This window comes from Salarias fasciatus, chromosome 4, assembly GCF_902148845.1.
Source record: "Salarias fasciatus chromosome 4, fSalaFa1.1, whole genome shotgun sequence".
Taxonomy (NCBI): domain Eukaryota; kingdom Metazoa; phylum Chordata; class Actinopteri; order Blenniiformes; family Blenniidae; genus Salarias; species Salarias fasciatus.
Window position 1 is genome coordinate 8,865,066 of NC_043748.1, and position 138,956 is coordinate 9,004,021.

The 138,956-nt window shown below is 44.2% G+C and overlaps 12 protein-coding genes and 1 long non-coding RNA gene across 18 annotated transcripts in view; 4 read left to right on the forward strand and 9 right to left on the reverse strand.

The window, feature by feature from the left end:
• Positions 1-5,556, reverse strand: part of nherf1b (NHERF family PDZ scaffold protein 1b) — a 23,076-nt gene extending 17,520 nt beyond the window's left edge. The window contains exons 1-2 of the mRNA XM_030088670.1: positions 4,887-5,556; positions 4,527-4,808 (exon numbers count right to left, since the gene is read on the reverse strand). Coding sequence (XP_029944530.1) covers positions 4,527-4,808; positions 4,887-5,276 — 672 coding nt within the window. The 5' untranslated portion in view covers positions 5,277-5,556. The remainder of the gene's footprint in view (positions 1-4,526; positions 4,809-4,886) is intronic.
• Positions 5,557-7,219: 1,663 nt separating this feature from the next.
• Positions 7,220-20,039, reverse strand: LOC115386424 (ras-related protein Rab-37). Of its 2 annotated transcripts, none has more exons than XM_030088675.1 (9): positions 19,723-20,039; positions 18,351-18,461; positions 15,975-16,016; positions 13,698-13,764; positions 13,447-13,499; positions 12,966-13,031; positions 12,152-12,208; positions 11,998-12,074; positions 7,220-8,198 (listed from the first exon to the last, which is right to left on the reverse strand). In XM_030088675.1, the coding sequence occupies exons 2-9, from the start codon at positions 18,456-18,458 to the stop codon at positions 8,093-8,095; spliced, it is 576 nt and encodes a 191-aa protein (XP_029944535.1). In that variant the 5' UTR covers positions 18,459-18,461; positions 19,723-20,039; the 3' UTR covers positions 7,220-8,092. The 2 variants fall into 2 exon arrangements, with proteins under 2 accessions (XP_029944535.1, XP_029944534.1); XM_030088674.1 differs by lacking the exon at positions 19,723-20,039 and adding an exon at positions 19,388-19,678.
• A 4,835-nt stretch (positions 20,040-24,874) lies between these two features.
• On the forward strand, positions 24,875-55,221 carry LOC115387010 (butyrophilin subfamily 3 member A1). Of its 2 annotated transcripts, XM_030089519.1 has the most exons (12): positions 24,875-24,887; positions 33,088-33,093; positions 41,717-41,726; positions 52,143-52,218; positions 52,664-52,762; positions 52,943-53,044; positions 53,154-53,288; positions 53,400-53,537; positions 53,625-53,676; positions 53,774-53,800; positions 54,219-54,245; positions 54,342-55,221. In XM_030089519.1, the coding sequence occupies exons 4-12, from the start codon at positions 52,159-52,161 to the stop codon at positions 54,896-54,898; spliced, it is 1,197 nt and encodes a 398-aa protein (XP_029945379.1). In that variant the 5' UTR covers positions 24,875-24,887; positions 33,088-33,093; positions 41,717-41,726; positions 52,143-52,158; the 3' UTR covers positions 54,899-55,221. The 2 variants fall into 2 exon arrangements, with proteins under 2 accessions (XP_029945379.1, XP_029945377.1); XM_030089517.1 differs by lacking the exons at positions 24,875-24,887; positions 33,088-33,093; positions 41,717-41,726 and adding an exon at positions 50,534-50,668.
• xylt2 (xylosyltransferase II) lies at positions 25,264-39,198 on the reverse strand. Its single transcript, XM_030089516.1, has 11 exons — positions 39,011-39,198; positions 34,626-35,169; positions 33,911-34,086; positions 32,448-32,650; positions 30,759-30,839; positions 30,316-30,532; positions 29,771-29,947; positions 28,977-29,233; positions 28,676-28,871; positions 28,063-28,396; positions 25,264-27,966 (listed from the first exon to the last, which is right to left on the reverse strand). The coding sequence occupies exons 1-11, from the start codon at positions 39,140-39,142 to the stop codon at positions 27,644-27,646; spliced, it is 2,640 nt and encodes an 879-aa protein (XP_029945376.1). The 5' UTR covers positions 39,143-39,198; the 3' UTR covers positions 25,264-27,643.
• Positions 42,782-48,777, forward strand: LOC115387011 (uncharacterized). The gene is made up of 5 exons (XM_030089520.1): positions 42,782-42,998; positions 43,422-43,531; positions 45,684-45,776; positions 46,013-46,183; positions 47,840-48,777. The coding sequence occupies exons 1-5, from the start codon at positions 42,848-42,850 to the stop codon at positions 48,017-48,019; spliced, it is 705 nt and encodes a 234-aa protein (XP_029945380.1). The 5' UTR covers positions 42,782-42,847; the 3' UTR covers positions 48,020-48,777.
• A 1,015-nt stretch (positions 55,222-56,236) lies between the features above and the next one.
• recql5 (RecQ helicase-like 5) lies at positions 56,237-68,880 on the forward strand. The gene is made up of 19 exons (XM_030090279.1): positions 56,237-56,379; positions 56,529-56,650; positions 57,139-57,660; positions 57,738-57,834; positions 57,905-58,016; positions 58,088-58,250; positions 58,358-58,440; positions 62,265-62,486; positions 62,582-62,678; positions 65,076-65,112; positions 65,206-65,264; positions 65,356-65,426; positions 65,530-65,617; positions 65,711-65,878; positions 66,177-66,817; positions 66,902-66,947; positions 67,166-67,387; positions 67,463-67,535; positions 67,616-68,880. The coding sequence occupies exons 1-19, from the start codon at positions 56,283-56,285 to the stop codon at positions 67,738-67,740; spliced, it is 3,045 nt and encodes a 1,014-aa protein (XP_029946139.1). The 5' UTR covers positions 56,237-56,282; the 3' UTR covers positions 67,741-68,880.
• On the reverse strand, positions 58,324-61,716 carry LOC115387536 (uncharacterized). Its single transcript, XR_003931386.1, has 4 exons — positions 61,477-61,716; positions 61,142-61,340; positions 59,750-59,978; positions 58,324-59,655 (listed from the first exon to the last, which is right to left on the reverse strand). It is a non-coding gene; the product is annotated as an uncharacterized LOC115387536 (long non-coding RNA).
• A 1,046-nt stretch (positions 68,881-69,926) lies between the features above and the next one.
• cdr2l (cerebellar degeneration-related protein 2-like) lies at positions 69,927-74,589 on the forward strand. The gene is made up of 5 exons (XM_030090584.1): positions 69,927-70,179; positions 72,717-72,829; positions 72,936-73,084; positions 73,331-73,495; positions 73,603-74,589. Exons 1-5 carry the CDS (start codon positions 70,101-70,103, stop codon positions 74,552-74,554), a joined length of 1,458 nt encoding a protein of 485 aa, XP_029946444.1. The 5' UTR covers positions 69,927-70,100; the 3' UTR covers positions 74,555-74,589.
• Positions 74,590-75,985: 1,396 nt separating this feature from the next.
• On the reverse strand, positions 75,986-86,649 carry arhgdia (Rho GDP dissociation inhibitor (GDI) alpha). Of its 2 annotated transcripts, none has more exons than XM_030090588.1 (6): positions 86,506-86,649; positions 79,071-79,271; positions 78,079-78,162; positions 77,519-77,595; positions 77,370-77,433; positions 75,986-77,258 (listed from the first exon to the last, which is right to left on the reverse strand). In XM_030090588.1, the coding sequence occupies exons 2-6, from the start codon at positions 79,261-79,263 to the stop codon at positions 77,056-77,058; spliced, it is 621 nt and encodes a 206-aa protein (XP_029946448.1). In that variant the 5' UTR covers positions 79,264-79,271; positions 86,506-86,649; the 3' UTR covers positions 75,986-77,055. The 2 variants fall into 2 exon arrangements, with proteins under 2 accessions (XP_029946448.1, XP_029946447.1); XM_030090587.1 differs by having other exon boundaries at positions 79,071-79,269; positions 86,501-86,605.
• A 939-nt stretch (positions 86,650-87,588) lies between these two features.
• alyref (Aly/REF export factor) lies at positions 87,589-90,512 on the reverse strand. Its single transcript, XM_030090585.1, has 6 exons — positions 90,156-90,512; positions 88,686-88,844; positions 88,462-88,609; positions 88,284-88,347; positions 88,006-88,204; positions 87,589-87,922 (listed from the first exon to the last, which is right to left on the reverse strand). The coding sequence occupies exons 1-6, from the start codon at positions 90,390-90,392 to the stop codon at positions 87,908-87,910; spliced, it is 822 nt and encodes a 273-aa protein (XP_029946445.1). The 5' UTR covers positions 90,393-90,512; the 3' UTR covers positions 87,589-87,907.
• Positions 90,513-92,169: 1,657 nt separating this feature from the next.
• Positions 92,170-94,993, reverse strand: mcrip1 (MAPK regulated corepressor interacting protein 1). 3 transcript variants are annotated; one of them, XM_030090589.1, is made up of 5 exons: positions 94,872-94,993; positions 94,175-94,268; positions 93,862-93,980; positions 93,024-93,128; positions 92,170-92,905 (listed from the first exon to the last, which is right to left on the reverse strand). In XM_030090589.1, the coding sequence occupies exons 2-5, from the start codon at positions 94,180-94,182 to the stop codon at positions 92,841-92,843; spliced, it is 297 nt and encodes a 98-aa protein (XP_029946449.1). In that variant the 5' UTR covers positions 94,183-94,268; positions 94,872-94,993; the 3' UTR covers positions 92,170-92,840. The 3 variants fall into 3 exon arrangements, with proteins under 3 accessions (XP_029946449.1, XP_029946450.1, XP_029946451.1); XM_030090590.1 differs by having other exon boundaries at positions 94,175-94,215; positions 94,872-94,983; XM_030090591.1 differs by lacking the exon at positions 94,175-94,268 and having other exon boundaries at positions 94,872-94,981.
• A 927-nt stretch (positions 94,994-95,920) lies between these two features.
• ppp1r27a (protein phosphatase 1, regulatory subunit 27a) lies at positions 95,921-100,031 on the reverse strand. The gene is made up of 3 exons (XM_030090586.1): positions 98,003-100,031; positions 97,734-97,884; positions 95,921-97,337 (listed from the first exon to the last, which is right to left on the reverse strand). The coding sequence occupies exons 1-3, from the start codon at positions 98,436-98,438 to the stop codon at positions 97,217-97,219; spliced, it is 708 nt and encodes a 235-aa protein (XP_029946446.1). The 5' UTR covers positions 98,439-100,031; the 3' UTR covers positions 95,921-97,216.
• Positions 100,032-110,338: 10,307 nt separating this feature from the next.
• On the reverse strand, positions 110,339-119,250 carry pecam1a (platelet and endothelial cell adhesion molecule 1a). Its single transcript, XM_030090582.1, has 15 exons — positions 119,072-119,250; positions 118,959-118,982; positions 117,030-117,323; positions 115,859-116,155; positions 115,505-115,771; positions 115,137-115,409; positions 114,709-115,008; positions 114,354-114,635; positions 113,389-113,521; positions 113,195-113,262; positions 113,004-113,057; positions 112,255-112,344; positions 112,105-112,164; positions 111,479-111,501; positions 110,339-110,692 (listed from the first exon to the last, which is right to left on the reverse strand). The coding sequence occupies exons 1-15, from the start codon at positions 119,130-119,132 to the stop codon at positions 110,546-110,548; spliced, it is 2,373 nt and encodes a 790-aa protein (XP_029946442.1). The 5' UTR covers positions 119,133-119,250; the 3' UTR covers positions 110,339-110,545.
• Between the last annotated feature and the right edge of the window lie 19,706 nt (positions 119,251-138,956).

Sequence of the window (138,956 nt, forward strand, 5' to 3'; positions counted from 1 at the left end):
GAAAAACAATTCTTACTGCTTTTTGTCAAGTTCTGCCACTTTGGAAAACAAACTTTTGAATGTTTTGTGTACCTTCAGGCAATAAGGTTTAAGAAACCTCTGACTAGGGTATGAAAACAATTAAAAAGTCCGTCTGTCTGTCCAAACACTCGAGGCCACACAGTGAAGACTATATAAATATAGATCGAGCCCGCCCACACAACAGCTTGGGGAAATTTGTGTAGGGAAAGTATGTTGTCCTGCACTTCAGAAGGGCCACACTTTATATGTAAAGCCAGTGGGGGGAAAAAAATAAACTTTTTGGTCATTTTCATATCCGGGTTTGATGAGGGCAAAGATCAGAAGGAGACAGACGTCGACAAGGCAGGTGGACGTAAAACTCGACTCCTCAGTTTGTTTCAGGCGCCGTTCGCAGCCTTCTCAGGACACATTTCTCATTTAGATGCACTCAATTTCATCTGACACAAGCGCTCTGCTTCTCCTGTAATGAGTGTTTAAAGCAGGCCTTACGCAAGAGCTAGCAGTAGTGAAGGAAGATTTACAAAAACTTCTCACTCTCACGGCAGTCTGAACCACACACACCATGTCTGAGGGGAAATCAAGAGCACCTAGCTTATACTCTACTCCAAAAAGCACTTTTACATCTATTTATAGATAGGTATACGTACATTGAGAGAACATTTATCTTAAATCTTACTTATTGTTCATGTTTAATGCCATCCCAGTATGAGACAGGTCACCAGGGTATCATCATACAGCACTATAATTCAATATATGAAGATGGTCAGTCTGACTTTAACAGATTAATCCTTAGTAAAACATTTAAAGAGAAAATAAACTGTGTTTTTAGAACCAAGTTTGATCTACAGTTTTACATAAGACGTGAGAACATCGCAGCGGATGAATCCAAGCAACACTGAACAGCTTTTGATCTGGTGTTTACTGGTCGATCTAAAAACCGTCTCCACCGACACAACATGACTTCAGATTTAGTGAAAGATCCCCAGGATCAAGCTGTAAACACTCACATCAAATTAATTGCTTCACTTCTAGTTTTAATGAGATTAATCCAGCCACACTCTAAAGTTGAAAAAAAAAAAAAAAAAAAAAAAAAAAAAGAACAAAGTCTGGTAAACGATTTCCCACCTTTCAAGCATTTGATGCATTTTCATTTGTTTTTGTTGCGCAGTGATGGAAGCGCCTTCTTCCCTCTAAATGTTTGGACCTTCATCATTGCTCATCCATTTCTTCACACTTCCCTTGCTCCGTCTCACTTTCGCCTACCTCCATCCTCACACTCTCGCACACTCACACAAACACACACGGCATCAGCGTAACCATGGGAACGGCGAGCCGGGCTCCTCCAGCTTCCGGAGAGGGCGTCGCTCTTCGAACCCTCCTTTGCGTGTTGCTTCAAAGACGAAGCCAGGCAGGTGGAGCGCAGACGTCAGTGTGTGTCTTCCACGACTGAATAAGAGTACACTTCAACTCTGTGTGTGTGTGTGTGTGTGTGCGTGTGTATGTCATTGGCTGGGCGACAGGATTCAGGCACAGGAATGCCGGACAGGATGCAGGAAGAAAATTCCAGAAACAGTCGAGTCCATGCAAAACACACCCAGAGGTGCCTCCGACTGCAACGCGGAGACATACGAGACTTTAAACATTATCCCCGGAGTCCAATTTACACTCTCGCACACTCCACTGCGCCGTCTGCCCTTAAGTTACTTTCTCAGCCCGCGAAATCCTGGTTTGTGAAGGTAACTAAATATGAAATTGCAAACTGCTCAGGCCGATCTGAGGGATTTTCACTCCGCATGCCGAACTCTGGATGGCAAAAATCAAAATCCTCGCGGTGAAAATGAGTTTGTCAGGAGTGCTATTGTTTGCCTCGACGTCGTTTCCCCTCTGGGTTGCGTGCCAGTGTGAATTGCACCGCCACGGCTCCATTAAGCCTTCTGCGGAGAGCACTGCGAGTAAACACAGAAACAATCGCTGTATATTCCTAGGACAAACAATGTAACCCAGCAGTGCTCAAGTGCGGTGCACAAGCGTAGGCTGCTGCTATTTTCATGTGAGGCGAGAGAGAGAGGGAAAAAAAAAAAATCTTTTCAACGCCAGCAACATGATTCCAAAACGCCTGACATGCTGTGGATATGTGAAAGCTGTGAGAAAAAGATGGATCTGAGGGAGGGAGGGAGGAGGAACTGGTCACTTAAAATAAATACCAAATTGCTCAGCACTGCTTCAGTCACAACACTGACATTTAACTAAAATGTGAGCGCTTTTCACGCTTCACACCGAGTCTCTCAGGCTTTTGATGACAAAAACACTTTCGTATTGTCAGACATTTCATAAGAAAGAAGAGCAAAAGTTCTGATTGTATCATTCGATGCCTGAAAAGCAACACAGTTAAGCAATTTCACCACAATCTGGCAGCAAATCAAATCTCAGCCGAGATCGGATCTCTGTCTCATATCATGGTATTCTAAAATGCATTCGCATTTCTTCTGTTTATCACGCTACTCTTTAAAATGTCAGCGCTGCTTTTGACCTCGCCGACGTCCCGTCAGCTTCAGTAAAATCACCACTGATGTCCACCGAGCCGTCACGCAGTCGACATCCTGGTTTGCGGCTCAACTGCTGTTCCTTTAAACAAACCTGAGGATTCCGCTCCGGTCTTCCTCGCAGTAGCTGCCGGCTGTGTGTGTTATGACCCTACCTCCCGCCTACAGTAACGCAGAGAGGGCGAGCGTCGGACACAGACACAAACAGCCTCGGGGGTAAACATCCCAGATGCTGCAGTCAGGGGCATTAAAGACGTGGGGAGGGGGGGGGGGGGGGGGGGGGGGGGTCTGGTCTGGAGTTCACAGCCATACGTAGAAAGACAGCAGGAGAAATATGGACGACACACACTTAACAAGTGGCTGCTGCTGAGTGAGAACACCTCCCTGATGTTTAACAGACCAAGATTAAAGGGTGCAAAAAACACTTTATTTTGTGTGTGTGTGTGTGTGTGTGTGTTTTTTTTGGGGGGGGTCACTAAATTATTTCCAGATGTTTTTTGAGATGGACCCAAAGGGGCAATGTTTTCCCTGAAAGAGGTGGAGGTTTGCTCGTCCAGTCTGTTCCATGTCTTCATATTTCCAGGAAAAGAAATCAGGTTTGTCCACCCTCTTTCACCCCCCGCGGCAAATGTTCAACCAGCTGACCCTGCCCTGCCCTCGGCCTGGAAGCACCGCTGGCGACTCTGGAGAGCCGTCAGCTGGACGCTCGCACTGCCACAAACATGATGGTAATCCAGCGCGTGTGGCACAGAAACTTACTAATAGAACTTCTCGGTTTTACTGGAAATTCCCAAAAATGTCATATTTTCAAACTTCAGCAAACTGCTCTTTCGAAAGACTTTGGTTGGTTCATTATTCCCTAACTTGTGTTCACATTGTTGCAGCTTTATTTCCTGTATTTGTGTGCTCTATTCAGTTCAATGTCACCAAATACAAGACAGATTCTGTCCACAGACAATCCAGTTTGTTGATTTTTCTTCTTCTTGTGTCCAGTCAGAAACATTTATATGCAAGTGAACATGTGCATTCAAAGATTAACTATTTCATTCATTGATTGATTTTTAATCTGTTATTTTTTGGTAGAAATGAGTGAACCTTTAATAAAACAGCTGACACTGGATGAAGACAGAGAACACCACGATAAGTTTGTCATTCCATCACAAAGTCTCACACACTCACACTCTCATCTCTGATTAAATTAAATCAAGAAGTCTAAAATCCACGATTTAATGACTGTGAGAGAAAACCCACACGTGCATGAGAGGAACATGCAAACTAAATGTGGAAAGGCCCACAAGCCTGGACTTGAACCGGGGGCTTCTCACTGTGAGGTGAGAGTGCGAGCCACTACACTGGTGTTCAGCCAGTTTTAATTTATCCATATAAGAGTTCAATGCCTGAGCACGGGCATGCGGAAGAGTTTAACATCAGAGTTCAGGCTTCAACTAAAAGTTTATATATTAGCGAATCACAAATGCTCATCGAACATGAGTGAAAAACAGGTGGCTGACAGCAGCCTTCGTTTCTTCCATATTTTGTATGGTATCAGGTATAAATAATTAAACAGCGAGGTAACTGATGTCTCATTGTTGTTCTTAGAAAAGCAGATTTTTATAGTCAGATTATTATGAAGAATGGATTTAAACACACAGATGCACATGAAACTGCTGCAAGTGACAGTTTGACCCCGAACATTCAGTCAGGGCGGCAGGATGCTGGAGTCCATCCCAGAAGACATGAGCTGATGCAGGGGAGTTAAACACAGACTCACATTCACAAGGACAACAATCCAGTCAGCAGCTCCCCTCATGTGCATGTTTCTGGAGATCACTCAAGATACGCACAGGGAGAACATGCAAACTCCACACACACACTGGCCCAGGCTCAAAGCCACAACTTTTTCACCATGAGGTGCAAACCACTGCTCCACCGTGCCGCATCACTCACTTGAGTTTCTCTCACCTTCTCTGAGGAGACGCTCAGCTTCTTCTCCACGTGCACGTGGATGTCTCCGTTGCTCTCCGGGACCGGCGTGGACTCCCGGGGGACCTCCTGCTGCTCCGGCACCTCCTGTTTCTCCTCATCAATGATTTCTGTCCCGTCCACTTTCTCCTCCACCTCCTCCTGCCTCTGTTCTTTCTCCACCTCCTCCTCCTCCTCCTCCTCCTGCTGCTGCGGCTCCAGCTCTTTCTCCTCTTCCTCCTCCACCTGCTCCACCACCACCACCACCTCTCCTTTCTCCTCCTCTGGTCCTTCCACCTCCACCAACTCCTCCACCACCTCCTCCTCTTCCTCCTCCTCGTGCGCCACCTCTACCTCCACCTCCACCTCCTCTTCCTCTTCCTCGTCGAAGGGCACCGGGAGCCCCTCGGTCACGTAGCTCTGGAGACACTTGATGCCGTGCTTCCTGAGCAGCTGCTCGGTGTCCGGGTCCACCACCACCAGCTCCAGGCGGCCCACGGTGGCTCGTATCCGGGACACGACCTGCTGGTGGCTCTCGTTCTCCACCTCCTCCCCGTTGACGAACACCAGCCGGTCCCCGGCGCGCAGCCCCGAGCTCTCGGCCGGGCTGTCGGGCTCCACCAGCCGGATGAACTGGCCCGTCTTGCCCTTCTCCCCGTGCAGGTGGAAGCCGTAGCCGTTGTCCCCCTTCTCCAGCGTGCAGAGCCGCGGGCGCAGCGCCTGGCTCGGGCTCCGGCTCTGGCTCGGCATGGTGGCCTCGGCTCGCCTCACTTGTTGCTCTGAGTGGAAACGAAACGAGTAGAAAAGAAAAAAAGAAAAAGAAAAAAACTCCTCGGGATGCTGCTGAGGAGGAGCGTGCGTGTGTGTGCGCGTGAGTATGAGCGTGAGTAGCGCCCCTCTTAAACACAGCCGGTCCCCGCCCTGCGTCTCAGACTCGTCCGCGGGAAGAGGAGCGGGAGTTCGGAGGGAGAGAGCGGCACCGAGGGTCCGGAGCCGGGGACTGAGCCGAGGCGGACTGGAGCCCCTCCGGAGAGGCGCCGCTCTTTCACTGAGAGGGGGGGAGGCAGGAAGAGGGAGGCGCGTCCTGCTGCCCGGCCGGCTGCTGCCGCCGCTGCTGCTGCTCCATGCAAAGCAGGAAAACTAAGTACCGATCCACCGGAGCGTGGCTTCTGGTGCAGAAACGACTATTAAGTATGAAGTAAATATTTGAATATCATGAGACAACCTCTCTCCTGCACTGAAACCTCTATTATTATTATTATCAAGAAATATTAAGAAAACTAAAGTTTCCAAACTTCTGAGTGAAATTTGGGAATCAATAAATTTGCATCAGTCAAAGAAAATATTTTCTAACAAAATAATGTTTCACAAAGTAACATTTTGAAATTGTTGGAGCATCAGTTTGACAGTGAACCTTGAGTGCAAGGGATCCGGGTCACTGGGAACCCTGTTGGACTTTTCCCAAATGGAACTTCACTAGTCCTCAGCTGCATTAATGCACCAAAATATCCTGAAATTGATTTATAAACAGCCATGTCTTGCATTTGCTTTGAAAACTTCAGTTCAGTTTGAAAGAAAGCAGCATGGAATGATATGTTTGTGCTTTAATCACATTAGTTCCAGTGATCTGACATGTCAGCTCACATTAAATACGACCAATATGAACAGACTGGTTGCTTTGGCAGCGCTGCCTTGACTTTCACTGCCTCTCTCTCGTGATCTGGTCCCGGTTCACCCCTGGCTATCTGCTCATTTGTAAACAATGCTAATCAGCATCAGTTTAATACTCCACGGGCTTTTGGAGCCAGTCACCCCATCGGCCCCCTCCGGCTGGCTGGGAGAAAAGAGTGACATGGCTGTGAAAATGGATGTTGACAGGGAGCCGCTCCGCTGAAACCCCGGGCAGGGTTTGACTTCTCGGCTGTGAGAATGCTTCCAGATCCGATGAGAGGACTGGGGATGGGCTGCTTCTCTCTAGGCAGTGTGCTGAACGCGCTGAGTTCAGTTTATAGTGGAAAGCCACTCAAAGAACCAAGTGGATCTTCTTTTTTTTTCCCCACAGAGGAGGAGAGAAAATGCAGAGATTTCCTAATGTGTGACTCAGAGTGTGGATGGATGTGAGTGGGAGATGAGCTGCGTTCAGGTGTGCAGCTCCGTCCAGTGAATCATGGAGATGCTCCATGTATATTATGTCCTGTAGCTTCACCGAATGGACGAATCCAACAACAACAACAACACCAATAATAACAAAAACATCACAACAGAGACCTTAAGCTTCCCTTTCAAAATAAAAGTACTGTCACTCTTTGAGTATGCTGTTAATTTAATCTAACTTGCCAGTTATTATGTGGTTCTCATTATACTGGGAAATAAACAGAGTAGCTGCTGCCACACAGTGGATAATTAACCTCATCACATCCTGTCACTCATCAGAAACTCTCTTTTCCTCTGCAACCCTTTAACACACACACACACACACAGTAAACACAGACAAGACAGACTGCAAAAAAACAACACCACATACATTACAAAAAATACTTTTTTTTATATATAGAATGATAACAAAGCACTTTTTCATGGCACTTTGTGATCACCGTGAAGCCTTCGAGAAGGGACAAACATGACATTGAGCAAGTTTGACAAGCAAACATTCATAATGAGCATTGTTACAAAGAAGCAGTAACACGATGCGGTGCGTGAACAGATACAGCTTTCGGTACAGTCCAGACGACAACATCCATCGTTTTTTTTTTTTGGGGAGACGCGGTCATTGTCTGGGGAGCGCCGTCCTGCTGCTGTGTGTGTGTCTGTGTGGGACGCACAAGCAAAGACGTGGCTACAGTAAAAAATAATCTCTCTGTGTGTAAAGCACAGTTACAAAAAGCGCAGTTCTTTGGGTGGAGACACTGGCCCTGAATTGAATGCACAGACAGACACACAGTGGGTGAGCACCCTCAAAACATCGGCTTTATTCTATCTAACAGCAGTACAGATGTCAACAGACGGGATCAATTTTATAGCTACAATCTGAACCGTGGAGACTGAAGTCCACTTCTCAAACACACTAGAATGTCAAAGAATAAAGATGATGACTATAAGGCCAAAAAGGGGGGATTGATTCAGTTCACAGCCTGGTAAAACTGGGATGAGACAAACTGAGAGCTGCAGGGTGAAATACTATATTACTATATCCACTTCACGCAAAGAACGATTCATCTGCTCTCCTCTCTGTTCCTGCAGATGGATGTAGCATTTCAGACTGCAGCTCCTGGGTTTTACTTTCAGACGACCATCACCAATAATGACCACGAACATTTCTACGCATGACATAGAAGATTTAAATTCACATTTCAGGTAGGGGATGGCGGCCAATCCTGGCTCACTTTCATTCAGGCAAAAACTCGGCGGAGATCACGTAGAGATCGACTCCTCAGGGTTTGGTGCTGGGATTGGCTTTTCTTTAGACTTTTTTTTTTTTTTTAAATGCCTCACTCCCACTCCCTCCTCCCCTCCCTCCCTCTTTATCTGTATGTGTGTGTGTCTCTCTGCCAGGCGATCGGCATCGGCTACACAAGGGAGCAGCAGCCAGACTTCTGCTTCTGAGACTCAATGTAGTCGTGTATCTGGAACTTGGGATCATTTGGCTGCTGTGTCGCTCTGTGCTTCAGCTCCCTGACAGAAAGAGAGAGAGAGAGAGAGAGAGAGAGAGGGAGAGAGAGAGATGCAGAAAGTTAGATCCAGAGGGGGTGGATGTGTGGGATGGAGGACAGACAGGGCAAGCAAGTCAAGAATATGAAAACGGGAGAGAAATTAAATGAGAAGAAGCACTTTACACTCAGATGTGCTTAATATGCTGCTGCATCGTATCATTTGATGGAACTTTCCACTTCGAGCTGCTGTAACATTTAGACAAATCGCCTACATTACTCTACTGTGCTGAACTGCAGGCAGATATTTTGTTTGTTTCCATGTCAATGCACATAGAAAACTGAGGAATTTTAATGTTGATCGAACTTATAATTACAGGTGTGAACTGAAGGAACTTAGTCAAAAACAAGGTCGCAGATTAACGGGGAGTCTCGGGCTCCCATCACAACAAATTAGCTCAAAACCATCAGAGCGGATGAGCTGCACAGACGACCCCGAATTTCTGTGTATTATCCAAGAGGAAATTATATTCCTTTTGTCAACATCATTCATGAGGATCATGCTTTTTCATTTACAGGCGATTTACTGCCAAGCATTCATCTTCAATATAGAAAAGACTATGAGTGCTTGATCACGAGAAAAAAAAAAATCTGTATTTTAATGTATAATAAAAACTCATCTGCTTTCATCGAGGTGCGTTCGCTACTAAAATTAGTCTTATTTGCTTCACCGCCGTTCTGCAGACACACACGTCTTAAGGGAGGGGTAACCTGTAATACATTTGGCCTACTTCTAGAGGCTGATCAATTTATTTGTGCTCTCATTCATGTCGTTCATTCTGTGAAATCTGACAAAGATTTTAATTGTTTTTAATGTATGTTGACATTTCAATAACATCATAGACAAATAAAAATCACACTTTTTCCTGGAGAAGATTTTGGGCCCATTTACTATCATTAAAACCACTTATTTTCATTCTAGCATATAGCATACATAATACATATAACTTCAAAATTACAGATTTGTTACTGCTGTAGCCTACTATTTGATTATAATATATTTTTTGCTATTCAAACTTAAATCCGAAAAAAGTACAACATTCATGACTATTTTATAAAGTGACGCATTAGCCACAGCATCATTGAAAATTAAGAATACTTAAATCAAAAGCAGAGGGAGTCTCTAGACTCACCTACACAGCCCTTTTTTATATGTTGATAATAAAACCATCTAGTGCATGGATAAGATGCTTTTTAAATATTTTTGGAAAAAACCTGTTGTCGTGAATACATATGAGAATGAAGGACTCAACTTCATAGACTTCGATACTCTAAACAAAAAATTTAAGATTAAATGTGTCAAAGTGTTGTGAAAAAAATGTGGATTTTTATTTCTAGCCATGCTATCTGGTTGGAGGCCTAAAATTTCCTCTGGAGTGTAACTATAACATTGAAAAAAATCCTGTTCATCTTTCAAACTTCCATAAACAAGTTTTACTTGCTTGGTCCTTATATAAATTTCTTCTTTTAAAATTGTACACCGTTAAAAATAATTCTACCAATTAGTCATGATAAATTAAGAATTTTAGTCAGCAGGACTTCAAATTATTGAAACAGTTGTGATAACTCAAGATGTTATGTTTATGTTGTGTTCACTAAAGAAAACTTTCCAAACTTATTAAAACGATTCCTGTGGAATTAGGAATTTGAACCGATGATACTTTTCCTCATTGGACATTTCTGATGACGTCAGCACGTTGAACGTACATTCAAACAGCCCCGGCGGTTCTGCTGTCTGCCAGTTTCTGCAGCTGCACGCGACGTATTCCTTCAGTCTGGGCTCAGTCACGCTCACATATTCAGAAAAGGTAAGTCACCGTATGATATGAATACTACCCAGATGTTTTTTCTTGCCTTTAAATTGTTAAGTTATTAGAAGGCTAAACGTGAGACTTTTAGCTAACTTTAGCTATGCTAACTGGAGCTTCTCAAGACAACGAGCGGGACACTCTTTGCGTTTTTAAACATGTCAATTCACAACTTGTCCCAGTGAATGACATGAATCCAGCCTGCTCTGTGCAGACTGCACCATGAAAACGCCAGTTGAATTAAAGCAGACAACGTTTGACGACGTTTGTGGGTGCGGGGGAGATGGCGTGGCAGACGGTCGTTTGTGTGCTTGGGGTGTGCACGGAGAGGAGTGCGCGGATGGGGGAGTCACGTGGGGCACGCGGGTGGGGGTGCAGGAGCAGAGTGCGTGCAGGCGGGAGGATTAAATCTGTCAATCTTGTACATCTGTCAGAACAGATTCCATGCATGTTTCTGACATTAAAAGGCTAATTCAAAAAACAAGCATTTTTCAGTTTTAAGTGAAAATGGTGTTCACTATTTTTATTAAATTAAAGGTCCAAGTCTTCAATTTAGTTGAGGAATATACAGTACAATGCTGCTGCCCTCAGCCCACCTAAAATATTTTTCAGCTTTTAAATCCTGCAAATTGTTGAATTTGACACAAAAACTATATTATCAGTGCACTAGTAGGCAAGTGTATGTGCATGCCTCTAGAAAATCAAACAGTTATGATTGTTGAGTGTACTGTAACCATTGTCACTGTACTAATATGAGATTTTCTGTTGTAGCTCATCGTATTTGCTCCACCTGGCTGCGTCTTGGATGAGATGGACAGGTAAGTTTTGCACTTCTGTCACGGGAAACCCAGAAGAACACTTGAACACTACAGAACCAGCCATGGTCATGATGGAAGAAGTTTAGCTCTCCTTTGCATTTACAGTGATTGTGTGTTTTTTTCAAGTCTCAAAAGTCTCTCCAAGCCCATGTGAGACAACATGGATTTAGCAGGATCAAACCAGTGGACTTTAGAGTTAAATGTCTTTTTTGGAACTTGCAGACAAGTAAAAACTCTAACAGTGCTTTTTTTGTTTTTCTTTTTATCTTTGAGGAGCCCACAGATATGGAGGACGACATGACGAGAGGACTGAACGTGGGAATCCTCAGAATACCAGAAGGGGAGGATCTGACGGACCTGGCTGTGGTGCTGGAGGATCAGATCATCCTGCATGGCATCAAGGACATTCACACTGCTATGCTGTTTGGACTTCTGGTATGTGCTCAACATCCACTATACTCTATACTACCACTATACACTATACTACATCGAATTGTTCTGTTGTATTCATTTCAGTAAGAGTAACTTCTGCTTTGTCCAGTCCTTCACAAGTTTTCCACTTACCCCAAACTTTTATTTCTGCTGCTTCATTACTGTTTTCAACTACATATCTCCAATCTGACTGTTTCGAAATGTCTAATTTGCAGGATGTCCTGGCCATATTTGAGAAACAAACAGACATTTGGGAATAAATATTTTATTCTGCAATTAATGTATTTAATTTCTTTCTTTTATTACCTTTTTTTTATTTCAAAAATCACAATGTGTATCTTTCAGTATTGAATAAGTTGTTTCTGACGAAAAAGAAAGAAAAGAAAGCATACTTTCTTGAGCCTCTTGGGGAAAATGTTTCCCAGCATATAATCCAGCAAAACAGAAAAGCTGCAAGCTGAGAAAAAGTGACAGATTCAGCTGAAAAGATGCTGAGAATATAAACTTCGTGCACAGAATTCTGTATTTGGTAGATTATTTCTTGGCTGAATTAATGCTTCCTGGCAATAATTCTACATTTGGAGCTGAGCATGTGGGTTGTGCACAGTGTAGTTGTGTTTTGAAGCTCGTCCCTTACATTTCACTCCTTCCACACTGCATGCTTTCATGTAATTCACCCATCAGTTAAAAGACGCGGCTCACTTACCTGGCGATGGCATGAAAAGCCAGCTCCACGTTGACTCCCGTCTTGGCGCTGGTCTCCATAAAAGGAACTCCATATTCCTGAGATGGAAAAGCATTAGAGGAGCGCCGGGCGTCGGGAGATTACCGTGAAAGCACCTGAAAGCGCCCTCCTTTACCTTCGCCAGCTTCTCCCCTTCCTCCGTCTTCACCACTCTCTCTGCCGCCATGTCCGCCTGCAAGAAGCCGGAGAGAAGAGAGAGCAGAGGTCAAGGGTCAAACATCATCCACGCCATTTGCTACAAAGACGCACGACTGTGTCGGCCAGTTTCCCCTCTCATGTGGCAGCGCCGAGCTCCCACAGGCCGATGAGATGTCACAAACGCCACCGCTGCCGCCGGTGGCTCTTCTGCTCTCACAGCAAATCATGTGAGCCGCCGCTTTGTGACATCTCCGGCCCTCGAGGTGAGTGAGTCCTCCGCGGGCCACCAGAGGGAGCTTAAAGATGTATTATCCAAGACTGCTGGTTGCAATGAGACATGAACATTGCTCTTTTCATCACCGGCGGCATTATGCAGAAAATGTTTCACGCGCCGGGAGCTTCATGCAAATGAGCATCGGCGGGTGACGCCGTGTTGTGATCGTATCTCTGCCCCGTCGTATTGTCGAAAATCACAGGGCGAGGAAATAGAACACACTTCATGAGCTCCACTTCTGTGAATAAACAGGCTCTGTTTTCCATGTGTGTCTATTAAAACTCATAAATCGGCAACACACACGATGAAGTCTATGATTCACTAGTAAATGTTAAAGGAAGCGTGCGAGAGGATACACACTCCTTCATGTATGATGCACCGAGACATTTTCTGGCTCTCAAGCGTCCACATGCCTGTGTGAGGGTGATAAGAGTCTGGTATAATTGTGCAAAAGGACCAGTAATCCTCCTGATCTTTTTCTACGAAGCAAAAAGAAAAAAAAGGAAGCTACGCTCACCTTGTTGCCCAGCAACATGATGACCACATCCTTCTGGGCATACTCGTGTATTTCAGTCAGCCAAGCCTTCAAAAAAAGTAGGAAAGACAGACATTATAGAGAAGGAGAGGAGTGGGAGAGATCGGTTCGTGAACCGAACAAATAGCCGCGCTGGAAGACTGTTTCCCCCTCCGCTCCCGGGCCGTGCATTTTTACCGTCCTCCGATCAATCACGCTGACACTGAGTCACGCTCATCCTTGAGCACTTTTATTACTTTTCATTACTGAAACTAGGGACCATGTAGCCGAGCAAATGATAACATTGTGTCATTTCTACAGAGATCAGCGAGGAAGAGGCCTCCACAATGCTTTTGCATGTACAATAAATATACAAAGTGATGTTCAGAAGCAGGAAGAGAAAATGAAGAGAGAGAGGAAAGAAAGACGGAGTGGAGGGAAAGATAGTGAAAGCAAAAAAGAAAGTAATCTGGGAAAGTCTTACCCTGATATTGTCGAATGATGGCTTGCTGGTGATATCATAAAGCAGAAGTAAGGCTGTGAACCCAGACAGAAAGCACTTTGGTTTCACCTTTATTGTTGCCAGACTCACTCAGTTGTGCACACACACACCTTCTCTACACACCAAATATTTGACTCAGGTCACTCCAGCGCCTACACCTCCCCTTTACACACACACAACACACACACACACACACACACACACACATAGAGCATAAGGAAGTGAAAGGTTACCCTGGGCATCTCTGTAGTAGGCGTGCGTCACGCTGCGGAACCTCTCTTGGCCGGCTGTATCCCAGATCTGTGCAACAAACCGCAAAATTACACAGCAGCCAACGTGGAAAAACATCCTCAACGATCCTCACAGCAAGTCCACTGGGCTGACGAGTACAGCGGGAATGTAAAATTACACTGCACTTCAAAGCTGAGAGCCTTTTATTTTGCTGAGAGAAAGTTTGACTTATGCCACAAATGACTGCATTTTAAAACATTTAAGAAACTAAGCCAAAACAGTTCAGTTCAAATTTGCTGCTGAAAACTTTCAGCTAATAGATCTGATTGTTTAGTTACTCTTTTAAAGGTCGGTTCTGTTGGGCTGACTTGCTGAGCTGGTTTTCCCACTGAAAAGAAAACAAAACGCTACACAATACTGGAACCACAAGATAGCAAATAACAAAACCACTTAAGCTTTCGTACACTAAACATACAGGAAACATTCAAAAACTTCAATTAGATGCAGTTAACCAAACATTACTAACATGAATCAAACTAAAAAGTTAAAGGTGCTGTAGGCAGGATTTTGCTAGTCAATCCTAATTTTTCTGTGTTTTCTTTGGATTAAATGTTGGAGTATCCATTGATAATCCTTTAGGAGTGTAGCATAATTGCACTACCGCAAGGGCGCAGCGTTTCCATCTGTCTCTGTTCTTAGCTGAAAAGGAATCTCCACAGCTCCAGGTATCCCGAATCAGAAGAGCCCCTGAGGCTCTAACCGAGATTGGTCGAGGGGCGTTCGTCGCACGTTCTTGTGGGAGGGGCTTAACTTGCGTGAGGGCGTGATGTCAGAGAAAACAGGACACGATTGGCTGTGCTGGGTTTCAAATCGCCATCTTAGATGGGTCAAATCGCCATCTTGCTTAGGTAACCCTAAGCAAGATGGCGGAGATGCGAAAACCTGCCTACAGCACCTTTAAATAAGAAACTATTAGGCTATAGTAATCTGAATAAATATCCATCCATCCATTTTCTGCCGCTGGTCCCTTTCGGGGTCACGGGTGGCTGGAGCCGATCCCAGCTGCTATGGGCGAAGGCGGGGTATGCCCTGGACAGGTCGCCAGTCTGTCGCAGGGCTGACATATATATACATACACAGACATACAACCATTCACTCACACATTCATACCTAGGGGCAATTTTTTTTTTAGAGTGACCAATTAACCTGACGTGCATGTTTTTGGACCGTGGGAGGAAGCCGGAGTACCCGGAGGGAACCCACGCACACACGGGGAGAACATACAAAATCCACACAGCCCTGAGCCCCGGCCGGTATTTGAACCCCAGACCTTCTTGCTGTGAGGCACAAGCGCTAACCACTGCACCACCGTATGGCCCCATAAAATATCCAACTAAATGAAAAACAAATGAACAAATCAAAGTCAACCAGACTAACTCAAATGAGCTCAGGACTCAGAATCAGCATAGCTCAATAATCAGGTCAAAAAACCAGCATGACCTCTATTGAGATTTGGTTTTTACTGTTAAAAGTGAGGCTAGTGGACCCTCAAACATCTGGCTTCACGAAGAGCGAAAGTGAAACAGCACATCTGGTCGTAACCGCACTGAATAACATCATGTACATGCATCATGTTGACTGTCATAGAAAATAATAATTAAAAAAAAGGTAGATGGACTTTTTGATCTTGGACCTTTCAAGAGGGCAGAATGATCAAAGTTGTCATTTTCAACATTAAACCAGCAATGATTTTTAAATATTTGGTTGCAATTTGGTTAAAGTGAATCCCGTCAAGCAGTGTATTTGAACCTGGGTGGAAATTTCACATTTCCTGTATTTTCTCTCTGCAGGACAGTCCAGACTGTTTTCGGCACGTCTATTTCTGAAATCCAGTCACAGGATTTTATCACATGCAGGGCTCGCGCAAAAAGAGGAAAAACTGAGGATTTACTCGACCTCACGGAGGAATCATACTTTGTCACCTCCCACTCAGTGTTGAATGAACAGGTGATGACGACTGGTAGGTCTGAGCCTGAGACTAACAGCATGCTGCGAGAACACAACCCTGCACAGCCTCTCATACCGTAAACAACAATAATCCGCCTCAATCTGACGAGCAATGGAAACAAAGGCAGAGGAACTTACAGCGCGCATGGGTCAGAGCTTCTATACGATACGTTTTCAATGTATTGACAAAAAAAAAAACCCGAGAGCCAGTTGTTGAGATTAAAGGCAGGTGTCATCTGACAGATGTTTAGAAGGAAGGCACGCGTTCTCACCTGGAGTTTGACTTTCAGGTTGTCGACATCCACCACTTTGTTCTGCAGGAAGGAGAAGAGGCGTGAGAGACAATTCACCATATGCTTCAGAGACTGGAGTGCTGTGAAAATGGCACAGAAATGAATGACGAACATCACAGCAGAGAGAGAGAGGAGACAAATCTCAGAGAATCAGCATGTGGCAAAAGAAACAAGGCAACTAAAAGTGGCTTTGGATGCTGGCAGAGAAAGTAATTTGCGACGCCCACACAACAACAAGGTCCTGGGATTAGACTTAATTACACAACAGTGAGAAAGACGACTGGCAGCATAACAACTGACTCCCCCGTTAATTTCCTGCAGCCCTGTAGGGGTGCCCTCTGATTTCCTGTTCAGCAAAGATACGTCTAAAATAATTTAGGCACGCCAGCTAAAAAAAAAAAGACGAAATGTTGCCTCAGTGGCGTGAACTGAAAGGTTAAATCTAAAACATCCTGAGGGTTTGTGAGAGGTGGAAGTAAAGGTTGAAGCAACGTGGGTTTTTTTTTTTTTTGTTTCCACATAATACTTTATGTAAATAACTTTTGGATTTTTTGTGTTAGTGTTACTAAGGGCAGCAGGGGAGGTCAAATTTATTCTATCATGTTCACATTTACACTGAAGATATACACTATCGGTATGTATTGCACTATTAAAATCCAGACTGCTACCTGTAAAATTGCTCAAACTGCAGCCGATTTTATGGGTTTTTCTGTTTTGCTGAGCGTACCATCACTTGTTCAATCAGGACAAATTTTTTTGAACACTTGAAATGTTAAGTGACACCTGGCAGAAGTGAACTTCATATAGGTCATTAGACATTCACACAGCTTGACACCTTCACAGATAGATTTCAACTCCGCCTTTCGAAAAACCACCACAGTCACACTGTGGCGGCTGAGACGGAGGAAGTGTGACTCAAACGCACTTCCTTAACCCGTCCATAGCTTCATATCAGTGACAGGTCTTCACCAGCGGTCTCTGCCCTTCCTGCAGACGCACAAACAACTGAAAGCAATGCAGGGGAGAAAAAAAACAACATGAAAAAAAAAAGGAAACGGTCTGCAACATGTGCACAGCTGTGAGTGACTGCTGGAGCCGCCACATGCTGAATCCTCTGCTTTGGCAGAATGGACATGGTTCAACCCCTGCATTAGTTGCCATGGGTTTCCATTTTTCCCCCAATTATGACGCGAGAGGAGCCTGCATGCTGAGTAACTGCTACAAGGAAGTATGCCGAAAATAGACCGGCCATGTTACAAGCTGCCATAACAGCCTGCCTGCCTATCCATGCACAAAGGACAACCTCAGCATATTGAATCAACTGTTTATCTCGGATTACCGCGTTACCAAGCGGCTTCGCCTTCTTTTTCACGGACAAACATGGACGCAAAGTTGCTGACGTTCTCCGCCGTCCTCCTGAATGAATAACGCCACGTTGATGGGGTTTTTTTCTTTCCATGAATGCAAAGCGCAGACCTGTCTCACTCCTCCATCTAATGCATTTCATGAATGGAGGTCTGGCCACGGCACTTGTTGCCCGCGCCGCAGCGAGGTCAAGGTTTATGCTCGCGAATAAAGAGCGGCCATATATCTGTCAGGCGTCCATTATGTTGCCTCACGTCTACAGACTGTCCTCCACAGAAGATAATACATCACTTTGGCTAATGCAACGCAATTTCCTGCACAAACCCTGCGCCCCTTCTTCACTTGCCATTAGTGTGTGAGAGTGTTCTGCTTTGATTGGAGGAACGCAGGAGGTCAGGGGGGTGAGGAGGGGGAAGAGGGGGAGGCAGACCATTTGGTCCAAACAGCCTATTCGCTGTAGAGGACAAAGACGTACAGTAAGACATCTGTCTGAAGCTCAGTAACAGTCACTGTGTGGGTATGAGTGTGTGTGCGTGTGTGTGTGTGTGTGTGTGTGTGTGTGTGGAGAGGAGCTCGTCTGTCAGCAGGGCGACTCCTCCAGGACCCAGCTGAGCCGCAGCCAATCTTTCCAGGAGACGGGGACGTGGGCAGGCATCTGCCGAGACATTTATGAGACCGCCCGTGACGCCTAGCAGCACAAGTGGTCTGAGAACCCGGCTGGTCGCCGCGAGGATTTGTACATTTGGTGCAGTCGTGACGAAGTGACTGGCGAAGTGTTCAGAGTGGAATTAAGGTGATAATTGGGTCGATGTCATTCTGATGAATGTGTCTCCTGTTGTTTTTTGTAAATATCACTGAGATGCTTTTCAAGTGAAATATTTCCCCCCGTGAGACTTACAAGAATATCACAACAAGCAGCAAATCCATAACGGCTCAAACAGAGAATAATGACGACTCAGTCAGCGACTGGGCCTTCGGTCTTTCTCTCACCCTAAAGTCTATTCCAACGGTGGCTATAAAGTTGCCTCCAAGAAACGCCCCGTCCTTAAAGCGCACCAAGACGCACGTCTTCCCCACGGCCGAGTCTCCCAGCAGCATCACCTAGAGCAAGTTCATCAGCAGAGAGGAAGAAGTTACAGCCGGGAAAACACACCAACGACATGCTACGTTTAGAAAATGCAAAAAGACTATCAGATGATACTCAATCATGATGCTCAAATCAAATGACCATATTGTGCAGCATATCATTTTAGTAAAGCAGCCATTAGGAGATACTTCATTCTGGTAAAATGTTCAACTGTGTTGTGTTATGATCCAGTGTTGACTTCGGCTGCCACCAACATGTGGCTCTGCCAGCGCTGGAGAGGAGGATTCAGGATGTTTGCAGCCGACTCTGTAATTTCACCCTCTTCCTTTTCCAGCATGCATCCTTCTCCAAAGCTAATCAATATAATTACAACAACAGGATGTGCAATTATACAATCTATTCAGCAGCATGTGATGAAAATATTAGATGCTATTCGCACGGCTCTGGCTGCTTCCACAGAGCCCGAGCTGCACAAACACGCTGTTTGGATGGAGATGATGCTATAATCACACTGAAATGTAACTTTTCCTGCTGTCTGCTAAAGGAGTGCCAGGGCAGCTCCAATGAGCAATCAGATGAGGAACCTGTACTGAGCAACAAGTAGATCCACCCATGGTAAATATTTGGATCAAAAAGGAAGAAAAAAAAAAAGATTTACAGGAGGAACTTAAAGGGAAAAGACTGGCTTTCTGCTCTGTTTATTCCACACACATGCAAACACAGCCTCTTTAACAAGGATGCTGGATAAAGACGCGCTGAGCAGCTGCTGCTTAATGGTTTCCACTTGAGATTACCGGAGCGCTGCAGCCTCCAGATGTGAAGAGTCAATATTTGTGTTTTGTACACCAGACTGTCAGAGTACAGTAACAACGCACACCTGTTCCACCAGCACAGAGAAATCAGTTGAAACAAAAAAAAAAGGCAAGACGCAAATACACACCTTGAAGGCAATGTCATAATACTCGTTAATAGAAGCGCATCTTTCCAACACATATTTTGACGTGCCGTTTTTAGTCTGCTTGTCCGTCAACGATGTCTTCCTCGAGGACATCGCAACGAGTGAAGGCTGAGGAGCCCGAAAACCCACAGTTATCTCCGATCCGCGTCCAAGAAATGCGCGCAGAGTGCGTGAGAGATCTCCGTGCACTCAGTCCCGGTCTCCGCCAGCCTCCAGCAGCTCCTCGGCTCGCATACTGCGCGTGGCCACGAAATGCTCGCCAGGCGCTTCTCCAGGAAGGGAATTAAAAAAAAAAAAAAAAGAAAAAGAAACCGCACCTTTCTGCAGGAGCGGCGATCAAAACTTGACCAACAACCCGCCGCGGCGTCTACATCCAGCAGCCCGGAGAGCCCGAATGACAAGCAGGCGGAAACATTTCTGTGATTGTGTTTGCGCGGCGCGTCCCGGCGCGTCCTGGCGTGGGCAGATGATGATGAAGTGGAGGAGCGCGAGTGTGCGCGGACGCGGCGCGGCGCGGCGCGCGTCTTCCTGCCGGGCCGGGTGGTGCGCCTTTCGGGGGGTCAAAACCCGCTGATGGCTGACTCATCTGCCACAGGTGGTGCTCGAGCCCAGAGAGGGTCAGGGAGAGGAGTCACACACACTCACACACACACACACACAGACACACACAGACACACACACACACGCCCCGCAGACAGGAAGAGCACTTCAGATGCGCTTCATGTTGCTGTGGTGAATAATCAAATGTCGATCAAACTGAAACCGAATCAAAACGAGCTCAAATCCTTCCTCCACCACAAACCACCAGGCTTTGTACCAGAAAAGCTCCCGACGCCGTCTGACATGACCACAGCGTTCTTCTCAACCTTCCTCGACTCTTAAACTGTCTTTTGTCGAGGTGATTCTATAAATAAACCAAATCCTTTCATTTGATTAGCATGTCATAAATGTCTTGGTTTCACAGACTCCCAATCAAGTCGAGGAGAGAGAGAGTGTGTGTGTGTGTGTGTGTGTGTGTGTGTGTGTGTGTGTGTTGCTGCAGTGTGTGTCTCCCCCTAGTGTCCAGGTCTGCAGCACGCGCGTCTTCTCGCCTGCTCTCAGTCTGTCTGTGCAGCAGACGAACGACACGCGGTCAGAGATCACTCATGTTATATAACTGACATGCAATCATATGAACTCATCGCTCGTGCTGCAGGCCGCATCCCCCCCCCCCCCCCCCCCTCCCCCTCCCCCTCCAGCTCCAACACGATGACAGCACATCTATTTGTACACGGAGCTGACTGAGTGGCTGATTTAATCCCGGGCAGAGGTCAGAGCCATGCAGGGCCTGTTAACAAGGTGAGTCAATTTGACATTTTGAATGATGTGAACTGCTGTGTAAGTCACATCAGCGAACAGAGTGAGCTCTCAGATATGCTGTGCGTCCTGATGTCACTCAGCTGTCTGCCTGATTCCGGCACTAACCCCTACACCGCTGCGTGATCGTACATGTTACTGGCGAAAATCTATTCCAGCCAACTGATTTCAACCCATGAAACAGATGGGAGGAGGAGGATTCTCACATCCTAGGAGAAGGAAGTAATTATTCCCCCCATATGTCATTTATGAACCCCCCAAAATACAATAAGTTTCTGTTTATAGTCCCACTTGACCTTATGACTGTTAGGTTTTCACCTGTGTGCATGTATTTCACTTTGTTTTGATCTCCTCATCTATTAAAATGACTCCTGAAGACCCCATCAGAAACCTCATCAAGACATTTTTCCAGCGCGCAGTGTCACTGCTCTCACTGTGGTGTATTTTTCTGCAGGTTTCGAATCTTGAATCACACACTAATGCCCTAACTTATGTTAATGTGAAATGGCAAAGCCAATTTTGCACTTTCCCCACCAGATTTTGCCCGAGCCCTGCAGCACTAATGACAATGACACAAAGTCAGACTTATTAGTGCCGCTGCAGGAAGAAAACCACACTCCAAATGAGTCGCCCATCTCCACTGTTTGTCTGCTTTTTTGCCTCCATTTGTCACACGACTCCCCAACCCCTTCCCCCCCCCTTTTACTTGTCACAGAGAATAAAATCAGTCTGCTTTAAAACAGCTTTGTTACAAATATCCAGCAGCAAGCGTCCCCACTGCCGTGACATTCATTAGCCGTGCTCTCCTCGCAGTATTTAATCACAGAATAGGCATCATTAACCATAATAACGTCCCCCCGCCATCCAGCGGCCCCTCCTCCTACTCCTACTGTCTCCCACAGCAAGTTAAGGACTGTAATGAATGCAGTGAGAAAATGCAACATCCCACAGTGCAGAGCGCCACGATGCACGTCAGTGACACACTCAGAGAGAGTCAAACACTGGTGAAACACGGAGAAAATCCGCTCCAGTCCGATTTAAAGACGAGTGAGTCAAACCGAAAAACTCAGGGCGGGACGGTTTGCTCAGGACGGCACTCACTGTGAAACCGACTGTGTGATGTGACGGTACTAAATTGCAAACCAAGCATTTCAAGTGTGTATTTTTTGGTGATTATCTGATAAATTACCTTTACGGCTCTCAAAATGCGTCACTGGAGTAATCCTGCACTTCGGTAAACTTTTAGATGAAGTGTGTTTAGATTCAATAATCTTCTAGCGGTTATACAGATTTACCAATCTACATGTTTTAATATTACTTTCTAAATAAATAAAGATGCAATAAAAAGGGTACAATGAAAAATACATGAGTGGAATAAATATTTCATGTGTTCATTCTGTCTCCTAAAGTTGTACCTTCACATGGTGGAGGCTCTGCTCACGTTCCGGTCAAACACTGAGAAGGATAACGAGGATGAAATGACTGGCTTTAGATCGGTAAATCATGCCTACAGGAACGGAAAGTGAGTTTACTGTGGCCTTTATGAAAGAGCATTTTGCTTTTATGGGGTAGTCCTACACGCATTTTGAGAAATTCTTTAGAATAATGAAGCAGCCATGAAAAGAAAAGCCGTGTTTTGGCGAGTGAAGCACCTGGGAGACGTTTTCCAGCAGTAATTTGCAGGTACAGGTCAAACCTCACACAGACAGGGTGTTGGAAACAATGGTGCGGGTGACCGGAGGTCGACCCTCGGCTCACCGGGGATGCGCTGATTTACCACCACGGCTCTGGACCCTGGCATCAACTGGCCTTGTCGCCATGGTTATCGTCTCACTGGGAGCCTGTGTACCCAGCCTGGAGCTCCTTGGCAGCAGATGCTTGCCTGTTTTGTTGACATTTATCACCCCACCGCACACACGCGCACACACGCACACGCACACACACACACATGAACATGAACGTACGTGCACGACTCCTCCTCATCCAGCAGGTCCGGCCCCACTGCCTGCTTCTTATCTGCCTCCTCAAAGAGCCCACATACGGCGCGGCGTGACAGCATGCGGCGCTCTGACGCCCGCCGCGCGTTCCCTTTAATCACCCACATTTACGTCCCGCGCATTCGATTTGCTCTCACACTTAAAAAGGCCGACTTTGTGACAGTCTGAGCAGCTATAGGAGGAAAATCGGAGGCCACCCTGTTTCTCGAATTGGATTTTTCGTACTGTGCTTTGAAGCCGTCGCCCTCTAAATCGCTGACTACAGCAACAGTCCCAACGCTGCGGATGTAGAAAATGCTTGAAAAACCTGAGAAATTGCACCATAAAGGAGTCGGGAGGTTGAACCCTCCGACTCTCACACCACACATGCAAAAAAGTAGAAGAAGCAGGTAAAACAAACTTCATTTCTGAATACAGAGTGATTGCTGAAGTCCGTCCTCAGCAGGAAGCAGACTGAAGCACAAACTGTCCCTGAAGTTCAAACCCTGCAGACCAGAGAAGGAGCCGCCGTGCGGATGACTCAGGACCTCAAGGTGAGATTGTCCCGTGTTGCGTTAAATCAACATATTACTATTGCATGAATCCCACATGAAAATTTGATGCTGGCGTGTAAAATGTCCTCATGGCCCGCGTTGCTGGAGAGGCGACATGAGAAAGCACATGGGAACAGATGGTGTGTGTGTGTGTGGAGTATGGATGGAGGTGGCTATTTTTCACTGAGGCAAAAGGCCCCTTCAGCACGGCTGGAGAAACAAGCTTTGTCGCCATGGCAATGTGAGATTTCTCTGACTTTATAAGAGATGTGTCACAGTAACCCTGAACGCCACAGAAACACCCGTGATGAGGCGAGTCACTTAGTAACAATACGACCGGAAGGCCGCCGACGGCTTCACAGCCGCCATTTCTAAACTATAAATTCAAGAGCATCATCTGTTTTTCTCACACTTTTTGAATGTTTTACTGTGTCTTCTATATTTATTTATTTATTTTTTAAAAAAAAAGGACTTCAAAACTGCATACTTCAAGAGCCAAGAGCTAACTGGCTCATTTCAGCTCGCACTCGGCTGGACCGTCCGTTATCTCCAGTGCTCTGTAGTTCCTGGCAGTCTGCAACTCGGCAAAACAACAAATGCAATCACAAATTTAATTAGCCGGGACACGGGGAGCTCGTTCTCGGCTCGCCGCAATACAATGCTTGTTCCACAAATATCCAATAATTGAATTATTGAGGCTCCTGAAGCATCTACAGGGATCAAACTGTTAAGAGGAGCAGCAACGCGCCAGCAATAAAATCCCCAATTTGTGAGTCGTGTAAGGACGAGCTTTTACTTGCCTTCTCATTAATGCAACTATTGTAATAATGAGGACAATAAAAGTAATTTCTGCACCGAGGGCTTGTTTTTTTTTTTTAAAGCTTGTTGTGTTGTGTGTTTCTACTGCACTGTTTGAAGTTTATGATTCAGCCTGTATGTGTGGAAATCGACTGATCGCACATCCAGTGTTACAGGTACTTCTTTGAAAACTAGTGGGATTACTTAATTACTAACAAAAACTGAAATTCATGGAAGTAGAAGCAGCCTTTGTTTCACTCTGGTCTCCCCTGTTGAGACTCATCTCAGGAAAGTTAACGGAAAGAAATCGAACTGATGACAATTTCACTGATTTCAACTGGATTACTGATTTGAAAATGGCAATCAGTTACAATCTCATCACTGCCAAAAGTAGAGAAATTACAGTAACTTTACATTTCCTTAATCCCAACTCTGCGAGCATCAGACATCTGGTAGTGTTGTTAAATTTAACCTGCACTCAGAACTCATGAAAACAGAAGACACTGCTTAACAGTTAATTCAAGAATTAAAATACTACAATTAAAAAATAAAAATTACAATATTAATAAGAATGAATGAAACAGTAGCTCACACATCAGTGTTCAAGGGTGTGATTTACAGAACAGCCAGTTACATTGACAGATTTGTGGATACCTTGTGATTCAGATCTTGGTGATAGGGGAAGGTCAGCGTCTCTCCGTCCGACTCCACTGCAGACGAGCCGTACGCGCTGTCCGGGGAAACCGTTCCCTGCATCACACACACATCCTCCATCCTGCTCATTCTCAACATCCGCAGGTTCAGGTGTCTGCAGGTGAATTAAAATGTACAACTTCCACTCCTGTTCGTCTCCAATTATCTCTACTTCTCCGTTTTCACTTCTGAGCATCTCAAGAGAAAATGTAGCATTCTGTTGGAAGTCTGCAAAACGATGAATATTTATACGAAAGAGAACATGGAAGTGGAACTTACAGTATTCATGAAGTAAGAGCACGTGGAGGAAGCGCTCAGCACCATGGAGAGCGCCTCCGCCTGTCATTAGGATGTCCGATCATCCCACTAAATCCACAACTTAACGCTACAACGTTGAGAGGCAGTCATGTTAAAGACAAGGAAGAAAAACGAATCAAACAAAGTGGCAAATATGTTGTTTTTTTTTTTTTAATGAGTCATCAGTCTGCATGTCTACGACCTTTTCTAGAGGCAAACAGTTTCTGGCTGAAGTCCCCAACGCGGCCACAGTGACTCACCAGGCCAGAATGGCGCCGCTCGGACCGAGAGCCCGACGCCCCCGTCCCCCGCAAAAAAAAAAAAAAAAAACACAGAGGAGAGGGTCCGCATGGCAAGACACTGAACAGGTGGGCTGTTGAACGTGACACAGTTAAGACAGCAGTTCCAAACAGTTTTCGAGTGCTCAGTGATAAACGCACGATACAGACAAGTTCCTCAGCAGCCGGATAGAAAAATAACGTCTGTTCCAACCATGAATCGGTCCAATCCTCTGGATAAAAGCGGAGCTTCACTGAAGCAACGGCGCTGTGCAAGGTAAACAAGGTCACTTAAAACTCATACGGTGGCCAGCGTCATCTCACAACAGGAAAGCTTGCATAAAACAGTAAAAATCCAAAGTGAAACACAGACGAGGGGTTTTCTTTTTTTGTCTGAAAAGGCAATAATTGCACATCTCTGGATCTTATTATTCCATAGTAAACAATTCCTATTTTCCATATCAAGGCAACTGAGATTTTCCAACGATCGCACGGAAAAAATAAGACCATGAACATACAGTGGGCAGCACGTTTTAAAAGTTGACATGAAAACAAACTTTATGAAATGATGAAGTGATGAGAACCGAGAGCACAAAAAAATACCATCATGTTCCTCATGGACACAAAGGAGGAATAAAATGTTAAAAGCCTTGCAATGAAAGGACCACGTCAATTTTTTGGGGGGTAATAATTTGTTTTCTTTCCAAGAAGAGTTTGACATAACTTTCACATAAGATGGTTAATAAAAAGAATGAGCCACTGACCGCTGGTTAAATTAGGGGAAAACTAGAAAAAAAATAATGTTGCACTATTAAGTTGGATAATAATTTAAATGGTTAACAGCAAAAAACTTTGATTTAATGTCATTAGTAATGCAGGTTGCAACAAACTGATTTCATCACCAGTGAGGATTCTTTCAGCATCAGTTCCAGTAACAGCGGAGCTCAATAGAAATAAATCAACTTGAGTTCAAAGAGGAATTAAAAAGAGAAACCCTTCATGTTATCAATCCCTCAATTTCAAACTGGTCAATGATTTTGGATTTCTTTTAAGATTAGATAGATGTACGTGTTTGTAATGCTCACAGGTGGATTTGAAATGAAAGTGGTGTCAATCTTCATGTCAAACAAGAAATGTATTTTTCCCCAAAAAAATAAAAAAATAAAATAACGCTACAAATCACACATTTCTTTAGTTTTGTAGATCAGTCTTAGTCTGCCTCCTACAACGACATTAAAACACGCTACGTCAAACTGGCAAAGAAACTCGAACCAACTCCACTGGAGTTTGTCAAGTCCTTATGAAACCGAGTACCTTTTCACAGGAGCGTGTTTTAACAACTATTTCAGAGGAATTTCGGAGATATCTTTGCTATCTGCGGCGCTGATAGCCATCTAGGCACTTCCTTTTACCAAGAAAACAACAAAGTGGGTTTTTTTTTTTGAGACAACGGAAAGAATAACACTTTGGAGCCATTTCAGGCGATCGGACACATGGAAATGCAGACAGAAATAAAAAAAAAAAAACGGTGCTAAGTCACAGTAAACACAACAACGATAAAACACGACGCCATACCCATAAACCCCGTTCCTTTATCTGATCTGTTTCCTGACCCGAGTCACGGCTGATGTGTCTGTGCAGCAGGGAGTGGAGGTCTAGGTATGTGCCTACTGTAGATTTAAAAAAAACACACAAAAAAAAACATTAACTCATCTTTAACTTCTCACCCTGTACCCAAGTGACCTTTGTGTAACGTCAGAGTCTTACAGTAAAGTGCACTTCATCCATCCGTCCCACATGCTTTCATCACAATGCTTCAAAATAAGCACAATAATACGATACAAAGGTTCCACTCTCCCTTGAAATGAAGATACAGCACGGAGCCTGCTGATGCTTTTCCACCACTGCTTCCTGATTCTTTCAAAGAAGAGAAAAGTTGTGCGCTCGGGCGGAGCTCGCACGTGTGCAGAGGGGCTTTTCTCGACGCACTTCAGCCAACGCAGACCGTGACCGGAAAACCTGTGTGTCGACTAAAAGGTAATAATCAGTCTGGAATTCGTGTACCCATTCACCAAACAGTGGTGCGAATCTTTGCGTTGCAGTCTTAGAATGTGCAAATTTCCAGCAGAGATGCAGCTCCTCAGTGCAGGGGGTTCCTGTTGACGCCGCTCTGAGCTCTCAGACGATATTCTGGTTCAGAACGATCCTCCTACGAGTCGTCACTGGAGGTCCGACTGTCCAACAGTCTTCCTATGCGTGTGACGGAGTCGGTTCTTCCTCGGGTCGCTACCTGATGCGTCCGTTGCTCTTGACGGGGCCGAGTTCAGACTTGGGGTCGGGGGACAGGGAGCTCCAAGTGGTTTTGGAGCAAGGTCCCAAAGCCGGGCAGGAAGAGGTCTGCGTGGCGCACAGGCCTCCGCTCACCCAGAACTGGCCCACGCTGCTGTCCACCCAGGCCTCCAGCGGCCGGCCCACCAGCTGGGCGTTCCGCTGAGCTGCCTGCATGGCCGGCTCCTGCGGGGGCAGCTTCAGCACCGAGCTCAGCTGCTGGAAGCTCTGCTCCAGGTACAGGTTCCCTGGCGGGCCCAGATGGAACCAGCTGTCCTCTTCTGGGGAGCACGGAAACAAAAAACACAGGGAGGAATAAGCTTCCAGGTCAATTCAGCACACCGACTGCAACTCCGTGCTGTGAATCAGTGTCTCACCTTTGCGTAGCGGCGCCTTATTATTGAAGGTTAAAGGTATGACCAGGAAGCGAACCTCCGCCATGTGCTCCCACTGCTTCAACACCCGCACCGTCCAGGTGCCGGGCCGCAGGGGGCGCTGCAGTGGAGGCTTGTACTGGGTGTACTCCGCGTCCACGTCCACCGTAATGTCGTACGACGCCGCCACCACCAGGGCCGGGTCGATCCACACGATGGTGGCGGTGAGGTTTGGGCCGCGCGCCCACTTCTGGACCGCCAGCGGCTCGTCCAGAGGGCCGACCACGCCGCCAAAGTTCCGGAAGATTCTCTCTTTGGGGTCCCAATCCGTACCGATCTGTCGAGATGAGACGTGTTTCGTGACAATGCCGCAGACATCTGGCTTTCATGTTGTAACTGAAGACGTATGCTTTTCCTTAATGTTAATTTTTCTTCTTTTATTTAATATGTATATATATTCTTCTGAAACTAATTAACTTCTAATTTAAGTTTTGCTCAGATCACACAGTGATAATCTCCCCCCATTTTCTCATATCAGAAAGAGATCTCCTCATAAAGCATCTTCTTACGGTTTCTGGATCCTAAGACTTCATACAATCAAATCAAAAGTGCTTACTTCCAGGTTCTTCAGCCTTTCAAACTCCTTCAGGTTTTTCCCAAGGACAAGTGTGGCTTGAGGCAGGGCCCACATCTCCAGCGTCTCTCTGGCTTTCGACTCCGCAGCCTGGACCTCCTGACGGATCAGGTAGCCTTGGAAACGGTCGTCGTAAAAGTACAAATGTACAGAGAGAGGGTAACCCACTGCTTCCAGCCTGCAGCAAAAAAATAGAAAAAAAAAAATAAAAACAACCACGTTTAAAATGGAATTATCTGAAGTGTCTGTGATAACATGAAGAAGAAGTCGGCAGACTGCTCACCTGCAGGCCTCCGTCTTGCTCTGAGCGGTCGCCAGACCGCTCAGGCCAAGGCGGAAGAAGGAGGTGTAGGCAGTGAGAGCCACATCGCTGAGAGAGCCCATCCCGTCCGGCTGCTCGAACAGGCTCTCCCAGTAGGCCTTGACGGCCACGGTGCCTGGAGCGTACTGGCCGTACAGGTGGGTGTCCAGGATGTCAATGGCCTCCTGGTTCACTGATGACTCAAACTTCCGGGCAAAGAACGTCGGACGGGTCAGTTGCTGTAGAGGAGAGGGAAGAGAAATAAGCATTTTTACAAATCACACTGAGAAAACGCATCTTTGGAAGGTTACATAATGAAGTACTTAACCCTAAAACTGAAGCTAAAGCATCTTAATTGCCCCTTGGAGGCCGACCAGCTCACTTCACCGACTGGAGATGAAGTGCAGCTCCAACACGTTTATAAACTGTCACATGTTCAGTTTTATAGTGGCCTTTTTAGATCTAGTTTTGCAAATAAACAATCAAGATGACTGAATGTCATGACTGACAGCTTCTGTAATTCGAGTCGTCACTTCCAATTGGGTCAAGTGGGATCGGAGATGTGAGCTCGCAGCAGTCGGTCTGCCGCCTGCTCGGCGCCTCGTCCACGTCTCACAAATTTTGTGCGATTGAAAGAAGAGGAGAAAAGACACGTCTCGTACTTTACTGTTTACCGGGGAAAACACGAGCCATCTGGTAAACTACAACACATTGAGCGAAGGTTAATGAAGCCAACTGAAAGAGTTTAGCTCTACGCTGCGCTCTGACACGCTCACCTGAATCCGGATGAGGTCTTGAGGCTTGAAGTCGTTTGGGGAGCAGCCACACCAGTCCACTATGTGCTTGTACTGACATTTACACCCCAGCTTTCGATTCCAGTTGGTGACGCGCAGGTTGTTGTCCACCAGGGTTTCGCACATGTGGCTGTTCCCGAGCACCGTGTGGAAGAAAGACTGCGGAGAGAGGGTGGGGGTGATTACAGCAATGGTCGGGAAAACAAAGGCTGAGCCGTCTCAGAAGGAGGGAACAGTAAAGCGCCACAGATATGTGTAAACAGCTTGAAACCGCAGATTCTAAACTATAAAAAGGTCACAGCTCGGTGGCAGGGAACATACTGCGGTAGCTCTCCTGAGATTTAACTAAACAGCCAGATAAACTGGAGTGAACCCTCTTCTCAGTGTGCCAGATAGCTTAAAGTATTACGTTATCTCCGCTGCTGGGCTCTCCTGACTTGGCAGGGGAGGACGAGCCGGAGAGATTTGTGTATGGAGCCGTCTGTCTCAACCGTGGGAGATAAACAGTCCGCCTCGGGCGAGCTCACCTCAGCGGGGAGCAGCGCGTAGGTATAGAACTGCTTCAGCCCCGACACCAGCTCGTCCCGGGAGGTGATGACGTACTCCACGAAGCGGCGCGTGAGCGCGAACCAGTCGGAGCCGCCCGAGACCTCCAGGCCGTTCGGGATGCTGCGCTCGCCCAGACGCCACATGTGGTTGTCGCACTCGTGGAAGAGACGGTCGAGGCCTTGCTTCTTAATAAATCTGGAAAAACAGAACGTGGTTGAGGATGATGAATAGCAGCATCCATCACATGCTTCTTTTTACTGAGACAGAATATCAATGACTGATAAAATGAGCAGCGAGTCCTACGTTCTTTGTAAAAAAATCTTAACTTTAACTGAATGGCGAACACTACTTCTAAGATTTGGATTATATGTTCAGGGATGTGAGATTTAATTAAGCCTCTTGAACGTCCGCGTGTCCTCACCGAGCGTTCTCTCTCCCGTGGGATTTGAGGAAGTTCTGGTTTCTGTGCAGCGACAGGAAAGCCACCAGCTCGTCGTTGGTCCTGCAGGAGGGTATAATGGTGAGCGTTGAGTAGAGGAGGGATGAAATCACGAAAGAAAGAAAAGGCAAAAAAGAAAAAAAGCTGTACTGGCTCGAGTGCAGTGCCGACTAAATTTAGCAACTCCGGACAGTGCTTAGGAGGCTCGGCTTGTTACCCAGTGGGACGATTCAGGTGGAGGAGTAGCTGCTTTGAAAGGGCTTCAATAGCAGGATCAGAAGCACAGCCAGCAATAACCAACATGAAAGAAAGCCATCTACTGCCAGCACTATGTTTCACTCACAAAAACATCCTTCTTTATTGCCTCAACCAGATTACACCATTCACCTCAGCAAATGTTGTTTTCACTATCAATGTGTGAGGAAGAGAAAGAGTTCAGTGTGACGCTAATGATTCAAAAAGGGCAATTTAGGAGAAATGTGGATAAAACATCCCACTTCTAAATAAATCACAGAAGAAACAAAGTAGATCAGAAATATAAATTTAACTACTGACTGGCCCAGTTTACATGGGTGTTTTTTATTCCCAATGTGATTATAAACAATCGTATTAAACGTGCGTGTATACATGTACGGCATACAAAGCGATCCACGATGAATCCTCGTTTACAAGGACCCTGGGTGAAGCGGATTATACAGCGTCCTGTGACATGCGCACAAAGTCTCTGGAGGAACTTTCAGGTCTTTAGCTCTGCAGCAGCAGTCCTCAGCGCCGAGCAGAGGGTTTTTATCTGCTGATACCTGCTCAAATAATGTCCCAACATCTCCATGATACGCTGCTCAAGCAGCAGCTGCTCCCCTGGCTGCAGCACCGCCGCGATGAGCGGCACGTCTCAGTGTGTGCTCTGCTCCGCGTGCCGATGTTTCGAATTAACTGATGCCCGTGTTAACTTGTGACCAAAAGATGACTGAAACTTGTAGTCATTGCGGCGAACGTCGGTTATCGACAGTTACAGTGAGTGTATACGTTTAAAGTCTTTTGTGAGACTTACTTTAACAACTGTTGTTATCAGTATGTGTTTACAACGCCTTCATTCGTTAACACGGGAACCAGTTAATCCATAACACCGATCGGGCGATCGCTCGTAATCTGCTAATGGAGCTCTTTATACAACTCTCTGTTGTGCGATTTGCTTCCATCTCGCCTCTCCAGTGTTTTTTCTTTTTTTTAATTAAAAAAGTGTTTTTCGACCACCGTCGTGCTCTTCTGCTGGTTTTGGACTGTCCTGCTTCCCGTTTACTGCGTCACTACGTACGAGGGAACGCATGCACGGAACAAATAATCCCCCGTTTAATCCGCTCCGCTGTCAGGCGGCGTTTATATGAGACACGGAGCGGATTGTCGATCGGTGTACACCACCTCGTACAATTGGCTTCGAAATACAATCCGCTCCGAGTGAAGCGGATCCACTCGGGCGTTTACATGACCCATTTACAATCCGCTCTGCCATATAAGCGGATTATATGGGCGCATGTGAACGTGCCAACTGTCAGTCAATGATTTCGTAATATCTAAATAGGTAATAGAGTTTACAACAACGAGTACAAAGACATACAGACATAACAGCTGTAATTAAACCCAGGCAGGTTTTCTCATAAATATATGACTCACCTAGTAGGGAAATCAGTAGCGCTAAGATTGATGAAGAAGTCCCACTTCCAGTCCAGCATGGAGAGCAGGTCCTGCATGGTGCGGAGGTAAGCCTTCAGAAGACTGGCTCCTCCCCAGATGGTCACCATCCGCCAGGGCGTGGCGCGGATGTTTGGGAACTGCTGGGCTATCTGCAGGACCTCCCGGTGCATGTAGCCGGACCGCTGGGCCGCGGCGAATCGAGAGAGTCAAACAAGAGGGGAGTACATTTCAGTCAAAAGACATAATCGCATAATCTAGTCTGAGTACTGCAACTGTTCCCAGTGATCTGCAAGCTGCAACCGTGCCAAGACCGTCATCAGAACCTGGCACCCGTTGAAAGAATGTGATGTGAAAATAACAGCGACATGGTGCTTTGTGCTGCGAGCCGTCAGGATAAAAGAGAGACAAAAACATCAAAATGTTTGTGGTTAGGCTTGTTTCTTTTGTCCTCTTTTACATGTGACTGTCGGTGATGGCATCGCTGAATTATATGAACGAACGTTAAAGAACGGTCCTGAGCGAACGGCAGAGCAGAGATTAAGGAATGTTAACTTTGCGGGAGCGAGCAAGTGTGCAGCACACACGGATCGCCCCGCAAAAAATAAAACAGGTTCAAAAGACCTTTGTTATTTCCACTTTGAGTTTAATTCAATTAATTATCAGCCAATTAACAAGCAGCTTGTTTCCAAATAAGCACGGCTAATAAAAGTTCTGAAGCGATAAATGGGCAGTTTAAGAGAAACTCATGATGCACAGTTTATACTGACTCTGTCCAACGTATTTAACACAGGATCAAGAGGACATTTAAAATCAGGATGCAACCTTTTTCTGGTCATTAGTGTTCCTGTAAAAGCTAATCTCTCTGTAGAATTAGTAATGTGGGAGACACAACCTGGCCTCATTTAGCCCCTCACGCTTTAAACACGCTTTTCCCTCAAAGATGGATGAGGTGCGGCTGGCGGAGTGTCTCAGACGGAGCCTGTGTTGTGACTTTCTCGCTGACTTCTTATTCATCACGGCCTCCACTGAGCCGCTCCGCCGTCCCCTGGCAGCAGAACAGAGACGCTCCCCGTGACAACCTTTCCGGCTGCATCGGTGCGCTGGCACGGGCGCCCGGCTCTGTTCGACACACCTGAGGTCTCTGCCTCAGTATCGCCTGCCTTACATTTTGTCTTCTGCCTTCCAGCTGTACATGATAGCAGACTTTTCCTCCTCTAAATCCAGCCACTAAGAATAACCACACTTCACTCTATCCAGGCTAATCCCCTTTACCACAGTGTGAGACCCGTGGGATAAATTTAACCTTCATAATGCAGGAGGACCTAACCGGTAAAAGCTTTTGTGAGCTCAATGAAACCCGCATACATAGCAATACCAATGCAAGCCAGATGCATTCTTCACGTGTGGCAGTGATGAAGTAGAGGTAAAAAAACACAGGTTACCTTGTCCACGTGGATGTAGTAGTAGTGGTCGCGGTGGTAAATGGCTTTAATAAGGCGCTTGAGCTGCCGGACAGCACGCCCATGCACCATCAGGACGAAAGCCACTCTGACAGGGTTCTCCACTCGGGACAGACTGTTCTCCAGCTCGCCGAAGGCCTGGACTGGATGCGACACACCTAATCAAAGAGGGAAAACATAAAGGGCTGATGAAGCAGGGTTTGAAGAGTTAAAAAAAAACAAGCCTTTGCGGCTCGGTGTTATATTCAGTGTTCATTCTTGTGTGCTACATATCGAGTGGATATCGGTATATAAGAATTTCCCATTTTTCATTCCTCTTGTCTCATTAAACAAAACTTCCCACACACAATCGCAGCCAACTGTGTTTCTGGAAGAATACAACGGAGCCAGAGGCGTGGGTGGAGTGTTTTGGCCCAGTTCAACCCTTGTATTACACTACAGCGCTGCACAAGTTCCTGGTATATAAAGTCAGATAGAAACGTGGCTGAACTCACTGCCTGTGACGTCTAATTCTGACCCGCTGTCCAAGAAAAGTGGTGGGTGTTACACACAAAAAATGATGATTACAGATCATCAATGAGGCTCAAACGCTTTTTTAGTGGATCTCCTGAGACGCTGACATACAAGAAACACATGTCAAAACTGTCAGATTACATAAAACACAGAAGAGGAAATGAAAGAACAGAAGTGATCTCACCGAGCTGAGGACAAAACTGAGGAAGTGCGTGTGGCATGAGCTGTCCGGCCTGATGCTGGCAGACGATGTTGGCGATCTCCTGCCGGCACTGCTGGGAGCCGGCGCGGTGCAGGGCGGACAGAGCGTCTTTGCCCCTGATGTCACATTTAGGCACAAAGTCACTGCTGAGGGACTGGTGCGCGCCGTCCACGCTGCCCGGCTCTCCCGGTATGGCCGCGGCCGGTAACCTCACCGCCCCGTCGACGCCGCCGCGGATCTCGCTGAAGTTCCGGCTGCTGGACAGATCGTGGAGGAGCACGCCGTCCTGCCCGGCCTCCGTCATCCAACGCTCCTGGGGAGTCTTCAGCCTGGTGCCAGGCTTTCCACCTCGGCGGCTGTTCCCCCTCCTCAGTGCGCTGGCTGCCGTGCCCGCTGTCCTCTCTAACCTGGCGCTCCATCTACCCTTGCTCCTTCCCGACAGAGAATTGTGTTTGTCCCAAAGCGCGCCGTCTCTTTTGGGGTCCTGGCTGTTGTGATCGGGCAGCTTAGACCGTCTTGTTTTTCTCTGAGGAGAGATAGCAGAGAAGAAGAGAGACATACATTTTCAATTGGCGGTCTGTTGCCAGGCTGCCATAAGAACATCTTGGATAAACACCCCTGAGAGGAGGTGTTGATTCATAATCCAAGAATGACATAAACAAAGACCTCCACTAAGACAACAGCAGAGGCAGCCCCAGAGGGAACGATCTGCTTGCTTTGCTTTGTAAGTTTTTTTTTTTCACCCCCATTTTCTCTCATTTGGTTTATTTTTAGCCGAGCCTCTGCCTCTCTGTGAAGCTAATCTGCAAAAACTGGCTAGTCGCAGAGACACATAACCAATTTAGAAATTTACCTCAACAAACCTGAGTGCGCTCCCCTCAGGCCAAAGACATGCAGAAAAATGTCTATGCATAGCTGTGAAGCTAAGTGTGTTCCCCCATCAGGGAAAAATAATGTTTTCAAAAGGTAATCAGTCAACTTGGATATTGCTTCATACTGTAAAGTCCAAGTAAAATAGTTTTTTTGTGCTTAAAGAGCAACACAATACGTGGGAGAGCTACCGTCCCACTTCTCTGGGTCTTTTCCAAATTAGTTTCCCACGTAAAACATTCAGTGTGGACGTGGAAGCAGTTAAAGTGTCTCACGTCTCCAAAAATGGAAGACAGTCTTTGAAACAGAAAAAAAAAAAAAAGAAATTTAAGCCATTTTAAATCTTGCAGCCAAAAAGCATCATAGCTTTGGAACAGCAGATTACAGGATCACACAAAAGGCCTCTTGAAAATATGCACTTGGAGGAGAAGAGGAAGAAGAACAGCGAGTGGGCTGAGTGCTTTCTGCCTCTGTTAGACGATATGGCATAATGTGGGCTGGCTCGCTCGCTCGCCTCACACCACTGGCACGCCGACAGCCCAGAGATGGTGGGAACAAGAAACGGCACTGGGGCTGCGTGGCGGGACAAGGAGCCAGATAACATACCTCCTCGTGTGCCAGCTGCCCAGCAATACAGCACAGTCAGCTGCTGGTTGCCAAATGCACTCTCACTGCCATTATGGTAAAAGGTTAAAAAAAATAACACACACACACACAAACAGCGCCATAAAAAAAACCTGTTTCAAAGCATTTAAACAAATAACCTTCTCATTAGAATGTAAAACAAAAGGTTGGACAGCCATTGTAACGGCTGTTTTGAAAAACCCCACTCAAATGCATCAGAATGCATGTTGGGTAATTGTGGTCTTTACCGACTCAAAATGTAAAAACGGAGTCAAAGACTGGGGGAAAAAAAGTGTTGGGAGCTGACAGCTCCCAACACTGAGCTGTCAGCAGAAAAGTTCTAAACTGCATTTGTAATGTATATAATCCACAGCAGAGTTAACGTGCCTGGGTGAATACACTCCTGATTGCTGTAAGCTCTCTGAAGTTCATTACGAGTCAGAACAGTCGTAAGAATTCAGTTTTAAGCACCAAACACCAAGATATGCTGCAAGGAGACATGGGTTCTTCCGTCTCACGCTAGGTACTGTTTGGTCCATGATTTGTTATTTCAAAAAGGCTACACAGTTTGTAGAAAGACAAAGACTTTATGAGGAGTGTTTGTTTGATATGCACTAAAACTGAAATGTTTTTCAAATTCTACAAACACTGTGCAAACAAATGAAGCCACAGACAAATTTAACCAAATAAAACCTGACAATAGGCAGCAATCAACTCCAAAGTCCCACGAAAGCTGCAGGGAAACATACAGAGCAGTCAAGTCACACCTAAGCTCTGAAATCCAGGCTTCTTGTTTTAAGTGTTGGAGCGTATTCTGCTCAGGACAGTTTCCCCGAGTTGGACTCAATGCAGCTTTTAGGGTCCTGAGATTCAGATTAAAATAATTTTATTTTAGAGTTGGATTCATTCAGTTCTTCATGGCAGCATTTTGGTTCATCTTAAAATGTTTGGCAGCCAGTAACTCCCCAGTTTCCAGCTGACAGCAGTTGTGTCTCATGCGAAAGCTAAAATGAAGCAAGGGTCTAATATTTCAATTTCCCTTATCATTGGCTTTCACAGCTTTTAATTAACACAATCATGTCAAAAAAGTATTGATTCAAAGGCGAGCGAGGCGGTCTCTTTACTTTCCAATTAATGTTGAGTGAAACCATATCGGAGCTGCCATCTCCTGAAGCGTGAAGCAGCAGCAAGCACTCAGCTCTGCTGCAGAACACGGGTAAGCCGAGGATGATATGAGAAGGACACAGTCCTCACAGTCCTGATGCTCTACCGTGCAAAGGTTTAGACACAAATGCATGTGAGTGTGTTCACACACGCAGAGCAAACCACCAATTAGCAAAGATGCCAGATAAAGCAGCCACTGCTGAGCATGGAGGAACTGCTCGGAGGTAAATGATGATTAATATACATTCTCAGGCTTGGAATATGATGCTGCCTCTTTGAGGGGGCAAACATGGAAAGACCTCGTGCTGACATCTGCACAGACGTATGCCAGCTTAACTCCATAAAAAGCCGACATGCACTGAGTGAAAGAGTTGCATTTCTAGTGTTCCACCTCAGAGAAAAACAAAAAAAAAAACAAAAGTAGAATTAACTAAATTAGTTAACAACTAAGATTCTCCTTATTTGTTTTTTCCCACGTCAGGAGCAAATTCTCCACTATATATATATAAGGAGGGCATATTTCACAGTCCCAGAAGAGCAACAGTTAACCACAGAGGTGTACAGAGAACACTCTGTATCATAGCTGAGGCTTGTTGAAGCAGTAAACAGCCTGAAGCCTGAACCTCAAACAACAGAGTGACAGCCCTGAAAACGACTTGCCCGACCACTTCTGCAATAATGACGAACCACTTGTCACAGTTCCTGTTATAGCAGAGCAGGAGTAAAATAAATGAAATTGACTTAATTGCAGTAGAAAGCTCCCGGAAACTGGTCAGGTTCAAACCCGAGTTAATAAGACAGAACTCTTTTTGTTGCATTTACTTTTTGATAAGACACACCAGGGTCAAATTTTGTTGACACTGTAGCCACAGTTACTTCTGCCACCAGCCGCGAGTCTGAGAAAACTACTACAGGTTGAATCAAGACAGGAAGGTCCCCACCTCAAGTTTCAGGTTACATTCCTGTAACTCCATCAGCATGTCTGTGCCTCAAAAAATGATTTTTTTAACTTGCTCAGGTCACATCTGTTAGCAACTCACCCTGAGAGAGTAACAGAAGAAGCACTGCCCTGGAGGGAGAACACTCCAGGTGTGCGATGATAACATTCCCTAAGAAGACTTGGCTATGGCTAAATAATTTAAAGGAGGTAACTGGCTGCTTAGGTTTAACCTATATGATCCTGCTGCTGAAAGAAACAGGACTCGCATCAAAGTGAAGGTCACAGAAATAGAACAGGGCAAAAGGCCAGCTGTGGTTATAATTAACTAAGACGTGACACAATAAAACAGAATACATCCTTGACATGGCGTCCAGCCGATGTTCACGGGCAGTGTCAAGGAGTTCTGAACATGATCTAAAGTTGATTTACTTCATGAAACACCCCCCTGTACTGTGTCTGACTCTATCCGCTCATCACTGTTTAATCTTCACGACAGTCACTTCAGGTGAGTTAACCTCAGAGAGCTTACGTGAGGACCAGAACTATCATTTCAAATCAAGCTATTCTGAGGAACTTCTCGGCTGCTGTGGTCAGTGACACACTGGGCTGGTCCGGTTGGGCTGAACTGTTTCTGCTCGCGGCTCACAGCAGCAGCTCCCGTAGTAACACACAGAGAGCTATGCTAAAGCGCTAGCGGCTAGCTCTGCCATCAAAACGCAACGGAGCCGCCGCCGTCATGACAGAAACAACGCGGCAGACAGTTCCTCACCTCCGCCTCGCCTTCTTCCAGACTTCTCAGACTCCATACCACGAGCCCTTGGATCAGGAGGATAGTTAATGCGGCGGCAATCGCGAGTTTATAACGTCGGAGGAGCTTCTGTACTCGAGCGCTGGCCACCATTTTTCCAACTCCGGTTTGATGGGAGCGCGCATTCTGACCTGCGCGCCCCCGCGGAGAAGCTCGTCATCCTCAGGTTGCTGAAACCTAAAAAAAACGGAAAATAGATAAATAAATGAATAAAATAACCTAGCAAGAATTTTGTGGTAATTTCACCGGTATTAAAAGCAATGCAATGAACTATATGCTAAATAACTAAATGAAAGAATTGGCAAAGGCAGAAGAGAAGGCTACTGAAAATGTGATGCTACAAGTAACGTACAAAAATAAAACAAAAAAAAGCAATCATCATATCATTTTAAACCACATTTAGTTGCATTGCCGGTGGAAGGTGTTCCATATAATTTACATGCATAAATGATCAATGTTCAAAATATTACTCAGACATATAATTAGATAGGCTTATAGAATAGAATAGAAGAATAGAATAGACTTTATTGTCATTGCACGGGTGGTGGGGGGGGGGGGGGGGGGTACAACGAAATTACATGGGAGCTCATATAAAGCTACAATTCACCTCGATTAAAAAGTCAAGGACAAGAAAACTTAGGAAAGACATCAGAGACAAAACAGAAAACAACACAGACATTAGGTAACAACAGAAAAAATACAAGGGCAGGTATAATTTGCATAAGCGCATCCACAAGATGCAAGAGTAATAAATAACAGTGTCACAGAGTGGTGATCATGCTACATGAGGCACAAACTCTTAAAGTGCCAGGAGATAGTTGGGTGATTTAGTCCATGGGGGGCGGGCGGGGGGGGGTTATGGGAGACTGTTCATAAGTGAGTGTGCGTTTCTGTGTCCGTGGATGTTTGCAATGCGTATGGCCCAGGGGAAGAAGCTGTTTGCCAGTCTGCTGTAAAAAGAACAATACATGACACACACCTCTCTGATTTGCATTTGTATTACTCAGCATTATTGACACTGGAAACTCTCCTACCCTGAGGGCTGAGAGATTAGCCATCCACGTCAATTCCAGATAGATCTCAGTAGTTGTCTGTGTTGATTGCGAGTCCCTGTTTATATCTGTTCACTTGAGTTTTCACAGCCATTTAAATTGCTGTTCGTGTTTACTGACGAGAATCACTCTTTTCATGCAGTGATAATGGATAACACATGCGGATATTAGACAAGAAAATTCACCATTCGCCTTCTAGGGTATGCCTATTCTATATTACTTTTGAATGTTATTTTGTATCACTTCCTATACTAATCTAGTTTATTCTTTGCTTATTTATCCATGCAACACCATTACCAAGTTCGCTGACGACACCACTCTGGTAGGGCTCATCACTGAGGACGATGACTCAGCCTACAGGGATGAGGTCCGGCGGTTAACTGAATGGTGTGACGCCAATAACCTCACCCTCAACACCTGCAAAATGAAGGAAATGGTCACGGACTTCCGCAGGTGCAAATCTGACCCTCCTCTCCTCCGCATCAAAGGTGTCGTTGTAGAGAGGGTGCCCACCTTCAAGTTCCATTGGGACTGATTTATGAGGATTAGACTCTTCATTGCAATTAATCTCAACTTTAAAAAAGTTAATTGTTGACAGTTCTCCATGAATTAATCACGATTAATTGCGATCAATGCGATTAAATTGCGATCAATGCGATTAAAACTGACAGCACTAGTTTTTATGCCTATATGCTCCTCAAATGCGTAATTTCATACCATTACATGCAACATCTAGTGGTATGACAATAAAAAATCCTATATTCCACTTTACCCTGTTCAGGCACTGGCGCCAGTCGCAGTCACCAGGGCAAACACAACAGACAACCACTCACATTCATTCACCCCTATAGGGAAATTAGTGTCAGCCCCTCACATGCATGTTTTTGAACTGTGGAGGAAATTGGAGTAACCAGTGGAAAGAACATGCAAACTCCACACAGCCCGGCCAGTATATGTACCCATCTTGCTGTCAAGCAAAAGTACCCACAATGCAGCTTGATAAGAAATTAGAAAACAAAAAGAAAAATTAAAAGATACTGAATTAGTAGCTTGTCATGTAAAAACGCGCTTTTTCCATATAATTTCATATGCTACCCTCTCATCATGTTGTGTCAATGTATCTCTGCTCATTCACGCCTGTAGGCTAACCTACAATGACAATAAAATCTAAACTTGCCAGATATAAAAACAAAGATTGAAAGGTTCGAATCTTGTTTTAAGTTGTGGGCTACACAGCAGTAACTTCGGTCAAAGCAGCACATAAAGTGGATTTTACATGAATCCAGTTCAAGGCAACTAAAATGAAGCAGGCATTGTGCATACTTTGAATTTTGAGATACTTCTGCTTATTTTCATCCTTGAGGCTCCTTTTCAAACTATTTTTCAAGGATAAAATTGTCTTGTTTCATTAGTTTTTCAATCTCACATTCCTTGACCTCAGATCAAACAAAAGTGTCCTCTAAACGGAACGTAAAACTGACAAGCTGTATAACACAGTGACTAATAACCACATATCAGAGCAAAACTACAATTTTTAGTCTCTGTCAACACTGAGTCAATGTTGATTGGACAAAGTTTTTTTCAGTTTTTGTAGTTTGAAGATTAGGAAAACAAGAAGGGGTGAATCAGTTGAACATACCAACAGTTTTTTATAAGGATTGCTGCATTATGCCTCACACCGTGAGATTCTTTTTTTTTTATGGGTATGTTTGGATGTTTGCTGGTAATAGTTGTTTTCCAGATTGTAAAACAAAGGTACATCAGAAAATCCTTCTTGTAATATCTCTAAGCTTTGGCCAGATTAAGAGAATTACTTCCGAGAAGATGATCGAATACTGCTTACTTTGGGTCATGTGGAGAAGATATGAACATCTGGTGATCCATGAACAGCATGTGGCCTCTGACTCTGGGCTTCAGAAAATTAAGAAACTATTGTGGGATGATGGTCACTTCAAGTATAATTATCCTAAATTACTGTATTACTGAGTGAAATGTGTCCATGTCCATTGAAATGAGAGCCATATAAAAGATCCATCCATCATTCATCCATCCATAAAAAGCAATCTTCTTAATTATAGGCTATTGGTACAAAATCTGGGCTCACAATTCCCTTATAAATGTGAGCATATTGAGGATATGACCATATGGGGTGTATAAAAGAGGCAATAATGGTTTATAGGTTGTCACTTAGTCGCTTTAGTTGAAAAATCTCAAGTTTTGCTGTTCATGAATACTAATGCAACATTGAATCTCTTTGTCTCTCAGGAAAAAAGACCCCCGCAGTCTCCGGGGAAACAGGACCCCGGCTCAGGCATCCAGCCTGTTAACCACGTGCTCTGGATGCCATCAATAAGGAAGTCTGCTGAAGTTGCGCTACAAAAAAACAAAACAAAAACAAAAACAAAAAAAACAAAACAAAAAAAAAAATCAGGCTGACACAATTTTTTATTTCCTTGATTCAATCTCTTAAAGAGAATGGTCAGATATATGATAAGAAATAGTCTTCAGCGAAAGGTGCGTGCATGCGTTCCTGCGCGGAGTCAGAGCGACGTCATGCGGTTTGCGGAGGGAGCGTCAGCGCCTCCGCGAGCTCTTCTTCTTATCAATGCGCGTGTTTGGTTTTTACCCGGCAGGGAGAGTTTTGGGAGCCCGCCCAGGCTGGCTGCACGGCGCATGTGGACTGTCACCGGGATCTGCTGACCGGGACGGAGCTGGTCTCTGCGTCTCTTCCTGGGGACGGATAAAGATGAGAGCCCTCGCGCTCCGACTCGTGAGTTCTGGAGGATTTGTGAAGGGAACAGTCACAGTTTACACCGAGGAAATGTCCACAACTGCAAGTCCGACCACCTCCTCCTTCCAGCTGACGTCCGATCAACTCACAGTGGTCGCTGCATCCTGTAAGTAAAGCTTGAAAACAGCCATAAATTGTTTTGAAAGAATTGCCCTGTCAGTTTTTATTTACTTTCCAACTAATCTTAAATCTTTTTGCTGCATATTTGTGATTTATCACATGATGCTGTCAGCACTGTGATGAAACTCTGTAAATGTGCAAAAGGGTTTTATATTTCCATGTTTTCTGTTGTGTAAGGATACTGCTACACCTGCACTTAAAGCTATAAACCATATTCACAGGTAATAAAAAAATCAATCGCGAGTGAAATGACAGCTCCAAGTGCTCTGATTGTAGAGATGAACTGTCAGTCAAAACTTTTTCTAGTGAATTGTTCATTTAAAACCCATATCAAAGGTTTATATAATAAAACATACTGTACTGACTGTGAGTTCTTATGACTGAGACTATTTCTTCTCTCTGTTTTCAGTTTCCTCCCTTGTGTTCTTTGTGATCATTGTGGCGATGCTGTCCATTATTTACCGTAAGGACCCTCACTGCTGTAAACTCTGCTCCTACCGGGGGCCACATGCAGACATGGTGAGATATTATTCAAAAGGGAGAACTTTGCCTCTCTGCTGTGTAATCTCTAACCTGCATGTTCCCTTTTACAGCGCGGTTGTTGGGATCACACTGGGACAGAAGCTCTGTGCACCGTGTCAGGCCCTGTTAGGAAGTGTCAGATTGAATTTGCATGGCTGTAGCAAAGGGATAAGAACAAATTTGATATTATCATTGTTAGGCAACAGATTAGCTTCAGACGAATTAACTGCTCTCCAGAAATATCTCAGAGTGCCGCAGCAACTGAAATAGAAATGATCAGAATTAGCAAATACCGTGAATTTTCAACACTGATGTTATTCAATCACTGCTGATCAATTTTTTACTCTAACATTAGCAGAGCATGTGATGCAAAAACATGTTACTATTTAAGGTCTATTCAAGAGTGGTGGAGGCTGCATGTTCAATCATCAATCAGTTGTATTTATAAATTGTAGCATATCTATTTATCTAATGAAGATAGCTGTTTACATATTTGTGAAGTCGTGTGAAGCAAAGTGGGATGAATTGAGAAGGAATGTAAACAGTTCAAAGAAGTGACTCTTCCACTGGTTCGCTGTCCTTCCTGCTTCCTCTTCCTGCTTGCTTCTCACCTCCATTAGTCCCAGGGGCTAAGTTTGAGCGTTATCTCTGGAGTGCAGAGCCACAGCTCATACCTCCCTCCCGTGAGGAAGATCTGTTTAGCTGTGATTTTCATGGTGACGTTCAGGGAACTAACAGATCCTTCTCCAGTACAGCTGTATTGTTGCACGGTGTGCCTGATAAGACAACACCGACTTGCCTTTTCTCACCGCTAGGCCAACTGAACAAGCAAATCCAATTGTGATATAGTTAATGTGCAGTACAGCATTTATTTTTTAATGCGGACCTGATTGAGTTTTGTGACGAGAAAGAGAGAATTCCACGTAGAAACAAACACAGAGTCTTTCATTGTGTTTCTGTGGGACATTTCATGTCTTCAACTTCATAGTCGCATACCTTTCCCTGCTTCATTTTACTCCATGAATGGTGGACAGACCCCACTGTGGGTGTTGGGGACACAAGAGGGACAATGGATCTCCTTTAGATTGTGGCGGTGAAAAAAAAGCACGCTGCCGCTGGGGTCCTCCCCCGGCTTCAGCGCTGATTTTACACGGTTGTGCTTTTTCACACTGACTGAATCAATGGCAAGCCACAAAAGCACAACTCTTCTTTTCTTCCCCTCTTTCCTGAAGACATTTTTTTTTCGCCTCTTTAAAGTACTAACCAGTGAGCAAAAAAAGTGACCTTTGACATCACCTTTTTGGCCCTGTTGCTCTCGTTGTCTCGGACACGTCGCGAGGGTTATGGCAAAGGTCGTCAGAGTTCATCATTCTGAGCTGGAGGTTTGAGTGATGTCACGGGATGAATCGGCCGGGGGAAATAATTGATCTTCAGATTGGATGTGGCCCCGTGGTAAATTCATGCTGAATTCCAAACGTGGCTGCTTCTAAGTTGGAAGGAATCTCTTTTTCGTGTTCGCAAGCGAAAGCTCCTTGATATCTCTTGTCACTGGATTTAAATCTCGGTCAAGCAGCAAATTGACTTTGTCGTAACGCCGCCCCAAACGGCGTACAAGGCCGTACTGTGTACTGGAGTGTGCTCGTTAACAGGAACCTGTCGCAGTAACAAGGAGGACGGGAGACTTTTGAAAGGACCACACGGTGTGGTTCGATGGCTTGTTGCCTCGGGACTCTGATGACACAGTAGGACATCACATTGTTCTCCACACAAAGGAGACTCATTTAGACCTGGGGCAATTACCTAGCTTTGGTGGCAGTCTTTTTTTTTTTTTTTTCAGGGTCCTTGCACCTCCATACAGTGAGACACTGACGGGGCTTGTTTTACACGGGGGAGGGAGGAGGAGGAGACACGGAAATCAGGGGGGGTGGTCGCTTTATTGATCAGATAATTTATGGTGCTGCTGAAGCCGCCTGTGCCTGCAGTGATTAAACAAGGCATGAACATTGGCCAATTGGGCTTAAATGAGTGGGTCTCTCTGACTAACTCTTGTCAGAACATCATGCACTCCACCGCCTAGTTAAAACGTAAACTGCGGAAGCGCTGTTCGGCTTTGTGATGTATATTTCTAACTCTGCTGTGTGATTTGCAGGACGCTCCTCCTCAGTACTACAGCAGCAGGCAGATGCTGGTGGGGTCTGCTTGCCTGGAGCCCACTCAGATCACTGATGACAGTGACACTCAGGTGAGACAGTCTTGCACACATCAGGGTTGTTGTTTTTTTTCTTTCCTGTATACACTGATTGAGGAGATAAATTCAGCAGCTACTTGTACACACAGACACACACATATTGTATATAATCAACAGGAGGATCTTCACCTCTGAAGTAAATATTTCACTGATCATCTTCATGATGGATCCTGATCCCGTCAAAGCTTCTCATCCCTGTGTCACTTGGTTGATGATCCGTGTGTCAGCAGGCAGATCAGCTGTTCTACGTTGGCGTTCCCTCCAGCTACAGCCTCCCCACGCTCGAAGCCCCCCTGCCGAGGCTCCCTTCCTATGAGAGCGTCCGAAAAAAGGACCGCCAGAGGCAGATCCACATGATGATTGCAGACCGCTTTGGCCTGAATGGACCCATTGTGACTGAGGTAGGCTGCAGTGGGAAGCAGGACTGTGTCACAGTCACAAATACTGTGTGACAGATGTGCTTCAGGTGCTGTTGTTCTACAGCTTTGGGAGAAAAAAAGACTTTTTTTTAACCCATTGCTAAGAAAAAAATCACAAATTCTGTAGATAATAGGCTGTAGTCTTTTTATATCAGTAATATTTTGTCAGATGATATTATATCAAGAACTCATTTAAAGATCCGAATGAAATGACGGTGCATCCTGTTGACTGCGCTATCGATTCATCTCATGCTCGCTGCTGAATTGTGCTGGCGGCCGCTTTCCGAGGTTTTACCGTGTTGATCTTTCGCTGAGCTCTCGGTTCACCCAACGCTTGAGCAAACAACATAATGAGAAAAAGGAACATCAAACATAATTAAAGGCCGCATCCTGAGTGCAAACAGTGGCCGAGAAGGAAGCTTTGTGCTCCTGTCTTCCACTGTTTTTTTCTTTTTCGACCTCTCCTCCCTTTTCCTTAATTAAACACTCCCTAGCGTGACTGCCCATCTCTGTGCGTGCACGCTCACATGCTCTCTCACACACACACACACACACACACACACACACACACACACATAGGAACACTTTCACAAGCAGTATTTCCAAGTCATCCCGTCAGTTATCACTGAAACACACACCTCCCTCCCTCTTTTAGGCTGTTAGGAGTTCAGATGTTGGCCCCTTGATTTCCCATCTGTCCTGCAGCCTGGGGCTCGATAGTGTAGAAACTTAGTGGCTTGGTGTGCATGTGGTGCGAGTATCAAAGAGGGGGCAGGGTTGTAAGGTTGCTGTTGTCGCTTGAGGGTTCCCAAGCAATTAAAAGATAAGAGGACTCCGTCAGGGAGTGTGAATCTGCCAGATGTGATCAGAAAGATAATGTATTTGTCTAAAAAAAAAAATAAAAATGAGGCAACTGAAATTGTGACAGATTAATCACTAATGTAAATAAAAATATGTTTCACCTCTATTTAGGGTTCAGTTTCAAGGTTTGGTGTGCATAGTGTGATGTGAGACTCATCATTCTTTCTTCTTTTACTTTATTGAATTTTGATTATGCAGCTTTTTCATGTGCCTCACAAAAAAATAAGAGCAAAAATACATAAAGAGCATAACGACAAGTAAGCTCCTTAGACAGATTAATAATTAAGATAGAAAGGGAACTCACACACGTGCATATGCACACACACAAAACCCCAATATATTTCCACTTAGCTCTTAATTAAAACATCAGAAAAAAACAACTTTAATTCACTGAGAGTCCCAATGGGTCTCCCCTCAAAAGTCAGGGAAATATTTAGGAAGAAATCTCAAAGTTTTGGTGCTCGCATGGCACTCTTTGTTACTAAGCTCTGTAAGTAACTGAGCTTCTTCCACCCATTGACATGGTCTGTGAATCACAGAAAAGTTCAAAAGAATAGTGCTGTCAGAAGGTCCAAGGCCATTCCAACATTGAAAAATTAATTATGACATTTTCTAAACTGTTCCACATTCAGCAGAGAGTATATTTATTTATTTATGTATTTATTTATTTATTTATTTGTTTGTTTGTTTAAAACCAGGCTATTCACTGTAATCACTTCAATGCTACATATGTTTGTTTGTTTTAAACTCTGCCTCATTTTCCTGCAATTCCCACAGCCTCCTCCGACATATGAAGAGAGCATCCGTCAGTCCGTGGAGCTGCCCTACAACATCCTTCTGGATATGCCCTCTCCTCAGAGTTTCTACGCCACCGCAGAGCCCATCATCAGCCCTGACCCGTCCAATCCAGCCAGTCCAGCCAACCCTGACAGCGACAATGCTATACTTCCTGTGTGACGCCGATCAACTGTTCCAGCTGATTCAATGAATGTGAAGGAAACACTACAACACGTTCCATGCAGATGAACTCTACAACTCAATCACGCCTGGATCCTTCCGACTTGTGTACAAGCTGACTCAGATACCTCAAGAGTGATTTTCTTTTCTTTTCTTAAGAGGAAGGCGGCTAATGTTGATCATGAGCTGAGGAAGAACCAAAAAGAAGCTGCACCTCTTCATGGGAAGGAAATGTTTGTTAAAAATTCTGTGCAGCATTTGCTATCCGGTTAATAAAAGATATCACTGGATGGTGATGAAGAACAGTGGACGGGACTCCTTTAAACGGGGCATGGTTGGAGACGTTTGTGGACCATAGCACTGATACATACCAAAAATGGAACCATAGCTCGCTGTGTTACTTACAATCAATTGAATTTTGTTGAATTCATGAACATTAATTGTTCCTCTTGTCTTCTCCTTGGCTGTGTCTGAGCCTCAGACCTCACTCTCTGGGTTTAAACATGTTTGTTTGCAGTTTAAGGCAGGTCTTTTCCACTCTGCTGAGATGGTGATGCGCTGCTCCAACATGAGGTCCAGGCTATAAGATGTCGAACTAAGAAGGTGCTAAGGGGAGTCAATCATTTTTAATATTCATTCACAGCAGATTGAGCTCCCAAACTTTTTTTAACTACACATTTTATATCCTTTTGAGAAAAAATTCATTTCTTTTAATTTACAATGTACTTATGCCATATTTTTTTACCCTGTGTGTTGTTTTTGCTCTGTATTTATTGAGAAAAAAAACTGAGTGGCATTGTGTTATTTCTCTGTGGAGACAAATGTAATAAATATTTTTATTGCTTTGTTGATTGACTCGAGCAGCGGCTTATGAATGTCGTCAAAAACAGCTCTGAGGCGGGAGAGCTGGGGCCAGCACACGTTGCAGTCTTAGGACTTTTAGATCCTTTTCAGGTGGAGTTTGCATGTTGCTCCTGTGCTTCTGGCTTCCCCTCACAGTCGTAATACATGATTGATAGATTGAATTCTCTCACTAAACTGTCTGCGATCGAGTTCATTGGTGACCGCTTCAGTAATATCCTAGAAAAACAATGCTGCACTGTTCCACAACAAAACCTCTACATTCTCCACTACAGTCAACATTGAGGACCTGCTCCGATATTAAATGAGCACATTGCCAGCAGCTTGTTATTTCCAGATAGAGGGGTCATCATCACAGAGGATCAGATGTGGTCGTCGGAGCCTGCGGGCAACATCTCCACCCCTTCTCACGAAAATACAAAGAGATGTCTGTTTGTGAAAATATGGAATTTTCCTCAAATTTCCCACAGACATTATTGGGCTGTTAAAAGGGGTGCAATGACATGGTGTCAATATCCTCCATCAGCATGTGAATACAAAGTTTATTTTGGCACAATCTGATTGAAGGGTTAATGTCTGGTTGAACTGCATTTACAAAAATGTCCTCAGATTGTGTTCCAGCTGTGCGTCATGTGATGCAGATTTCACGACTGATGTAGTGACTTTACAGTGCCCTCTTCCCCAGGCAACTGAGCAACCCTAAAACATAACAACTACACCACCATCCTTCATCGCAGTTTTCTATCTCCTGACATTAGTTTTTATCAGCTCCATATCAGTCTGCAACAGTGATCAAATAATTGTCTTAAATTACTCTTCATATTCAGATTAGAGCATAAAAACAATCGGTATTCCATTTATAAGGAAACCGCAGTTTTGTCCTGATAATCCATTTTTGACTCACCTCCTGTGCAAATCAAAACTCTGAGAACCCTTTAGAGAGGTTATAGGAGATGTTCTTCTAATGCTGCATTATCAGGATCAGTTGGAAAAAAAAAGGCTGAATTTGTCTAAGTCACTGTTAATATAAGTGAGTGTGACTGTCTCTGTGTTTGCCTTGAGAGGTCCATTATTGACCTGGGATCACCTCCAGCATTCTGTGGCCCAAAGTTAGATATGGATGGATCTATGGATCGGTGTGGATAATGATAACTCTGAAAATGAGATCTCTGTTGAAGAAAAGTCAGCCCGTTAATTGGTCATGGGGGAAAAAATCTCTTTGCATTTGTTGTGGTTTACTATCTTGTAATTCAGAATTTATAGTTGAATAGAATGATCCTGCCGATGAATAAATTGAGGAGATACATGAATAAGTTACATATTATTAATAGTTCTCAGCTCCAGGCAATGCATTGAGGGTTCTAGACTGTAAAATCTAGCTGAACACACAGGTTTATGCTTTGGAAAGCCCTCAATTGTGCACGTTTTGTTAATTTTACATAGATTATGAGAATATCAACAGTCCTATATCTAAATATTTTTAATGACATTCAACCCAATCCCTAATTAAGGATCCATTTTTGCGCAGCACAATCGACAGATCGCGCCTTTCACCCAAAATCAGTTTTATTCTGACCTTACCAAGATGGCTGCCCTCTCTGTCCACCGGACCTCCGCCTTCGTCACTGACGGAGAAAACCGATCTTCCCCGAGCAGCCGAGTCTCAGTCTGGTATGTAAACAAGGTCAGACACTGCAGCAGACAGGCGGGACACTTGGGCAGGGGAAAATACTCGCTTTAAAGAGAAGAGAAGAACCAGACAGTCTCTGCAGCCTCTTTAAGCCTGAGGTAAGCTACCTCAGTGTGTTGTGATAAAATTGTGCGGATTAAGTCAGACGCACTTAAAGAAACACGTTACATGACATTGACTGTATAAATGCGTGGTTCTGTTACATGCACGGGAATATATGTGCAGATTTGAGGTGTTTGTAAGAAGTATCATTGCAGATCTGCCGCAAAGTCATATAGCAGGTATGTGTTTACGTCCTGCGCAGTCATCAGCTGGTCTCCAACTGGGTCGCTCTCACACTGCAAATCTGCATGGTCATGTTTTCCCACAGCTTGGAAAAATCCTTTCATCATCCCTGCTATTGACATGTAGTGAGCTTTAAATAAAAACGTCTTGCCATGCGATTTTATTTGCATTTCTGTATATTGTGAAGCAGCATTGAATCAAAACAGTGTATTTATCATATGATGGTGATGTTCAGATGAGTACTGCAGCTTGGTGGATCAGATTTGGGCCTTGGCCTATCCAGGACTTTTTATGGCATAATAAAACTATAGAGAAACAATAATTTAAGAAAAACGTGGGCTTGAATGAAGAGCATTTTCACTCCTATCCTCATCAGTTTAGACTGATTGGCCACACTGTATGTTGGCAGTCAGACAGAATCCAGTTACCTGCAGAGGGTGAATTGGAGGAAATTTACAGTGAAGCACAGAAAATAATGAAGAAAGGAAAAACATTAGAGGCTCACAAAAGACATGAAGACAAGAAATACTTTAAACATGAAATGCCTGTCACCTTTCAGGCTGATTTTATTGTTTGATTATGATCTAGTTAATGATTACATATCCATGACCTGCTGAAATACTAGATGGTGTCCCCATTCTTTTTCACACAATACACTTTGTTTGTCCGTCATTTCCATGTATTTTATCAGAGCCTGCCAAACCATAACTACTTTTTTAGCAGGCAGTGGTGGTCAAACTGCAGTGTTATGTTTTATTAATAGCCATATTAAGTTTCGTTTTATGTGTTGAGGAAGTTAATATTAAAGGTGTTCCAGTTCAGAGACCTTTGTTATCTGAAGGAAACCTGTCTGTAGTGGCTCGGCTTAAAAGAACAGGCTGTGTCACCTTTCAGACACAAGAATTATTAATTCAACAGGTTCATAAAAATTTAAACATTTACCAGCTTGTGGTTGTTCTTCACTTCTATCCTTCCATCTCCTATAACTAACTTGTCCCAACTTTGAATTATGGGAGGCAATCCAGTCGACTTTAGGCAAAAGGCAGGGTCGACCCAGAATAAGAATAAAGATACAGATGCTCCATAAAGGACGACCCTTATGCCCAGAATAAGAGTACTAACCACTACACCATTTTATACTATGGCACAACTGAATGTTGATCATGTCCGTTTGAACTTTGAAGTGTCACAGCTGCTCAGTAAATAGCAGTAAATAAAGCGTTGCCTGTGTCATGTTTTGCCACGCCCACTTTTCGACCGAGGTTTTTGTGTCTTTCTTTGACGCAGGCACAGACCAGCCAAGATGATGCAGTGTTTTCATTTCATGCTGGAGCCTGCCAAAAACCTGACGGCCAAGATAAAAGTAAGTCTTTTTCCAATCGTTATACTGAAAACATGCTGTGTTTAATGTTCAAACCTGTTTTGCGCCCAGCGTGGCTGACACTGCTTTAGGTCACCTTGGTACTCCAGTTGATGGTTGACATGACAATGCTGTTTCAGTAGCACATGACTGCACACATTTATCTTTTCCTGGCTTCATTTGAAAAGAGCCACCATATGCAGGGAGCTGATGAGATGAATCCAGGCAAAGAATCTGGAGGGGGGGGGGGGGGGGGGGTGTCTTTCTTTTCTGCTGACAAGATTAGAGCCACGATGTGCATTTTGATCAGGCTAAGTGACCGCCTCCTCTCCACATCGACCTTATTACTCTCTAAAGCACTTGTGAACCAGCACTAATGCCTGTTTTCTTTTTCCCTGGGAACTCCTTCTCTCCCCAAATAGTTTCTCACATTTGATTTCTCTCTTAGGAATCACACTACAGAGCAAAGAAGGAGAAGAGAGAGCCGCTGGATGAGGACCAGCTGTTTATTGTGGATCTGGCAAGAAATCTCAACCGTGTATGCCAGGTAAATCCTCTGTTACCTCTGAATCTATAAGGATGTTGGGAGCTGTATGTTGTTGCCATATAGCTCAAAACATTATTGTGACTGAGAGGATTACTAAACAACACTGACTACTGCTCAGCTAAGTATTGAAGAGTCCAGAAATAAAGTTGTAATATCAAACAATGCTACAAACATTTACAGAAATCTGGAGTCCTGGAGCACATCTGGAATCAAGATGACGACTGGCCAACTCCTCTCTGCAGGGCCTTCATCGTGCAGTGGGCCTCCATGTTGGAGAGCAAGGTGCTGAGCTGTCTGAACCTTTGATTTCCATAACAGAGTAGGAGGCAGAATATAACTATAGTTCCTTAGGAGATGTCTTAGCTAGCTGTTTGCCTGGCTGTGTCTGCAGAAGAGGCCCATGCAGACTGATGGCTGGCCAGAGAAGGACGACTGCAAACAGCCTGATGTGATTACTGAGCAGGACCTGCTGCAGGCCAAGACTCTGCTTCTCAACTGGATGAAGGATGTGAGAGCTCAACCTGAGGTGGGAAGTGCAAATATACAAACAATATTACCTTTTAACACCACTATATGCTTTAAGTGATGCTACTTTTTCTTATCGTACACACTTCCATCCACACTTCTTGTCGTGCAGCAAAGCGTGTGGCCCGGTGAGCCCATGGTGAAGGTTTTAGGAGATCTACAGTCCAGCTGGCGCTGGGGTCGTGTTCCCAACCTTCTGGCTGCGATGGAGCTGGTCATGTGGACTTTAATGTTCCAGCAGCCTGATAAGGTGGGGGTCTCTTTCGTCATCAGAAAATCTTACTTTATTTCCCAACAAGCAGTTCATGACGTGAGCCGTGTCGGTTTTTGCTTGCAGGACACCATACCTCAGCAGTGGCTTCTGTGGAAGCAAAAGACTCAGAACATTGGTTTGTAAATTAAAGCAGAACTGAGCTTTTTAATCTAGGCGTTGTTGCTGAGTTTAAATTGAAATTTCCTCATTGATTTGTTATTACTTTCCTTTAGGTGCCATATCCTATGTTCCTCAGCCAGGTGAGTAATCAGCACCAACACTAAAACCACATCGTACTCCTCAGCTGGCAACTTTAACTTTGAAATTCCATTGTAAGTGCTCCTAGTAAACCACATCAGCAGTCAAGCAGTTTGACATTCAAATAAAGATGTTTGCATATTCAGTGCAAGCAAACAGGGGAAATAAGAGGAATTTAATTTCAAATCCCTACATTTCTTTTAAATCAATGCAACACTGTGCAGCCTCTGCAAGATCATCTTTTTATGTGGCTTTTAAGTTTTCTTCTTTACATAGTCCTTTATGTCATTTTCATCACCAGCAACATGTTTAATGACTGCAAACAGCCAATGCAGTGTCCTGCATCTGTAAAAGCATCTGGATCACGATCATGCTGCATTTTCTGTTTGATAACTTTTCAATGGTTTTATTTCTTTGCAGTTTGGGACTGGATTACAGATGCTGCAGGTATGACATTGTTTCTCTTTTTATTTTAGTTTTTTTTGTTTGTGTTTTTGTTCCTCCAAATAACTGATAATTTAAATATATTACTTCACCCTGTAGTGGAGGTCACTCTGGACCTGGACACGGCCAACCCTGACCTGCTCATCACGGATGAGAAGAGGATGCGCTGCGGCTTTGAGAGGAAAGACATTCCCAACTATCACCAGCGTTTCGATGGCTGGTGGTGCGCTGTTGCAGTTGAGAGCTTCAAGTCCGGTCGCCATTACTGGGAGGTGGAGGTGGGAGAGCGGGACTGGCGGCTGGGCGTGGCCAAAGAGTCGGCTCTGAGGAAAGGCTTCAAGTCTCTAAACACTGACACAGGTTATCTGACCCTGAGGCTGGAGAGGGGCACTGAGCTGAAGGCGCTGACTGTGCCCTTCACCGCCCTGCCACCTGGCCTGATCCCGAGTAAAGTGGGCATCTACCTCGACTATGAAAATGGCCAACTTTCTTTCTATGATGTGGAGCGACATTTCCACATTTACACCTACAATGAAACCTTCAATGAGAATCTGTTCCCCCTATTTGGTACAGTGGAGATCATCAAAGATCTGGTAATCACATCTCCGGAAAGCAAGTCTGAGTGTCTCTGCCCCTCATCCTGCCTCTGGGTTTAAGTTTTCCTCTGTCAGCTTTTCCTTATGAAACCCGTAGAGAACATCATGAAATATAGCAAACAAGAATCACAGATCCTGATGTGAAATATCTCTAATAGCTCCACTATGTGACCACTGTATGATGCTGCTGCTGCTGCTTTGATGTGATTGTTGCAACCATTCTCTCAGTATAGAGCAATAGTGCTGCCCTTTGCTCATACATGATGTATTTTCATATGTTTGAAATGAAACCCATAGTAATAATGCTATGTACTGTGCAATATTAATCCTGCAATAACAATGCACTTCTGAGGCGAATGAATAAAACCAAATCAACGTTCTAACGTCTGGTCTGTGTGTCAGAGTTACCGGCATGGAGTGTTTCAAACGGATGAGCTCACAAAATAAGAACAGTGCTGGGAGTGCAATAACTAGCTCATGTTTATGGATGTTTTATGAATTGAAGCAAAATGTTTGTGTGCTATTTAATAATAAATCTTCAGGCAACCATAAACACTACCAAAATGCACATTCAAACTCTCCTTCAGGTGGTATGCCAGAGATCTGAAAATCTCAAAATCTCCAGACTGACTATATTTAATTAGGTTCTTGCAAACCTCTTTATATAGTTCATTTATTTATTTATAAAGAGAATTAGGGAACCACATTAGAGCAGTTTATTTTGTGAAAGTTTATGTTTTTTTTTTTTTTTTTTTTTTAACAAATTTACAGTTCAAAGCGTGTGGACAGGTACAAATTAGTTGTCAACATAGATGCAGTGCACGTTGATAATTTTCTTGCATTATACTACAATATTATATGGATTCATCCATCACAGATACACAAACTCATGCACATTCACACCGAGAGGCAATTTAGGTTCACCAGATAACCTCCTCACATGCTAATATGCTTTTATATCTACATCTATATCTATATCTATATCTATATCTATATCTATATCTATATCTATAGATCCTTCCATCCATCCATCCATCCATCCATCTTCAACCGCTTATCCGGGGCCGGGTCGCGGGGGCAGCAGTCTCAGCAGAGATGCCCAGACTTCCCTGTCCCCAGACACTTCTATCTATCAATATCATCTATAGATAGATATTGATAATGAGCAGCTGAGATTTACAGAAGGCGTGTACCTTCTGAACCAATGACACGCACGCACGCGCACACATTCAGAATCATCGCAATAATTCTAAAAAAAAAAAATCCGTCACACTGGATACATAAACTTGCCTTTTCTATGTCATTCATTGTTTATTTTATTAATTTATTTAATTTGTTAATGAAGAAACTTGTTTTGTTTGAGTTTGTGTTGTCGTCCGTGACGTCATCGCTGTGCGACAATGCCAGGTCGGTTCTTACGAGTTTTCCCATTGTCAGTCAAACAATGCCAACAAGTTTAAAACAGGCATTAAAAACTCACTTCGGCTTCGACGGCTTCAGGACTAAGCTACAGGAAGATGTTGTCAAGGCTGTCATCAGAGGTAAATTACCGACTCGTCCATTAATCTGCTAGTTGTGTGGCTGCTAACGGGACGTTGAGGTTGCTAAGCGCAGGAAAACTTCTCAGACGTTTTTTTAACTTTAACGTGAGTTTATCGTGTGACATGCTGGGACTCTGCTCTTCCTGCAGGTGACAGAGATGTATTCGTGTGTATGCCCACCGGAGCAGGAAAGTCCCTCTGCTACCAGCTGCCGGCGGTGCTGGCCCAGGGCATCACCCTGGTTATATCCCCGCTAATCGCCCTCATCCAGGTCAGTGTGTGCGTCGGTGCGCTGCTGCTAACGGATGACATGATCTCTTCTTACGCCCGAGGACTGCTTTAGAAAGCAGACCATCCGCAGCGGTGAAAAACAGAGAGAAAGATCCTTTGATTTGCCCCAATAAATGAGTGAAATGAGAATTATAAATAAGGTAAACGTAAACAATGACACTGTTAAATATACAGTCTAATAAGAAAGTTTGTGGAGTAAAACTGCCACAAAATAATAATAAGAGAATAAAACAAACAAAAAATCCTCCAAAACATCTTAGTAACAATAATGACCTTGTTCAACATGTAATAACCATATTTTTCTGGCTGAAGCAGTTCTACTGAGTGACTTTATTATGAAATGTTTGACATATGTTCATGTTTTACCTGTTATCAACTGGATTAAGGAAGTGGTTAGTTCTACCCACTGGCTCAGCTCTTCAGTGTCCCTATCAGTATTTGTTAATCCCTTTTCCTGTTTTTCTCCAGGATCAAGTGGATCGCCTGAAGAGTCTTAACATCCCCGCCTGTTCCATCAACTCCAAGCTCCTAGCAGGTGAGCGCCGTCTGATCCTGGCCGACCTGGGGAGCAGCAGCCCCAAGCTGAAGCTTCTCTACATTACTCCGGAGATGGTGGCCTCACCATCATTCCAGCCGTGCCTGACAGACCTTTCCTCCCGTGGCCTGCTGTCCTATCTGGCGGTGGACGAGGCACACTGCGTCTCTCAGTGGGGTCACGATTTCAGACCGGACTATCTCAAACTGGGAGAGCTGCGTTCTCGCTTACCAGGAGTCCCCTGCTTAGCTTTGACAGCAACGGCACCCAAGAATGTGCAAGAGGACATTCTTCAGTCGCTGCGGCTGCGCCAGCCGCTGTCCTTCGCGACGCCTGTCTTCCGCAGCAACTTGCACTACGACGTGATCTTCAGGGAGCTGCTGCCAAACCCCTATGTCCACCTCCACGCCTTTGTTAAGAAATCACTGGGACTGGACAGCGGGTCAACTGGACAGGTGTGTGACTTGGACTCAGTGTTTCTTCAATTTGTTACTTTTGCCTTAAATTTGTTTTCACACTGTGTGATGAACAGGGATGTGGGATCGTATACTGTCGGACCAGAGAAGGCTGTGAAACGGTGGCCTTCCAGCTCACCAAGCTTGGAGTTTTATCCAAGCCTTATCATGCAGGTAAAAAGTTATTGGATGTAGACGAACGATGGGAGTAAAAGAAATTCGGTTGACATTTCTGCTCCTGCAGGTTTAAAAGCAAGCGATCGCACAGAAGTCCAGAATGAGTGGATGCAGGGGAAGGTGCTGGTTATTGCTGCTACCATCAGCTTTGGGATGGGAGTGGATAAGGCCAATGTCAGGTAAAGCAAAACTCCAGAGATCACCTTCTGAATATTTGTAAGGTTTTAAGGCAGTGTTTATGGCTTTGCAGATTTGTAGCTCACTGGAACCTCGCAAAGTCTCTGGCCAGCTACTACCAGGAGTCTGGCCGTGCAGGAAGAGACGGCCTGCCCTCCTCCTGTCGTACCTACTACTCGGCGAAGGATAAAGAGCAAATTCTTTTCCTCATTCGACAGGAGGTGTCCCGTAAACAGGTCAGATAATAAATGAAGCACTCACAATGTATCAGAGCAATATAAAATACTTTATTTAAAAAAAAAAAACAACAAAAAACAAAACAAAATCTGAAATGTATCCACAGGAGAAACGCGGCTCGGCAAAAGAATCTGACAAAACAGCCATCACTGACTTCGAAGCTATGGTGTCATTCTGTGAGCAGGAAGGGTGAGTGGAATATTCAATGCACACATGTAGAAGAATGCTATTATATTTCATTACATGCAAAACAAACCTTTGTTCATTCATCAATGAATGTACGACAAATTTACACGTTGTTACGTGAGCCCTTCACCCACTGCAGAAAAACTAAATGCAGGTTTTGGCTGTATACACACCTTCCATTATGGAGGCTACACTGATCAGCTGGAAGTGTATGACCATCTACCTGTCTCATATTATATCCATGTGTGACCTCCAGCGTCAATACGCCTAATGTTACTCACATCACCCGTCAGTGGTCATAATGTTGTGGATGATCATCTATATAAGATAAAATAATACTTTATTTGTCCCAGAATAGGGAAATCTACACTATTGCAGCAGCAAGTGGACAGCTGATAAACTGATAGCTGATTAAAGGGGAAAAGCTCAATGGTGAGCAGGAACTCACTCATTTGTTCTGTTTTATCCAATTCAGGGTCACAGTTAGTTAGAAACAGAGAGTGAACCGCACACACTCACACTTGGGGAATTTGTAATTACATTTAAAATGAAACACAAATGGTTTTTGGGCTGTGGGAGAAAATGTGCATAATCAGACTTAGCCCATTACAGCTGATCAATATACCCAATACTTCAGTTTCTGTCCAGCAGAGGGCACACTTGCTCCCTCTTATGCTACTTTCACACTTGAGATTAGAATGCAACTTTCCACTCAGGGCCATCTTATCTGACCACCACTTTTCATTCTTCAAGAATGACTCATGCATTGTAGACGGCAGGAGCTGGCCGGGGCTCCCCCTCAGGTCAGAACGGTTGTTTTCGTTATTCTGCGGCGCACATGGACGCTCCAAGGAATGTGGACTCTCCTGAATACCTGGCAGAGTTCACAGGTGTGTTTGGCAGCCTTTCAAGACATCGCCCTCTGTGTTTGTCAGCTGCCTCGTTGTCCCACAGATCTTTTTGCATCAGAACGCTCCGCGTACGACACTTATCACCCTTGACTTTAAATCTGCAGTTTGTGTTAAACAGTTGCAGAAAGAGGCTTTACTCTTTCTGACACGCTCATCTGTGCTAAGGTTTCCCCTTTGCTCGTGTCTGTACTGCACAGATCTCCTCAGATGCTCATCTCTTTTAGCTTGGTCCTGCCACGGCGGCAGCAGCAGCAGCAGCAGCAGCAGCTGCTGGCGCAGGTCAGCACCGACATCAGAGTGACGACCACTGCAGGAAAGCAGAGACAACAGACGCAGGATCATGACAGGCCGGCTTTTAAAACGCTGTGTGAAAAGTGTTGTAGGAGAGAGCAGAGACTCACAGATGAAAGATAGGAGGATGAAGAACGCTCCCAGCTCGATGGGGTGAGCGTTTGGGAGACCCTGCAGCTTGATCCATATCTTGCTCAGCATATTTAGCGTCTCCTCTTTGGCGTCCATGGTGGCGTGGCAGTGGGAGCAGTCCCAGCTCAGTGTTCTCTTTATTTGCCTGCACGTCCACGTGTGCGTGCGGTCATCAGGATGTAACTCCGGCTGCTTGTTTGAGACAACCTGAGGGAGAGGGATGAAATCAGCATGTTGACACAAGCACTCAGCTTTATTCTCTGCGAACACTAAGCAGCGAAGCTTAAATGTTTCTCAGAATGTGGTATGAGAGACGAAGAGGACACCTATATCCCGGTGTGTTTATGCAGACGAACAGGTTAACCTCCTGTCAGGTTAACACCGCTTGCTGCTCCTGCACCTGCTGCTCTTTGTGTGCAGAGTGGAACATGAGCAACAGGTTGAAGTGAGACTTCAAATCCAAAGTGAATCACTGTGTTCGTGTTGCTGAAATGGGTGTGACATTTTCTGGCCTAGTTTTGAAGGCTGTGAAAAGATAAATATCCCTTTCACACGCAGCTTCATAAGACTGTTTCAGGGTTTTATGCTGATTTTCGAGGAAGGTATTTTGATCTTAAATAGAGATAATAAACTCTAAAACCTGGTTTTGTTCATATTATGTGACGAAGGGAAGGCTAGTGAGAAATCTGGAAAGAGGAGCAATGCACTGGTTTGTTGTATTCACAAGTCAATATGAGGAAAACCGGAATCAGACTCATCATAACAGAGATTTAAGGGATTGTCAACCTACGCCAACAAGTGAGCAATTTCAAATCAATTGAAATCTAAACATGCAAAGTGTTTATTGAAGAGCTTCAATTCTGAAACTAGTTGGACGAGTTCGACTGCATCGTGTGTTCCTATAGAGCTCATTTCACATTTCATTCCTGTGCTGAAATTAGTCTATAGGGACTCTACTGTATAAGTGAGGTCGCTATGAAAACTCTGTTTATTGCATTCCGTTGCATTAGTCAGCACACTGTAAGTACATTTAATTGCCTCCATTAATTCCAAAGTTGACTAACTTTTTTGCTTGAATCAGCACTTCTGGAAAACTATTGTCATTTTCAATTAGAACTTACCCGAATGCCAGATTTACAGCAGAGATGCTGTACATAGTAATCCCACTGTGGCAGGTAGGTGCAAACAAAGTGGCTTATTGTGTTGAACTGTTTAGTAATGCCTTGCCCTGCCAGGTTATTTCAAAGCTGACTCGTGTACGTGTGCACCTAACAAGTCTATAACGCACATTCCTGAGATTCCTCCTCAGCTGGGAGTATCTCTCATGTCTTCTGCTGCTCTTGAACTCATACACAGAGAAAGGCTCTTACCTGCGAGAGGTTTTGTTGTTTTCTCAACCTCAGCCAAGCCCAGACTCACTGTCAGAATCTACAAAAGCAGTTGATGAAGAGGGGACGGCGGTGAACTCGGCGTTTCTCCCCCGGAGTGGCTTCCCGCTGGGCGTCGTTGGTTTGTTGTGGGGCCGAGCAGAACGTCATCCAGGGGAGGAGGACGAGGGCTCAGACGCTGCTGGAGATTAGCAGTCAGGTTGAGATTAGGACAGCAGGGATAATTCCATAAATACAGATGACAGACTGCACGTGGGCTTCAGGAAAAGCTAGATAAATCCCACTCTCTGTTTCTTTCTGTCCTCTTTTAGTCTCACCTGAGCGGCGGTCCTCAGGGCGTCTCCGTTTCTTCTTTTCGATTTTCACACTCGCCGAAGTTTTGCTGCTGTTTACCACAAAGGCTGGTTTCTCTCCGGCAGTCCTGCCTGGGAGTGACTGTTGCTTCAGAGTGTGTTTGTGTGTGTGTCCGCGCCTCGCCGTCTTTTCTCCACCTCCCTCGGTGAAACAGTACCTCTGTGTTTCATTAGAGAGGAGGTAGAACTTTTCCACTTCCAGTAAGGTAGTTAGAGCTCAGTGAACGAGGCCCGTCTAATATCCCGCTCCCCAGACTGGCTCCATATGTGTAGCACCAGTGTGGCTGTGTGAACACTGACAGTTATGTAATGCTGGATCTGATACAAGATAAAAGTTTTTTTATTGAACAAATAGAAATATCACAAAGTAAAGAAATGTAACGTACTGCAGAGGATGAATGTGTCTTTAATGAAGAGATACGCCAGGAATATACAGCGGAAGATCCTGAAAACAGTTTCAGTCAAGAATTTAAGGTGCAATCAGCTTGTTTAATAAAATCAGATGAATTGAAGCTGGTGTTGTTCTTTAATCCATGAACACTCAGAGGGGTGACTCATTTCATAACACCAGGATCGATTGTGGTAGTCTGTGATTGTTACGCAACAGGGAATTGATCAGTGATGTGCCGAATTGTTTGTGGAGACAGCGATGCGTGTGCACGTGTCTGCATTGAAAACCTTGATTCCAGAGAGTGAAAAAAGTTGTTTGAATTTTTTTTTTTTTAATTTTGTTTTTCCCCTCACCCCATCAGTTGTCGCCACACCACCATCTCCAAGTTCTTTGGCGACAAGCCGCCGAACTGCGCGAAGGCCTGCGATTTCTGCGCCAACCCCAAAGTGGTGCGGGCCCAGATCGCCCGAGCAGCGGCCCTCAGCAGCCGGGTCAACACGGCTCAGAGCAGCGGGCCCAAAGGGCCGTTCGGATTTCGGCCGGACCTTTACGAGGGCGGGAGGAAGGGCTACGGCTTTGAAAGGTCGGCGCGCTCTCTGAAACGTTGACGGTTCTCGCGTAGATTTTCCAGCCTCGCTCGGATGAAGGAAGAGCAATTAACACGGTCACACGTTGCAGGTTTGATGAAGGAGAGGACGGTAACGACGAAGATGACGGCACCAAGAGGAAGAAGGAGTTTTCGGACCTCTTCAAGAAGCAGATGAGCCTGCGCAAGGTGACTCAAGATAATCAGCACAGAAACTATGCATCAACTTTCATGTCTGTCATCCAACGTCGGAGCCTCGGGTTCTTGTTTCGTTCAGGGCAATTTTCCACCAATTGTTTACAAAAAACAACCGTATTTAAAAAGCAAGTAAGAAATACTTAAAGCTGAAATGTCGAAACACCTTCGCGTGGCGTTGGTCCACATCTGCGTGCCAGCTGTTGGCAGCAGAGGCCGACGGGGCCCCTCAGAATGCTTTTCTCAGATCGCTGCCACATGTTCAGAGGAGCTGGCACCGGCGTCGGAGTGAAGCCAGTCCTCACTGGGTTCAGGTGCAACGCAGCCAAACAACAAAACATGAAAAAAGCAGGATGTTTTAACAACAGGGACTTGGGGAACGGGAGAGTAAACAATCGACTAATGCTGCCAGTGCAAATTAAAGAAGCTAATGTTACACCTCTCTCCTGCCACCCTTTTCAGATCTATTCATTTTAATTTTACACATATATGTATAATTTCTCATCTGGTTCACATCAGTAGCTGTAATTTGTCTCCGCTGCAGTAGGAGTGTTTGAAATACTTGAGATTAAAAAAAACAACACTGAAAAATAGTAATAAAACTAACAAAAAAAACAAACAATCAAAAGAAAAAATTGGAGCAGAGGGATGTTTTATTAAAGAGGGATGTGTGCTTGGGAAATGTTCAGATGGGGAGATATTGTTAGCAGTGGGATGGCAGCGCTCCATCTTTTGACGATTTGTTTTTGTAGCCTTGGAGTATGTTATTTGTTCCATCTGAAAACTTTCCCAGATTTTCCTCGGTTCACAAGCTCTGTGTTCGGTTTTCGTGGCCCCATTGTGTAACATGTATCCCTCCTTTACAATCGAGAGAATTCCTCCACCAAGAACACATGAAGCCATGTCTAAAGTGAAGTGAGGAGAAACGAGGGATGCTTGAATCAGCCGTCTGAATCCACTGGAAACTGTCATTACACACTGCGATGTACAATGAATTTCTTTGCAAATTATTCACCAGACAAAAAGAAGAGTTTTGAGGTTGTAATTGTTATTTTGCATGGCATACGTGCGCTTTCAATGGGGCAAAAAAGTATTTAGTCAGCCACTGATTGATCAACTTCTCCCTGTAAAAATGATGACGAAGGTCTGTAATTGTCATCGTAGGTAAACTTCAACTGTTAAAGAATGTGTGGGGAAAAAAATCCAGGAAATCACATTGAAGGGTTTTTAAAGAAATCATTCCTAAATTATGGTAGAAAACAAGCATTTGGTCAATAACAAAAGTCCAACTCAATACATTGAAATATAATCTTTTGTTGGCAATGACAGATCCCATATGTTTCCTGTCGGTCTTCACCAGGGTTGCACACGCTGTAGTGGGTATTTTGGAACTTTCCTCCAGAGCAGTGGTGTTTTGGGGCTGTTGTCGGGCAACACGGGCTTTGTGAAAAGCAGACTAAAGCCTTGTAAGAGTAAGGAGTGAGATGACTACTGTTGGTCCAATGGCAGGGTTAAAGCTTGTCATGTGGAAAACCGAGGATCGATTCCCAACTGAGAATTATTCTTTTGCTTATTTTTCTTTTGTCAAAAAATAACATTAATGGATTTATGCCTTGATTTCTTGGAACTGTTTTGGAACGAGAGGAAACAAAGCCGCCCCAGAGCTCATCCAGCTGGGATTTCTGACACAGACTTTAGCGTCAGACCACTTTTTTCCTCTGGAAATCTCTCCTCTGTTCATAAAGAGGTGTGTTGTTTCTTCATATGGTTAACTTGAGGCATTTCTGAATGCAAATAACCATGAACGAGCACGGTAGTTAAGAACAGGTGGGATTCATCAACACTGTCCACTTACTCATGTGTACAACAGGCACGCTTGATAATTTTTTTGTACGTACATGTATTCTAAATTTGATTCGAATGACAGACTTCAGAATCTGTTCTAAGCACAGATTGATAAATGAGGCCTCAGGATTTCGAATTGCTTCTTACCGATCCAGTCCTTTGTTGCTCAGGCGGTGCGTTTGGGGTCATTGTCGTGCTGGAAGACCCGGCCACGTTTCATCTTCAATGCTCTCACTGATGGAAGGAGGTTTTGGCTTTAAATCTCACGATACGTGGACCCCATTCATTCTTTCCTTCGCACGGATCACTCATCCTGTCCCCTGTGCAGAAAAACAGCCCCAAAGCATGATGTTTCCACCCCCATGCTTCACATTAGCGACCGGATTTGCAGAGGATTTCGCTGGGCCTTCTTCATATTCTGAGAAACACTGAAATGTTCTCCAGTGGCTGTGAAGTTGTGATGAAGTGAGATCGGTGACGGAATCAGATGAATGCTGTCTAACTGATGGTTTTTGTTTTTAAAAATGTTTCCTCTGTTCTCTTCAGGGCAACAACGATCACGAGCAAGATTTTATTCCTCCAGGTAATGTCAGCGGGGAAATAAGGGTAATAAATAATGAATCGGTGTCCAGACTGATGGATAAGGAGGTGTAACCGGTCTGTTTCCATGTGCCAGATGACGACTGCCCGCTCCGAGAGGCCAGCAGCCAGAGGATTCCCAGGCTCACCGTGAAGGTAGGGAAAATCACTCGACTGCCACAGATGAAACACAGGACTTTATTATTTTTTTTCGGGGGGGTAATTGTTACTAAAATGTTTGTTTCAGGCCAGGGAGCACTGCCTGACCCTGCTGCAGGAGGCACTGTATGGCCAGCAGGGGGCAGAACATGACTCCAGGTGAGACATCTCAGTTATGATAAGACATTATTAAATCACTGGAGTTGTACTCATCATGGTGGCTGTGTGTTTTCTCTCCTCTCTCTGTGTCTTCTCGCTGTAGCACTTTATCACTGGCTGTGGACATTGAACACAAAGTCTTCAAAAACAGCAAATCTGCCAACGTATACAAGGCTGCTGTCCTGAAGAAGGTAACAGCAGACTTTAGCTTTTTCTCTCCAGGCTTGTTGAGAGCAGACGACGACACGGGGGGGTGTTTCTGCTTCTCCTGTGTTATCTTGAAGGTGACAGACATGAAGAAAGCAGCACCAGCCTCACTGGGGAATGAACAAGACGGCACTGGCATCGACAGCGGCGAGACCGAGACGAAGCAGAGAGAGGAAACGCCCCCCTCTGCTTCCTCGGTGTCCGATGACCTGCATGGATTCACTTCTGCGTCCCAGATCTACTCAGTAAAGCTGCTTTATTACACACTCACTTCTCCTACTGTCTCTAAAAGCAACAACAGCAGCCTCTGTGGCCACGAGCGTGATTACACAAATCCTGATTTTCACTTCTCTCTTCTCTGTATGACATGTTAATCTGGCGTCAAAGTTATTAAATTGGTACACATTTGGTAACGGCATGCCAAGATTTGCTGTTGCACCCTGGGAAAATAGTTATTTATATGTCTTAACAGTGATTAATAATTATTCCCTTTGAGGTTTTATTGCTCTCAAAACAAATTTTCTTTCTTTCATTTTCCTCCAGATGAAGCGTAAGAGAATAGGAGCAGGCCAGCGAGGCTCATCCGACCCCTTCGTCACCGCAAAGAAGCTCCTGGAGTTAGAGGCCGCCTCCACCAAGGCGGCAGGATGCGGCGGGTTTGTGAACGTCGGCTCCGGAGAGGCGACCGCTAAAGAACACGGGGAGGGAACGAAAGATACAAGCACGGATACGGCAGCAGCCGTATCTTCCTCCATCAGAGCCAGAGCAAACGCCGTCAGTGCCTCCCTGAGCAGCCCCACAAAGGGAGGCAGAGCCTTAAGCAAGAAGCAGCAAAAGCTGGCAGAAGCCGCCAAGAGCTCCCGGAGCATTTCCCAGTACTTCACCAAGAAACAAACACCAGATCAAAGCCAGGTGGCGGAGACGCCGGAGGAACCGGATGCTACGTTATCTCACTCTCCCACTGCGAATCCGCCAGAGAACGCCGGCCGGGAACAACACTCGCCAGCTGCTGCGCAGGAAGTGGAGGGCAGCCCCGTGGAATCGGAGACCGAGGATGTGATCCTCGTGGAACGGGAAAGTGAAGTTATAGTTTTAAGTGACGATAAAGAGGATATTCCACCCGAGGAGGAGACCGTTAAGGTCATTCAGGACGCTCCTCGGCAGGAAACAGCGTCCCCGACAGAGTAATTTGTCCTCATTTGTCCAATTTGATCAGGAGTTTGTTTGAAAAATGTCCTCGGCTCTAACTGCGCTTGTATCTCACGCAGACAAAATGAACCTGAAGTAGCAGCTGATGTGACTGCAGTGAAAGAGGTGAGGGTCTGCTGTCTGTCAAGCTTAGAAACCGGACGTCTTTCACCGTTTCAGGTTCTGTTTTATTGTATATATAAATAGCACAGTATACCAGGAATTTACCAGCAGGAACCTTCGATCACAGGAGGAGAGAAAGGAGCCAAACTGGGAAACTGCTTCAGGGTCATCTCAGAGCCTGCAAGCTAAAAACAAAAATCTGCGTTTTCTTTTTTTCCCAGATAAGAGATGATACGAAATCCACCGGCGGGACTTCCCCTCCGGCGAAGCGAAGCCGCCGATCCAGTGGGAGCAACAGGAGAGTGAGCTTCAACCCCAACGTGGAGGAGAGGGCGCTGCACCCGGCCGGCGAGCCCCCGAAGGCCGTGACCCTCAAAGAAGCAGCCGATATCGTCGTTCGCTACCTGGATCCGTTTTACTCTCAGGGAAAGTTTGCCACAAAGGTGCGTAGAGTTCTGCACACAAAATACGAGACGGCACAATCGAGGTGTTTATAGATGAGCTTTCCTCTCTCGCAGGAGCTGTTCAAGTCTTTCGCTCGCTTCTTGTCGCACCTTCTTGCGGAAGGGCGAAGCAGGGAAAAAAATCAAGGTGAGGGCGTGATGGAAACTACATGAATTCTACTACTCCTGCAAAGGCTTCCTGTCAAACCGTCTCCTCTGGGTCCGCAGTTAAAGCCGACGCCAAAGCTCTCATCAGGAAGTTCTTCAGCACAGTGAAGCGCTGCGAGAACGAGGCCGACTGGAAGCACCTCGGAGGACCGCCCAGCTGCTCCGCCTCGGAGAACCATCAGTGACGGGAAGGCAGGTCGGCCTCTCTCAGGGTCCGCCGCCTTTCTGTTTTATGTCGCCAGTGCCTAAGATTCTCTTATTCCAGAGATCAGAGATCCCTGCTGACCAGGCCTGCTGCTCGAGCTCTGCTTTTGTTTTCTTTCTCTCAAGCTAACTGCTGATGAAGCAATAGGATGAACACAACAGCGCACACTTATGTGATGAACGTTTTAGCTTCTTCAATATCAATCCTGTACTGTTCAATGTCCGTTTGTGAAGCACTCTGTCGATTCAACTGTAAAATTGGGATAAATAAGAGAAGATGGAATATTTCATTATCAGACTGCACTTGATGTAAACCAAGTTTGAATTATCTCTATCTTGATTTTCATACTGAACCTTCATGCATGGAAGCAAAAGCTGCAGCTGGGAGCGCTGTAACGTCAGAATCTGCCTCAGATGTTGGCCTGACTCTGAATTCTCACAGCCGAGAAAGTACCAGCGTGCATCACGACATTGCAGTGACTGCTTCACGATCCGCATATTGTGGCGTTACTTAGCGGGGGTCACCAAATCTAGTTCAATTAGGTTTGAAAAAAATTGGATTCTCCTCCTGTGGCACCTAAAAAAGGCTGCTGTTTCTTTGTAAATCAAAGTTTAGGAGACATAATTGGACCAGACGATGGTGCCACAGTCAAGGCTTAATTTATTGTGTGGTTATCAAGCATGTATCTTGGATGGACCCACAGACAGAAATGCTTTACCTTGGACAGAAGATGATATGATAAATGCTTCTGTGTTAGGAGGTGTGAGGAGATTTTGTAATCGCTGCTAAATGTTGTTTGTTTGGCTGCTAAAACTGTTGATACCAGGAAAAAAAAAAAGAATATAGGATGATTTTTGATATGAAACGGTCCAGTTTGTTTGTTTTTCTATTTAAAGTGAGCCAATTTCAGTTTGGGTCCTCTGCTGTCTTTTTATTTGTGGTAGAGCTGTTTTCTCTTTCATTTCCAGTGACGGGACGACTCTTTGTGTTAGTGCCTGGCAGGACTGTGGAGGTTTCTGTGTCCATGCTGTCAGTAGGGCACTGAGGCGCGCTTGAAGCACTGACGGACATAAAGTCCTGACTGTGCTCAGCTCTGAAATGTTTACAATAAAGCTGAAGAGGAAAAGTGCTGAGACTTTTCTTATTGTGCTTTCATTCATTAAACTCTGCTGTCTTCATTTACTGACTGCACGCTGGAGATGGACTGAGGCTGGGTGGGCTGGGGGGAGACGTCGCTGCCCAGGACGCTGTCAAGTAAGCGGTGACGTCACCTCCACTCGTGCTCCCTTCAGGAGCTCCTTGGAAAACGTATTACTATCAAATATTTGATTTTTTTTACCTTAATGCAGAATAAGGCTGAAGTTATTTTTAATCCCAGAGACTATTCTGCCTGCATATAAACCGGAGATAACTGTCTGAGAAAGTTTTAATCATTCAATACAAGACAAAAAAATTCCTGAGATTATACAGAGAATATCCAACTATGTCGTTTCCTACAGAATCAGGTTGTATCAAAAGGTATTTTCTGTTAAAACCTTTGCCAAGACAACGGGGCATTCGTTAGTTTTTCAAGGTTTTCCTCCATGAGAGGAATGTTCTGTGGGAAAAAGGCAACGCTGCCTTAGAATACAAAGAAACAGGGTTATTTCAATAACAGTAAAGGCGTAAATTAAAAGAAAAATAGTGTAAGATAGTAAAATACAGCCAAAGCAGAACCCCTAAAAGACTATTTTATGAGATGAAGTCGAAAATAAATTATCTTAAATTTGGTGAAATTCTTGACATTTGTGTTTTTTAATAATTAATTTTTCGAACATAAGACCTTTATCATTATTGCTTATTTTTCATCTGTAAATACAAAGTTGTTTGTGAAAATTGTGATTCCGAAATGATATTCTTTCTGTAAAGCCGCACAGTAAACGCGCATGTCAGTTTGTGTCACGCCTTTCCCACGGTAGTTGAACGCATCATCATCATCAGCAGCAGCAGCGTTCGGCCGGTGGGCTGCAAACGAGCCTCCGTCCTCCTCCTGCGTCTCCGCGGCCGCGCTGCAGATGAGAGGCCGGGGACCCGCTGCCGTCCTCCCTCAGCCGCTGTCAGCTCGGCGGCCTGCAGCTCGCGCGCTTCCTTCCTGCAGGTGCGCCGCCGCCGCGCGCCTCTCTCCATATCATCAAAGGGTTCCCACTTCACCGACAGGCGACGCCGCTGTTTGTTTGTTGCCACTTCCGGGCGAGCCGTCGGTGCATTTTCTGCACGATCACATCCCTGGTAGAGGAGGAGGAGGAGGAGGAGGAGGAGGAGGGAGAGGAAGAGGAGAGGAAAAGAAGTTGAGCAGCATCGATGCTTCGTGCAGGAAGGATGGAGGAGTTTGTGACGGAGGAAGAGGAGCCGTGGTACGACCAGCGGGACCTGGAGCAAGGTGAGGCTCTTTTCTGCTCCCTCAGGTCCGAGCGGAGGATGAACAATGCCTGGTCCGCGGTGTCCTGCAGGAGGGGGTGGATGGGAGGCAGGGAGGTGGTTGCTCTGTCTTCCTCCGCCAATTATTTCCATCTTGTCAGTGATGTTTCCCAGAATAATCCCGCTGTCTGACTGAGTCAGTGTTCCTCTTCCTCTACTCTCCATCACATCTTCCTCTTCTCCTCTGTTTGTTAAATGTGGTGCATTAGAATTTGAAGCTGTGGGAAAGCATGTGTATAGGTGTGCACCATATGTCACAAACCTTCATCCTCAATATACATATCTAAACAACTGACTGAACTGTAATACGTTGTGTTTCCATGCATTCATGCTCTCCATTGGCCCAACAGATCTGCTGCACCATGTTGTGTTGACAATGGGCTGTACCTCAGAAGCACAAAAACCAAGAAAAATGAGACTGAAAACAAAGTTAAACTGTATGCATTAATTCCAAACCACAAGTTTTTCATCCTACTACAAGAGATTCGATTTTAATGTATGTTCTGTTGGGAAGAGCTGCAGATCGGGGATAATATACAACTAATATCAACATGTGATCATCTATCGAGAGTAGGTTGCATTATTTAGTATGTCTGTGTCTTTCAGAAGTTACCAGTAGCAGGGCCTTCCCGGCAGAGTAACGTATACGTATTAAAATATTGAGTGCTGTGTCACTTCTCCACTAATGCAACGCTTCAGCCTAAATGGACGCTCTTTCATCGACTGCTTCTCAGCGCAGGGCTGAGTGCCGCGGCGAGCGTGTCCTTGTGCACCGGCACAGGCTCAGCATCACCCCGTCTCCTGATTACCTGCTGACCCAGAGAACTAAAGCAGCTTTGTGTCTCATCATCACACTGGACATGGTCACAGAGACGCGGGAGCGGCAGGTGGATATTACCCACCCGGCCGGCCGGTCGGCCTGCGTGCATGATGCCAGTATTTCATCTCAGCCTGGAGACCGAGGTCATTAAACTCCCGGCTGATCTGATTAGGGAGCCCCAGGCGAGGCCGGCCTCCTCAGTCGGGATCAGAGATTTGAGGTTTTAGGGGTTGGATTGGAAGCATAATTGCTGCTGCAAAACCAACGTCCTCCACACACTCGCGGTGGGGCATCAACCCCCTCAGAAATGATGCCGTTATGCAACGTCTGGGCCGCCAGCGCTGCTGTTCAGTGACCCCTGCGCTCGTTATCATCCCAACATATGAAGTGCATCAAGCCAGATGGGATGACATGATGTCATGCTTTATCTGACATGTGAGGAGTGTGAGCTTGATTCCACACTTCACCGAGCATCCCTGTGATGTGTGTGTGTGTGTGTGTAGGGGGCATCAACACATGTGCAGTGTTTCTGACATGTCATCTTTTGCTTTTCTTTTTTCTTCCTCTCCTCACAACAACTTTGCACAGAATAACAAATATTGCGTAACTGGGACTCGGCACGTGTCGGCTGCAGGAACGGAGACGACGCCGTGTCTGAGCTGGACCTGAGGGTGAAGGCTCGCCGCGTCCTCTCCAAGCACGCTCACACTCGGCTCATTATCACGCAGCGTTTCGTGATCAGATCTGCATTGTTGAGATGAGAAATCCTCGCCTTTCCCAGCATCCCTCGGCAGCAAAGCGTGGCAAACGCGGGGATGCGCACAGGCAGGAAGTAATGAAGCTTGTTAGATATATTAGATAACAGCGGAAGGCTTCCTGTGTGCGTGTGTGTTTAGCAAGTATGGAAACATGCAGATGGAGCAGCAGTTCATCTCGTCCTCTTGAGTTTTTACACCTACGATGATGCACGCGTGTGTGTGTGTGTGAGTGTGTGTTCCTGTCACTGCTCACGCCCTGCACTGTGGTGATAAAACACTCCATTCTTGTCCGGTAATGGATGTCAATGGGTCTCTGTCTCCTCACTCCTCCAGCGCTGTGCCGTTATAGGCTCCAAGTGTGCAGCGCCAGCAGGACTCTGCTCCTCTTCCTCGGTCCGGCTTGGTTTTTTTCAGTCGGCAGAGGAGATGAATAATTTATTGCCGCAAACTGTGTTGGGAAAACATCATCAACTCACTGCGAAGGTGTGATCGCTGCTCCGGTTCATATCGAGTGACTGAACGCGAAAAAGAAAATCTGTCGAGCGTCCATCTGCCAGCTTCGTCATGAGAAACTACATGATTCATTATGTTAATGATTAAAAACTTTACTCATGATGCTTCTGATTAATATTCAATCCAACTCCTTCCCTCTGGAGATGGGGATTTTAGGAAGAGCAGAGGAATTAATCTTGGGTAAGATTTTCTGTCGTATCATGAGGCTCATACAGATCATGATGGTTTGCATCTGTTTAAATAAGAACCTGTATTTTGCTTCTTTCAAAGCTCAGCTGGGATGAATGATGATCTCAGAGCACAAGCAGAAAAGAAAAGAAGTCATCCGACGCAGTGACTGATTTGCTGCTTTTCTTCTGTGATTTCCATCCTCTCTCCTCTCTGTTCTTCTCTCTCGGCTCCTGTCAGACCTGCACTTGGCTGCAGAGCTCGGGAAAACTCTTCTGGAGCGCAACAAGGAGCTGGAAGATTCCCTCCAACAGATGTACGTCAACAATGAGGAGCAGGTCCAGGAGATTGAGGTGTGTGTGTGTGTGTGTGTGAGACTCAGTCTGTGCAAAAACCTCCATGTGAGCAATTTTCTTTTTGCACAGATGCTAACCTTGTCATCAAATGATTCTTCTGCAGTACCTCTCCAAGCAGCTGGAGATGCTGAGGGAGATGAACGAGCAGCACGCCAAGGTGTACGAGCAGCTGGACGTCACCGCCAGGGAGCTGGAAATCACCAACGAGAAGCTGGTGCTGGAGAGCAAGGCCTCGCAGCAGAAAATAGACAGGTACTCGGGGGAAATGGCTGTGCGCTAACGGCAAGTTCCTGTAAAGTTTTGCTTCTCTTCTGCACTTTCATAACCGTAATCGGGGATTTAAGTTATTTACAGTCATGCAACTGGATTGAAGATTACAAACAGCTCTCAATGGCGGCCTCTGTTCTCTCTAAACGCTCTTTCACATTCCTTGTTTTGCAACGTGGAAGAAAGACCCTCTGTGTCGACGGGGATAACAACGGTCGTGTGTGCACGCAGGTTGACGGGCACCATGGAGACGCTGCAGGGTCAGGTGGACAGTCTGACGGCTCGCGTGGAGGAGCTGCGGACCCTGGAGGAGCTCAGGGTCCACAGGGAGAAGAAGGAGCGCCGCAAGACCGTCCACTCGTTCCCCTGCCTCAAGGAGCTCTGCACCGCGCCGAGGTCACGGCAGAGTTTCACCGTTCAGTCGTCACGCTGCCTTTTACATCTGCCTCTTTCTGAGTATTGCTGTCCAGCTCACGCTGCGGCGTCATAACTTCTTCCCTCAGGTATGAAGACGGTTTCCTGCTGGCCAATCCGGGCAGCGTGGACCTGGCTGAGCGGGAGCCGCTGGACGAAGAGAACGACCGCCTCCGAGACATCGTGTCCTCCCTGCGCTCGGCCATGGCCTCGGAGCGCTCCCTGCGGGAGAGCGCCGAGCGGGAGTGCGCCACCGTGCTGCAGGAGTTCGAGCGCCTGGAGCAGCGGCTCCTGGGCGCCGAGGGCTGCCAGCTGCGCGTCCAGGAGCTGGAGGCCGAGCTGCAGGAGATGCAGCAGCTCAGGAAGTCCCGCATGTGTCTGATCGGGGACATGGAGGACGGCCTGGAGACGCTGCTCAGCAACGGCCCCGAGACGGACACCCCGGAGGACGGCGCGGGGCTGGAGGAGGGCGGCGAGGGGGGCGGGGAGGCCGGCGGGACGGGGCAGCAGGGCGTCCCCGTGAGGAAGAGCTGCAGCGACACCGCCCTCAACGCCATCTCGGCCCGCGACGCCTCGGGCCGGCGGCAGGGCAGCTACGCGCTCCACGCCAACGGCGTGCGCAAGCGGGGCATGTCCATCCTGCGCGAGGTGGACGAGCAGTACCACGCGCTGCTGGAGAAGTACGAGGAGCTGCTGGGCAAGTGCCGGCGCCACGAGGAGAGCCTGTGCCACGCCGGCGTGCAGACGTCCCGCCCCGTCTCCAGAGACCCCTCCATGAAGGAGTACAGCATGGCCGCCGCGGGGCCCTCGACGTCCGGGGCCGGGGCCACCGCCGGGGCCGTGGCCTCGCCGCCCACGCCCCCGCAGACCCCCTCCACCCCCGAGGCCCTGGAGGGGATCAGCAGGCAGGTGGAGCAGGTGGACAAGCGGCTCAGCCAGAACACGCCGGAGTACAAAGCCCTGTTCAAGGAGATCTTCTCCCGGCTGCAGAAAACCAAGAGTGACGTGAACTCCAGGAAGAGCAGGAAGGCTCACAAATGAGCTCCTCGGATAAGCTCCCGACAGCACCTGCACCGCGACCCATCCATCTTCAATTACCTCGCCGCTTCCAGGGCTTCTGGTTCAACCTCTGACTTTTAACGGCGGACGCCTGTTTCACTCTCTGGGAAAGGAAAGGAAGCCTCTGTTCGCCGACCGATCTGAAACTGCCAAATGTTACATGAGGAAAGATTGAAACACCTTTTCTGAGTGACTAACTGTACAATAACAGGAATGAAAGGTGTTTGTTGTGATGCTGTTTGTTGATGGAGATGATCTAACTGTTGCCGTTTTTGTATTTATGATCAAGCCAAACAGATCATTTTTGGATGGCTTTGATTTAAATAACAGAAAACGCAAAATGTGTCTTTAAAAGCATCACACCAGCTTTTAATCAGCTGTGTGTGCTTTCAGAAGAAACAGTGATGTTTATTTCTTTTTTTCCATTTGTTTGAATGACTGAAATCCTTGAAGAGAGCTGCCAAAGCGTTACTGTGTGTTTGCTTTGTTTACTTGCGTGGCTATGACGACTTCCCTGAGTGGGTTGGTGACGCCTCTCTAGTGTAGCATGCATTACAGGCTACAGGGGGTCAGATGATCCGGGTCTTCTGTGTCAGGGATCGCTTTGATCGGCACATGCGGGACGAAAATATCCAGCTTGACGGCGTGGACGTACTGTCGAAGTTGTACTTGTAGCAGGCAATTTAAATGTTTGTTGATTAAAATGATTGCATTGACGGCATCCTTGTTTTCTTTTGCAGGGTCACTTCCAGCTGTTAACTTTGGGAGTAAATGAAAATTCCAGAGCAAAATATGCAGAATTTTTGCTTTTTCCTCATATTAAAGCTGACTATAAATAGTTTATTACCGCTACCTTTAAACCATAGATGAACATTTACATCCGCTTTATGGATGTCTCTCACAGCTGTAGTAATGTGGAGCTTTTTCCACCAGTAAAATGGCATTTTTTACACAAGTACCAAATGCAAACAGCCTCTAAAAGTCCTGCTGAAAATGACCTGATAACACGAGACGTGGTCCCAGTCTGAACACTTTAATGTGTACACAGCAGATCAGTAAACTGTAGGTAATACAAGTAGCACACGTTCAGTCTCACTCAACCCACAGAGAAAAACACCCGAGACACACGAGTGCCGAACGAAGCCCAACAGACGTCATTCACATACTTACGGAGTGTATACATATATATATATATAAAAACTGAAAACACTATCGTATGGCAGGATGTGTTCACCATCAGTGTCTGATTTGAGGACTCGTGTCTCTGCACTGGCCGGGAAGCCAGATGCAATGTTTCACCTCAGCGACGTTGAGCAGACAATGCCGCCAAGCAGCAGAAGCAGCACGTGGTTGTAGGAGTCTGGAGGCACAGTCGACAGCGGGAATCTGTCACTTGAGTCACACGAGGTGAGATTTATTTTTTTTTAACCCTCGCAGACGGGAGAGGACACCGAATGACACAAAGCCCCACCGGGACCCTTTGACTTACAGTTTCAGTGCATTAAAACTACACTTTAGCTCCTCGTTGTGATGGATTCTACAAACCGATTGCAAAATAAAGACAATTAAAGTCCCATTCCCCTGTGCATGCATTACAGGTTTTATTCAACGACGTTCACATGATGACCTGGCAAATTTAATCTGAAGGCAAATGGTCGAACTAGATTTTCTATTTCTTCCAAACCGTTGGTGTTAAGGCCACATGGCTGCTAAAAAATAAAACAACTAAATACCCTGATCAGGAGAGGAACGGCCACAGCTACAGAATCGGGTTCCGAAGAGTTAGAGGTAATACGTTTCCTGTGTTCTCTGAGCGGAGCGCCGTGGGTGCTAAACTATCTAGAAAGAGGTGACCTGAATTCCAAATAATTTAACAAGACCCGAGCACTAATAATCTGCTCAAAGGCTTTAGGAGGGCCGAGTCCAGAAGTTGTGTCCAGCAGTGATTGCTCAGCGACTGTGCAGCGACCATGTACATACAGCACCACCCGCTTCCTGTACATCTTTTTTTTTTTTTTTCTTTCCCAAGGCAGATCATGGCAATCGTACAAAACAATCTGAGGGGTAAAGAGTGAAGGAGGGGGAAGAAGAGAAAACAGCATGAGGAAGAAGGAATCAGACAGTTCATGGTTTTTTTTTTTTTGTTCTTGGGAAACATTTTTTTGCCCAATTTTTTTTTTCTTATAAACAAACTGTCACTAAAAATCTGGATTGTGCACGGTATTTGCCTTCTCCATTTTTTTTTTTTTTTTTTTAAAGATTTAATACTAATCAGAAAGAAACCGATGCAGCATTATTGATGCCATGATTGGTCTTTAGAAGCAGACGGTGAAACTGTTGGAGAGCGGCTGATGGACGGAGACAGCAAAACCTCGCGCGGCACAGAATCCAGACACAGATCATGGAATGACAGCAAGAAAAGGAAAGCAAGGGACAGAGCAGGGGAGGACAGTGACGGTAGAGCGAGCGAGCGCGGGGCCTAATCAGTCTTTCCAATCTTTTTTGATCGTCAGGGACCACTCCCAGGAGAGATGATCGTGTTTGTCGTCGTCGGTGAACTTGGACTTGATGTTGTAGGTGCCGCGGGCAAGCATCCCTTTCGGGGCTTCCTCTATGGAGGTGAGGAAGTCGTATTCCTGGGATGGTCTGGGCCCATAGCTGCCAACCATGTAGTCTGACTTGTCAACTGAAACAGAAGTGGACAGGTTCAAGAGATTCAATAATCATAATAATCCAAGAGATTATTAACAACATGCACAAATTCTACGGAAAATTAAGGACGGAATAAAAGTCTCACCTTTAACTCCTTTCCTGAAAGTTTGTTGGGTGTACTTCAGGCCCGACACGATTTCCTTGTTGACCTGCAAAAGGAAAAAGCATTATACGCTGCCCCATTTCCAACAAACGTAATCAGAGCAAAGCAGAAACTGTCAAAGGTTCTCTCACCTTGAAGCTGATCTTCATTTTGTATTCGACTCCCTCCTTCAGCACGAATGGATTCTTCTTGAAGTTCTCAAGATCTCCTGGCAGGGACAATCAGAGCAGAGGAGACAAAACTCAAAACATGTGGCGTGTTTTTCCAGAGTGATGTGATAATTAAATAATTATACATGATTCAACAAAGAGAGACCATCTGAGTTTACAGTGTCAATGCCAAGACTGACCACCAGGGGGCAATAGCACTTAAGTTAGTTGTGTTGTGTTGTGTTTCAGCTCAGCCTGAAAAGGGGCAAGAGCAGAATGAGGAAATGTCTCATTAGCCCACTTACACAGGAACAATGTCATTACTAATCGGTAATTAGCGGTCTAATGATCCGGCAGGTCCTCACACCAGAGCAGGAGCCAAAACTGCTCCGTTATCCCGACTGTAGCACCATTCTCCCAGCATGAGAGAGGCGAACTACACTTTCACGCAAATTTTAATATATTTTTCTTAAATTTAACTCGTCTCTCATGACTTCTATTCAAACTCACACTGGTTAAACTGGAACGTCGACTCTACTTACCCTGCAGATCGAGGACCAGAGGCTGCGGGGCCGTCTCGCATACGAGAGTCATTCGTGTCACTTGCACGTTGGGAGCGTTGGGATCTACGACCAAGAAACAGATAAAATTACACATGGATGGAATTTTATCAGTCAAAACAAGAATAAGAGCATATACAGTATGCGTCTATGTAAAAGTGGTGCAGCAAAAGTGGCTGGTCGGTCATTTCAAGGTCATGATGAAAACAAAAAAAAAAAAGCTTTTGAGAGCAAGAACGTTTAACGTTCCTCAAGCTGACATTTAAATCCGCGAGCAGAAACTGTAGACTAAATGTGACAATACTTTGCGATTTTGTCCTAGGTCAAAAACAGGCAGTTGAATCCTTTTAGGATCGCTCTTATCCTGATAGTACCAGCAGTGTAAAACAATAATATACAGGCTCGCCTTGTTCTATTCATGTGTATTTAAGCATCTTGTAGTTGTTGGAAACTTTGATTGAGTCAAACTTAAATAGATATCACACCTTTATCTCAAATTCAACTAGGAACTAATCAGAAAAACGCTTCCTTGGGGAAGTGTGAAGCGACTCTACAACAATCTCTGAGTGCGCTACGTGACAAGAAACCTGTTTTTAAGATTCATGAACAGATTTTGCTCATGATCTCACCTTGCTTCCTTGTAACGCTCTACGTGCGGGTATTAACTTCTTTAAATGGCCAGGGCTTCCACACAAGGACTTTATTTTAAAGCAGAGACACACACTGTAGTATTTGGTTCAAATTGTTGAGGAGGAAAGTAAAAACACTCAAACGTCCAAGTTTTCAATACAACTAGAAGCTCAACAGTTTTCACAACAAATACTTGACATTTTGCTCGCTGCAGAAATACCACAACAATTATCAATACCAGCAACTTTCACAGCCTGGTTGTGAAAACAAAGTGATGGAGACACACACACACACACAAGCACGCAGTGGAAGACCATCACAATAAGTGAGCTGCGTTCACTGACCAGTAACCACTTCAGCGGTTTTTCCCAGCAGCGCCTCCTTGTACTTCTGCAGGCTCTCGTCGTCCTTGTCCAGCTCCTGAATCTCCTGTAAGCTCTTCTGGGCGGGGGGTTTGTAGTTGACTTGGGTCTCGCTGTCGTCATTCTCTGCTGCCAGCGCCGCCAGCTGCTCCGGTGTGGGCTCCTGCTCTGCCATGATGTGCTGCAGAGGAGAGCGGCGCCAGAACAAACGGCTGAGGACACGACAGCAGACCAGCTTTCACTCTCGCCGTGATCAAATTTACACATAGCGAAACAGATTTCATTATTAGATATCCGGCTGGTGGATGATTACAAGATTACTCGGAAGCCAGGATGAAACCGGGGTGAACTTTGACCTTGAGCGCTGGCAGGCGAGAGCAGCAGTTCATATGAAGCCATAAATCACTGCCGTGTCCAGCTTTCCTGTCGCGTCTACGGCATGACGGTCTGCGGACGCTTTAAACACTCTGCCGCAACTTTTCTGTGGCGGTGGGAAAAGGGACCGTCCTCCGGTCCTGCTGCGTACAGCTTCACAGCGCGGACAGCTGTGATTCATCACGGGCCGCTCTGCTAATAGGCTTTGCAAAAGTCAAGTGTGCACACCGAGACAAGAGCCAGGATGTCTGTGGCAGTGACACACAGCAGAAGATCCGACGATCATCAGAGCTCCCGGCAGCTTCAGCCGCCTTTCCTTCACTATAAAACGCCGCTGCGGACCGTTTACGCCCAGCAGCACTGCTTATTAGAGGGGGAGACGCTGAGCCTGGCAGCGGCGCGAGAACATAAAGTCATCCGTTTTCTCTGAACATGTGAGGGCTTGTAGATGTTAGTATGGTGTCAAATCTCATTAGAACATCTGGTGAACATGGAGGGGGGAAAACTGTTAAAAGCTGACCCACACCTGCATAAACCAGCTCTCTCACAACCAGCTGGCCTGAACTCAAACTCTGTATTTACAAAGTCACAGGTGAACGTTTAGAAGGAAACGATAAACGTCCAAATAAATTAAGAGGAATTGATACAACTTAAGCAGTCTAAACAGAAGACGCAGCACTCTTATGTAAGGTCAGTCAACATTTACTTTATCTATTATTATCTCAGCTAACGAGAAACTCCACCTTCCTGTTGGAAGAACCCCACTTCCTGTTTCACACAGAATTTAAACTAATAAACCTCAGGTGTCCTTCTTTTTTTTCTCTCTTCCTAAATCAAATCTGAACGCAATAATAGCGCCTTCAGTAAATCACACATTTTTAGGAGTTGCAAATCAGGTGAACATGTTAGTGTTTAGAATCAGCGCAAGCAAAGTAAGAAACCAGGAAACTGTGAACACACGAGGAAACCAGCCGATGACAAACAGTCATGACTGATTACACCTCATGAAACTGGTTACCCCTGCCCAACACACAAATGACGACAACAGCGAAAGGACAACACAAAAACCGGTCGGTAGGGCTGTAAGTGTGTCTTAACCTTTTCCTCCACTCTGCTGGGCAGTCATGTACAGTCTGGTATTAAGCAAACAGGAACTGAGAATACGACAGCTTTTCCCTGCTTCCACCCCCAGACCGGGCCTCTGCATGTGTTCGAATAAAAGCACAAATTGCTCTTTTGGCTGCTCTGCTGCGAGTGTTCACTGTTGTGGACTGAATGAAGAGGGAGGGCAGGAGAATGGGACTGGACCAGATAGCATGGCGATGCCGTCATAAGTACGGAGGAACAGGTTGTTTTTTTTCTCACTTCCTCTTTGAAAAAAAAAAATCTGTTGTACAACTAGAGACTCCCCCACAGCAAGCAGCAACACGGCAACATATCGAACCACCACACAGCAGGAAGTGCTCAGTGAGAGAGAGAGAGAGAGAGAGAGAAAAAAAAAGACTGACAAGCTTCTCTGCTGCAAATCACTTTCAGTCAAACTTCAAATTTCCTTCTTATCTAAGTGAATATTGACTCATTTTCTGGATCAATCTCAATTTTACACGGCTGGCAGGGCCGCGCTTTAGCTTTGCTCCTTTATTGCAGGTATATCAAAGAGGGCGTGTCGTGCTTTTCTGCATTTTCTGTCACAAATAAAACTTTACATAGTTGGTGATTATAATAAATGAGGCAAAACTGACAAATGAGGCGGTGACCACATGTTGAGCAAATCATTTCAAAATAAAGCTCGGGGATGAGTTAGTTAAAACATGCTGATGTCAGCTCTTCACGCGCTTCTTTATATGGTCATGAGACCGTCGAGACAACGAGGCTGGTGTCAATCTTCAACCGTCTGATGCCTCGTGTCAGCAGGAAGCACTTTTGAACCATAGATTTCCAGGTAGCCAATCAGAAGAAAGTGTGCAGTCGGAGAAGGCGGACCGAGAAGAGGAAAGCCCACAAAGTCTGTTTCAGACACCGAATGTTGCATAACTCTGAGGACTGATTTGGTTGTTGCAGGATGTGAAACACTTTTTTGGATAAATATTGAACACATCTTTAGAAAAAAATGCAAATATTTGGTTATTTTCATATCATAACCTCAGGCTATATATATATAGATATATATATTATGTAACAGGTTCTGTAACAGTATTTGCACATTCTTTAAGGAGGAAATTACTTAACAATGGAGTTACAGAACGTCGTAGTTAACGCCAACCTCTTTTACATGTTCCTGTTTTGCAAATTGAGGCCTAATTTTTTTTTAAAGCATTTAAATACTATAACTTTAAATACTATTTAAACAACTTATTTGTAAGGTACTTTATATTTTAAAATCTCAAAGTGCGACACAGCTTATCCAACAAATATTCACTTCAGTGCATGCATTTAGACACCATCGTCTGAGCATTATGGTATGATTTTGAATCATATATGCAGAGCAGATCAAGAAAATCAGGACCACGTCATGAGATCGGGCTGCACCAGTGAAGCCAGAACTGTAAACACTGCATAGTCATTCTGTGTGACTTTTTCTTAATGTATCACAGCTGAATATGCACGGTGGCGCAGTGCTTTGTGCTCTCACTTCACAGTGAGAAAGTCCAGGTGTAGGTACCGATCGGGGATTTTCTAAATTGTGAAGGTTGCATGTTCTCCCTGTGTGTGCATGAATTTCCTCGGGGTAGTCCGGCTTTCTCCTACAGTCCAAAAAACATGTACCGTGAGTCCCTGAGCAAAACCCTCAACCTCCCACTAGCTTCCCAGAGCACCATGCTGTGGTCGCTCACCAATGGGTCAGTTTGCTAAAGAAATGTCCAGGGGGATTAATAAAGAACGAGGATTCTTCTTTGTTTCTGCGTAAGGAAAAGGCTGCAGCAGATGCTTCTTTCGGTTATGCCATGCTAACTAAGAATGAACTTGCTGATTGGTCAAATTACAAACCCGAAGGCTCCATAAAATAGATTAGTTTTAACAATACTCACATCAACACGCTCATGACGGTTTTTTCCGGACTTAAACTATGTGAGCTGTGGGAAAGTGGCGACATATTAGGCTGACAGTGGAAGGCCTTGTCATTGTTCGGCTCGCCAGGAATCAACACCGAGGTCATGAGACGGTGCAAACAGTGGATGTGCTGTTGAACTTGACCGCTCCGACGTCCCAACCTTTACCTGCACAGCCCTCTGCTGCAGGCCACTCTCTCCTCACGAGAGGATAATCTGTTTTCTTGAGCAGGACTAAGCAGCATAAATTTACAAACACGTCGGGCTTGGCGAACAGCCCGGCCTAGAGATTAGGCCTTGTTACTTAGCAACACCGCTCGGCAATAAGATTATCGAAGAGTGGGATTAATGGTTAAAAGGCACTCGGGGGCAGTGGGGAGGAAGGTGTCATTTGTGGTGAAGCATCAAGAGGATTCATTTGGTGCGAGTCGTTAGTGCCATCAAGATGTCTGTCAAGACAACCGATAAGTGAGCGGGGAATCCCTCTGGGATGATGCAGGCTTTCTAAGAGGACTGTTTGTGTGACTTTGGCCAGAGTGGAAATCAATTCTCGTGGGTTTACACGAAACCGTCGTTGGAACATTTTAGCAGTAAATCAGAAAACCAGCTTGGCCTGTTTGCTCGTTTGCTGACATATATACAATTAATATGAAATATTAAGACTATATTCCAATTGATTGTTTTTTAGTAGTAAGACCTTGTGGGAGAAAATTCTGTTTCTGGCATTTCTTCACTACATTCATAAGAGTCATAATCATTTCACAGCTCTCTGCTTTAACTCACACCATCACATTAAATACAGTGTAACTTATTAGGTCTACACTGACACTGCTAGTGATTAACGTGAGGGTTTTCCCTGGAACCTTCTATTGCTTGAAACTCTGGCAATGCAATTCACTTTGGTGTCCATGGCTAATAATGAAAGATAATGACCGTGAAAAGATTGAAGGCAAACCAGCAAAAACAAACTGCAAACCTATGATGTAACCCAGCACAGCCAAAAAATGTGATTAAGTGATGGGATGGTAATCCAGCAAATTTTTGAAAGCATGGCTGTTCAGTGATAACACAGCAAACATGTAAAAGCCAGACACAGGAAAAACACGTCTCCCCATAGAGGTGTGGAGGTTCAATCATCTCACTGACAAATCCTGAAGTGAAAGTCCTACAGCTGATAATTAATATCTGTGGATCATTACATGGATCAAAGTGCACATTTATCTTTAGGGACTAAAACAAGGCATGAATGTGTTTCAAAAAAAAAAAAAAGCCTGGCACTCCTTTTGTGGATTGGCATTTAGCTGGTGGCTTCCCCCCTCAACTGAAGAGGCGGCTGACAGATCTACAGAAGCTTTCATCCTCGCTGGTATCTGTTAGTCGTCTTTCATGCTGCACTCAGTGAGGCCCAAGGCCTTTGGATTTCTCTTTTTTCATCCACACGGCTTCACTACACTTCATGCTGATGCAAAGTGAGTGTTTTATGTAGAGATGCACCCTACACTGCTTTGAAAAACCACTGATTCAAACCCACATTGTCTTTAGGTGTGAAACTGGTTTGGATAAAAGCCTCTGCAGTCAGCTGAATACATCTGGAGTTGTTGTAATAATCACACCTAGCATACAGCATATTTATATTTCAAATATTATATTCATCCATGTGCATATTGTAGAGCACAGAAGCTGTCATTACGCTATTCTGCATTGGGCACATTATGCAGATCTTTAGTTAGCCGAGTGGGAAATTTTGCATAAAGCAAATTGCCTGCAGATGAATGATAGCATAAATTATCACATGCAGCTAACAAAGCATAAATAGGCCTGTGGGCTCTATTTTCAGGATTATTCTGAAGGCTCATTTGATGAAATTGTCACTGAGCACCTTCCTGTTCAGGTGTTGGTGAACTGCACACCAGGCAGCAGCCCGCTTCTTTTGTCTGTAAAGATATACTGCAAACTTCCCTTTACAGACGAGAGCTTGATGATTCATATCCTTTAGCGCGCTAAACGACAATGCTGAAAGGGTGAAGCACAAGTTTTTACTTGAGGTTAACTTGGAAAGCCTACTTGTTTAATTGCTGTAACCACATGGAAAGTAAATAGCTAATTTACTAATTTTATATGAAAAAAGGAAATAAAATCAAGAGGGAATCGTAACAACTTGAGCATGTAAGCTGAACATACTAAAGCTTTGAGGAAGTGTTACAGCAAGAGCTTTTGGTGGGGCTCATGCAATGCAGAGGAACCCAACAGAAATAAACAAGAGCAGTGAATAATAAACCAGAAAGGCGCCAAGATGAAAAATGCCTGAGAAGTATGAGAAATACTGCCTTTGGGCTCGTGTTTAATAGTCACATTAAATCTATAAGCCCAAATACCAGCTAGGAGCCGCAAAAATGGATCAGATCATAAAAGAAGGAACAGAAAGTGAAGTGGTGGCTGTGGGGGAATAAAAAAAAAAAAAAAAAAAAAAGGATTAACTTTAACCCAGGAAGGTCCAGAACAAATAGGAAGCTTTAAAAATAACTGGTGAGAAATCTCTGAGTATAGCAGCAGGAAACAGCAAGTGAATGGACTGGCCAAGGTGCCAGCCAAAAGGTCAGAGCTCATCCCCCCTTCTCTGCAGGAGTTTTCTGAAACATGCCCGGACTCAGACTGCCTCCCTCGCACTGCCTCGATGGAGGAAACAAACACTACACAATGCAAGATTACAGGATAGTTATTTCCTTCACAGAAACAAAGACTTCTTAATAGACAATGGACGGTGTGAGCATGCCACATCAGACTTCATGATTGCATCGAGCAAGTGTGTGAATTGTCCTCATATTTTAATCTAAGGTCTTCGGTCAGAGGGCCATCAATTACGGGAGAATGAACTGTGGCCCCTTGAGAAGAAAAACTAAAACCAGCACATGCTGGTCTGTGTGGAGGGCTGGAGAGCATCCCCACATTTCATTCTCCTGTGTCTTTTGAAATTGAGCTCAAAGAAAGGAAGCCATGAACATGATTTGTTATGGGTAGCTCAGAGGGGCCACTAAAGGATGTCTATACAGAAAGACATACTCTGGTAAAATCCCATTTTCAGAGAATAAAATTGCATAAATCAGTCATTTGTTGTGGAAAATATTAACTGGTATGAACGGGAATTATGAATATAAGTAAGATTCAATACATGCAGCACTGCTTTACAACGACGTACAGAATTATACACCCATCTGTCAACACAAGGTTGCACATAATCTGAACCACGGTGCAGCAAGGGAAGTTTGATGAAAGTTTACACTTCTGCAAAAGGACGTGCATCGCTCAAACAGCCACATGGAGGAATCACTGGATTCACGGTTTGGGCGTTATCTTGGAATAAATGCTTATTTAGTTCTATATGAAAGCACGAGGCGTGAGAAATGAGACACGGGAGACACCTGGTTGGCGTTTTCTCCGTGCACTTGACTGCAAAAGAGCCAAAATGGAGGCTGGTTTCTTCTTGATCAGAGCAAATTCAAATTGAAGTGAGTTCCAGGAAGTGGCAGAAAATGTTACTCATACACCACATGACAGCAGAACCGTACTAAATGACACCGTTTTAAAGCAGAGCTCTATCAAAAGGTTGAATAAACCTTCGGACAACTTCACAAAAGTAACTTGTTGGGTTTTTTTTCCTTTAAATGAAATGCAAAGCAGTGTGTCACCGTTACTTACGGTAGTGGCGGGTCAGAAGAGACTCAACACCCGGAAATCCACAACCCACAAGCTCCAAACTACAAGCGAATAACTTTAAAAAAGCATTAAAAGAAACTCTATATTGACAGTATGACTAAAATATAACTATTCTACCCTAAAAACAGCGAGCTGTCTTAAAAGCTTTGCGCGGAAAAGTTAGCCCGTGTTGAAAAAAAACGAGGTAACTTTGCTGTAACAGCGTAAAAATGCAGGCTTACAGATTAAATCAAGTTTTTAGAAAAGTTTAGGGAGTGTTTTCTAAACTCTTACCGTTTTTTTTCCTGCTCGCTGAGTGGGACAGTCTCTAGTGAATGAAAGGGGTGAAGCTGTGGAGGAAAATCTAAGGAAGCGAAGCAAAGCTAACAAACATCCGCAAGATCAACTTCCGCAACGCCTCTTCACAATAAAAGCACCACTCACTTTAATGTCGGCTGTTCACCTACAGTTTTAATATAATATCAATATTATTAATGGTTTTTGATTTATTTATTCTGTTTCCATCTGTCGATAATAGTCAAACCAAAGAAAACACGGCAATTATACAAGCACATTTTACTTATGAAATCCAAACCGGAAGTTTTATTCACTGATACATTGTGGCTTTGTTTTATCGAAACAAAACGCTTCCGGGAAAGCGCTCCCTGACACGCGTGGGCTTACAAATGGTCATCGAAGTGCAAATATTTGCGTTACAATATCTTATTTCATGGTCACTTTGTGTTGAACCACAAAATTTGCTGCCCCGTTGCTTCAACTGGCGATACTTTCTCCTCCATTCATGAAAACTGTAGGGATTACCGTTTCATAGGTGTGGCGGGGGGATACGAAACAAACCTCGGAGAATTGAGGGTGTTGTGGGTGAGTGTGGGTGTTGCAGGACAGTCCACTGTTAGGTGTAGGGCGACCTCTAGTGGTTGAGCTGCGGTAGTGTAGACCGCTGTCTCATTCAGGGATCTTCCACCCTGTGTGGCTTAAAATGTAACCACATGGTTTAAAATGCGATTCATCAAAACGCTGTATTATGTAATGTGTACTTCAAAACTGAAGCTGGTTTCCACCTTATTCTATTCATATAGACCCATGTGAGTAACATGTAGCCAAACTAAAGGTCCACACATTGAAACCTTATACTCTCCCCATCCACAATCAAATTTTCTTCGAACAATATTCATTCATCCAAAATTTACAAAATCAATCTGATAACTTTCACATGGCAGCTTCTACGCATCCAGTTCATGTCTTTTGTGAAACTACAATCTTTAATATTCACTTTTCAGACTCTAGAAGAATACATATTTCAGTCAACCAAAAATGATAAACACCTCAACAGAATATAAACAAAACAAAAACACAGTTCATTTGGTTAATATGCACTGCAGGTTTTTTTTTATTTTTTATTACAAGTTCGTTTACTACAGGGTAAAGGGAAGAATTGGGAAAACCCAAGTCAATAACCAACAGCCAAAACCATTTTCATCAAAAGGAAAAAAAAAACAAAACAAAACAAAAAAGAGAAAAAAAACTGGTAAAAAACACTTTGGAGCATTTAAAAGAATAGGTCAATACAATTTCAATCACATCAGAAGACAACCATGTGTAAAATATTCTGCACATTTGTAACAACCACCCTTCTGTGCAGACAGGAAGGGACGACAACCCAGGAGAAGTTGATATCTTTTAGCTGGTGTCCATCTGAAAGAAACCAAGAGGAACATTAGAGCACTGGAAGATTAAGGGGATTAATTGAGGACAGTTGGGTCAGTATTTACACATACCCTGGCATTGTAGGCATCTAACTGTGCATCAAGCTCCTCTGCTGACAACTGTTGCTTGCTAGTTCCACCACGGCCTCCTCTTCCCCTGCCCCGGAGACCGCCGGCGCCACGGCCCCCACGGCCTCTCTGCATGCCTCCGAAGGGCCCGCCACGACTTCTGTTCATGCCCATCCCCATGCCTCCGCCCCCTCTGTTCAGACTGAAAATACAGGGAAGGGTCACCAATGGTGGACAACACCGATAACACATTTTGAACAAAATCATCAACATCTACTCACCCCTGTATAGGTCGCCTCTGTGTGTCAATCTGTGATGTGACGAGCTGTATGTTCATGGGCCGCCCTGATGAGATGGAAAACGAATTTCAACACTCAGACAGCAACCCAATGACTTAACATAAGTCAACAAAAGTCAAATCAAAGTTTGTACGAATGTGGCAAGAAGAAAGAGTATTACCATCCAGCGGGATGCCATTGTACTGTTTCATGGCCTTAAGTGCATCTGCCCTCCTTTCAAAATGGACATCTGCAGTTCCCAAACTTCTTCCTGATCGGTCATAGTGAACGGCGGCTTTTTTCAGTGTCCCAAATTCAGCGAAGAGTTCCTTGGGAAAAAAAAAAAAATTGCGTCAGCATACCCAGAACATAAACTCAAGACGGGTATGAGGAGGTTCAAAGTACCTGGATGTCAGCATCTGAGACCCCAAAGTCGAGATTGGAGACAAGGAGCTTTCCTCCAGTTTCCACACCAGCTCCTCCACCGCCTCCAGCAGCACCATTGAAGCCGCCGTAACCATTGTCGAACATGTCATGCTGCCACTTATCGGGGAGCTGTTTCGGCTGCAACAGATGAAAGAGAACGCACCTGCTGACTTCAGGATCCCCTTGCCTCTGTCAATCACAGAGTCCACACGCCGGGTGTTGGGGCAAGCAGGGGCTCCACTTCCAACAGAGGCCAGGGTGCTGAGCTTCCCCAAGAGGCTCCCCAAAGTTCCCTGCCCACCCCATCACAACAAGCAGGGGGAATCGATCCAGACAGAAGACAGACACAAAACAGCTACAAAAGCAAGGGGATGCGACCTCTACATACACATATTGAATATGCTACACATTACAAGCCTAACAGCATGATGTTAAAATTTAATTTATGCCATATCAACTAAAAATTGAGCAAAAGTCATTTATTACCCCAATCCCACCCTCAATCACTATGCTAAGCCCTCAACAACTCCCCAGGCTAGCTAAAAATTGCCCATTGTTCTCTTGCCATCTGCGCCTCCAGATCTGATCCTCGGGTACACAGGGGGTCACCATCTGAAGCAGCGTAGCCTCCAGCGATGCACCATGTTTCCTGGCCCGCCCAAGAGTTCTTTACAAAGCCACGAAGGGGCCTTTCATGAAGGGGGGGAAGTGTCCATAAGATGTTGTGGATGGCAATAAATAAAGGGGGGAGCTCGCTCCCCTCTACGAGCGTGGATTATCTCAGCGTCCATTTTGAGACCACGCCATTTTGACGGGGGCTTTGTTTGGCTCGTATAGATTATCGTTCACACTTAACGTGTGAGGATTTGCCTTATCTGAAAATTATGATGGGCAGGGGGTAGAAGTCCACTGATCCTTCCACGAAGCAGCGGCCACGCCGGGTAGAGAAGCGCCGAGCGGCGCTCCCGCCAGCCTCTCCGGGACAAAAGGCCGCCTGGTCGCTGCGCTCGGGCTTGAAACAAAAACTACGCTCCCAAAAAATAGTGAAAAATGATTCTCGGGCAGGGCTTCTCGACGAGGTGGCATCCTTTTCTCATCATCAAACTGATAAATCGCCTTTTTGACCGTGGGCGACAAATTGTAATCTAAGGCGCACGATTCAAAATGGCGCCGACGTGGCTAATACATTCACTCTCTCCAAGAGGCCTCTTCTTCAGAAACGATGCAACACAAATGGGTCGTGGGAGAAGGGACACACTATGCATACAATTTCCATTCTGCTTAACCACCAACTACAGAGCTCTCCTTCGAGGAAAACTCGGCGGTCAGCGCCATTTATATCGTTTGACTTAGCAAGCTGGCTAGAGGATTAGCTAGCAAGCCTAGCGGTGAACAGAAGGATGTTACCCAGGCATTTTCAGCTTTGCCGAGGGGTTTCCTTTCTCATACCCTGCTGTAAGGCGTTGGTCTGCCTCTACCGCGGTTCAGGTTCTGTCGGTTCCTCATGGGGCCGGATCCGCCGCCACGGCCTCCAAATCCTCCGCCGAGTCCGAGACGCCCGGGGCCTCCACCGCGGCCGCCGCCTGGACCTCCGCGGCCTCGGCCTCTTCCACCGCGGCCTCCGCCTCTCTGCTGCCTGTTCTGTTTGATAATGTCGTCTAAGGACATATCCATTTTATCTGTCATTCTGCTGCTCCGATAATGCTAAACTGTGAACGAAATGTAAGAATACGCCCTAGCCTCGGCTGGTCTCCCTTCAAGTGCTCTGAGCTCTGTTCCCACGACGGCGGCACAAACACAATGCAGAGACGAGCGATACTCGCAGGATATGCGCGAGCGTCGATTAGCATAATCACTACGTCACCGACGTCGTAACGTAATCACCGATTCAATTCAGCTTTATTTGTATAGCGCCAAAAACAATGCAATCATTTCCAGGCAATTTTACGGAGAAAACCCAACAGTTCCACACGAGAGCAAGCATAAAGGAAAAAAAACTCCATTTTAAAAGAAAGAAACTTGCGCTGAACCAGACTCAGAGGTGGTGGCTTTCTGTTATTGTCATGTAAGTCTTTTTCATACAAATGTCCAGTGAACTGGGTTCTGCCTGTTACGAAATATAAAAGCGGTAATAATAAAAGCTGGTCAGGCAAATTGAAAATGAGGCAGTCAAAGACTAATCCGGAAAAAAATTCTTACATCACATCTTGCTTTTTTCTGGTATCTCCAGCATTCTTGTCTTCCACCTCATAATATCTCTGAAGATAATTTCACAAGTTCTCATAACAAGACATGTAAGTACAAGTGGCCTCAAAATGATGGATGTCTTCCCAATAGTATGAACTCGGTCCCAAAAGTTCAGCTGAAACTTCACTGAGTATTAAGTGTAGCCACATATAGCATCAGGATGTGAGCACTTACAACTTTTTAAATAAAGATGTAATACAAACGTGGGATATTGCAAAGTTATAATTAGATACAGGTCAACTTTAGGCAAAAGTCATTAGCCTGAAAATTCAGATTGTAACTTCAAACCAGTAGAAATATGAATTTAATCTGGAACATCTGACATTTCTCCTCTATTTTGACTAGGAGCTATTCTTCTTAGGTTTGCGAGGGTCCTGTTTTATTGCATATATTTTTCCATCATGGTACTTTAATCCTGATTTCATTTCTTACATCTCTAGAGAGCACACTCTTTGTCTTAGGACTTCAAAAAGTATATTTGTTTTTTCTTTGTAAGAACTGATTTGGGTAAATTACCCAACACTTGTGGTTTAAATATATAATAATTTTCTTTGGTTGGAATTGATTGATTCAACACAGAATCTTATGTAAGAGGAAATGTGTGTCACACAGTGCATTTAGGTCTGCTACTCTATCATAAAAATGGATGTAAACCTGTTTCCTTTACATTATTTAAATGCAGATGTGAAGCTATACTCTCCATGAAGAAGTATTTGTGGTCCTCATCATGCTAGAGGATGTTGTGTGCAGCAGAATTTTATCCACAGCATCTCCAGACTCTGTCATGTCTGCCACATGTGCTCCGTGTGAACCTGCTTTCATCGGTCACGAGAAAGGGGCACCAGTGGTGTATTTCTCAGGTTTGGAGTTCTCTCTGGCTGCATGCTGCCGGCATGTATGCACATTGAGACTTAATCATGCAACCCTCATGGAGTCTGTTTCTGACAGTTTGAGCTGAAACATGCACAGTCTGGTCTGCTGGAGTTTATTCTGAAGTGTTCTGGCAATGCTCCTGCTTTTCCTCCTTGTGCAAAGAGGCAGATAGCAATCACACTAAAGGGTTGTTCCCTACTATTGCTGATTATGTGTTCGCTCCTCCTGTTAGAGCAGTGAGAACACAAGACACTATCCTTTGTCAAATTTATGAGGCTTCCTTTGAAAGAATCCTATTAATAATACATCAGATTCATATAGGTGGGATGGAGACACGCAGGAGTACTGTAAAAGTATTTTATTCAACATTTTGTTTCAAGCCAAGGGGAGGAGGGAGATAAACCAGGGGCAGCATACTCAGGGGTGTGGGTTATACTTATTTAAGTCCTTCCGATGGGCAAGAAAATGTATAATAAAAACAATGGCCTTTAAGTTTGTGTTTTGGCTTTTAAAACTTGCCCGTATGGTCTGTATCCAATGTGGCCATTCATTTACTTCTACAATTTGTTGATCTAGCTTCCAAAATGAACAAAAAAATAAAAGTCAGCCCTTTCACATTTTCCTCCGAAGCCATAGAAGAAGTAGTAGTAGAATTGTATTAAGACTGCAGTCTTTTGTGTCCTGTTGAGAAACAGTTTGTACCTCGGCACTGGATGTCAGGAAGTCCACATAACGAATGTACATGTGTTTCGTGGCTTATAAAAAACATGAACCACAAGAGAGGCGCTCTTGTGCTCCATGAAATCCCAGTTCTTTTCCTCTTAGACATTTGCAGAGGGTAATGTAAGAGATGGGGTTTGCTATGGTCCAGAGTTCAGAAATGAGTTTTGCATTCTGTGTTAGACAAGCCAACAGGACTAACTTTCGGGCTGACAAAGGGCTGATGGAGGAAAAGTTCTTGAGGATAGTAGATGGAAAAAAAAGAAAACCCTGGTGGGATCATGATGAAAAAGACTAGGACTTCTTTGAGTCCTGTGTGTTGCGTTTTTTGAGGTCACTCAGGTCTACCGGTGTGAAAGCTGTAAGAATGAACACAAACACACACAAACACACGTTATCTACAGAGTATTCAAATTATTCAGTCTTTTGGTGTAACACAGCAAAAAGCTATTACTACTATATTACAGAGGAACTCACAATGTAGGTTAGGGTTTGGGTTCTTCTCCACATACTCCTGTGGTCCACGATCATTACGTTCACTATTTTGTGGTGATTTCATGTCCCGGACCACACACTGCCAGGCTGCAACGAATGAAGATGACATCTCAAATATTACATTCAGTCAGTCCTCCACTAATGGCATGGCAAGACACAAACACACTGAATATTGAACTGATTAAATACTGAACTTATTAAGTAACTGAAAGTAAGACAGGGGTAGATTAAATCCAAATGTCACTGCGTCCAAGACTGTGTTATTAAACTCCAAACTTCACTTTTCCTTCTCTCTCGCACTCCTTATTTTTCTAAATCAATTCACGAACTGCAGATGTGCTTTCATGAAACAGCCCTCAGAAATGACTGGATTCAAACTAAGGCGCTGCTTTTGTTCATTGATTTAAATAATCGCTGGCACATTGTTTGAAGTTATTAACAAACACCATCTGGTATAAGAAAAGCAAGGAATGATATTTTCACAGGACTACAACAAAAAATGAAGAAATCGATCTCTATAACTTTTTTTCTGTATGATTGTTTGCAGAAATGTGTATTACACCTTTATAGAGTTAGATCTGACGTTAATTCAAATGTTCTTGCATACTGCCCAGAGGATCATGGCACTTTTCATTGATTAGAGAAGCTCAAGATAACAATGACATGAAATGATGAAAAAAAATGTTAACTAGATGTGTGCATGATTAGTGACAAGAAGATTTTAACATATGAAATGCTAAATAGTTTAAAAGATAAAAGCTACAGCAGATACTGAAGATTATGCTTTCCTCAGATTACATGAAGTGATTGAGGTACTTACTATCGTGTATAAAGCGCACATTTTCTTCATGTGCTGGGGTAAAGAGCTCCCCACTGTTAGTAGGGGATCGAGGGCTTGATGTCCGCTTGTAACTGTTCACCATCCTGGGAGCTGATGAGCTTCATAAACATACAAGCATCCAAATCAGTGGCACAGCAGGCAGTCATCACTTCAAACAGTTCTTTCCATTGTTTACTCCAAGTTACACATGAATTCTGTGCCTCAGGGTCAAAGCATGCATACCTAAAACTGCATAAATGTATCCTATTTCAAATGATTTATCAGCACTTAGGAGTGGTGATTTCATTCAGACCTGGTCATTCTGTTTGCAGTCTGTACTCGCTCTTCGCTCCTCTGTGGTGAGTGGATTTGACAGAAGCAACGGTTTAGAAGTCCCCAGCTGAATTCTAACAATAAACAGCAACAACTTGTGCATCACAACGTGATCTCAGAAAATCAGTTCCACCATTGCACTAACACTAACTGTACGACGCAGTAAATGCTTCGTTATCTACCGGCGAAATTCTTGCTAGCAACCTTGTAATGATCACCCACATCCACTTGTGAGTTCAGTTAACACCGATCTTAATAAAATAAGTACTTTATATGAAACTAAGGTGCACTGTGTAGAAGTAACACATACAGACGTACAGTACCAAGAAGCTTTGTTTACGTTCAGATTTCATCTGCTTTATGTTAGCAGCAACCAGCAGACAAAAACGTGCTTATCCTTAGCGATTCTCAAGAACAATAATCAGGTTCTGAACAGAATCTGATCCCTTTTGTTCTCCTCCCTATAGCTCTATCTAAGTAACGACAGTTTCATACAGATATTTTATATCGCTAACTTTAGCCGCGTAGCCCGCTAGCTGTGGGTTTACATTGTCTAGTAGCGCTAGCTAAAAACAGCTACTATTTCGTTCGTACAACGTGTTATTAATAGACACTTTTGCTACAGTAGGAATATTTAAGAGCTGTTTTATATAAAGGCTATAACTTAATCAACAAACCTTTGTGTATTGGCTCCTTATAATGTCTTTATTCACAGACTAAACGCCGTAAATGCTGGCTAAAACGTTGCCAATGCCAACCAATCATTTCCGGGAAAACAGCCGGAAGCGGAAGTAGTTCCCCACGAAACAAAAACAAAACAAAACAAGCTTATTTATTATTATTATTATTATTATTATTATTATTATTATTATTATTATTATTATTATTATTATTATGAGAGTTTTTCACCCCTCTCTAAAAAAACACATTAAAAAAAATGTAAGACAGTTGGCAATGTGCTTCTGCTAACATATGGAGATTTCTTTTTCTATCTGTCACATCCTGTGTAAAAATATTTGTGAAATGGTTTTAATTCTCAAGTACAATGACAGATGAAATGCAGTAAAAGCTCAATAATGCCAGATTTTGAGAGCAAACTCCGTCAAAAAGCTGCAATCACTTCATCACTGGCAGGAATATTGTTAATGCACATTCACATTTTTCAGGGGTCTTCACAACAGATCTTCATCCCTGATCCTATCCCCTGCTTCCTCTTCTGTCCCACTATGTCCATGTCCTCTTTCACTGCCTCAACAAATTGTCTCACAATCATCCTCTTCTCCTCCTACCAGCTCCATCTCTAACATACTTTGTCCAAAATATCTGCCATCTTGCCTCGGCATCTTTATTACTTCATTCAAGCCTTGAAATGAAAAGATTTGTCAAACTCAATAAACGTGTGATTGTGAAGTGGTAGATTGATGAGTGTAATTGAGGATAACATCATTATTTTACAGACCTTGCAGGTTAAAATCACTTGTTAGAATAAATTAATGGAAATAAATATGCTAGTAAAATTTATGACAACAACAATGACATTGAGCTGTGAAAGAATTGGTCTGAAATGCGGAGCTTAACAAACAAGTGGGCTTACTTATATGGCATCTCACCTGCTGAAAACTTGCAAGAGAGGTTATCAAGATGAGTAAGTAGAATGAAAGCAACAGGAGTAATTCCTAATTTCACACACCAGTGAAGGTATGCTGTGATATGATAGTGGTATTGACACCGCTCACATCTTGTGCTTGGCTTGTTCAGACATCGTAGGTCAGTGCAGCATTCGTACTAAGCCCAGAGTCCTTTATGTTATGCAAGACTTGGCACTCTGTGTGATACGGGATGAGTGTTAACTTTTCTGTACTGTGATAGTATTTTAATGTTTTGCCTTCAGGCCAGGATAACATACTAGGGCAGAGGTTTAAAATATGTAGTCCACAGGCCGACATCGTCCCTTCAGAGGGTCCATCCTAGAATGTGGGCTGACTTTGTCGAGTGTAAAAATTCCAACAACAACATGAACTTGTTCTTTAACAAAAAAGACACTATTTGATATGCATTCACAGGTAATGCCTATTTGCTCTGTAGATAGTGTCAACATCTTAAAAAAAGCAAAAATGAACTTGACACCATTGTAATGGTGCATTGATCTGTATTTTTGATCACAAAGGCAACAAGGTAACGGTCAGTCCCAGCAAACCTGGGGGGATTCCATGGTTCATGGGCAGTGTAAACAGTGTCCATGGTTTGAAGAAACCACACCAAGTGAGTCCTTCATATTTATTAAAAAGATTTCTTTATTTATGAAAATGTACAAAAATAGTTTTGAACATAAAATTCATAAGACTTTCATTGCTGGCATTAAAGCTATAGAAAACAAAAGTGATCCAATAGGGAAAATACTGCAATGGAACTCATACAAAATAAACTCTCTATGTTTTCACTGTTGGTTTTGTGATGAAGAACCTCTTTCTGCCCAGCAGGGAGGATACTGAACTCGTTCTGGGTAATTCAGTCCTGTCAGCCAAAAACTTTGAAATATAAAATAAATATACGAGTATAGTAATTTATAATGCGCCTTGACAAAAACATGAATGGTAAAATACACACTCTGCTTTTCTCTGAGATGGTAAATTAATATGAACAGTATGTTTACAAGTGAAGATTTGGATGATTTAAATGTATTTCACATGGCAGATGGACATTTCTAACACTGATGGGTGATAAAATACACAAATGCACAAAATGAAGCAAAATATATTGATATTAGAAGAAAAAAATCCACCAGAAAATGCTTAATAAAAGATCAACATGAAGATATAATAGAAAAACAATAATGTTGGAGCAGTTCGTGCTACTCTCTTCAAATCGAAAATGAGCAGAATCTTGCCTCTCTGGATCAAGCTGTGGCAGAAAAGCTTGTTGTGGTATTGTTTTCTCTTCTTTCTCTTTATGGCATCTCATTCATTTTTATATATATAAAAAAATCTTTGTGGTTGTTCTCTTTGGAGTCCAAGGGATCCAATCACACGCAGCCGGTCTCGAACAGTTTGACGAGCTCTGTGCAGTCTGGGTCGATGAGGTCCGCAGGCTTCTCTCCGTTCTCATTCTCTGCCTCTGTGCTGGCTCCCATTGACAGCAAATAACTGAGAGGAGGAAAAAAAAAAAAAGAAAAAAAAAGAAGTACCATCAAATGAATGAGAAATCCCCAAAAACAAATATCTGTATTTGATATTTATTTTGTGCAGCTATTTCTGAAGAATTGTTGCTCTCACAACAGAATGCTTGTTGCAAATCCTTCACTTCAGTTTAAACTCGTCTTCTCGTTGTTGGACATACACGGGTAATATTCACACAATGATGAATTTTGTATTCCCTGTGTTATATTTTTTTAGAGCTCAGGCTGCAGTTAAGTCACTCTTATTGATCTTTGATGGATGTTTCAAGAGAGCAATATTTACAGAGGATGTACTGATTCCGTGTTTCCAAACGCTGTCCCATGTTTAAATAGTCGTGTCTTTGATTCAGAAGTGGCGCATTACCTGGCTATTTCTGGGTATCCATCACTGCAGGCCATGTGAAGCGGCGTCCAGCCATCCTCATCTCTCTGATGGACGTCGGCTCCATATTTCACCAGCAGCTTCACCACTTCCAGGTTCCCTGTCAGCACAGCTTCATGTAGCGCTGCCATACCTGAAATATCGATTCAATAAATCCTTACTACAGTTTCTTTTATGGCCAGTTCCATGTGGGAGTTAAAAACTGACGACTACTAGTTGAATAATAAAGAAGTTGTGGTGACTGTGCTCACCTGAGTGGAAAAGTGTATCCACGCGAACTTTTCTTGCTCTCATGAATCGGCCGATTTGCTCTAAATCCCCTCGTCTAACGATATCCTGGAAGATGATGTCATTGGGGAAGTGCACAGTTCTCTTTGCAGGTGCGACAGGTATGACAGGTGCAGGATTTTCCCGTGCTTGTGTGCGCTGTGTTGCACTGTAGCGGGACCCCTTGCTGTACGACGGCGTGTAGGCTGACGTTGATTTGTAGGTGGATGTGTGATATGACGGGGTGTAATATGTCGTGCTGTACTGGGTCGGAGTGTACTTGGACACCGATGAGTATGTGGACGTGTACGCGGACGGCGTGTAGTGTGAGGGGGTGTAATGGGTGGGAGTGTGGTACGTCGGTGTGTACTGCGAACTGCGTGTGTATGACGACACTGGCACATGGTAGTTGTACTTCATCCCTGCAGCGCTGCAATGCCTCTGTCTCCCCCCGTACACGCTCAGTTCAGGAGGAGGTAGGTGGGAAATCCAAGGGAACACAACAATCCAATGGAAGAGCAGTATCCTTTGCTCTAGGTCTTTTTTTTGTCCTCTGTATCCTTAAAGTTTCTCGCTCCAGAAGCTCCTGTTGATACCGGATTGCACAGGCAGGTTTCAAATCCTTCGCTTCGCTTCAGTGTTCAAATTCCCTCCTTTCAGGTTGTCTGCACAACTCTGTCCTGCTGGCTGATTATTTCCTTTCCCCCAGTTTGCCGTTATTGCTTGTACAGTACATTTGCTGGAGAGGAGAGCTGCTGAATGATGGGGCCAGTGAGAGAGGATCCCTATATACCCTCTGTACTGCTATTTTAAGGCCTAATATCCAGTGACTTCTGCTTAGAAATGAGCAGCCCCCACTGAGCACCTCCCACAGTATAGTCACATGCCCACTGATGCAGTACACACCCCTAGATCATAAAAATGTTGACAACCAAAATGTTCTCATTGAGAAACAACTGCTACCATGTAAACATTTCACAATTTTCTTAAGGATAAGGCAGAACAGAGTCACAATATAAACTGGAGCACAAAAGCAGACAATGCTTGAAGCAAACTTTATTTCCCATTTTCAGCCATTAAAGACCTGCCACTTCTCTGTGAATCAGGACTGGATTGTGTTATGTGTTAATGGATTGAAAAACAAAAGCAAGTAGCAATGCCACATGATCTGATTTCAAAATACTAGATATTTCTCTTGGTTCTTGACGCTCCTTCGTCATTCCGTGTTATATTTCATGGCCCACAGTTTCATCATGTGACACATCGCTGTGTGACCAGATAGAACAGTACAACTCTCCCAGGAATTATATGACCAAAGAGGTCACACTACTACTTGTAATCTCTAACCTCAAATGCCACTGAAGAGTCACACGGTGGCCAGAAATGACATGAGCGGCCCTCAGCTTTTACCATACAATCCAGCAGATACCAACAAGTCTGGACACGTCTCCAGCTGTGTTGTTTTTTTCGTCGCCTCTACGAGTTGATAAAATATGTTTGTATATATTTTTTTGACACTGATATTGGAGACTGCAGAAAGACACATTTTTCTCCCAGCGTGACTCGTGAATGTGGTTGTAACACAGTGGAGCCAGCTGTCCTCAGACAGACCCCGTAGAAGGCAGAGCTGGTTAGAACTGGTTCACAAAAATCTTTGGAAGCAGACTTGGGTATTTCACAGAGGCTGCCAGTCTAACAGGGGATCTGGCCTTGCTGCTGTCCTCAGGTTTTTGTTTCTCAAGCCACTTGAAGTGAGACCCCCTCCCTTTTAGATTCCCATCTGACTTCCTCCAACACATTGCTCCATTCCTTTTGTTTGGCAGCCTCCCTTTTTAAAGATACTATCATCTGTTGGCCCACTTTCCACCACTTATTCATGACCATGCCATCATGTATCAACAGTTTCAGTGAATGCAGGCATAGAAAACATACAGAAAACAGTTCTTATGATGCTGATCACAATTTATGTCCACATATATTCAAGCATTCCCAGTTTTGATGGTTAGCCAATCAGAAAAGGAAACCATTTGATCGCAGCAGATAATAATCAAGTTAGTTGTGTCATGTTAGGAGTTGATCCCAGCTTTAAATGTCTCTAAACAGGGCAGCGGGCGAAGGTGGATCAGGGGTAACGGCCAGCCAAATTCAAGTGGTGAGCATTTGAATGCTTGAGGGATAGACTCTTAGAACCAGCTGTCAGGTTTCAGGGTCTTTATTTTATGTATTATTTATTTATTTTTTGGCTTTGGGGGCTTTCAGGGGTGTCTCGAAGAGGGCTTGCTCCCTCCAGCTGCTCCTGCTCTGCTGCAGGTTCCCTCACAGGGTGGAAGGTGTTTGTTTGTAACAGTCCAATCTTGGACATAAGCCAGAGAGAGCGAGGTCTCACATGTTACGACTCCTTGCTATACTTAGTGTGAGGCTGCCATTCCCTTACCTACCTGCCCTTTAGGCTGCCTGTTATGATCAGTCGAATAACCAAGAAGTCAGAGTTGAAAACATTCAGGTGTTCAAAACACGGCCAACAACAACAGAGGCTGCCTAAAAAAAGGATTCAGAGCTTTCACCTCTGCCGGGTGTCATCAGCTGCCTTCATATCACGTTCTGTTTGCTCTCAGTGATCCAAGTGTTTGTTGTTATACACTGTATATTCTTCATAAAATCAAAGCATCCTCAGTTCTAGTCCACTTGGGGCCTTTCTTTGTGGAGTTTGCATTGCCATCCTGTGCAAGTGTCCAATGACTTTATTTCAGTATTTTCCCATTAAAATTTAACCGCTTTCTCCCCAGAACGAATTCATCATTTTTGTTCAATTTAGTCTACAGAGAATTAAACACAATCTGCAGACGAAAAATATGATAAGAAAACGTGTGCTGAAATATTTGTTAGAGCTGAATGTTTTTCTGTTTGGCCAAAACACTAAGCACAAAAGAACCACGCACCCCATTATGCATACCCCCTGCTGTAATTTCTTTATTTTATTTTATTAATCCATTGATATGACAGTCCCAGTGTCAACGAAGCCACCAGAACGCAACTGGAAATAAGCCACATTCGATCATTTGCTCTTGTCTTGCTCGACTCTCACCTTAGCCTCACAACTTTCAGTCTTTTAATATAAATCAGGAATTGGAAACCTTTGTGATACACAGCACTCCCTCAAAACCCCATTTACAGACACCTAAACTCTTTATTTGAAGTCCTCAAAAGAAGAAAATGTATTTGTCCGTTTTGACTTTCTGCTGTTTCACTTGCTGCAGCGTCCGGATGCTTTCGGCTATTCAGAGACAAACCTTTCAGGGGGACTCACGCTGAAGCCAAAAGAACAACAATTTTAATAACGAGCTGTCATAGAGGCTTATCAGTAGGCTATACATGTTACAAAAAGGCCGGCGACACATTCTTTGACGCCCTGGCTCACGTGATGTAGGTAAGGCTGGATGTGACTTTTACTTCTAAAAATAAGGGCTGTGAAGCGTCCTGTCTGTCGATGACATGGAATGAATGCAGGCCATCAGGCGCACAAACACCGCTGTGCAAAACAGGGATGCCTTCTTATGATCACATCTCGTTTGAACACTTCATGCATTTGGACACTGTGTCACAACTTAAAAGGTTTACAAATTACAAACAGTGGTAGGTCACAGTAAGTCACTTCATAAAAACAGTCCCACGTCAGGCCTTTTCCCAGAAACCACCCCGCTCGCTGGGGCCCGTCCAGTCCCATGGGTGACAACAGCAGCGGCGGTGTTACTTTTCATTGAAAGCAGCGTGTAAACATCACCTGGATGACCGGGTGGGGATTAGTGTGTGTCTGGGTCCATGCAGACCCACTGGGAGACGCTCATCAGGGCTGCAAAGTGTCCGGTTGCTGCACGAGCACTGCACAGAAAGTGGGAAACTAAATCAGGAGCTCGTAATCCACCGTCGTTCAGTGAGAAAGAGGGACTCTGTCTGATGCCCTCTGCACTGGAGATGGCTCCATGTTGGGAAACTCCAACAACAGGCCAAAGTAAAACTTCTTGTCAGCTCTTTATGATTTAAATAGACTCATATCCAGTCTCAGATTCTGAAAAATAACCTTTGCTACACATTTGCTTAAATTTGTTCGAGTAGATGTGATTCCAAACTGGGCGCAGCTCTGTTTCCAGCAATAAATTTAGTTTCTCCATTGTCTTCTACTTCATTTTAATGGATATAAACCGATTTAATAATGAACATATGCACATGATTTGAGATTCATTTCATAATAAAAAGTCATAGGGAAGACTCCTGTCTGATAAGATGGTGTGGTGGTTAACACTTTTGCCTTATACCCAGTACTGCGTGTCCTCACTTTGAGTCCAGGTAAAGCTTGGAAGCTTTTCTTTGTGGAGTTTTCATGTTCTTCCTGTGCATGCATGGGTTTTATCCAGGTACTCTGGCTCCTTTCCACAGTAACAAAAATATGCATTTAAGGCAAATTAGCTATTCTGAACTTTTCACTGATGCATGTGAGTGTGTGCGCCTGGTTGTGTCTTGGTATGTGTATAGAATCGATCAAAGTATGATGAAATATCTTCAGACCTAAAACAGTCTATAAAAGAAGAAACATGTTGTCATTTCTATCATCATGATCGGTTTTTATAACCACAACGCAATTAAACGGTTTTCAGATAACCGATGTAGCAGCAGAAAAACTGCCAAATCTGAGGGATATGTCACTTTAGAGCAGGAATATAGCCACACTATAACATTACAGCCGAGTTAATGTGAGATCAATAAAGCTTTAAATGAGAGTGCTTCTTCTTTTCGCCCTCTCAGCAGTGCAAGCTCTCCTGTCTAATTGTTCTTTAATTGTAATCAAACGGAAGCCGAGTATAGCCCCTCATTTATCCCTGAAAGCTTATTCTATTGAGCGTCGTGAATCCTCATGAGCCTGAAAATCGCGGGATCAAGTGGAGTGAGAGGAATTCACAACCAGAGGAGTCTTCCCACCCAGCCAAGTCAGCCCATTGGGCAAGTCGGCCACAAGTAAATTGAGCCGTTTGCTGTTGAAAAGGAGCTGAACGCTCGTCTGGCCCCACATACATGGCATCGCCCTCGTGCTCCCCATGCCTCTGGATTCTTAAGTTGCCAAAGCCCCACAGTCATGAGCTCATAGTTTCCACGGGAAATAGCCAATATTCATTAGAACTGACTCTATGCCTTTTCTTGATTCCACAATATTCAAATATTATGGATGAAACGCTTGTGAATATTTTCTTTGCTTCTTTTTTGAAATTGAAAAAAAAAAAAAAAATCGAACTTTTCATTGTAATTCTTCATAAATTCATCCAGTCAGTACTTTCAGAAGCAAGTCGTTATTGATCAAATCAAAAAGAAAAAAAAATCATAATCTGATTGCTCAACTTTATGCCATAAACATTAACTCAGTTTTGAGTTTATTGGTGGAGATCAACTCTTAATCGTTCCAATATGCTAGAGTGGGTCTTTTAACTGCGTTTTGCGGTAATGAAATAAAAGTCACTCACTAACTTTTTAAATGGGAACAGACATCTGTTGATGATGGAAAAAAATCTATCCAGATTTATTCTTGAAAATGTGATTCACATGACGGGGTGTGTTTCAGCTGCTCCCTTTTGGCAGCGCCACATCCGACCATGTGTGATACGGCAGAATTTTTAGACTGGATATCCTTCCTGACACGACCCGGGCAAGGGTCCTGCTCAGCGGCGGCTCATCTGCACTGGGAGTCAAACTGGGAAATCCCCAGTTACAAGATTACTGCGCCATCAGCTACAGGACAATAATAAATGAGTCTATCATTCAACTCTGAAAGCAGACCGCTGGTTAATTTGTTCTTTAGTGTCACGCATTTATAAACCATTAGGTTGATATCATAAAAGTAGGCCTAAGCAGCGACAGGTGCAGACTGGAGGAGGTGAAGGACTAAAGCTGCACCAAAGAAAAGCAACAGATGAGGCCGTGCTGGACGAGCACAAGAAATGGTGGAACATTTAAACGGCAACACTTCCCAACTGTGAATGTCTTCACATAAACACTCTTAATATTTTCCAGCCAGTGACCTCTGCGACCCGAAATTAAAATACTTCCCGTACTGCTGCAAATAAATCGTCCCATGAGGGGCGAGGGCAAAACTTTTTTAGGCAGTTTCAGATCTGCACGTCACCCAGGGGTCCAAAGTGAGAGAAGTGATGATAAATCAGATACGAAACGGGCTGCTTCATTAAGGGATGCTGTTGCTGACATTGTATGAGGAGCGCAGCCCTGCAGGGAGGAACAAACAGTAAACAGGCGCTGCAGCTGTCTCGGACACGGCGAGAGCATGGGGGCTCCGACAGGAGCAGCACAGGGGCCGAGCGCTTCTGTGAGGATTGGGTTACCTCCGCTGAAGCCGGCGTTCATGGAAAAGGAGGTCAGGGGTCAAACGTTTTGCATACGTGTGTCTAATTTTTTGATACATGATTGCACAATGAGGATTTCAAACTACGAATCCCCCCCAACCTCCTTTTCCCGCTCTGACCAGGTTACAGTGAATCGATTTCAAGGATTTGAGAAAGCTTAAACAATTACAAGTGGAGGACATCAAACAGGTGGACTCACTGGATGTAACCTTTACTCAGGACACAAAGGACAATACAGCGTTTCGCTCTCACGTAACTGAATAACCTGGATGTGCTCTTGGATTTGCAAAATGAAAATAAAACACGTAACATGCATACGGTGGTCATGCCATATGTAAGATATTTTTCTTTCTTTATTCCAAATGATCATTATGTAAAGACCCTATTATGTCACCCATGCCTCATGAAGCCCTTCTGTAGCATTAAGAGGTTAATAGGTTTTAAGCACAAACCTGGTCTGTGTTCTCCAGGGTAATATCTACCATGACTCCTTAATAAGCTTTGTAGCAGGAATAAAAATGGCCCACTTGAGATCATCTCTCTGATAAATTACTCTAAATGTAGCTATTTATTTTAAAAAGTTAATTAGTTCAAAGATATGCCTTTTGAAATGTGGTCAGGCCTACTGGAAACACCAGCTCACAGTTAAATGAGCTTTATTCCTCCTTGAGGAATCAGACTGAGATGTGCTATTCACACATTATAGCTAAATAAGCTTGGTTTAACTTAAAAAAAGAGAAATGTAAGCAACCTTTAATTCAATATACAGTATGGTGAAACAAACCCATAAAACACACACACACACACACACACACACACACACACACACACACACACACACACACACACACACACACACACACACACAGTCTTGTATTTCTATCCTTGTGGGGACCGTCCATTGACTCCCATTCATGTCTAGCCCCTAACCCTGACCCTTACCCTAACCCTAACCCACACCACAACAAAGCCTAACCCTAAAGAAATGTTTTTGCACTTTTACTTTTTTCAGTAACAACAACATGGTCAAGAAAACACTGTTTCTCCTCCTTAGGACCGGAAAAAGGTCCCAACAAGGCACGTCGTTTCACGTTTTGCTATCCTTGTGGGGACATTTGGCCCCAACAAGGATAGAAATACGAGAACACACACACACACACACACACACACACACACACACACACACACACACACACACACACACACACACACACACACACACACACACACACACACACTAATTAAACACGTCTCAGCTCACTAATCTTCACCATTCCCTCCTTTTATTTTCCATGTAGAGAAACTGAACTGAATGAACCTGTTGATTTATTGTGTAAGAGAAAAAGTCTGCTATGGTTCCATTTTTGACTGTGAACATGGTCAGACGGAAAATGTTCTCTTTGATGATACCCGTTCAATCATGTGGATTTTTTTTTAAATCATTAACACTACCAGGCATGCAGTCATGTCTCGCGGTGATGAAACTGACTCTGGATTTATAACGGCGCAACTGCAAATGCATCATGACTGTGAGAACAGTGGGCTATTTTAAAAACAATATGGTTCAATGCTGAAGTTATTATAGCATTTTATAGATGTGAAATAACCATTTTTGAAGTAGAAACTTAAAATTTACAAACGTTTTCAGGTAATACGCGTTATTCAATTTTAAAAAAATTTTTTTTTACCACAGCATATAACTTTTACCCCCTTCAAGGTGTCTGTCTAGCTGCTCTCTTTTTAAAGGGCTCATCGTATCATTCCAGCTTGCGGTGACTTAACCGGTTTCATTATGTTACAACAGAGAGTCTGACTCCATTACCTCACACTCAACGTTAGGACTAAGCCAATACTTTGTTCGATGTATTTTGTTTCTATATTTTAGACACAGATTCTTTACTTTGATTTACATGTTTAAAAAAAAAAGAAGCAATTATTTGATAATCGAATTTTGAAATTGATTTAATCGATTAAACAATACTTTTGAATATCCATCAGGACATTTCATGGATTACAGACCTTGAACAATAACAGCAACGGTGAAACAGCATAGAAAATACAAGAGAGCGCCCAGTAGCTGAATGTAAAGAGCGTGGCAGCTGAAAGTGAGCCGGACTGATGAGCCAGCAGATTCACCACAGCAACACATTCCAACACTCAGGGCTTGTTTCTTTTTTTTAAATTTTTTTAAAGTCAAGAGTTTAAAACAATATTTCTACATGAATTCATTTTACACACATAAAACTGTTGCTATTTCCAGAAGATGTGACTGTTACAGGGGCATTCATTAGCTGGCTAAGTTAAGATGACTGACTTACTATATCGTCCATATATACTGCTGGTGTCGTTTCATCATGCTTTGCACTGTTGGTTAACCCATTCATAAAACAATGGAAGCAAGTGCATGCAAGGTGCACAAACACTTTTAGAAGCAACATGAGCAAACACAAGGACATCGGGAGATGAACCTCCAGCTTTGGAATTGGAAGACGACTACCTCTATAAAACAGAACGTCGATGTTGCACTATGAATAGTTTGGACTGTCAGAGAGGACGGCATGTTATGATTGGAACCATCTGTGATAGAAAATCAAGGATTTATTTAGCTCTAAACTTTTCAGTCTCTTCTTGTCCTTGACAGCGTGGCCACATCACGTATTCATATTCGACTGACAAAAGAGTCACTCAGATTTTACCATTTTTTATTTTAGAGCTACTTGCCTCTTTAACCTTCACAATTTAATAAAACTAGATCTTTTAAAAATTAAAAGTGGGATAAGAAATTAGTTTGTAATTGGTTATCAGCCATTGCAAAGGAAAAATTAGTGGTTACCGGATTAATTTGGAAAAGTCGATTTCAGTGCGTCACTGATGGAAAGTACTGTAAATACATAATATCTGGTGTCATCTCAATATCACTTTGCATGATGAAGGAAGATGAGGTCTGCACAATGACCGCATCGCTGCATCGGCGGGCCATAAACAGCGCTGGCTTCATAAGGCCAGGTCAAATACAGAATATTCCCAGAATGCATTTCACAGGGGTCATTATGCTAATTTTAGCTCAGCAGCCAATGGCGGTCCAGGAGTTGTGCTCCAGATACAGGAGGCGCGGGATCCGGTTACGCGGCGAGACACGCACGGCGTACGTGCGGCCGTGGGAGACGGCGGGCCGCAGGGCTGTTTGGGCCGACTGATCTATCGCTCCTGACATATGCGTGTACAGCCAAGCTCTTTGAGTTACAACACTGAAGACTCTGTTGATCATGTGACAGCGTTACCCCCCGGGGGGGGCGTTGCGAGGCATGCCTCCTCGCAATAGCGGTCCTATATGGCCTCACACATCATAACTTTGGGAACAGTAGTAAATCCAACCTGACACAGCTTAGCATCTAAAGGCAGCGCAGCACCACCCATGGTCAAAGTCCTCTCGTCTGAAGAGACTGGGAGGAATGCAACCCAAGCGTCCTCCTATTTTTGGGCGGCTTCACACACAGTTTTGCTGCAAACGCTCAGGCTGAATTAGGGACTGGGGTGATGTTGTAGTTTTGACTCTTCATCAAGTTATTGATGTATGATTGCGGTTAACTCACACTGGATATTCACATAACACGGTATCAGCTCCTGTGTGTCTGATAACCGCAGCACAGAATACGCTGCTCCCGCCTTTCAAGTCCAACATCCTGGTTAAGTAACACGATTAATAAACCATGAGTCGACTGAGGCGTGTTTCCATCCTCAGAGCCGGAGTGAACTTTCATTCTGGCAGCCCGGAGCTGAAGCCATATCATTCATAGATGCCTGGGTGAACCCCACCGCAGAGGCCAAGATCATTCGGCGTATAAGCGCCCGGCGGCCCCAGGGAATGGTGCAAACCCCGGCAACAGTGCAGCGCGCAACAGTGCCACACATACTCACATTCATAGAGACTTAGCACAATGGCGGCGGTGAAACAAAGCCCAGAGGAGGACAGATCAGACAGTTCTCTGAAATTCACACGCACAACCCTGGGTTCACGCGCGGAGCTGCAGGTTAGCGGGGGGAGGAAGCCTTCATCCGCGGACCGGTCTATACGTTAGTCTGAGCTAATAATGGAGATGAAAGCGCGTGAGTTGGTGGCAGGCTGTTGGTGTTAGCTCGGGTGTCAGGTGTTAGAGATTCCCACATGGATTTGATCGGCTGCTTGCCGTTCCTAAGAACTTCCTGTCAAAAAGTAGATCCCCCCCATAATCCAGACTGTTGACAGCAGTTGCCGTGAACTGAGTGAACCTGACGCACACCGGCCTGCTCTCAAATTTAAATCCAGCGCAGTGCCTATATAGTTCACTCGGCTTGTCCCCCGTTCACCTGCCAGTGGGTTAAAAACTGGTATCTGAAAAGTGTCAGGATTTCAGCAACAGTGAGAATGATGACAGCGCACTTCTGACATCAGTGAGAGAAGTTGGAGACTCTGGGAGGAGAGAAAAACTTTCGATCCAAAAAAAAAACAAAAAAAAAACCCACGTCTTTTTTCAATGTAGCACCACCAACACAAACCCAGACCAAAAAACTGAATAAATTGGGAGCATCTGCCAGTTTTACACAGAAACAATTTTGCTGAAATAAACAAAAGCCACATTGTGGCAAAGAGTATTATTGTTTTCAGTGGTGTCCTCTACAGCTGTCCTCTCCTGCAATGAACTTTTGCAACGAAACACAAATAAGCTGCATGCTTGCTCACTACTACCATTTTTAAAGGAAAAAACTCAATAAGACAGTTTACACACACCCGCTTCAGTTATGCACAAGTTGAGTTATCTAGGGCCAGTTCTCTGTGTTTTTAGAAAAAAATACAAAATCAAGCTAAAAAATCAAAGCATTATTTGTTTTGATTGTCTCCTGTCCTAATGTCGCTGTATAAATAAGCGCTCCCCATCTAAAATCACTAATAAGAACTTGAAAACACTCTTACATAACAGCGTAATACGTAAATAAGAGTTGAGTTTGTCTTTGAGGCCTTTCTTTATGGAGTTTGCATGTTCTTGCTGTACATGGGTTTTCTCCTACAGTCCAAAGAAATCTATTAGAAACAAAACGGAGACTTTGTCCTGCAGGGATGAATGTGAGTGTTTCTGTCTCTTTGGGTCCTGTGATGTCTCTGTCTTCACCTCGTCAGCTCGGAGGGGCTCCGGCGTATCCCGAGCTGGCTAAAGGAGCGCAGAAGGTGGATCGATTTGCAGCTGAATGCCATAAATGCTGCAGAAAGACATCCGACCTCTGCCTCGGGTTCTCCAGGCCAGACGACAGTGGCGCTCACGAATCTAAACTTGTGCAGGCAATGTTCTTACATGATGTTCTCAGCTCAAACCTGTTTTGGGAGCAAAATGTTACTTGAGGTGTCCGTGTTCACACTAGACTGTGTCCTATCCCTGCCTAGCGATGCATTTCCACATGGCACGCACACAGTTTTAATGAGATCAGAATCCATCTGCAGATTGACCTGCTAAACATATCCGGCGTACTGACACCTTGAATAACTTCGTGTTACATCATTCAATTAATTGTTGGATAATGGAAACTGAAGCCGCGGGCATCTGATGTGGCGGTAACAGTAAAAGCTCCTCTCACATTAAAGGAGATCACAACCAGATGGCACCAAGTTTCCATGCAGCGCTGCTTGAAGTCCACCCTCTAGTGGTTTACATGGAAAACTTCCCTATCTTACAATAGAGAGCTCACAAAGACCGCTCTTCCTTTTCAGATTGAACACTCTGCCTCTATTGTTACCAGTGGAAAAGCTCTTCCTTTAGACTCACACCAGACATCCTTTCCTCTCTCTCTCTCTCTCTCTCTCTCTCTCTCTCTCTCTCTCTCTCTCTCTCTCTCTGTGTGTGCAAGTAACAAACTGTCCTGTGAAAGAAAGAAAAACACTTTACAAAACCGGCTTTATTTGCTCCTCGAGGGAAAATCAAGTGAATTTACAGAGTGAAACTTTTCTCCAATGTTTTATATGTATATTTAAAAAAATACAAACTAGTCACAGGGTTTTAAAAAAAATCTGTCAGCACAAATAATCCAGCTGCATTACCAAGCCAGACGAACAGAGGAATTATTTTGCCAGAAGTCTGTTGACAGGTCATGTTTTCATTCTCCAGGTTCAGCGGCGGCGTCAGTGGTAACGCTGCTCTCCGCCTCAGGTGTGTGTTCAGCGCTGACGCTCTGCTCACCCGGAGCACTGTGGTCACCCTGGTGGTCAGCTTCATGGTTTAGCTCGGCATATTCCACCGACGCCTGAATGAACATTATGGATGACATTACAGATCGAAAACTACATATCTTTTTTTTTTTTTTACCACATTTACTGACTTCAAAAGAAGTTAAGAATGCATAAACTTTTTTTGCACATCTGGCTGTACATCGGGGGTCCCCAGACGCACACAGCCAAAGTTCTAATGAACTGTTTGTTTGTGAGAAGAGAAGTGAGAAATCCAGGTGCAGATGTTATGGACCCACCCAGAAAATCCCCCGTCTCCACAGACAACAGGGAGACATCCCGAGTCCACAAAAGAACTTGTGATGAGTTTTACTTTCTGCTGGGAATAGTCGACTCACGATTCACCCAAAAATAATTGAATTAGATGCTCCAGCATCTGGAATCTTTGAGATGCTAAACCTTTATCTCTTCCAGCTTCAGAAAGCTCCTCAAGAGCCAAAGAAGAAATGAAGGGGCTGTTTTCATTGGTTAAGCGCCGCTCATTTCCCCGATGAGTGAACTGAGTGAAGTGTGAAATCACTGGAATGGCCCATTAATAAATCAGAATAATTGTTATGGAAGTGTCTCATTATTAGAATATAATTAGTGCCAAATTAAGAAATTATTTCCAGGACATTTCCCACATAATTGCTGCATTTTTGTAATGAAATTTATGAAGATAATAATAACTGAGAGTGATTTTTGCATTACATGAAATACCACACTTTCAGTTGCCTAAATGTGAGTGTGTCTCTGTGTGTGCGTGTATGTGTGTGTGTTAGCTGCGTGTGCATGCACTGTATGCATGGCGTGAAACAACTTACACCATCGGCCGGCTCTGGAACACCTGTAAAAACAAAACCAGGGAACAGGCTCAGGAAACAAAAGGAGGCGGAGGATTAAAGGAAGGCTTGAGTAGTCATCAGCGCTCCCTCCAAACCACTCTCTTCACAGGAAGCAGGGAGCTTATCGCATCGCAAACACTCATTTGGAATATGTTGCTGCCAATAAAGCCTGTGCCGACAAGAAAGTCTCTTCCTAGAAACAAAAATTCGCTTAATTTTCCTTCAAAGCTGCTGCGTCATTGCGTGACATCCACACTGTTCGCTGTTCTTATGCTATTAGGACGCCTCCAGTGAACAATGGAGTGGCGTTTCTCCCATGTGTATCAAACAATCAACCGTTGCTCGCTCAAGTCTTAACGGATGCAGACTGTGTTTAGCTCTGTTGTTAGAACAGGAAGTTCTCTCTGACGAAAGCAGGAAGTGGACACCTGGCGGCAGGGCCTTCTCTTTTAATGGGACATTCTTCTGCTAACAATGCTGATGTTTATAGTCGGAGTTGATCCTGTTTCCTGTTGCCTTTTTTTTTTTTTTCCCCAAATCCCAGTGACCTGATTTCTGCCTCCGCGTAAAATGATTTTCACCGTGGAGCAGGATGTCGGTCATACCTTGCTGAGAGTTGCGTACTTCACTGTACACTGTGTCTGTGCCTTGTTTCACCGGAACCGCTGCGAAACAAATAATATGCAATTATTCCAGAGGGTGTATTGGGGAACAGATTAGTCATTGTTTGAAACAATAGTAAAATGAAGTCTCACGTCTGTTAGGATCTGGCTGTGGAGTCTGCACCTCGGTGTACTGCGGCTCCGGTTTTTCTGCAGCGATCGCACTATTCTGGTCGTCGGACTCTGAGACACAGCACAGTTTCACGCAAACTTAATAGTTATTTAATGCTTTGTAATCAATCCACCTGTTAAGTTACAGGGCAAATACTTAAAATGCCAAAGTGTATTATTCAGATGATTGTATATACTCTCATTAAAAAAAAGAAAAAAAAAATCATGAAAGTATGGAATGTAAAAACTCATTGGCTCTCCAAACCTGTCAAAAACCACAAGATATACTTAAATCTCACAATCAACAAATGAAACCAACACACAGTGCCTGCAAACCTCAGTCTTGTTGGTATCAGTCTGTTGAAAAACAGCCTAAAAAAGATGAGTGAGCCACATTACTGTGCTGAAGAGGATCGTCCTTCATTATAGATAACACTGACAATTTGAGTTAATCCACATCCATCATCATCCAGCTGTAGATACTCACGAAGTGCTGCAAACATATTAATCCACAGTTGCAAGCTAATATGTTATTCAGTTTTAATTCAATAATATTTCTCAAGTTGTGCAGCGTGTTAGACCCGAAATGTAACAATGGGACTCTAACGTTCCTCAATAATGAAATAAAGAAGACTGTTCCTTCTATTCTTGGACAAATGAAATGCAAATTTAGGATTTTGATCTTTGCATAGGCCAAAACTACAAAGGAAAAAAAAAAAAAGCCCACTCACCTGAACCTGATACATGTTCACTCCAAATACTTTTTCCCATCATGCCTGGCGTGACTGCATGAGACACAAACACTGTGAGCAAACTGATATTCAACAGTCTTCAGCATTCACGTCTCAAAACAAAACGAGACTTTCTAAAGTTTGGTGAGCTACAACGAACAGTTGGAATTCGCTCCAGTGTGAGGATTTACCGTTGGCAGCCTCATTGACCTCGGCCTGGGTGAGGCTCAGCCGCTCTGCCTTGGTACTGGCTGACTTCCTGAGGCAAAATCAACAAAAAAGCACAATCAACAGTCGCCACTTTGGGCGCCAATCAGCTGTAACTTTTTACGACTTCGCCTTTAAAGCACTGATTGTTGATAAAAACACAAGCGCTCGGACTTACACCGACAGTTTGCCTGTATTTTTCCTCTTAAAATGAAGGAGACGTCTCCTGAAGGCAATAACGAGGACCAGAGCCAGGATGAACAGGATGCAGACGACAACGATGAGGCCCTTCTTCCAGCCAGCCATCTTTACTGCAAAATACATCGAAAACAATTAATTATTATTAGGATTATCAGCTGCAAAGATGCACTCAGAGCATGAAACTTTTCATTTTGAAGCAGGCCAACTTTCACTTCAGGATGCTCATAAAGGTTCGATGAACGGTTTCTAGGCTTGTTTATGTTGCGCAGTGCGTCATGTGAGCGACCTGCTGTGAGTCAGGAAGTCAACATCATGACACATGCATGAGCACGTTTTAGAATTTATCATCGACCTCAAGCCAAGAGTGAAATCAAAAGCACGTTTGTTGTTTTCTGAAACATTCCCAGAGTTTTCACCTTTACATTTCTCCCCATTGAGACAGACAATCAATATCAGAGTGAGAAATAACATTTTGTATTTCTTTTTTTTTTCTCTCTCAAGTCAAAGGGAAGCAGCTGTAGTGTATTGGAAGCAATGCGCCGCTCTGCAGATCCGAAACCTCTCAGCCCTGCCAGCTGCACAAAAGAATCACTTTGAATGGGATACTGACTAAATTTAATTCAAATAAATTCCCCAAATGTCACTGCTATATTCAGTGAGTGTATACATTCACTGCAGTTCATGCTTCTTCTCTTCTACTCCGATGAATGATGAGTCAAAAAAACAAACAGAGACATGTTTCTATTGAAACACTGAGAAGAAAAATCTAGTTTTGCATTTTGTTGTTTGGCGTTCACACTTTCTTCCATGCTGTCACACTAGGACGTTTTGTCAAGGCTCAAAAAAAAAAAAAAAAAAAAAAAAAAAAATTTAACAAAGTGTGATCACACAACAACTGGCTCTCATTGAAAAAAAAAACATCCACTGAAGACAGAAAGGTACCTCCAATCATGACAGCTGGACTTTGTCTGGTTTGCTGGGCCTGGTTTGTGCCGACGCAGTAGTACTCTCCTCCATCCGTCCCTTGGACGTTGTGTATGCTGAAGGATCCCTGCAGTTTATTTGATGTCTTTGAATCCAGCGCTCCCGTCTCGTCCCGGCGGTACCAGGTGAAGTTGATGGGCGGACTGCCTTTCTGCACGGAGCAGACCAGGGTCATGTCCAGTCCCTCGGAGATGTCGCCCGCGCTGGGATAGACGGTCAACGCCGGCTCTGACACGGGCTCTGCACAGAGTAGAGTGTGTGTTAGACCAGCAGTTCAGGTTTTCGGACTGAGTTATCGCCGTCTTCAACACACCGATGATGATGGTCGATCGCAGCAGCTGCTCTCCTAACGCTATCACGGGGGGCTTGCGTGGACTGTTCTTTGCGTGGCAGACAAAGTTGTTCAGGTCGGCGCTCTTGAAGATGGCCGCAAGTGTAAAGACGGCCTCTTCCTCCCGCCTGCTCACCACCACTTGCTTGGTCAGCCTGTTGGGGCCGTGCAGGGTGTACGTGATGGGCAGAGTGCCCCCGTCACTGTGGCAGCGGAGCTGGAAGGGCTTCCCCAGCAGCAGCGTGCCCCCCACCACACTCAGCACCGGTTTGGACACGAGAACTGGAAATAGGAGCGAGAATCAATGAGAATTCATTTCAAATGTGACCAACTGAAGACCGCCTTCGCTATTCTAATAACGCTTTTAATATCTTAACTTAAAATGTGATTCAGTGCCCTGGATGACTTACCTTTGGCTTTAATAACAAGTATTGGGCTTTCTTTGTTGAATTTAGAGGAAACCTGAGCATTGCAGGTGTAGTTCCCATTCATATGAGGGTTTGCCATGGAGGTGTACGTCTCTGCATCAGTGATTCTGCGCTTGTCTTTGTAGTAGGAGTAATTTATAGTTTCATTGCTGATCTTTTCGGGAACGTAAATGGACACGGAGCAGGACACGGTGAAGCGGTCGCCTTCAAACAAGTCGCTGGGATCCACAGTCAGACGTGGCTTTGAGAACAGCTCTGTTGAGGTTCAGACAGCAAGAATCCAGCATCATTATACCACGTGGGGTTTTAAGCATAAAACAGAAGACGCCTTGGTGTTCATGGACACTTGCCTCTGACCGTGATTGCTCGATAGGCTTCCTTCTGCACATTGCCCCACTCGGCCTTGCACACCAGCTCCCCGGAGTCGCCCTCCTCAGCGGTGAAGTTATGACTCAGCGCCGTGGCTCGAACTTGCTTGAGGATCCTCCTGTCCTTTGTCAGAAACACTTCTATGTTTCTCAGAGGACTGCCGACCACTGTGCAGAACACCGTCACTACGTCTCCCTCGAAGACGTCAGTGGACGGCAGCACGTTCATGACTGGGGAAATATTGAGCGCTGCAAGACAGAAACCACAGCAGTTAGGCCTGTCTCTAGTTTCTGCAGTCTGATTTTTATTCTGTCTGCTGCTCTTGATTGGTTCACCTCGGATGATCACTTGAATCTCCTCACTGTTGTTGGAACGTCTTGTTCCAGAAACCAAGTTGATCTCGTAGTCGCAGAAAAGAAAGCTGTCCCCGATGTGCTTCAGTGTTAACGTGGTCTCTGTTGAATTTCCAGTGGTCGCCAGCTGCTTCATCTTCTGAGGGTCACCCTTCCTAAATCTCTGGTAAAACCGAAATATGAGGGATCCTTTTTCCTCCGGAGCACTGCAGGTGGCTACGAACTCCTCATTCTCATAGGGGCTTAAATTATTCAGATCCAGATTGGGGGTCTGCAGTCCTGAGGAGATGGAGACCCAGTGGGAGAGTGAAAAGCACAGCTATTACTTTGCATACTGATGTTCAATGAGATTTATAGCTACTGTACACATTTTTGAGCAGCCGGGGGGTGAGGAATTTATCGCTCTCAGGTGGAAACCTTGCAATGCAAAACTGTAATTTAATAAGGACTGATAGCAGCTACTGTGTTTCTATAGCTTATGAAATTAGAAGGTTTCAGAAATTCAGGGGATGTTGCCTTTTTGCCGTGTTGAAATGATTAGGGGAATAGAGATGGATTTTTGCCCCCCCAAAAAGCTGCTGATATATGAAAAAGTTTCAGATGTCTACATTTGTGTTTTATATTAAACTGCAGTGCAATAAGGCAAAGACACACACACACTGCATTGCTTTGCATTCATTTTTTTCAGAAATTGCCTAAAATTAACAAGCGTTGCTTTCAAGGCTCTTACTGAATGTCAGAGCATCACCTGAAATTGTTCTTTTTCATATGAGGCAAACAACAAGCTGAGTGTCATTATTATTTAATCATATCTGTTTTAAAACTACACGATCTTCATGATACATTGAGACACTTCAGGCTGTTTAATGTCAGATAACTGTCCATAATTTTATGTGGTTCTTATTGGCCCTTGGTTAATTTACACACATGAGAGCAAAATTTCATCTTAGGACCTTGGCTGTCCAGATATTGGCCCTGGCCACAGACTCGTTGAATTACTACCTTAACCTAACGTGAACCTCAGTTCTCAATGTGAGATATGATATGTCATTGAAGAGAAGTTTAACGGTTGTCTCTTTGGGGATATTCTCTTTGTCCCTGACAATGTGTCAAGTAAACAAATAAACAAAAGCTGGCTTCTGTTCAGCTTTACCTGTGACATCCAGTTTATGTCTGTTGCTGGCTTTGCTCTTGTCCTTGACCGTGACTCTGCATTCATAATTCCCAGAGTCTGCCGCCCGGGCAGGGTTGATTTCGTACTCGATGGAGTCTTCTGCGGTGGTGGAGGAGTGGATGAGGACATCATCCTGTGTCAGCTGGAAGGTGTGTGTCAGGTGAGGGATGTCGTTGTGGCTGACGCTGACCCGACAGCGAACCGTCACCGCTGTCCCGCTTTGAACTGTGCTGCCGGGCAGGATTGTGAGGCCAACGGCATCTATAATGTATGCTGTGGTTCACACACACACACACAGAAAAACAAGCACATAAATTAGAAATAAATAATAAAACACAATACAAACGTCAGGTGAAGACTGGAGGAAGGCACTCCCTGGTTCACAGTCGGCACAGTGAACATGAACCACCGAAGGAAGGAAAAAGCCTCAACAAACAGCGTCCGACCCTCCGCTTCCCCTGGGAGAGCCGGGTGGATTTATTCCCGCCTTAATGCTCCCTCAGCCACAACAACACACTTTAACCCAAAACGCTCACATTGTCCTCATCCTCAAAGCAGCGCTTCAGAACTGTGAGCTGGAGCTCAAGCTTTGAGTTTTCGAGCATTTGGCCAAAACACTTCGACCTTGTGTGTTCAGGGAAGCAGGTTTCCAAACCTATCTGCTTTGTTTTCTTGCCTAAAACCAACAAACACTTTTATCATTTCAGGGTAGAAAATTCAAAGCTACTTGCTGGGAAATACAAATAAATCGAACAACTTTAAATACTTTTTGGACAAAAAGTGTTTACCTGCTTGATAAATGGTTTTCACTTCGAAGGAGGCCTTTGCTGCGTCAGCTGTCTCAAATCATTTTACACTAAACTCTCCAGTTCTCTCACACAGCCAAGCAACAATGGCTACCACACAAGGATCGGGGCCTCCACTGGGGACAGTATCCCAACATCTCATTGGTGAACTTAAGGCCTGTTTGACGAAGATCAAAGTCTGTTCCAAGTTTGCTAATTAAATTCTGTTTTCAGTTATTTTGTGTAGGGTGATCAACTGAGAGTAACACCCTGAGTAGCATTCATTTCAAACAGGAATATTCAGATAACAGTTTTGTTGCATCATGATGGTCACTGTTTACTCCAAAGTGACAAACTGGAGTGAAAGTGAAAATGAAAACATTGCCAACAAGCATGAACAGCTACTTTATGTGTTATTTCAACATAATGGAATCTGCTTCCCAGATCCTCGAATGCTCATTGATTAATTAAAAAAAAAAAAAAAACCAAAAAAAAACAACACAGCTTAAAGGTAATTTACCAGTTTCTGCAAACAAGAAGTCAGTTTAATCGCTGAGTGTCTGGCAGCTTCTGCTGTCTTCGCACCTTGACACAAGCAGCTGGCCGTCTGACCCATTTTCCAGCCTGAGCTCCAGGCCAGGCTAATTGGCCGGTGGCTGGAACTGGCACGATAAAGTCACCGATGTCTCCATCCAACATTTGTTTAGCTAAATGGCAATTTATTCCTTTCACACAGAATGTCACTAAGACAGCCTTGTTTAACAACTCAAACAAAGGGAAAAGCCAGGAAAAATCAGTGCTTCCATTCAGTTTGAACGACAATAAAAAGTTCATTCAAGCTCACGCTGGTGTGAAAGAGTACACAGCGTCACCTGTGACGGCCAAAAATAGCTTCAGAGAATTTCTCTAAAGACTTGAAAACATCAAGCAGGCCAGGAGTGCAGAGAACAATGCCCGTTTCCTGCAAAAATAACTCTTTTTGATGCGTTTGGTGAAAATAGTTTCCTTGTCAAATACAGGGAGGACTGGATAACCTCAAACTGTCGCAATGATTTAAAGTCGACAGACTCTCAGACCAATCATTAAACATGAGTCCAATACAGGACAGTGACTTTATACTTACATGATTGCCCTCTGGCGCAATGCCCTGTGTTTAAAAGAGAGAGAGAAAGAAGAATCAGAATATTAGGCTTAAATGGAGGGACATCCTTAATCCTGGAAGAGACAAAGCCTTACATGAGTGCGTGAAGCAGGCGAGAAGCAGTAACGGCAGCAGGCCGGGGGGTCTGGAGCCCATCCTGAGTGAGAGTGGTTCACCACTGTGGGATGAAGATGCAGCTGCAGCAAGGACAGAAGACGGAGGCCAGACTGAGCGACGGGGGTGGACCTCGTTAGGGGAGAGGTGGAGTATGAGCGAGTCAAACCCTGTTTAAGGCATCGGCGGTGCCGAGGGAGGGGTGTCCTCCATCTTATCAGCCAGACTCGCTGTGCTGCTTGACCCTCCAGGAAGTGGCTGTTACTTCCTCAGGATCCTGGCATTTACTTGACTGTTTTTATTCGTAGGGTGAGAGAGGAGAAAATTCAACAAAAGGAAGGAACCTTTCAGCCCTCGAACCTCACATCCTCCTCAGTCCTCTCAATAAGGAGCTTCTGAAACACTGCACCAGCCAGTCGGTCTGTAACCGCTCCACCTGTGATTACATTTTTAATATTGAAAATTGCCTTCCTGTTCTTTCGACAGACTATCGGGGATTATGCAAGAACCTAAATGCTCTACTTTCCTTGGCCCACAATCTCACTCCTTCTTCTTTAATTATTAATGCCTTCTGCTCTCTGCTGAACTGTGGGGAAATCCGACCGAGTCATGATCCAGTGTTTACCTCATTACTTTGAGCAGCATGAAAATGCACCCTGTTTTGACAACATCGCCATCTCAGTACAGCCAACACCTCCTCTACAACACGCAGCGTCCTCCTCGCAACCTTTTAAAACTTCTTAAAAGCTGCAAACAAAGATGCTAACAACACCCAGATGTTCACAGCAGAGCGTTCAGCGATGACTTATATATGAAGGACATCGAGTGAGGTGTCGTCTGGGTGGAGACACAAAACAGGAGATGGAATCAGAATCAAAGTGAATTGTAATGAAGACTCATTCTGATTTAGGGTGTCACAAGGGGCAGGATCCATCCTGGACCCATTCGTCAAAGGGTAAACACACGGATCGACACACACACACTCTGACAGTCACACTTGAATCAACAATTAAATGAAATCAAATAACAATTCATGTAACTGATATCATAAAACACAGAAATGTTGCTCGTGCATAAATAAGAGTTTTAATGTTGTGATGGGGCCCGTGGCGGTGTGGTGACCAGCACTGAGTGAGAACATCCCCACTTGGAGCTCGGGCTTGGGGCCTCTCTGTGTGTTCTAGCTGTGCATGTGTGGGTTTTCCCTGAGTGATTCAGTTTCCTCCCACAGTCCAAAAATATGCATATTCAATTTCTTTCAGTATCTCCGATTTGCCCACAGGGGTATGGATGTGTGTGTGTTTGTGTGTGCGTATATGCGTGTGTGTGTGTGTGTATCTTCAGATGCTGGTGACCTTTCCACGATGCACCCTGCATTTCTCCCATAATGACCTGGGATTAGCTTCTGCACCCTTTGACCCCCAAGTTGGAAAAGGAGATGGATGTACTGTGTGATTACACAATGTCCTGCAGTCCTCAGTGGCGTCCACTAGGAGGTGCTGAAGATTAACAGAAAAAGAGGCAAACCAAAGCTCACACGGTTCATTCTTCAGGTTTATCTGCATTATGCTCCCACTTTCTTTCATTTTTGCAACAGTGCACAAAAGCAATTGGTCAAGGCAACACAGAAAAATATGACATTTTTCACAAAACTGCTACGAAAGATGCTGCAGAAGGGTTTTTTTTTTCTTTTACTATCATGGTTTTCTTACTGAAATAGTCATGTCTGTGATTGATTGTCACTGATTTCACAGCAAACTGTGAAATGCACCAGCCTTTGTTTCCTCTATTTTCTCATGCGTATGTCGGTGCACCGCATGGAAGTGTCTGTTCTGAAAGTATGACAAGAAGAATAGGAGCAACACCGTGTTTCTAAAGATGCTCGCCTGTGTGCAGCTCACTGTGCTTTCTGTTTGTCATTCATACATGACTACATGCATGAACAGGAGCTTGTATATTGTGAGCATTGCGCCGCCAGTAAGACACGAAGCTGCTTCCAGCTTCAACAAGCTCAAAGTCTGTCTGTCCGAATCAGCCTGACGCACAGATAGTGGCTCATGCGGAGCAGGAAAAGCAAACAAACAACAGAAAAACAGCCTTTCCAATTAATCTATACAACATCTTGCAAACATTTCCTCTGATAATTGAACACATGATAATCTAAGGTGCTGTAAATCAGTAATGAATCACAATTAGCAGATACTTTCTGAAATTCAGCTGAATTTTCAGCATGTTACTGCGAATCCTGATTTAAATGTGGGGCTGCGTGTTGATGTATTGGTTCAGACTCTTGCCTCAGTTCGAGTCCGGGCATGACTCGAAGTTGCATCAACTTGTATAGGAGGTGGACGCGTGGATCTACTTGTGCAATTTACATTTTAATGTCAGCTTGTTCTCTTATATTAATGAATGCGCAGTTATATCATTTTAGCCTTCTTTAAGCGTGTGGTCGAGTCTAACAACTGATTTGTTCACTTATTGTAGCACCGCGGACGGAGCTGACATCAGATCTTGAACAAAGGATAATATAGAATTTCATTAAGAATAATGAGGCCAGTGAAACTGACCTAGTTTTCAAGACCCTATTCCCAACAAGTGGTCATAACCTGAGACTGGAAAAGGGGGATTTCCATCAGTAATTACTCACCAGTGAAATATAATAACCCGTGGATATTTTTGCCCTCTTTCACTTTCAGTGTTCTTTCACCTCAGACTGTGCAAGCACTGTTTCGGATTGTTGTCTGCATGTGTTTACGGCATTTTCATGACTTTAGAGAGTGATTGATGGTGGCCGTGGTAGCACCATTGACATCTTCAGCTCCTGGTGAATCGAGGACGCCGGCGTGATTGATGTGTTCGCTCCGGGGTTTCTCCTGCCAGCACTTCTCTTAAAGCGCGTTTTGGATCTGCTGGGCTGGCCAGGAGAAAATAATAGAGATCCTAATGTGTTGAGATTGAATCACTGGCACTATGTATCGCATGTAAGACATCTTATTTTTGAGAAGGATAAACTGTCTAGTTTCAGCAAAAAAAAAATCTCCAGCATACGGGCTATACAAGATCTACCAGTTATCAGCTTTTTTTTATTTCTTAAAGTTGAACTCCATCCATCTTCTTTGCTGCCTTGTCCAGATTTGTGTTGAGGGCTGCTTCAGCTGAACAGGGTCACAGGGTCAACACAGAGAGGCGGATAACCACACAAATGCTCACACCTACGGTCAGTTTATAGACATTTTTTACTTAATGCACATTTTTGGCGACTGGAGCTCGCAAAGTAAACTCACACATGCACAGGGAGAACATGCAAACTCATCAATCCTCTTGCTGTGTGTTCACTACACCACCTTGTCTCCCTTAGTATAGTTTATTGCACCAATTGATCAAAGCTGAGCTAACCTTCCATTTTGGGGTATATTTTACTATTTGATTAGTCGGTATGATACATTGTGAACAAAAATATTAGTGAAAATATGTTTTTTTTTAACGACATGTATCTACATATGAGAAAAAGTTAGGAAAACTAAAAATGTGTGTAAAAAAGGTAGTTTCAGATTAAGCATATTGAACGGACTGCTGTGTTTTAAATGTCTACCAAAACGCTTATTATTGCGAGGAAGAAGAGAGAATGAAGAGATGAGTAAAAACCTAATTTAGTTTCCTACTTTATTTTGGCCTGTGGGAAATGATGCTAGATAATAAAACACCACACTGAAAGATGCAAGATAGGAAAAGTATTTTCTGTTCAGAGGGAAAAGTCTACGGGGCCTAATTACAAATCATCAACTCGGCATTCAAAGAAACTCTCCAATGCCCATTCATGCTTTCACAGCTTTAAGGGACCCAGTTGAGACAGAATAAGACGTATTTCAGGTGGGAAAATATAAGTGGTGGATATATAGAACCAACTCTGACCCACATGTTTAAGCACTGCCTCGACAAAGCCACTTTTTTCCTGTATTTACCTCCCTTGCGTGGTATGTTTTGACAGAATTGCCACCGCTCGCATCCCCAGAGGCCTTTTGCACCTCATAGCGAGCGTGATGAGCCACGAGTGGGCACACCGCTGATGAGATATGACAAGGAGCTGCTTGTGCCCGTGGCGCCGCAGCCTGCAGGAGGCAGGGAGTGTGTTCCTACAAGGCAAAAGCTTTGAGGGGACCTGCTCTACACAGCCCTGTGCCCAAACCCGCTCCCGCCTTTGACAAATATGTTCAGAGCGACTTGACTTTACTGTTTCACTAATTTATTTAAATAGCTTTCAAACTGCTGCAGTCATGTCAGTGCCTCACTGTCCTGCCATAAGCCTTTTTTCGTTCACCAAATGGGTCCCATGATTGACTTTCTCTTAGTTTCTCTCTGTCTGTTCCGGTCCTCCTCACTCCACCTGCCTCATGTACTAAATCAATAATAAATGATCAGAGAGGCTTGGCTGTGAGAGGCTCTCTGCATCGACTCTCTCAGGGTTACTGGGGGAGAATCAGACAGAGCCCCGGGTCCTGGTACAGCAGCGGGTTTTACAGTAGGACAACGAACCTGAGGCGACACAAAAGGAAAAAGTCATGCTCATTGTTCCGCGCTGCAGAACATTAACTGCGAGACTTCACAGATGTGTGCATCATGGCACAGCCAGTCCTTATAGCCCCTGGTGATTGCTCCTCGATACACATGTCCCCGGCACGCCGTATGTGGACGGTTCCATCTGAAACTCCGCAGGGGGGCTGTTGCTCTCAGACGCCTGCTGCGGGTTCACTCCTCACAAAACCCCCGGTCCAAAGCCTCCTGTTTTCACACACTGACTTGATCATGAGCCTGTTTTTTTTTTTTTTCCCCCTCTCTTCCTCTTTGTTGCCAAGAGGCTCCGCTGAAGTGTCCTTGAGCAGGACACAACAGGCGTGCTGTTCTGCTGCAGATCTTAGAGAGACAGAAAGAGGCAAAAGGAAAGAGGAACACATCTGTGTTACTCTCAAAATCTATCATGAAGACATCAAAGGTTTAAAATCTAACTGGCCTGTAACCCAATCACTTCTCTGGGAACAGCTTGCGTGTTAAAGTGTTTTTCTTTAATTTTCACACTTTTTTTTTCAGAAAAAGACTCTTTTGATGGAGCGATCTCTAAAACCAATGCCAGGTTGTCAGGTTACTTTGGTTCACAGTGATTTGATCTGTATGCTCGTGTTTCTCTGTTACTCCGCCAAGCTTGAGGACCAGTGGACGTTCAGCCACCTGTAGCCATGTCTGTTGTGCTTCCACAAGTTTTTCAAGTTCAACAAAAACTTTTCAGTTATATATAAATGCGATGTTAGTTGTTTGGCCATGATAAAGAAAATACACACAATGGAAAAACTGACGCATCGCCTGAGACTACAAGAAACAGCTACAAGATAAATGGGCGAAATGGACATTTTTCAGGACCTTGGACAGCGACACACTACTGAAGCCAACTGACACAGAAGAAACAGTAAGAAAGAATGTAGCTCCCCTCAGTCTGTTGTATGTCCTTTAACTACATGTGTTGTTTTTGGTGTGAAGAAATGAAAAAAATGATAAATTCTTTATGGAATTCATTGCCACCTCTCAAATCCAGTCAGGTTTTAACATTCTGGTTTTTATTTCTAAAACATCATTTGGGTGATTACATTACCTGTCAACAAACCCTTCAGTGAATGTCTACATTCCACGTTTGGGAATTTCTCAGTATACATTCCTGGAAGTAGCACTCTCGCTCGCAGTATCACACACCCACTGCTCTTTTTGAAACTACAAGAAACAGATCCAAAACTTAAAGCGTTTTGTTTCACACAGGCATTTGTAAAGTTGAACTAAACCCGACAATGAAAAAGCCGATGAGGAGTCTCAAATACCGGCGGTGTGAGCGAAACTCTCAATAGCCTCTTCAGAACAGATGCTCTCCAGAGAGGGGGAGCCTTGGTTTTGGTTCTCATACATCATGAGATGGAGACTGGTGTAAAGTGCTGACGCACTGGAATCGAGGAGATTCTGCATAGTGATGAGAGATGGTTACGTAGATCCTCATGATCCATCACGCAGACCTATTCTCAGCGTTTTGATCTCAGGGGCTGACAAAAAATTAAGTTTGGATTGTAGCTGTTTCAGACAAAAAAAGATTGTACACACACACACACACACACACAAACACACACACACACACACGCACGTGCACTGTTCATCCTGAGGTTAAATGCTACTTCCATTAATCAAAAAACTGTCAGCTGTTGAGGCAATCAACCCTAAAGGGAGCTATGCTACCTCTGTTAATCACGATACTTCAGATTAAAGAATGCATTTAACCTCAGTCTTTAGCTCAGTTAATACCCTGCGGTCCCTGCTCGCGGTGGAGGGCGTGTGGGAGAACCCACTCACAATCAATATGAACATTATGTTCATTCATGAGCTAAAGACAAAAGAGCGGATCCACCGAGCGATCACACTCCTCCTCCAGCTCAGCACAGGATCCATTTTGACTTAGAGAAAAGTGCAAAAGTGTGCGTGAGGAGGAAGAACACCTCTTCACGCAATCTGTCTTCAAATGGATGAGGATGCTAACTGAACAATTTTTTCTAAGCTAAAAAAGAGTTAAGTTTGCCGAATAGATAATGAATGAAGTTATTGCCATTGTCCTTCTACATCTTTAGGTGGATCCTTTCTGAGTGGATCACTGGCCTCCTCCACTGTCACACCAACAACCTCCATCTCCATCCCTCCATCATGAATCTTCGGCTCCACCTTGAACCACATTCTCCTGAACATGGTCTCTCTGGCTTTATCCACCGTGTCCATCTCTTTTCACTATTTGGTTGCAGAGGGTAACCGCAATATTCACCTTTTGTTCCTCTTCAGTCTTTGAAAGCTTTTTGGGACCAGAAGATCTTCTCCTTGGTTCAAAGACCGGCGGAGTGCATTAGTTTTAGATTATGTGTTTGCACCAGGTGAAATTGTGTTTGAACTGCTGGCTCCTTTCCCTCTTAAGGGTAAGTGATGTAGAGAATAGGGATTGGTTGAAGAGAATAACGCTGCACGTGTAACCACGGTACTCAAAGTCCTACGTAGAAGTATTGAAACATATTTTACAGCTCAAAATGTTCTCATAAACAGCTATAGTTAGTTTCAATTTTCTCAATGAAAAGAATGAAACCATGTATGCATCTGGACGTGCTGGAAACACCAGCAGAGACTGACAGCTCTGGCTGTAAAAACCTATTTTAGTAAGTTTCACATTTGTTTTTTTAAATGAAATTTTGGGCAAACAGATTGATGGTCGATCTGCAGACAACAAAAGCTTGAAAAAAATCTATAGTTCTGGGGCAAAGTTCCAATAGACGGGTGGTTCTTGTGTTCTCAGAATTGAACTGAGAAAAAAAAAATCAGTCTGACGACATTTACAGGTCCACTCTCAAGCTTCTCTGTTATCTTACCAAATCAAACCTGATGCAGACTGATTTAGTCAAGACCAAAATACCTCTGCACAGACGTAAACCGTTGCCACCACAGGACAGAGTCAGCCCTCGGTCGGATTGTGAAAATTCCAGCGGGGAATCTCAAGCTTCTTGTTGCGATCGTCTCTTACAGACTGCTCATGTCCCGAGGCCAACGCTGATGTTTTGCCCAGCTGTTCACTGTGGCGCTTGCGCTGGCCCGAGCAGCCTTATCGCCGCGCAGATTGTGGTGCAGGTTTACTCCAGCGGTTCCACACAAAGCCGTTTCTCTCTTCTGAGCCAAATCTTTGCTCCAGAGTGACTGAACAAGAAACAGCGTCTGTCCATGTCTGTCCATGTCTGTCCGTGTCTGGCCGTGTCTTCTAAAAAGCTTTATCGACTGAGGGTCACAGGGCGCTGGAGCTCATCCCAGCTGACTTTCAGAAAAGTCAGAATACACCTCGGACAGGTCAACAGACCACCACAGGGCAAACACAGAGAGACAGACAGTCACTCAAAGTCACAGAGGTACATCTAAAAAAACTGAATACCATGAAAAAGTTCAATATTTTTTGACACTTGTTTCAAAAAGTAAAAGTCAAATATAGATTCATTAGACATAGAATGAGTAATTGAAGCCTTTGTTTCTTAAAATTTGAATCATTGTGACTCATAGATAATGAAAACTCAAAAATGTACTGTCTCAGAAAATTTGAATACTGTCAAACAGCTCAGAATTGGAAAGTTACAGCGTCACACCCTCATCGGCTAATTAAAACACCTACAAAGGTTTCTTGAGCCTTTAAACGGTCTCAGTCTGGGTCTGTGGGCTACACGGCGATGGAGAAGACGGCTGACTTGACAGATGTCCAGAAGAAAGTCACTGTCACCCTCCACAAGGAGGGGAAGGCAAAAAAGGTCAGTGCTAAGCCGGTTCTTCACAGAGCACCGGATTCAAGCATATTCATAGAAAGTTCAGTGGAAGGAAAAAGAGTGGTTTGAAAAGATGAACCAGCACGGCTGTCTTGAGAGGATTGTCAAAGATACGATGAGTTTTGCTTCTATTATTTTAATAAGTCTTTCAAAAATGTTTTATACATCAAGACGCAATATCTGAAAAATATCTAATATATTTGTCAATCCTCTCAGCTCAGTGCGCAAATGTGTTATGAAAGGTCATTTTGAAAATGTGGTGTAATAGGAGATGGATGTGCAGCCAGCACATTTGGAGTTACAGTGATGCTGCAATTTCAATGTGATTCAGAATCTTAAAGGAGAAAATCCAGATAATGCTTGAATCCATCCCAAAAGAATTAATGCCGTTCTAAAAGCAAAGTGCGGGGAGAGCCTGATGTTGTGTTTTGAGAGACTGTTGCAGCCTTTCCTTGAAAGATGAAATGTAATATTCACAATTTTAACTTAAAACTTATTGTTTTTTTTTTTGTCCATCTCTTCATGAAGTTACAGCCTGCGCCTCCACCGCCTGTTGAATGAAACATGCTGACTGGCTGTTTGCAGTCCGGGATGTTAAAATCATCAGTTTAATAATGCATGTGCACTGTACTGGGTTTGACATTTTTGCTTATTTTCCCACTAAATGTCAATAACAGCCCTTTAAAAAAACAACCCACCTCACAGGAGAAAATCCAGTTGAGAAGAGTTTCTTAAAACTAAAAGAGAAAGTTGAGAGCGAGTTACTGCATTGCAATGGGTTTAGACCGGCGCGTTACATAACTCTCAGCCTCTGCTGGCATTGGCCTTTCACAGCAGAACAATAGGCCACGTTGGAAAGTGGCAGTAATTGGTTTAAAATGTTATCATGTTACTGGATTTGACAAGTCATGGTAGGAAAGAAAAATTATCTGGGTATGTTCACATTCGGGTACTATGATCAACTCTGATTCGGTTTCGGTTTCAAGGTTTTGTGGTTGTTGTCAAACAGGAGCATCTTTTTGAACCTTGATGTGAACTTAAGTCTGCTGTCCATACGTCCTGACACCAGGATTTCACGAGAAGAGCAGCAAACTCTACACAGCAACATGCTTACTTGTTTCTTATTTTGGTTATACTTGAATATTCAGGCAAAACTTAAGCTTGAACAGATTTCCGAGGAATCTTGTTGCTGGGAGTCCAGTCAGTGCTGCAGTAGAGGTGAGATACACTAGTGGGACTCGTGGACACTTTACAGTAATACCACTAAAATCAAAACATATGTAGAGTTTCCTTTGCATTAACATTTTATGTACCCCACAAAAAAACTACGTTTCATCCCATTTCAGTCATTTTTATTGTTTTATTCAAAAAAAGATTATCCATGCAAAAACACCTCATTAACATTGTATGCACCTGACAAACTATTTTATTTATTTTTCAAATAAAATAGCAATACTTGCATGCTGCTCCACTAAATATCGAAATGCTTTGTTGTATTGATTTTGCTCCAACCCCCGTGAGCTGTGTGTGTGTGTGTGTGTGTGTGTGTGTGTGTGTGTTTCCCAGCCTGTCACTGATCTCGAGATTTACCTGAAACTCCTGCTTCCTCTCCGGTCTCTCTCGCTCCTCCTCTCTGGGCCTTCATGGAGCAGAATCAGAAAGCCCCTGGATACACATGAATTCTTTGGCTGGAGATGAAATGTTCCTCTTTGTCTCCTCTAAATTCATAACCATAAACTTGTATCGAACTTCTATCCAGCCATTCTCATCCCTTTATGGGACGTACAGTGTTGTGGCATCCGGCGATAAAACCAGGACGGAGTGGTTATTACTTATTACTGGTTCCAGCGCTGATCTCTACCTCTTATGTAGATCTGTTCAGATCTGAGTGAAGCCCTTTTGCAGAGCAACCTTTCAAGAGAGACCGATTGAAAGTAGGCAGTGATCTATTTCTCTGGATACCTGTGTTAGGAATATTTATTTCATTTCTTCTTGTTTCATCACCTGTATATATAGGGGTGCAGGATGTGCCATTCAAGACGAGCTACCAAAGCTCGTCAGGAGATCCCGACACGCGCTCGCATATCACAAAGACATATGTCCTAATTCAGTTATTAATGAGTTTACATGAATCCTTTGATGTACACAAAAGACAAAGGCCTCATTTTAAAATCTAATTGATGTGAGAGCAGAGCCCGATGCCAGTCAAACTTAAAAGACTCACAGGAAGGAAGTATAACATGAGCGGGAGGAAAAAAAGAAAAAAAAGAAAAGGAAGGACAAAGTGAGCAGGGAACATATGAACTGCAGCACTTGGCTGTCTGTTCATCCTAAGGAGACTGATTACAGTGCTAAGTGGAGGTGAACGTCTCTCAGCCCTGACGTGGGAATGGGAAAAGGGATTGTGGATGAGGATGAGAGGCAAGTAGGGAAAAAAAAAAAAAAAAAAGTCTCGACACGAGCAGTTCTTCTCTGCGCTGTGACCTTTCTTTGTCGGAAAAATGTAGTGAGCCGACAGAAAGGACAGACGTGGCTACCGACAGTCACAGTGTTGTTTTCATTAACATGCTACAAAAGGAGTCCTCCAGGGCCTTGACAGTGTTGGTATTCAGGTACAAAACATGTTATGCAATCTGTTGGTTTTGGAACTTCGATCCTGCCATTCAGATGCAACTTTGGAGAGACGCGCTGCATTCCGTCTTTTCATTTCCCCTCAGTCACGAAGCTGTACTGTAAAAAAAAAAAAAAAAAAGAAGAAAAAACCCACAATACGGTATGTACAGAGTGACCTTGGCACTGTTTTGAGGCCAGACAAACACTGAAACTATTTAGCGGATGACAGGGATATTTGTTTAAAAAGGATTACAGAAATATTTTGACCAGAATATAATGAAAGCGTAACCATGGCAACGCCTCTGCCTATCACAACGAAGCCGTCAGCGGGCGTCTCCACCTTTGTGTGTGAACATCAGCGGGATGAAAAGATGAATAACACATTCTTTTGATTTCACTGGTTTAATGAGAGCGACCGCTGGAAAAAGGACGAACTGGTGTTGCAGGGAAGTAAGAGCGAAGCGGGGCTAAAAACTACAAATGATTTAGTTAAAACATGCATATTTATTGCTAAATTTATAGCGAATGTAACAGAGATTAACTAAACCAAGAAAGACCTTTAATGCAAAACCCCAAGTGTGACAACAGTTGCAGATTATATAGAAGGATTTACCACATTTCAAATAAAACTCTTGCTAGCATGAAAAGCATTTTGATGCTTGTTTTATTATCTTGATCACACAACAGCTCCAAATTCCCTTGTGAAAATGGAAACATTTGTTTCGTTCGGGATTCCACTGCTCAAAGCTCAGACCAATTTATTTGATTACAAAAACAAACAATAGCACCCACTAGTGGCCCTACAGGGTAACTACATCCTTTTTCAGGATTTCTGCTCTTTACTTTGTTTTCAAAATGTTTTGTAAATGCAACGTGAAAATGCTAAAATGATACGTTTTCACTTGAACCACTGCGATAGAAATGAGGCCTATGCGGCAGAGGAACATCCTCCTGCACATGGTTCAGAATTTCTACTTAACTCATCAAAACAATTTGTAATGGAAACAAATGAGGAATGATTTTGACGAAATTTTGAGGTAAGAGCGTGCAAGAGCGAACAAAATCAGACGAAAGAGGAATAAATACAGCATAAAATAAAATGCATTCTTGAACTTTAAAGTCCTTGACTTTGATCATCTTTGGTGAAAGTGATTTACCAGAACAGGATCCCCTCCTACCAGCCAAGCCCGGCAAAAAATTAGGAGATTGCTTTGAAAGAAATTCATCTCCATTTTTAATTTGCACTGCAGCTGTTTCCAAACATTTTTGAGAGTGTGCTGCAGAATATGTGTCTTCAAACAATAGAAAGACAATGCCATCTATATTTCCTATTTTTGGAGAGAAAACTACACAAATCTTTTAAAGTATTTCACTTATAGTTGTATCTTCAGCAATGTAATAACCATTAAAATGCTATAAGAAGTTATTACATTATTGTGCTCTTGGCTCAAATCGGTCATTATATTAATGGGCTTATTACTTTTAAAACGGCCAAAGTTACTGTTGTTTACAGGCATTATTTTATAGGTAATTATTATTGCACTGGTTGCCACGGGCTTATTGTTATATACAAACACAATGAATCTTTTCAACTGTCAAGGCTGCGTTCCTGCCAAGAGCACCTGCTGGAAGAAATACTGAACAATCTAATATACAGAAAAAGTACAGCCCAGCAGAGGAAGTGCTGAGGACTTTGCAGCTGGTAAGATTGTTTTTTTTTTTTTTTTCCAACATCTTTTTTGAGAGTCTCTAAAATATGAGTTTCATTAATTCTGCGAGGAAGCAGAAAGTTAAAGATGAATTAATGTGAAGAGTTTGGTACAATCTTCCCAACCAGGCTCCATCAGAGCTTCAGTCTCCTAATACTTTATCCAGATGTATTCATTGTCATCAAACATGTGCTTTGCAAACTTGGTTAAGACATAGTTTGTGTGCAATAACTAAAAAATGAATCAGATTTCGTAGAAACTTGGCTTTTTTCTCCATGTTTTTCTGATGGTGAATGTCGAATATAATCAAGAACAGAAAAAGGTCTCATACAAACATCTAATAGAAAACATAACATATGCCTCCCGTGTATAATTAAGATTCCAGATGTCACTGAGTTCTCCAGGTTTGCTCATTTGTTACTTTAATAAGCTGCCTCATAACATTTTCCATTAGAAATACAGTAATAGGTAACAAAACTCTCACTGTTGTTTGTGAAGCACCTGCCCTCATGTGAGTGCTGTGAAAGCAACACAAGAGATGTAAGAGGAAAGGAAAAAAAAAAAAAAAGAAAAGAAAAAAATCTGGGCACATCTGAAATAAAAAGTAATCTTCTCTCAGATACTGCATGTTAAAACCCGTGCTGGCTTCCCTCGGGGGCTCCGGGGAAAAAGCCTTCACTCGGGGTCTTTCAACTGCAGCAAAGCTACGAGGCCTTCGCACGCGGCTCGGGTCTGGTCTCCACAAAGAGGCCTGGTGGCGCAGGAGACCGAGCGGGGAGAGAGAGGGAGGCAGAACGAGGCAGGAACACGCTGCGTCGGCTTCCAATTAACTAGAAAAAAAATCTCATTGTTTTAAATCACTGACACTTTCCTCCACGCTGTCCTAAAGCACCCCCCACACACATTATGGTTTCATCTCAGCCTTTTTATATCGGCTGTGTGTGTGTGTATGTATGTGTGTGTGTGTGTGTGTGTATGTGCTCTCCTACAGGCCAATCTGCCATGGCTTTTCTCACTGCTTTCTTACGGCAACTACAGAGAGTCATTTTTAGAAACAACCATTAAATTACACTGCAGATGAATTTTTGAGCTTGGAGGTTAAGTTCCACAACTCTTCCCTGTTTTTACTTCATTGTTCATCTTTCTGAGTGACCTGAGTTAAACAACTTTTGTATCAACATATTTACTCCTGTATCCAAGACGTTATTTTCACATAAAAAGTCTCAAACATGAATGGAATAAATAATTCCTTGAAGACTTCAAATCAGGATTATGAAGCTCCCAGAACTTTCGATTCATGAATTTTATGGCACATTACAGCGTGTTCTTCCTTCAACCTCATTTTGCACACGTGAGAAAGAGGACTATTATTTCGTATTGGAGGTACAGTCACACAGATGTGAGAAGGTTTTTGAGCGAGGCTGTGAAATGTGACTTCGCTGCATCAGTAATACACGTGTGAAGCACGAGTGAGTTTGACTGTTATACTGCGAGGAGAGCTATTTATGCTCTACATGAAAAATAGAAAAAAACATCGATCTAAAACAGACATTTGCTAGTTTCAAGTGAAGCGTAAATCTGTGGAAATAAGAAATGCTGAACAGTTTTCCGGTTATTTAAGCCTTGTTGCAACAGAAGAGGAACTGATTGACTGCTCATTGATTGAGCAGCTTCATAACAGGAACATAAATAAAATGTAAAACTAACCATGACCCAACTTTGTCTCTCAAGCAAGGGCATAAAAAAGTTCAAAATCATTCTGATGATATGTTTATTAGATATGTTCAATCCCACTAGCAAATTTTCCCAAACCTTATCTATAGTTGCCTGAAATTATTCAGAAGAAGGGGGTCATCCAAGTGACAAAAATCTTTTCAAGTAAGGTAAAGAAATGCAGGGTCAGGGAACTTTTACACAAACTTCAGAGTTAGAGTTGACAGAAAGCTCCAACAAGGAGACGCAGATGTACAGTATATAAAAACACCTTGAAAAACTTCTGGCCTGACACGATTTGACATGTGCAAAGTATGATGCCCGCTATTTTTTTTTTTCCCACCCTTTTTGGTAAAGAGAAACAAACAACACACTGCAGTAGCTAAGGTGAGAAGAAAAAAAAAAGTGTATCTGTGTATCTCCCCTCTCTCTTGTGCTGAGATGCGAGATGGATCTAATTTTAGCTTCCAGAGACAGACAAAAAGCATGACTGAACAGGCTTTTTAGTATGCAAGCAGCTATAGTTCAGCGTTGCAATGCACCAGTCCCGTTATTCATGCTAATCCTCACCAGTAACTATGAGACGGAGGAGATGAATTCTCACGTAAACTCCTTCAGCTCCAAAAAAACTCCCCAAAAAACTCATCCTTTGCAATCTTGTTGGAATCTGACACTTTAACCACTCTGCAGCAGTCCTCACCAACTCTGCCTGCTGGGCATCCACAGCAGCTGGAGGTGTGTGTGTGTGTGTGTGTGTGCGTGTGTGTGTGTGTGTGTGAGAGAGGGCGAGTGCAGCGGTTGACAGCTCGGGTGGAAAAGGGTTTAGGGCTTGCAGGAGTGCACTGACTGCAACCTATACTTTCAACCTTTGTTCAATAATAAAGGATGCTGGTGCTGCTTCTGCTGACAGAAAAAAAAAAAAAAAAAAGATCACTTTATAGGAATCAGTGATGTTAATTCATGCCGGTGCTGTCCAGCTTGCATGAACATGCATTATGCAGCTATGCAGATGGAGAGACAAATAAATAATGAGTGAGTGAGGCGTCACGGACAATAATGAAGCCCGTCTTTAAACGTAGGGAGTACAGACATGAGGGTGGATGGCTGCAGTTTTCCGTCCCCACAGACTGCATATGTCTTCAAGCTCGATGGAGAGCATCGTTACGCATGCAGGGCGGACACGTGAAACTGAGAAACACAAAACCTTGACGTGCTTTTATTTACCCCCCGTCTGACCCCGCAGGAACATTACAGAGCCCCATGCGAGCGATCGGTGTGTGTTAGTGCATGTGATAAGACTGCACATCTGCCAAAGACAGCAGCAGAGCTGACAGCCTCTTTGATGATGGGAGGCTGAAAAGACTCTTTGTGTGTACTGGACTGATACACGGTGGGGGGAACAAAAAAGAAAGAAAGAAAGTGTCTTTTCACTCATGCACTTAATATTTCAGACGGACCGAACAGGTTTCTGGTGAGGTTGTTGCCTTATTACTGGTTTACGGCTTCTTGGAGTAAAAGGAATGGAAAGCATAAAATTTAAAAACATAACATTCATACATTCAAGGAGCACACGGGCTGACGTCTGAAAAAAAGACGCACAATGAGGACGAATGTTTTACCTCAAAGCTGGTGAATACTGTATGAGATACTGTACAAGATGCTGGCGTCTCAAACCTCCCACTCAGCCTGCTGCACACAGGCTGACGACGAAGCAGACGACCGGCGAACGCTTGACGTTGGCATAGTTTTTCCAGTCAGCATTATGAAAAGAGCAAGGCCATCATGCGCACGCCGGTGACGTAGATCGCGCCGGATTGCGACTTTAAGCAGATTATCCCCCAGGTTTCGATGATTGGATTTAATTATAGCATCGGCTAAACACACTTAATTCATGTCTGCTTTGCGGTATCAAGTTAAAAGCAAGCATACCGAATGACTCAGGGGAGAATATATATATTATGCAAAAGAAGCAGAGGCAAAAACCATAGGTTTGTTATGATACGCAGGAGGAGGCTGACTTAGGCGTCGTGTACATTCTAGCAATTCATCTTTTGATGTGTGCGTCCTGCTTTGGGTGAATCTTCATCTTTGTTTCCATTAACAGGAAATGTAAAATGTTCCCGAGCTGCACGGATACAAAAAGCCCTCAGTGTGTAGTCTGATTAAGGCTATACCGCTAAAACTTTCACAACTCAGACACATCAGTGCTCCAATTTGACAGAGCGGATTCCACTATCTTTTGATCACAGTTTCATTTGGACGAATTTTTAGTTGGAATAATTCATGACGCCCAGCCAAGTCCATCCTGGTGATTGCAAGTGAAAACAGAGCCGAAGAGAAAGCGGGAATCGGGATCTGCATTCAGAAATCGGCGCGTTCACAGAACGTCCTGCCTGAGCTCTGCGTGGATTCGCCTTCAGTCACTGAACTGTGCAGCCTCAGAGGACAGGAAATAGGACACACTAAATGCAAAGGGGGGGGGGGATAAAATACATGCATTCGCCGAGAACAAGGCTGCAGTCAGCAGTAAAGTTTATCTACATATCTGGTTTAGTCTTCAGGGAATGCAGCAATTGTTTGCATATTTGGGTTTCATTAATTTAGGGACTTCAGGAATCCTTGATAATACACTGTAAATATCTATATGAGATGTGAAATGAAACAGGCATTTTCCACTAACGCCTCTGACTCCTTTTTTTTTATCATTTCTTGAATAATCAAGAAGTTTCTGTGAACTATAGCATTGAAAAATTGACCGACACCAACTACAACTTTACCTCGACTCCTTAATCTGTCACGGTTACATTTCCTCACATAAGAGAGAGAGAGCAGAGATTGAGAGCTTTAAAGTGGCATCTCAACTCGCTGAGAGGACAAAGCACTGCAACTGATAATAAAGTGACTCCTGTTGTGAATTATTAATAATACATGTCTTTTTTTTTTCTCAAAGAACAGGGATCAGCACCCCACGGGGGGTCTTCCGAGTTGCCGGAGCCTTGAAAAAAGCCGAGCTGCTCAGCTTTGTTCTGCCGCATCTCTGATATCCCAAACCGGCTCGGTAAACCCTCACCTTTCTTCACTGGTTAAAACACACCAGGGTAGAACCTCATTTAATGGAATTAGTTTAAATAGCAACAGATTGGAGTTTCAAGGCACCTTTTCAAAGCGACTGCTGTAGAAATTAAAGTGACTTCACTAGCATACGCCACAGAGAGTCGATGTACATTCTCGCCTTCTAATACGATCCTTTCAATTTGAAGCACTGCTGTTAGTGATTACCCACCAACAACAGCAAAAAAAAAAAATCCAATTTGTTATGAGAATAAAAGGTTGTGTTGAGCCGGAAAGTGTGTTTACAGGTAATTCAGTGAGTTTCATTCTTGATGCATGAGGGTTGGCAGCTCTCTAAAACTCAGATTGAACCTTGGCAGCTGGCAGCGTGCTGGAAAACAATAAATAAATTATTGGTTTTCACTGGGGAGGAAGGCTGATTTAACCACATTTTAACCTTTGGATGTATGCTTTACAGCCTTATTTTGCAAGGAAATCATAATTCTCATCGTGTATTTTCCTGTAGTTAAAGTTAAAATTGGAGCTTCTGGTAGTGAGGATGACTTATAAGTTCCTACATTATATCCCAGACTTAGATTTTTGCTTGATGTGTTTTGTCCCGTCTGCAAGTCAAGTAACTTTAACCGCTGAGAGGGATGAATGGATTTTACCTCCACTGGGGAGACGGCTGACAGGACGCAAGCAGGACAGTTAGAAGCGCTGCACCTCCCTCCAGGCCTTCAGAGACCAGCAGGTCTGCTCGTTGGACCGTCTACGCCTCCAATTTGCAGGTGTGTGGAGATAAGATGGGAACCTGGGGTTTGAACTTCTCTCTCAAGCGCTCCTTTGACATTCTTTTAAACATCTATTTCTGTCACTTTTGCTAACAACATCGAAGTTCGGTCCTCCTGGAGCAACTGTCTAAAAATGACTCGCGTCTCTGCGAGGGCTGGAACAGCCTTCAAACACAATATGGTCACACTTTGCATAAAACAAGTCCCTCCGAGCATAATCCTGATAAGAACACTCTCATTACTGCATTAACAGCTAACGTTGGCACTGGATGTAAATGTTTTGGATAATGTGACAAAGGATCTGAGGAGACTGGGCCGGTCACTTTTGGAAGCGGTTGAAGGTGTTTCTCAAACAGCCTGCGGCTCTTGATCTGGAGCTTGTAGCGGACACTAACATTAGAAAATGTCCGTTTTGGCACAGGTTGAATATGACAAAAGAAAGTTTTTCATTAAGCCTGAAGCAGAACTTCTTATACTTGAAAGCAGCAACGTGAATTAAGGTTCACCTCAGACACATTAAGTCGCCAGTGAAGGACTGAAAGTGCAAACTTGTACACATGTCTTTCTCTTCAGTTCTGCCTCCAGTACCCTCAAATACCGAGCCAGCTTTGCTGCAGCCGCTCTCATGATGATCCATTTTAGAACTCAGTATCAAGGGTAATGTGCTGTATAATATCCAACAAAGCATGTTTTTTATTTTCTGCAGATATTTATATAATCCTTTGTCTTTGCAAGCTTTTTCTAGAAATTGAATTTTAAATTGTTTCGGCGCACACAAAACATTTGTTTATTTATTTATTTTTTACCAAGAGGGAGTTGTGGAGTCCTATGAGGTCCTGAAAATGTAATAACAGGAGTATTATCATCATCCCCTTCCTACAAAGTCGGAGGCCCTTCGGTGGCCGCTTTCACATTAGATTTCACTTTTTCCTCTGCACTCAAAACAGAGCGAAGCTCAACCGCTGGCGTGAGCTGTCAGAGCGATAATTCCCTTTCACTTTGAAGAGGAGGGCTTGCTTAAGTATGTGAGTGAATTCAGTAAACAGTCTTGTGTGTATGTGTTTAAAAAAAAAGAATAAAAAAGAAAGCCCTCTGATCCAATAGTTAAAATGCATGTGGTGAAGTGAGTCGAGAAGAGAAGTGGACATTGCTTTTTTCCATTCCCGACTCTCACCTGGAGAGCGGCGACTCCAGCCAGGAGCAGAAATGAGAGGCGTGTTGCCGGGATGACAGTGAGACCCTCTGCTGTCCGGGGCTCAGGTGTGATTTGGAGGGCTAACAGAGTGTTCTGGCAGACGTTCGGAGACGGCTCCAGTCAGCGCGGTGCAGGGAGGCATGGAGCGGCCCGGAGCGAGAGTGGCAACAGTCCGCCGCTCCCCGACACGAGCCTTCCTCTGGGAGACGCTGACAAGACGGCATCAAACGGAAACACATTGAGTTTTCAAACTTTGTTTCATGTCTTTGTTTTTTTTGTGTTTCTGTCAAAAGTTTCACTGTTTTTTATCAGGACAGATACGTAAGACGTCCCCCCCTTTGTCTGGATTAAACCGGATACCAGCTGCTTATGGAAAGCAGCTCCGCTGTGCTTAAATAAAAAATTAGTGTCATGTGCCTCTGTGA

Bases quoted from the DNA above. Each gene is read 5' to 3' on its own strand.
- alyref (XM_030090585.1), bottom strand. From the start codon at position 90,392: ATGACAGATAAAATGGATATGTCCTTAGACGACATTATCAAACAGAAC. The intron at 88,610-88,685 runs GTACTTTGAACC...TTTTTTCCCAAG, and splicing joins TCTCAGATGCTGACATCCAG to GAACTCTTCGCTGAATTTGG. The intron at 88,205-88,283 runs GTGAGTAGATGT...CTGTATTTTCAG, and splicing joins CAGAGGCGACCTATACAGGG to TCTGAACAGAGGGGGCGGAG.
- LOC115386424 (XM_030088674.1), bottom strand. From the start codon at position 19,498: ATGTCCTCGAGGAAGACATCGTTGACGGACAAGCAGACTAAAAACGGC. The intron at 13,765-15,974 runs GTGAGAACGCGT...TTTGTTGCACAG, and splicing joins ACCTGAAAGTCAAACTCCAG to ATCTGGGATACAGCCGGCCA. The intron at 13,032-13,446 runs GTAAGACTTTCC...CTTTTTTTGAAG, and splicing joins CATCATTCGACAATATCAGG to GCTTGGCTGACTGAAATACA.
- pecam1a (XM_030090582.1), bottom strand. From the start codon at position 119,132: ATGGGCTCCAGACCCCCCGGCCTGCTGCCGTTACTGCTTCTCGCCTGC. The intron at 115,009-115,136 runs GTAAGTCATCCA...TCCTATTTCCAG, and splicing joins ACTTGTTATTAAAGCCAAAG to TTCTCGTGTCCAAACCGGTG. The intron at 110,693-111,478 runs GTAAGTTGTTTC...ATGTTCATTCAG, and splicing joins TTCCAGAGCCGGCCGATGGT to GCGTCGGTGGAATATGCCGA.
- arhgdia (XM_030090588.1), bottom strand. From the start codon at position 79,263: ATGGCAGAGCAGGAGCCCACACCGGAGCAGCTGGCGGCGCTGGCAGCA. The intron at 78,163-79,070 runs GTCAGTGAACGC...TCTTGGTCGTAG, and splicing joins AACCGCTGAAGTGGTTACTG to ATCCCAACGCTCCCAACGTG. The intron at 77,434-77,518 runs GTGAGAGAACCT...TTCCTTTTGCAG, and splicing joins AAATGAAGATCAGCTTCAAG to GTCAACAAGGAAATCGTGTC.
- mcrip1 (XM_030090589.1), bottom strand. The intron at 93,129-93,861 runs GTAAGTACCTCA...CATTCGTTGCAG, and splicing joins TGTGCGCTTTATACACGATA to CCTGGCAGTGTGTGGTCCGG. The intron at 92,906-93,023 runs GTGAGTTCCTCT...TCATTCTTACAG, and splicing joins CCCAAACCCTAACCTACATT to CTTTCACACCGGTAGACCTG.
- ppp1r27a (XM_030090586.1), bottom strand. From the start codon at position 98,438: ATGAAGTACAACTACCATGTGCCAGTGTCGTCATACACACGCAGTTCG. The intron at 97,885-98,002 runs GTGAGCACAGTC...TCGATATTTCAG, and splicing joins GGATACACTTTTCCACTCAG to GTATGGCAGCGCTACATGAA. The intron at 97,338-97,733 runs GTAATGCGCCAC...TCCTCCTCTCAG, and splicing joins GGATACCCAGAAATAGCCAG to TTATTTGCTGTCAATGGGAG.
- LOC115387011 (XM_030089520.1), top strand. From the start codon at position 42,848: ATGAGAGCCCTCGCGCTCCGACTCGTGAGTTCTGGAGGATTTGTGAAG. The intron at 42,999-43,421 runs GTAAGTAAAGCT...CTCTGTTTTCAG, and splicing joins CACAGTGGTCGCTGCATCCT to TTTCCTCCCTTGTGTTCTTT. The intron at 45,777-46,012 runs GTGAGACAGTCT...GTGTGTCAGCAG, and splicing joins CTGATGACAGTGACACTCAG to GCAGATCAGCTGTTCTACGT.
- LOC115387010 (XM_030089519.1), top strand. From the start codon at position 52,159: ATGATGCAGTGTTTTCATTTCATGCTGGAGCCTGCCAAAAACCTGACG. The intron at 53,677-53,773 runs GTTTGTAAATTA...ACTTTCCTTTAG, and splicing joins GCAAAAGACTCAGAACATTG to GTGCCATATCCTATGTTCCT. The intron at 54,246-54,341 runs GTATGACATTGT...TTCACCCTGTAG, and splicing joins CTGGATTACAGATGCTGCAG to TGGAGGTCACTCTGGACCTG.
- recql5 (XM_030090279.1), top strand. From the start codon at position 56,283: ATGCCAACAAGTTTAAAACAGGCATTAAAAACTCACTTCGGCTTCGAC. The intron at 65,265-65,355 runs GTAGGGAAAATC...TGTTTGTTTCAG, and splicing joins TTCCCAGGCTCACCGTGAAG to GCCAGGGAGCACTGCCTGAC. The intron at 66,818-66,901 runs GTAATTTGTCCT...TATCTCACGCAG, and splicing joins GAAACAGCGTCCCCGACAGA to ACAAAATGAACCTGAAGTAG.
- cdr2l (XM_030090584.1), top strand. From the start codon at position 70,101: ATGCTTCGTGCAGGAAGGATGGAGGAGTTTGTGACGGAGGAAGAGGAG. The intron at 72,830-72,935 runs GTGTGTGTGTGT...ATTCTTCTGCAG, and splicing joins AGCAGGTCCAGGAGATTGAG to TACCTCTCCAAGCAGCTGGA. The intron at 73,085-73,330 runs GTACTCGGGGGA...GTGTGCACGCAG, and splicing joins TCGCAGCAGAAAATAGACAG to GTTGACGGGCACCATGGAGA.
- xylt2 (XM_030089516.1), bottom strand. From the start codon at position 39,142: ATGGTGGCCAGCGCTCGAGTACAGAAGCTCCTCCGACGTTATAAACTC. The intron at 30,533-30,758 runs GTGAGGACACGC...CTGTTTTTCCAG, and splicing joins CACGGGAGAGAGAACGCTCG to ATTTATTAAGAAGCAAGGCC. The intron at 29,234-29,770 runs GTGAGCGTGTCA...TCTCCTCTACAG, and splicing joins AAGACCTCATCCGGATTCAG to CAACTGACCCGTCCGACGTT.